This window comes from Carassius auratus, chromosome 29, assembly GCF_003368295.1.
Source record: "Carassius auratus strain Wakin chromosome 29, ASM336829v1, whole genome shotgun sequence".
Taxonomy (NCBI): domain Eukaryota; kingdom Metazoa; phylum Chordata; class Actinopteri; order Cypriniformes; family Cyprinidae; genus Carassius; species Carassius auratus.
Genome location: NC_039271.1, coordinates 16,139,617 through 16,255,770, shown reverse-complemented (window position 1 = coordinate 16,255,770; position 116,154 = coordinate 16,139,617). Strand labels below are relative to the sequence as shown.

The following is a 116,154-nucleotide window of genomic DNA, read 5'->3' as shown; positions in this document are numbered from 1 at the left end:
AATTGATGACCTCAGTGATTGAATGCCACACTGCTATTTTTTTGAACACACCCCTTTCAACTAATTCAACTAATTGCCCAATTGCACAGCCTTAAGAGCGTGCATATCATGAATGCTGGGTCTCATTTGTTTTCTGAGAATCTACTGAACCTACTGGTAACTTGTTTGCCACGTAGCAATAAAAAAATATACGAAAAACCTTGATTATTCTGGTTAGTCACATTGTACTGCTATTATTTTGAACAATACTGTATATATATATATATATATATATATATATATATATATATATATATATATATGAAAACCTTTATAATTGGTCTCCATGACAACCATCCATTTCAGAAGCTCACATTATCCAGGACTCATAAAGATAACACATCATAGCACTGCACTGACCTCCTTCCAGCGAATCAGTGATTCGTACATGAAAATATCGACACGCTGATTATATTTTCCACTCAAAACAAACATACCATATTCACGGACATACCCTCCAAAACTGGAGAGCAAAGAGTAACACTATGAAAATGCAAATGATCCAAGACACCTTCAGGTTAAACCATCACCGCTCCAGTCAGGACCTTCAGGAAACCCTTCAGACATTCGTTAGAAGATTCCCTCTTCTGATGCCCATTGAGTGCCGGCAATTGATCAAACCATAAACACCATCTGTACTAGAGATTAAACTCTGTCTGCTCCTCTTTATGGCTTTGGAGAGAGAAAAGGCTACATAGATACTTCTCTATGTCCTCCTCGTCCTGTTCCAATCAAAACACTGATTGTCACGTCATTGTGCTTAATCTAAATTGTGTTTATATATACAGAAGAGCAATCTCTTTGTACTGTCATCTGGTCTTCATAGCAAATCCGATATTCTTGGGACTCAGAAAAGGTCAAACTTCAGCAAACAGAATGACGGCAAGAAGGAAATGACTTTCATGCAAAATACGAAGGGAAATGGAACATAAATCGTTTGTTGCTACCAAGGTACGCCACCATGCAATTTCCAACGTTTATTCCTTCTCAGTGTTTTTCGGCCGTTTATTACTTCCCAGTCTGTGAGGGCCTGGACATATCAAAAATAGCAGGGAAATAAAAGCTCAATTTTGCTGATTCTCGTAGTCCAGTATAGTTTTTTTTTTTCTTGCTTAAATCTCCCCACCTCACTGGCCATAAGTTTCCATGCTAATAGAGCACTCCATGCTTAATGTTGCATTAACCGTCAGGAGCTTTCCGCAGCCACCGATAAAACTGTTGCTGGAACAGGATGTGCCATTTTACATTAGCTTGAACGATCTCAACAGCTCGAGCAAACGCAGGTGCTGACTCTCCCCCGCTGGTGAGGATGAACTCTTTCAGCTGAGAAGAAAAAAACAATTTTCATTAACATTATCATCATATTTTGTCTTGATGTATCAGCTGTAGAGACTAGATATGATGAATATGAAATGTATTCTCATGCAAATTCCTGACATGTAATTTAGCAGATTACAATGATGTTTATGATAATGGGTGTGGAATGTATTTGAAGCAAACAGAATCATCTGTGTTGATGTTTTCCTGGAAGGGAAGGACCCTTGGGTGTCTGCTAGCCTCTAACATCTATTAAGGGCATAAAGAAATCTAATCTAAAATCTCAATTTATCAAATAACATGTTATTGAAACGATTCTCATTTCATAGAGGTCATAAAGACTATATCCGGGTTTCAATCACCCTGCTTTTATGCGCATCGCATCAGAAACGAGGGATGACAATGCTGAATTAAAAAAAAAAAAAAGCCTTAACTCGCAAAAAATGTTTTTATGTTGGCTTGATGAGGTTCTTGAAAAGGGTTAGGGTTTTTGCGATATTCCAATTCTGTGCATACGTTAAATTCGTAACTTTAGATGGAAACCCGGCTTATGTGAATGAACTTGTACTGGGATTCAGGATAGAAGTTGCTCTTTGCTTATAAACTATGTCAAAATTGTTGTCTGTTAATAGAAACTTTAAAAATATATATATTTAAATACAATTTTAATACAAAAAAAATGTTTCAAACCAACCATTTTAAATGTAGCTCTGATCGTTTGTGAATCTGTGGATGAAGTGCTCTGGCAGCAGCTGATTGTCAAAGACAGTATGCTAATGCTCTGTCTAAGAAAACTCTGAGGGGTTTCGTATTATCTCAGTAACAATGATAAATTGTGGAAGGCGAAAGTCAGCTGGATGAGAAAGTACTGAGCTGCAGTGAGAAAAATCAGCAGTCTGTGTCCTCTGAGACTGAAGCTGAATAAGTGAATATACGTTCAATTTCCTGTAATAAGGTTAAGTCGTTCCAATGAGGAAATAACAAAACGAAATGGTCCAGAGCACATTTCTGCAGTCTTCAGAGTTTACTTCTGCTCATTTTCCATCTCAATAATTTTCTGACCAGAGTTTGTTTGTAAGTATTAATGTTCCATCAATAATTCATTCCTGTTTTAGTTTGATTAGAGGTGTACCTCTAGCCTCAGGATGATGTAAAAGTTCAGCCTCACCTCATTCAGCTCAGCCTCAGTGTTGAGAAACTCTGTCACGCCGCTGATTAATTTTGAGTTCATAAATAAGGCTTCTCCATACCTGCCATAGAGACACTATTATTAAAAACACTGGAGCACCACAAGCAAACAAACACCAATAGATATTTCCCATAATGCTCTCTGGTCCTTGAAACAAACACAAGAAATAACATTCACTAATAAACATCTTATGAGAGTGTGAATGTGAAATTCATATCAGGGTCTGAGAGGAAGGTTAAAATCACTGATAAACAGAGATGAATGAAGACATATTCACCTGGAATTCAAAATGTCCCACTTCTCGCGGAAATATCTCCATGCTAAATGTCTTCCCAGCGGATTGCGGCCCACATGTATGATGACATCGATCACATCCTGATCCGGCACCAGGTCGGAGGTGAGGGATAGGTTCAGGAGCCTGTGGACAAGGCAAATAAATGGGACATAAACTATGAGTGAGAGATAATTGACAAGGGCCCCTGGATTTTTAAAAATGAATTGGTAATTTGGCCATGATGTGGATTTTAAAAGTTTGTAAAGATTTTATTCTTAAAAATATTAGCAGAGGTTTACTTTTGAAATAATGTGGTAAAGTGATGTATAACAGTAAGTGATCAATAAACAATAAAGTACTTCATAACCTTACGGTTACAGAAAATAATCAAAACCATTTACATAAACTGAAAATAAATTATATAATCCATTAGTTGTGCTTTTATGCTTGGGAGAACTTGATCTAAAATACAAAACTTGGCTTAATTAATGTCTGCTATTTGACTAATATGACTATAATTATAAACAGTATAGTGTCTGTTCTAGTTAGGCCTTTCTAATCAGTTTTTCTAAGCTAGTTTTAAGCTTCGGTAATTAAGAAATACAACACATTATTCTTTGCCGTTTTCAGCAAAGACAGCCACTGGCAGTCCCGAAAAATAAAACACAATTATTTAAAAATGTTTTCAAGACTGTGAGTCAGTGTCTTCAAAAAGTAATTAACCTGAAAAGCCCAAATCAAATGCAGATAGACCCATTTGCTTCAAATTGGCGCGAAATGTCAAGTAGATGAAAAGGAAGAAATAGGAAATTAGATGTTTCACATAAAGACGCTGCCACGGTAAACAAGTTTCAATTTGCAAAAACATGTGGGGTAATTGCTTCGCTGGTTTTGGTCTCGTTTCAGTTCACCCGCCCGCTTTTCTGGGCTTTTGACTTCATGTGTCACATGTAGCAATTTTTTGACGAACACCTTCTGTGTGTGGACAGCAGCTTTACAGCTCGCAAACGTGACATCTCCTGCTTCTTCAAAGGACAAGTGCAAACACGTTTTTAGAACAGCTTCTTTTGCTGCACTCATTCTCATCACTTAAGTTAACAGTTGAAAATTATGATATTGGACTTTGTGTTAATTGAAATCTAGCAGGTATAACTGTGACTCTTTTTTTAACTTTTTTTCATGGCTGATGAAGCAACTGTAAAGATTAGCATGTTCAGATTAGCATACTAGCATATTACCATTTTCTTATTATACAGAATGTACACTGTGCACAGTATGTATATTTTCTATTAGCAAAGTTATAGCTATTACATTTACCACAATGTGGTATACAACCAGAGCAGAGCACAAAGCATGGAATACTGTATGCCACAAAACAATGCACTTGAACTGAACTTCAATTTCCAGTGTGATGAATGAATAGGAAGTTTTCTTTCCCCTTTTTTTTATATTTCAGTCTCTTAGTCTGCAGGAACATCTGTGGATTAGCAGTCAGAGTGGAAGTGGGATCACACACACACGCACGCACGCATGCACACACACACACACACACACACACACACACACGCGTGCACACACGCACACACACACTCTAATAGTGGAGAGAAATTATTTTCAGCCAACTAGATTAAAATATACATCATCAAAAGAAGTAAAAACATGGAGGAGGGAGATGCAATTCACTTTATGCCATAGAAATCGATACTACACACAGACTCCATACACCCCATCCTTCAGACATTTACTAGCTCACTCCAAACACAGGGCAGTTTTCTCTGTGGTAGATTAAATATCACAAACACATACTCACACACACACACACACACACACACATGCTGCTCATCTGGGACGGGGGCTTTGCTTGTGCATGCTGTGTGAAATTTAAGAGTGGCTGAAATCAATGAACTGCTGCTAGAGGTCTTCGCCACTCTTTTAAGTCCAACACTAGGGCAAAGGTTAATGCCTGGATGCTACAAATAATTCAGATATCCTATGTGGCACTAGAACAAATCTCATTAATGAGAGATATTTTAAGCATACAAAGCAACACCAAATCCTCTCTAGACAACAATGACTCATAAGGCGCTAATATGAATAGTGATGCCAAACGCCTTTATTTCATGGGAATTCATTAATGAAATGGATGAATAGAGGTGCAGAATTCCATATTAACAGTGTTAAAAACTCTCAGAGGACAGTCAACAGCTGCAGTTTGAGCTGATATAAATTCATTTACAGGTTCTTCACACATCTCTATGGCTATCACATCACTCTAATGCTATGCATTGGAACACTAGGTGCCAGTTTGTAATTAGCCCATGAGTGTTGCTAACTGTGTTTTTCTAACTTTCAACACCACCACATCACTACCACTGCTCTCACACTGTTTTACGGTCTTGGAAAATGACTATCCACTTTAAACAGATCCAAATTACTAGCCAAGTTGGTTCCAGCACAGGGGTTCTCAACACTGACCCTTGAGGTCTATTTTCATTGACCAATCAAATACACCCTGAATAAGCTAATAAAAGTTCTTTAAGATTACTATAAAGTTACAGATCTAGGTTGATCAAGGTTGGACTAAAAACCTTCCAGCTGTAAGACAGCTGAGAATCCCTGGTCTAGCAGCTCTAACCAGGTTGACCTTGGCCCCACTGGCTGCTAGTCCAGCTGATCAACCACCTATAGTAAAAAAAGACTGAACCAGCTAATGGTCTCTTAGAAACCAAATAAAACCAACTACCATCACAAGGTGACTATGATTTTGCCAATCAACATTCTCCCGGGTCCATGACAAGAACAAGACAGTGATATTGATTACAAAGACCAAGAAAAAATGGTCTTGGCCGCAGACTTGATTAGGGGCATTTGTTATTTACTTAAATTCGACTCTCCTCTTAAGTTCAACAACAACAATAACTACTGCGAGATAAAAAGAAAGGGTTTATTACATTTTAAGCTTTGATATCAAATGTTAGCATATCCTTAACATTTGAAGAGAACCCTATAGCCTGACTGGATGAAGGGAATACTGGTCCAGAAACACATACAGTACTCATTGAAAAGCCATCATGGTTCAGCTGCATGACTATCAGATGTTGTATCTAGGTGTATTGTGTGTGACATGGATCACTGAGTGCTTGTCACCTTCAAGGAAGGCAATTTCCACTATAGAAAAAAAATGAATAGGTTCCTTGTTGACTGCAATTTGATAAACAGTATCTTATCTCATGAAGATGCCTGAATATACAGCACTGAAATGTGTGCTTACTAAGTGTGGCGCTATCTTCTTGCTCTAGTGAGACAAACAACATCCCTCTCAACAGATCAACTCTGAAGCAATCCCACGGGACTCAGCCTGTTGAGTGCTGAACACTCACTGCAGAGAGGGGTCATGGTGGGTCTCTTTATATGGGAATGTGTTTTTCTCTCAGTGCATCCATAAAACAATGACCAAATGTAACCCAATAAATGGAGATGTCGAACCCGCAGTGGATCCTCAGAGAACTGCTTTAGAATATGTGTGGGCTCTGAGATCCTCGTCTGGCCTGGACAGGGTGTAATCCGTCACCATCCTCATCCTGCTGTTGAGTTGGGAGAGGATTTAAGACAAATTGGAGACTAATGGGAAAAAGCTCCTACGGCAGCCATTGTCTTTACTGCCCCATCAGAGGAGTTAGTGCAGCTCTACTGGTGTGAGTGACATGATGTGGAGGACAGGACTGAATCGGATTGCTTCATGAGGTACAACAGACTACAAAATAACAAGGCAGTTATAGTCAGGAGTACAATACATTCTCCAGAGATCTCCAGACTCCTGCTATCAATAAAATGGCAGAAAGCCCACCAATAATCATGAAAAAGTGAATGAAAAAGCTGACATCAAGCTAAAAAACAGCTAAAACTTTCATCTGCAAACGACTGACCAACGTGTTTTGGTACAGTAGCTTGTTATTTGAATTTTGTCGCTTCTTCATTGTTAATGAGGTCGACTGACCTGTTGAGCAGGAAGATGTTGTCACTGCAGGTCAAGGCCTCCAAGAGAACCTTCTTTTCAGAGACGGCTGTAGAGGAGTGAAACTTCATCCAGATAAACTCCCACACATCCTCATCCATCAGAGAAACGCCTGTGCAGTACACAATGTCCCGCACATTGGGTGGAATCCTGTGGGACAGAGGATTGACTGAAACATTTGAGTGAAGACACACAATTCACAGCTAATTAATGCTAATGTGATGTATTTAATGCTAATGTATCTAAATGTAAATATTCATATTTAACATTTACTTCTTGATAGAGCCAATTTTTTGATCCACTATTTACTATTTTATTTTTACATACATACAAAAATTGTCTTTTAGAGTCCAGGGAAAATAGTGAAAATGGTGATACACTAATTAGCATATATGCAAACTGAATCATACAGGTGATTAGCATTCCTCACTGTGACCAATTCTGTTCATTTAATATTAATTTAATGATTCAAATGCCATTAGATTGCATTGTGTTCACACATTATACTTTATTTAATTTTCAAGAATCACATTTTCCCGAAATTCCCGAATTTTTCACAAACCTTCAGGGATTTGTCAAATATAGGAAATCACATGTTAACATTTCACCTCCACTTTCCTTATTCTGCATGATGTTTGTATTTATCTCTTGTGTTTTAGATCCCGTGACCCTACCCAATACCTAAACATAACTACTACAACAACTAACTAAATTATTAGTATTAATATGCAGCAAATTAGGATTTTTGTGAGGGAAAACTAGTTAATAGTGTATATGTGTCCCCTAAAGTGTTACCCTGTATTTTCTGTTTCTTCTTTTCACTCAAAATATCTATGCAGGAAAAAATAAATAAATAAAAAGCCACTTTTAGATTCAAAACAGATCGCTTTTGTCAAAGTATTCTTCTGCTGTCTGCAGTCACTTTGAATCACTTGAATTCTGTCACAGCGAAAAATGTCCATAATAACACCAGCTGATCTAATTCGATGATCTTTGGTGAAGTCATCATTTAAGTGGGGAAAATTTGACCCAAAATCATCACTGCAGGCCTCCCAAAGTGAGTCACAGTGCAATATGTATAGACTAGCAATATATCGGTCAAAAGTAAGAGCCCTCTATGGACCCATGGATATCATCTGGTTACAGATCTCTGAAAATAATAACAGTCTACAGTCGAGCTACACAGAGAGAAAAGCATCTGAGGCTGTGAGGCGATGCATGTAATATTCGTACAGGAAGAAGAAATAACATTAAACCTCTGGAGGAGCCGCGCCGATACAATGACTGAACTTTTGATTTGCTCAAACAAAGCGCAATAAAGACCTGCTGATTCTGGATGAGCCGTCGGAGCCTCTGGGAGTTTTCAACGTAGCGATACAGAAAACGGCACCTCCAGTAAGATATGAAATCATGTCACAACCAATTGGAGCGTATAGACTGAAATTTCCACACCTGTGAAAGTGATGTCTTGTTTATGACTTCCACTGACAGGAACGATAAGTGAATTCAGAAACACAGTTAAAGTATAATGTTTGTGACATTCCGTTAGCTGTCAATATATTGGAATATTTTTTTTTCAAGCCATTTTCAGAACGAAAATGGGAGATAACATAAGCCATAAATCTAGTTTTTACTTCTGATATTGGAACCTGAATTTAAAAGCTAGATTTGCTTTAATATTTGGCTGTGTGAAGGCAACACATTTATAATAGATGGCTGTTATGAGATTCTACGAGATGCCTGTGAGACACTACTGTTTTAAAACAATGTACAAAATAGTCCTTTTGAGTATTTTACATTGTGTGAGACTTTGTTTCAAACAGAGACTAAAGCTGCACTTAAAAGCAGTTTAGCTTGAGACTCAGCAGAATTGTCTGACTTTAGTTTTTCAGTTTTCTTTATTTATTTTTTTTAGTCTGTGGTATCTTGCTTTTAATTAATAGAAGAGGAGGACATGAGGAGGATTTGTTAGCCTTTTGTTCAGTGACCTGAAAGTTGCCTTTGCAGCTCATAAACGTTGCTGGGTCATCCCTGTGACATTATCATCACCTAAACCATAAAAAGATATAAAGGTCAAACGCATTCCTCTTTATGGTGTGCTCATCCCTGAATATCATACTGAACAGATTCCTTTTATTGTCCCAGTAGGACTAGAGGTCATTTTTGAAGAAAAGGACAGTGAAGGACACATCTGGAAGATCCAGACTTCTGCTGTCAGATCAGAGGAACTATTCAGAACAGTTTTGACATAATACACAGTAATAAGTATCAAAAGGATATGACTAATAACGTAAAACAGTGGAGAAGAAAGGCATATTTGTTTAATTTCAGAACTAATTTCTTGCCATCTGTTGACTTTGACAGTTGTACATGAGAAACCTAATCGTTTTTATCAGTTTTTCTGGCTAAAACTATCTACTTAATGCCTTAAACCGTAAAAACGTATCACAAATAGGAACACTTTCATGAGCTCTGGTTCTCTGCCAGTGGATTAGACTAACCTGTCCACGTGATGATATGTCTAGCAGGGGAGATTATGTTCAGTACAGAGACTTCCTGTCTGTTCAGACATGATCAGAAACCTCACACTGGACTCCACAGGGTAATTATTATAGAGCCACTGAGTGGGAAATCTGATTGAGCAGGTCAAACACTAGCTGAATCCAACTGAGTGTGTATTTCACATATTGAAAGCAAGAATAATAGGCCAAAAAGCTTTTAAACTGCAGCCTACTGTTATTAGAGTTGTGTCAGAGGCCTCAGAAGTCATTAAATGCATATTATTTGAAGCCAATGTCAATATGTAACACATAAAGCAACTGTGTGCGTATTTAAGGTCTATCTGTCAATTTTAGGGCACGATATAATAGAAGCCAGCAGACAAATTTCCAGTGCATTTGAGGGTGCCAATATACAATGTAGTGTGTGTGTGTGTGCTCTTTCATGTGTTTGTAGGCATGCAGCCAACAGTTTGGCATGAGCACAAAAAATAATTTCCTAAAAAGTAGACAAACACAGTATCTTGAGCAGGGTAAAGCCGTTTCATCAGATACACAAACAAACACCCACAATCCTGTTTATTCTCCATTATGGTCATTAGTCCCTGCCGGTGGCATGGTGTGTTTGACGGTGTGATACTGCATACATGCATTAGAACATTGCTGTGGGAAGCAAGGAAAACTAATTAGATGAACAAATGTGTGTTGTCATGTACACTTGGAATAAAGCTCCTACTGTATGAATTTTGGCAGGTTTTATGAGCAGAACATATTGATCTGACCTTAAATTGCCCACACATACTAGCACAACACTCAACCCAACAACTCTAGCTGTCACTTTTGTAGTATGGTTTCGCAACGATGGGATGGATGTCTTTTGATTGTTTTCCTGTACTTTTTCTTTGGTTGAAGAGCAAAAACTAAATTGAAAGAGCATCTTTAACTACATGTCACTATACAAACCATCTTTTGGTAGCCATCCAATCTGATTCAGTCAAGTGAGTGGTTAAGAGTTAACTAGCATTTTGGGCTGGTTTAGTGAATCATAGAGTTGTCTGATTTGAATCAATGATTTAGATAAATTCATTTCTGATTTAACCAATTCAATTAATTGAAACCTCAAACATCATTATGCCACTTTGCTATATGTTTGCCTTGGTGTCAGTCCAGTGAAGAGAAACACTGGTTCTGTTATGTTACTGTGTGTGGATGTCACTCTTTAAATTTGTTCACCTGTTCTTGTTGCTGGAAATCCAGTCTGAAATGAGAGAAACAGCTTGCCGGTGACAGTGTTTGTTTCCAAAACTGCAGGCCAGCATCATCACCTCTCTCTGCAACTCTCTGAGGAGGAAAGAAGGAAGTGCATTAGCAGCTAAAGATGGCGGAGGAGGGAAATGAAACATTAAATACATGTCTACTGAGGTCATTCCCATCTCTGAGGTGGAAAATGTCTGGCTTACACTTTGCAATTCAGTGTCCTTACTCAGACTACATATAAGATTATAACTGTAATAAATAATTCAAGAAATGTGAAATTCAAGACTCACTGGGTCTGATAAGCCACCTGCATGAAGGAGCCGTCAGGGGAAGTGGCTGGCCAGCCCAACTTGTGATATTTCGGTTCCACCTGTCTTAGAACATAGTCCTGATGGCACAGAACAAAACCAAAAGGGAAACAAAGAAATTATTAAAGCAAAAGTAAAAATACAACAAAACACAAAGTAAAGCAAAACAAAAGGCAGAAAAAGTGAGTATGTGAGCATGTTGAGACGAGGACTTAAACTATAATTAGACTTTTTTACTGTTTTGTATTGTATTGTGTACCGTAGAAGTGTGTGTGAGGGGAATATTATTAAGGGAAATGTCACAGCAGGTATTGTCATGGCTGATTTAGCACGACTGCTCTCCTTCATGCCTTCATGCTCTCCTGCCATGCCACAATTCAATTCTTAACACACACTTGCACGGATAAAAGCACATAAACGCTGGTAGAGGACATTGTTTTCCACACTGTGGTGGACCATACAGCTAATCAGGTGTCTTTTTCAAGCTGTTAGCAATTGAGTGACGTATTCTTGTTTTGCCAACAGATTAACCTCAGTTTGACGATTAGTGATGCTGCTGTGTTTGTGTGTGAACAGGCCAAAATACACACACACACACACAGAGGGGTACGGTCTGGCAGGTTGAGACACCTGGCCTCATGACTGAAGGCACCAGACTAATCTGCTCCAGCTGTTTCCTTTCTTGCATTACATTCTAAACATCTGCTTTGTCTCACAGTTAACACAGTGATGGAGAGAAATAGAGAGAAGATGATATTAAATTCATCACACTCACACTCTCACTGCTGACACTAAAGGGTCGTCCATTACAGAGGAGGGGCAGAAATGACTCATGCGCACTGAGGGATTGTGGGTAGGCGTTTGAGTGATATTCTGAATAACAAAGTGATAAATGAATGTGAAAGCAGGTGGACAGGCAAGACATAAGCCAGAGGAACAGAGAACATGTCTGACACTGTCATGTTAGGCTGTCTTCAGAATGGAATACTAGCACACTGCATACTAGCACACTTGTATTGCTGCTGTTTTGGAGGAAGTTCTGAGTTCGATCTGTCTGGTGTTGAGTGAAGTCATTTGAGACATGCTGCTAGATATCAGCTGTGTCTTTCTTATTGCACTAGTCAAGGTTAAAATACACCAGACACCAAACTGATCTGAGATCAGACTCACGCTGAACAGGCTGTGGTCTTCAGTGCGGTCCAGGAGTTTGTCCAGCTGGTAAAGAGCTCGGCTAGCAGCGTGCCACGGCAGAAACTCGCTCTCCTGAGACAAATATGAGATCATCTGCAGAGGGATGTTTTGGGGCAAATACCCCGCTCTAGAGAAAAGAAAGAGGGTACCAGAATCAGACACTAGCAGCTCATTTTTACGCATATTTCCCCTTTGGTAGACATGTTGTTAACATTTGATTTCAAACAGTTCATTTTGTTCATCATTATTTGTTTAGAATAACTGCCAGGCATTGTGCTTTGTGTGGGGAGTCATAATGTGCTGTTAGAATCAAAAAACAGCTTCTCCTGTACGGCTCGTGTTCAATTTGCATAAGTATACTGTATGCTCTCTTTTAAAAGTTCCAAATGTCTTCTCCTTTCTTCCCCTCGGCCATTTTTGAAATGCCAACAACCCTCCTATGAGAGACGAAAAAACAGAGAGGCAGCCAATATCCTTAGACCAAAAACAAGAAAGACAAGACTTTCCATGAGCCTTTGAATCTAAAGAACGATTGCTAGCAAGCACAGTGCCACTAATACATTAACCAACCGGTCAGAACACCATAGCAGCAACATAGTAATGTCCTGAAAAAGTTTAGCATTGTTTTCAAGTGTTATATCTGTGTTATTTTATATTTTTTATGCTTATTTGAGTGTTTTGCTGTTAGGTTGTCAGTTGTGTCTAAGCGCGCCTCATGTGAGTAGCACTAATTGTGGGCCACAGTTGCGTATGAGAGTGTATTTCCAACCCAGGCTCTTTGGAAAAAGATTACTGAGGTGATCTTTATGCAAAGTAATATTATGTTGCCTCTTGCAAATTTTGTGACACTTTCAAATTGGAATTTAAGTTTGAAAAGGAATAAAATATGATAGTCTTTGTTTCAGCTGGAAACCGCAGTGGAATGTATGTATGGGTACATTCTTCCAGAGAGCCTTGGCTGTCTATTTCAGTTTCTCAATTTCATGCAGGGCACATAAGCACTCCCTATCAGAGGTCAGGCGAAAAAGGAAGTGATCAGACTTGAAAATGGACTCATTAAATTCCTGTGGATGGATTCAGCCAACACACATTTAATTGGGATATTAATCACAGTTGCGCACAGATACTCACTTTTACCCAAGGAGGTTTTTAACATTTTCTAAGAAACTGATTTGCATTAACATTAGCAGGAGACATTTGAGGGTGCGAAGAACTAAAATCTGTTTCAGCAAAAAAGAAGCACACTTGTTTATCGTATTAAGCAAAGGTGAATTTATACCATGTAGGTTAGGTTTGTGTCTAATTAAGATCAGGAATTGTGCTCTTCTTCCTTTGAACAGCCTGTAAATATATTAGAGAAGAATGGTGAGTCTTCAAACTGCCGTTAACTTTTGAAGTTATGAAGTTATTTGAAGTAATGGCCCTTAAATACGAAATCTTAATATGAAATCAAATTGCCCTATTTTACATGGTAATGGAACATTGAAACATTGAAAAGTATTGCTCAAATGTGTAAAAAAAAATGTATATTTTAATACTAAGAGCTCAGAAATGCTTTATCTGATTGACACTAGCATTTTTGTCTGTCTTACAGATATATAGAAGTCAGGAGTAATTGACTCTAGACTGTCAAATTATTTAAAGTTAATGCAAAACCAAAGCACCGGCTTTTACACCTCAGGCATGTATTAATTCTCAATAATTCAATGGTCTGGAGTCAATAATTCTCAGTTTACTACGATTACCACATACACATGTGTTCATCTGCTGAAAATCCTGAAAAAATCTGTCAGGATTTTCGTCTAAAGCATGGTGTGAACCACTTAACTACAGCATTGATTACATATCTTATTTAGAAACCGGGTCAACAGACTTGGAACTACTTCAAAGCTGCGCGGTTATAGAAAATAAATCAAAACCATTGTGTCAGCCAAACAGAATTAAGCATTAAACTGAGGTCTAATGAGCACTGGTTGTATAAAATAAACAAATAATCATCCTATAATGAAGCCAAGGCACTTGAAACACTCATCGACTGTCATTCTTTCACACTGATTACAGGGAAATGTTCAATGCATATTCTCTTGACTGATGTGTACACAGGCAGGAGGAATGCCGTTTTCACTCAGTCAAGAGCTTAATCACATTGCATGTGCATTAATCATGTTGTGTTCCTCTTTGACCCTTAAAGACACAGTAGCACATAAATCACTGCAATGACTTCCCCTGTCACAACACATTAAAGAGGAAGTGAGTGATGGCTGGTAGACAGCACAAATCACATCTCGTTTGGTCACGCTGACCTCTAGAAAGTGACTGAGAGTTAAACACCAGTAATTAATAGACTAAATAAACACACAGGCTTGAATAATTTCTCATTCTGAATTTGTTAAATGTAGCTGTATATCTGAGTTTTATGCACCATTTTTTTTTTATATTTGATGTGTTCATTCAAATTAGACATTTTCATTATTACCACATTTACACCATTCAGTTTCTACATTACATAAAACTTACTTTCATTTTTGTATTTTTAAATTATTAAGTTTTCTTATCGAAGGTCGGAGGGAAAATGCTCATTAAATATAAACGCAACATTACCATAACACTGTCATGAAGCATTGAAGGTTCCCTGCTGTTTTATCGAGCACAGTAATGAATGAGTTTATCACTCTCACGCTTCAGGAACGTGCCAGTACACACGCAAGCTCGGAAAAACATGTGTTGCATTGCATGAAGGCCATCTATCATTGATAATAGCACTCCAGAAGAAGAGCAAGGTGAAAATTAGAGTGCGTGGTTCTTTAAAATTGCCTGACATCATTCATTTTCAATGAGAGCTGGTGATGTCTGGTAACATGATCGTCAGCAACCATTGATGAATTGAAAGAAAACCCAAGAATTCTAATGGAAACTTAATTCATAGGTATATAAAGAGTAACATAACTGTCTCCTAAATAAATCATTGGCTTTTTAAATTGGCCTGTAATTGTAGCTCATTTAGTCTGAGCTTTAGCTGAGCATTTCAAACAGGCCTATTACGAAACTCCATCACTGAGACTAATGTGAGATCTAATGAGATCCCTCTCCGTGCATAAAAATATTGTGACAAAGGAAAAGAATAAGAAAAATGCTCTATCAAAGGGAGCCCCGCCTTCTGAATAAAAGAGCCAATCGATAAGTCATCACGTCACTAGAGAATTTGATGTTTCCTCCTGCAAAGAGATAGGAGCTGCACTTGCATACCTGAGTGTTGTTTCAAAGATGGCCGCTGAGTGAAATGACTTGCCTTAAAGGGACTTTTTATTATATACATGAAAGTTGACTACAGGCAGAAATATAAGCTATGTTTTTATGAAACTTAACAAAACCTCCATAGAGCTGATGCTCAAGAAAATATTAATAAACACTCTAAATATATTTTGATCACACTTTATTTCAAGGTACAATTCTGCCAATAAGCCATTCATTTGTGCTTTAAAAGTACTAATAACAAGCCGATATGCTAGTAATATGCATGCTAATAAGCAAATAGTTAATTACTAGTGAAAATACTAATATTTTTAAGAAAGATGAAAAGCTTTGCATTTACCCCAATCATTGTATACATCAATTAATAATGCACTTGAATTATGATCTTTATTCTTGAACTCCACTAATGCCAGATATTTTCTCCTCGGTTGATCAAGTAATTACTAATCACAATAAAGGCTGACTGAGCTTTGTGAGGCAGTATTGATCATTGAGTAATATGAACACTCTTCATTATCCCAGTAATCTTCAGAGAAACAGGACATTCTACACATGCCGTTTTTAATGCAGGTTGGAATTTTCACTTTTCAAGTACATAAGAGCCAATAACCAACTCTACAGATCTGCACCCTGAGGTTGAATAATACATACTGTTAACAACCACTCCTATTTATTAGGATTAGCTGTAAACAACAGCAGAGAGAAACAATATGTACAAACCAGACTGAAATCAAAACTCAGGAACAAAAGGATTTGCCTTCAGTCCTGTTAAGTTTCAATTATCCAGCTTTTTCGGTAAACAAGGCAGAGCCGAATTAACAGGCTAAATGAACATGACGTACCACAATCCAGGGAAACAGGTTTCCATTCTCGGCCCAACGTGATGGCAATATAGACAAGTTTCCCTGCGGGTTTGTCGTCAGTTGACTGAATCACCATGCTCATGAAACATCTGTGGCCAAAAACACAATTCTCCATATGCCTGTTAGACTCCTGTCAAGCTCAACGTGAGCCGCACAGCGTCGGCAGATGAGCCTGTCGTTTCAGTATGATGAACAGTGGAGCTAATGCTAGCAGAGCATCTGGAAGCTTCCTTATTTAGTTTGGTGGAAGAATAAAAATGACTGAATTTCACAATCTGTACAAAGCAGCATCTGAATACAAAAAATTCAATGATTAAGAAAGTCCATCAGTGATACTCAAATGCTGATTTGGCTGCCCTTCTGATTCTAGCTGCCAGCGATTTAAAATTTCTTTCATTAAGCAGAATGAGTGAGAGTTTTTGTATTGAACAGAGAGGACCTTAGGGAGAACAGTCATTCCTGAAGGGACTAATGGCAGCTTGGCAGCCTGTGGCACTATAAACTTTCAGAGGACCCTCTATCAGAAAGCAGTGCTCTTCCCTCCATCTACCTTTATCGTTCTGTCTCTTCCTCCTCTCACATTAATGGAGGTTTGTGAGTTTCCAGCTGCTGATGAAGCTCTGACGGATCGACACATTGAGGCAGCAGTGGAAAGATGGGAACACTGAGGTTTTCCCTCGCTTTCTTATTATCCACTATCGCTGTTACAGCTCAATAGTCTCCACGCAGGTTTCATCTTGTTGAGCTAAAGGGTTTTCTTCAGTAACGCCTCTAGGCTAAAGGAGAAAAAAGACTTACAGTAAAAGAACTGCATCTGTCAGTAATGAAGGTTTTACTGAAGCGGTTGGTAGAGAATTTTCTAGGTAGAGTGCCACGTCCAATAATTTTAGCATACAATCCAGTATGATTTATCAGAAATAAAAAGGAAAAGTATTAAGACTTGAAACAGTTTAAATGACGATAATTGTTTTACCAAGTTCAAGATTGAGAACGATTCTCAAACCTATATTTTCTGCATGATTTAAGGTGACTCTGGCCAAAAAGGCACATCTGTTCTGGCATTTGTGTGAATCGGAAGCAGCTTGAGGTGAAGTACTGTACAAGCTCCATCAGGTGCTTTTTGAGGCTTTGAGGGAAAACAAAGCATGTTTTTTTTTTTTTTTTTTTTTTTTGCTTAGTTTTTCCAAGGCTTTTTAAGTAAAGCACGTTTTATTTTCATTGTACAAAAATAGAATTATAATTAATTTAGAATTAATTTAGTATTCATTCTCTATAAACTGACGTGACAGACTGTGATTAACCTTATTCTTTTGTCAAGAACTGTTTTGTCTATACATTAAGATATATTTGCATAGATGGGCGAACATAGCCATATATTTTACTTTAATTTCATATATAATATTCTCAAGGTTTACTGGGTTTCATTCTTTGATTCTCTTGTAGAGTGGGTTTGGTGAAGTGTATTAAAAACAAACAGATTTCACACTCTTCCAAACTGACCCACAACCTATAGTAATCAATTTGCAGATAAAAATAAATAAATATATAAATCAATTAATTGATTAATTCCTTCGTCACGAGACATCAAATTTTGAATATTGTACTGGCAAACTACTTCTCACTCGATTCCCGTTGGCTTTAGAGGACAATTACTCCACATCGCCCCCTGTCATTTAAAATAATAGTACAACAGTGAGCGCAACAAGTATAACATCTTGGTTTATGCAGGTTCCCCAAGAAGAAACCAGATAATGCATCCTCTTGTGAACACTTTGGAGAACTGCCGCTAGCAGGACAGGTGTCTGAAGCATGTGTGAAACAACTCCACATGTGACGTCACAGGTGGGTGCCACGAAGTATAAGAGGGCACCTGCTGAACACATCACCAACTTGGTTGTCTGAAGGAGACATGACAACAGGCAAGCCCTATTATTAATAATAAGGTCAGGCATAAACTTTGTGATTTACACTCACTGGCCACTTTATTAGGTATACCTTGCTAGTACCGGGTGGTACCCACTTTCGCCTTCAGAATTAGCTTAATTATTTGTGGCATAGAAACATTCCTCAGAGATTTTGGTCAATACTGACATGATTTGTCGGCTGTGCATCCATGATGTGAATCTACCATTCCACCACATCCCAAAGCTGCTCAATTGGATTGAGATCTGATGACTGTGGAGGCAATTTGAGTAAAGTGAACTCATTGTCATGGTCAAAAAAACCGTCTGAGATGATTTGAGCTTTGTGACATGGTGCACTATCCTACTGGTAGTAGCCATCAGAAGATGGGTACACTGTAGTCATAAAGGGATTGTACATTAAAAATGTACCATTGAGACAAGGCAGGATAGATCCATGCTTTCATGTTCTTTACGCCAAATACTGACCCTATCATCTAAATGTTGCAGCTGAAATCGAAACACATCAGACCAGACAACGTTTTTCCAATCTTTTATTGTCCAATGTTGGTGAGCCTGTGTGAATTGTAGCCTCTGTTTCCTGTTCTTAGCTGACAGAAGCAGCACCCGGTGTGGTCTTCTGTTGCTGTAGCCCACCTGCTTCAGGGTTTGATGTGTTGTGCATTCAGAGATGGTATTCTGCATACACTGGTTATAACAAGTGGTTATTTGAGTTACTGTTGCCTTTCTATCACCTCTAACCAGTCTGCTCATTCACTTCTGACCTCCGACATCAACAAGGCATTTTCGCCAACACAACAGCCGGCTCATTGGATATTTTCTCTTTTTCGGACCATTCTCCGTAAACCCTAGAGATGGTGGTGTGTGAAAACCCCAGTAGATCAGCAGTTTTTGTAATACTCAGACCAGCCCGTCTGACACCAACAACCATTCCACATTTAAAGTCACTTAAATCCCTTTTTTCCTCATTCTGATGGTCGGTTTGAACTTCAGCAAGTCATCTTCAACACATCTAGATGCCTAAATTCACTGAGTTGCTGCCATGTGATTGGCTGATTAGCAATTTGTGTTACCAAGCAATTGAAAAGGTTTACCCAATAAAGTGGCCGTTAAGTGTATGTCTGATTTTGAGCCAAATTCTGTCTTTTGCTGTATATCACTGTAATTTTCTTTACCTCCATTACAATCATCATCCATCAAAACTTCACCGAATTGCTTTATTCAGCCCATACAGACTAGTCCTGACTTCATATCTCTTATTAACCCTCTTGGGTATGTTTGTTCCCACCAGTTGCACAAGTTAAGGTTACATTTGATTACAAAAGCATATTAGTGTTAGAGATGGCTCTGCAGTACCTGCAGTTAAAAAAAAAAAAAGTTCTTTGTGTGACAGTCTATGAGCAATCTGGGCGGGTCTCGGCCAGAGTAAAATCGCCCAAAAAGGGCCGGCACTCCACAGAACATGACTTGACAATGATTGGACCATATCAGTGTTAATTTCGTTGACTAAATATTTTCGTCATTATTTTCATCACGAATATATTTTTGCGGACGAAAACGAAACGAAAACTAAAATAGAAGGCACTGATGGAGACTAAAACTATGACTAAATTGATTGACATTATCGTCAACGAATAAAGGACGAGACGAAAATAGACTGTGACGAAAATCAAATCAGCAGACGGGAGAGATGCGAGGAATGAACAAAAGAACCGGCAAAACGGAACAGACTGCATGAGAGAAGAGAACCAATCCGAGCCTGACTTATTGAGACGTGAAGCGAAGGTTTTCAGTTTTTAAATGAGCTCCCGGGAAGACGGCATTCGAAGAGGTGATGTCGAAAAGAGCGACAAAATGTCCACAGCTCACTTCACGTTTGACAACGAACAAAACAAAACAAAGCGTAAAGCACGCGGAGCGCTCATTCGTGGCAAGAACACCACCAATTTGAAAAGACATTTACAGACGAGCCACCCGGACATTTTCTCAAATGTAATTTCACAACGATGTTCTTTTGTTTATTGAGCTAAGCAAAATTGGAAGACTGCAGTGCGTAGATGTTGTAGCATTAAATATTACGAACTGAAAAGTACTGTAAAATAGCCCCTTCTTCAAGTTAGATGAGAGCACAATACTAATACGTAATATCATGATAAATACATTTGATTAATACTAATGTTTAGTATATTTTATAATGTTCTACTTGTTGACAATATCACAAATATTTCTATATTAGTCATGTGAAACATGAATGTTCACATCCTATCATTATACATACAAATCTAGCAGATCTATTCAGAATCTATTGTAGTATTTAAAACATACAATATTGCTAGACAAATGAATACCTTATAAAATCTTGTTACTTTTTTTTATCCACCTAGCTGCCAACTTATTAAATATTTACTTTAAATGTATGCACTTATTGTTCAGCTCAGCTTTAAGCTTTAAGGTCCTGGACCTAACGTTATTTTTCTTTTATTGATGGTCAATTGGCAGCTAGTTATTGTTTACATTATCATGACAGTGTTTGTGCCTGCATAAAAGCTTTTGAATCTAAATAAAGACACAGTTGTGTTGAAATAAAGTTGAATTTGTGTTTTATATATTTTGGTTAAGTTTGTTTCCTATACCAGCTGTAAAAAATTGTCTAGTAAATCTGTTATTGATTTTAGTCTTATTTTAGTCGACTAAAATACCAAGCAATTTTAGTCGACTAAAATACCAAGCAATTTTAGTCGACTAAAATACCAAGCAATTTTAGTCGACTAAAATAAGACTAAAATTAAAACAAATCAGATGACTAAAACTTGACTAAAACTAAAAATAATTATAGTCAAAAGACTAAGACTAAAACTAAATTAAAATTTCGTGTCAAAATTAACACTGGACCATATATATAGAGAGAGAGTGGCAGAACAAACGGGAAGTCTTAGTGACAGCTATGGTTGAATGTGCTATTAAAAAAAAATCCCTCCCTTGCGCAGTTTGGTGGTGCATCGTCCTATCGCCCTAATGAAGAAACCACTCCTGCTGAAATTGACTGGAAGTTGACATTCAATGGACATGGAAGCAGAGGTGTTATTGGTGCCAAATTGCTAAATGTTTCTGACTGAGTACTTAGGACTAACTGCTGGTATGATTACAGAAAACATAATGCATCTACTACTGCTGATGCATTTCTACAGCTGGTAAATATGACATGATCACATTCAAATTGATTCATCTGGCATTAGCTAAACAAATATCTGAACATTGTCCGGTGATGCTATTTTAATCAGTGTTATGAATGGAAAATCACAGTTTTGCAACACTTTGATTTTCATACAGATTTGTCAATCGTGATGTAACCTTCTGAAATCCCAGGATCAATTTGCACTGTTATCTGCTGTAACCTTTAGTCATTACAAGACCCTTTGTTTGAGGACTGACTTCTATGAACAATCTTCCAGTATAATCAAAAGCTTTTTAGGGAAATAAGGTTTCAGAAATTATTGATTCACCTGTTCAGTGTGATTCAGGAATAAAAAAATAAAAAAATCTATATATTTAATACACAGTTTTATTGCGTTTTCTGAATGTATATATAATAAAATGTTAAAAACAATTATTATTGTTTTTCATTGAATAACAAAATGTATTTGTGCATTACTTAATTTTGACCATAGTAAAGTTCTTAGAGATTAAATGTTTCATTTTAAAATCTGGCTGATGTGTTTTGAACTGATCCAGACTTGGCCCTATAATACACCCGGCGCAAGGCGCATCGCAAGTGTGTTTGCTAGTTTCAGTCCGGTGCCGTTCGCATTTTCCCGTCCAGCGCCACGTCGTTTAATTAGCAAATGCATTTGCGCATATTTTGCGCCCATGGGCGTGCTGATCTAAAAAAGAGGTGTCTTCAGGTGCATTGCTGGCGCAATCCTATTTTAAGGAGCTGAAAATAGACTGCGCCATAGACCAACTCAAACCTGATCTAAAGTCTGGCGCAATGTTTTTTCTTTGTTATTTAAAGAGCGTACACACTGCTTATTAAACACAGGGATGCACAGCAGCACACAAATATGCTGAATATTACAAATTAAAGGATTGCAATGCATACATTTTTTTTGTAGGTTAATTAAATATATATATACAAAACACGCCCTGAGTGCACCTGTGGCGTGCGCTTTACACTTTGCCTTTAGATCGTTAAAATAGGGCCATAAGAGTTTTTTCTTACGATTATAATAAGTGCTTTCTCACTTGTAGGTCCACTGAAATAATGTGACAGTTACTGTGACACTAAAAAGCACCACACAAATAAAGCTGAATTAGTCTGAATAGTCCAGCGTGTCTCTGAAGGATGTTAAGGATGGTCTGAAGGATGTTAAATGGATCTGCAGTGCAGGTTTCAGGCTCTCTGAATGACTCTGCATGTTTCCAGAGGGGCCGTGTAACAAACAGAACCCACCTCGCCAGGTTGAAGACGTCATCAATCAGACCAGCCCTGTTGCCCACGGAGATGATCTGCCGGTGGAGAACAGTAGAGACATTTATAATGCAGCAGGAAACATGCAGGATAGATGGGAGTGAGGAGGAGAATGAGGAAAAGGAAGAATCGTGACAGAAGTCGAAAGAAAACTCAAGGGAAATACTCAAAAAAGGAGAGATGATGGACTGAGAGAGGACTGAAGAACAGCATTGTAGGAGCTGTACCGTTGGGTTGGTCATCAGCTGCTGAATCAGAAGTCTCCAGTTGTGAAGGTCGTAGTTTACTCTGAAGTAGCCTGTTTGATTGATGTTGCCCAGCAACCACGTCTCACCGTCCACGTGACCCACTCTGTGTGTCTCTATAAATACACAATGTAAAAAAAGAACATGAAACAAATGTTTAATGACACTTCTGACAGCTCAGTGTAGCTCAACTCACATGCAAATGAGCAGAAACACATGGCACCAAATGACATCTAGACACTTAGATAACAGAAAGTAATAAGTTAATAAAAATCATTAAAGAAACGTGTTTAAAACATTTAACGGAATGAAAGTAAACTGACTGCATTTTTAATTGAATATAACCGAAAATTATACAAACTGCTTGTTATAGTTCATATGTACTGATATATTTAGCAATTTTCAGTGCATTTATCATCTCATAAAAGCAGTCCAGCATGAAAATGTATAGGAAGAGACGATGCATTCAGCATTTTGTAATGCACAACATCTAATGTGTCTGACACGTTCTCATCTTGTAATATTCCAGCCAGACCTTGTGCTTTTTCATGGATAACAAATACACTGGTTAAGTGCTTTTGAGTGCATTTGAAGTGTATCGTGATCCAGGGAGCATCCAACCATCAGTGGCCAGATTGCAGGAGTCAGGCGGTGAGTTAATGCATTTAAATGGGGTCTCTATGTTATAGCCTCTGTTTCTTTCAAGAGTCACTGAAGACTAATGACTTTCAAGTCTTTCTTGAACATGCCGCTGTGGATCTGCATTGTAGCCCTGATGAGGGCTGTCTCTCAGAGAAGGTGAGAAGAAAATGGAGGCTGTTAAATGGTCTCACAATCAGAGGAACTCTGAGCTCTGAGCCACACGGATCACTCACAGACCAAATTCAATTCTGGCTCTTGGAATTTTGAAAATCCACCTGGTTCTCCCAATGGAGAGGAAAGGAATGGAACAGAATTGAAATAATAGAATGATGGTGGACATGTGGCTGCTGCATGACTGTGTGACTCAAAGATTAATAGTATTTTGAATGTGTTGTAAAATGACATTTACTTAAATGCACTCTCAGGAGCAGAATTAGTCAAATTTAATGAGGAAATCCAATTAAATCTGTACTTTTATCTGTAGTTTTATGTGTTGCTGGGTGATTTGACAGCAGTCGTGGACTTAATAGGTCAAGGACATGGCATTCAGATTTCTGTTTATATCTAAAAATGTACTGAAAAATGTAATAAATACAATAACTTGAATATACCATGGTTTAAAATTCTTATTGATAATTGTGTCGAAAATCTAAGGGTATGCTGAAAATATTATAAAGTAAATGTTTTATTAAAATAATGTAGTTGGGCATAATCTTTTATTTTTATCTCTAATCTTGTATGTATTAATGATAACAATAACAATAATATTATTAATATTATTATTATTAATTTTTGGCAAATCAAAGTCAAAAGTAAAATTCTGGAAATTGTCTCACGGGGATTCTCACCATTAATTGTCAAAGTCATTAAGTCTCTTAAAATATTGTGTTAATTAGCTATTTTTATGACGAGGCAAATTTAGTTGTTGACTGACAAATTACTTTGTGTGACATGCATGGTGTGACAAAATTAATTATTCATGAAATTTGTAAAAAAAAAATGCAAAAGAAGAATCAATTTTAAAACATTTTGAAATAAGAGGTGTACACTCGTGTAGGTATAAGAAAAAAAAAATGTTATTATTTTTTTATTTGGTGGCTACAATAATAACTTAAGGCATAACTGGTACCTGTTTTATTGGAGACCCAAATGATGGTCTCTGCTGATATGTGACTGGAGTTTCCCACTGCCAGCGTAAGCGGTATTTTCCACTGGAAGCTAAAATGAGACAAAGAGAGAAATAACAGCTGAAATGCTTCTATTTGATCTCAGGGGTTTAAATGCCACTGCTGCAGAAACCTACTGTATGACACACATAATCTTACACATACGGACTCCCACGACTTAATGCGATTGTGGGCTATATTTGCACGATATCCTCTCTGTCTCGGCACAAGCAGGCAAAGTGACAAAATCAGAAATATCAGATGATTGTTAAGCTGAAAGAAAGCCCAGCAATGTCAAAGCTCAAATAAATCAGCTTTCATTCTTTCCCAGAGTGCTTTGCTATCTCTCTATCACACACACACACAGCTGTGTATCACTCGTCACCCGATCGTTGTCATGTTCTGTGTCGCCACCTCATTTTGACATCGATTCATCTGTGAGTGTGTGCTTTCATGTGTTAGTGTGTGTATGAACATCCCTAGGTATGAGTGCACATCCAGTAAAAGCCTGTCTGACAGCTGTCACTATGGATGGCCGCCCCTCTTTCAGCTGTCTAAATGGCTGACACACAGGTGGACGTGGACTGCTGTCTGCCAGCGTAAATTAACCCAGACGACAAGAGCACAGCAGAGCTGACCAACACTAATACACACTGTAACCTTATGAGATCTAATGCAAGACCGAATCATTAAACCATGCAATTTGAACTTTACTTTTCCACAGTTTTCCACCTTCCTCAACAAAGCCATTTCATTAACTGAGAAAAAGTATTAACTTTGATATTATGCAAAACATATAACTTCAGTATTGCACTAATACTGGGGGCCTTTTGCCACATGGTGGTGAAACTACTTTTTATTATTAGTTTTTACTCAGAATGTGTTGTTTACTAAAAGAAATATGCAATCAATCACAATGGAAGCAGGGAAAAGCACATTTCCCTTAAGGTGTGTCATTAGTTAGATTTTATACAGAAACTATACGTAATGTTGTTTTTATACTTAATCATGAAAATATGATAATGAATGTCTCATAAATTACATATCACATTATATTAACAATGTAAAAATGTTTAAAACAATACATTTTTGTGTTTTCAGTTTGCCTTTGGTTAGCAGCTTTGCATAATCTCTAAGCTTATCACTAAATGCCTCCGGTTAGCGTTAATGATTTTGTTTACTTAGCATACTGCTAACTGCTAAAGAAAGAGCTTTGTTCATTAGCTAGAACAAGATATTGTGATAAGAAATATTGTATCTTGAGGCAACATGCTAAAAATATACCCTGAACACCTTAGCAACCACATAGCAACACCCTGTCAACCCTCATAGCCCCGTTGCATTGTGGCAGTGAACTTTACACAGACACTCACCAGATTTTCAGCATAAAATGTCAAACCTTAGTCATCTAATATGAGAAGAGCAGCCTGGATTATTTTATGACATCAGTCTCGGATGTGGGGAATGAGCTGATCTTTAGGGATTTGTGTTAGTTCCTGAGACAGGAATACTTTTCAGGCTGCTGGTGACCCACCTCAAATCATTCAGTAAGATTGTATTCTTAATTATGTCTGAATAAGCTGAAATGAGGATTCTGTTTAAAGATAGTAAATAGTTAAATAGTTAATAAAACGATGGATACAGCAGACGCTGGAGTTACTGGGCTGAATGTTTGCAGTATATCACAGTGGAAACTAAAGCACAGTCAGGAAGGCATTATGCATAAGATGAAGCAATATGATCCTGCTGGGAAACAGTATTTAAATGTGTATGTTTGTAAAGACACTATAGAGATAGATGCTGTGCTAGAAGAGCGCTGATATAACAATACTTATGATTTCCAGTGATAATAGAAGCATCTGTGTGTGTTCAGATGAAACCACACACTGATACATTTACATAAAACTCATGTTCATCAGTGGGATTGAACAAGAGAAGAAAGCAAAAGAAAATGAAAGTTCTCCACAGGCTGGTAATTTGGTGGCTCATGTTTATGTTCATTTGTGGAAGCGTCTGTTATCATCATCGTTATTTACATCCCTCAGGAACTTTGTGTTATGGCCCAGAGCTTTAGATAAAATACGAATCAAGATTTCAGTCTCTGCAGCATACGGGTAAAGTGTTCATGTGAGATGAGACGTGAGAGCATCATGTTATGCTTATGGAAGGAAGCAATGTTTGTTAGCTGAGGTTCAGTTGCTGGTAAAACTTCATAATAACTTTCATTTATATATCATTAACAAACATGATATAATGCTTAACAGGTCATTAGCTAGTATATATTCTCATTGCCAGAAATATGAGATAATGTTCTTGTTAATGTTTACTAATGAACTTACTAAACATTTCCTAAAGACCAACATACGATTTTTTAATGCAAATGTTAGCAAACTTTCAGTTTGAACAGACTGAGCCATGTTTCCTTATAATCAAACTGACCACTGTACACTGTTAACCCTTTAACCAACCCATAGCAGCAAAAGTGTTGTGCATTAACACAAGCTTTTAATCATTTTATAATATCTGTTAAAATATTTTGTAGTGTTTGATATGGAAATGAAAGTTTAATGACATTTGTAAGCATTTCAACATGAAATAATGATTTGTTTGAACACTATCTAGAGTTTAATAAGTTGATTAGCAAACATTAGCAAGCACATTATCTCATGTTTCTAACTCTTTGAATATATATTAACTAATGATCCATTAAGCATTATATAATACTCGTTAATGATTTATTAATTAAAGTTATTATAAAAAGTTACCAAGAAATTCCTAAACCTTTAGAACTTTATTGCTACTATAAAAGCGTAACAGCTGTTGTCTGGATGTGTCTACATTTCAAAATGACTGTGATTAACCAGCATCCTCTCTTTCTTTCTCTTTCTCTCACTGGATGTGATCTCTCAGTCTCACTGTCTCTCAGTGCGAGTGCGATAATATCTCAGGCTCTCTTTAGGGACGGCTGGCTCTTGCAGTCTATAATGAGTCACTGGGGGCTTTTGTGGCTCAACATGTGCGATAGATCCTCACAACACTTTTATCCAACACCAGCTGCACAGAAGAGAGGAAAAAAACACAAGTGTGTTCATTTGAAACCTTCCATGGATTCACACATGCTGGAGTTAGTGTTGAGCTTCTGTGTTCAGTGATGTTGTACAGACTTAGACTTTCAGTCAGTCATCCAGCAGTGGCTTAAAACCACTGAGACCATGAAGAAATGGACAAAAGAAGATAAAGATGTTCTGCTGGATGGGTTAGAGAAGAAAGACTGGGATTGGTTTTGAGGAAATCTGTTGACACTGCAGAGAGCAACATGCAGCTAAACACCAGCTAAACAGAGGTTGGTGATGGATTTCTGGAACACCAGGAATTCATTCAGTTGTAAATCGTGGAAGTGGTGAAGTCTAATAATTATTTGAGAATTTACTTGAAAAGACACTTTTACTCCTCATATTATTAAAGTTATCCAATTACAAGTGATCACACATGAATATAGGTTTAAATGTGATCTTATTTAATCATACATTGCATTTGTAGTTGTAGTTTTTTATTTTTATGTACACTTAAGAAAATCAACCATTCGTCGCTTTAAACATTGCTGCTCTGTTTTTCCTTGCTATGAAAGAAACTCTACATCTACAGTTTTTTCTACTTCATTTATATGCCCAGTGGTGTTCAAGCTGATGCATCTTCATACTGTAGTTAATGTTACATTGCGGTTCAGATGTGTATGTGTGTTTTGAACTGTTAACAGTCTAGACACATTCCAGTGATGTCACATGAATGCATTACTGCACTGCTTAAGGTTTCCAACTCTATACTCTGAGTCTATATATATATATATATATATATATATATATATATATATATATATATATATATATATATATATATATATATATATATATATATATATATATATATATATGTATAGTACTGTATATCTATTTTGTGTGTTCTGCATTTTTGCAGTGATACCAAATTTCTCCTCAAGGATCACTAAAGTATTTAACTTGAGCAGGAACATTTTCTTCACTGTAACAGTAGTAGTGACAGTTTTATTGCCAGAATCTTAATTATATTCTTTCATTGTGGGGATCTGATCATAACCACGTGACCCTGAACCTCCAGTCACAAATTAGTCTGACAGTTACACACCAGCCTCAAGCATATCAACACATACCTGCAAAATAAGACTCAATAAGACTCAGATCCGCCTGTAAATGAATTCTCAGGAGTAACAGCGCGTCCCCATTACAGTCAAGCAGCCTGCAATGATAAAATTAATTTGTGCTTTCAAGTGCTAATAAGATGTTAATATTCTCTATAATATCACCTGTGCTCTCTATAACAATCTGTGCTGTGAAAATACAAATAGTCAGGTAAGATACCATTGCAAAGGCGTTAATAAAGGAACGGGTTCAGCTATACACTTTTTACACTGGTGAAAATAAGCACAGGATCTACAAAACTATCTTAGATGTGCCAAATGGTCCTTTGTTGATTTCAGTGTGTTGAAGTACAGGGTGATCATTTTATATTTAACCTTATATCCACTATTAATGCCTAACTTAATACTGAGGTTTTATACGGAAGAGGAAAACTGTGGGCCTGAAAAAAATGCAAGTGTTATAGGCTTCCGTTACAATTTCAAAGAAATATTTATCATTAAATACAACTTACAAGACCTATACAACACCCTTTGGGGAAAACCATTTAACATAAGCTACTTTAAAAATGCTAGGTTTCAACTATAAGTAGCCTATCACATCATATTTTCTGTTCTTTTTACTAACTGAAGGGCGAGTCAAAATTAAATACTGTGGAAATAAATAACAGACCAAAGATGATGTCATTACAGCTGAAGTTGTATTTAATCCAAAAGAGAGTCCTTTATTGCGATTTTGAATGAGGAACTGAATTAGCACATCAAATGTGTGCCTCTTTGCTAGCTGGATTATGAAGCTGCTTTAACAGAATATCAATGTGCAGTTGTTTTCTGTTGAGTTTGTAACTCTCCAGACAGACTGTGGACCCTCTATTAATGAGATGGTAGTGGATATGAAACATACTGAAGGAATGTGAAATACATTCAAACTGACCTTCTTTGTTTTCTTTTGTTGCTGCCAATGTTTCTGTCAGCACATTTTGCTAGGCTGGCTTAAAGCCTGAAGGTGTTACACTGCATTAAAAAAAAAAGGTGCCAAATCCCGCTGCGTTCTGGCAGGTTGTCTGGTACTCAGCTGAAAACCCCTCAGCTGAAAGAGACGCCCCTTACTCGCAACACAGCTTTCCTATTGATTCTTGGAACAGTTCTGCTTCTGAACGCCTCTGCAGAAGACCACCGCACTCAGAAAACATGTTCATGTAGGAGGAGATATTCAGATGAAGGTGGAACGAATGAACTCCGGAACATACAGATTTCTACCTGCATGTTTCATATTTAGGACACCAGATGGCTCGATGTGGAGAGCTAGCCTAGCTGCATTAAAGCAAAAAGACTTTGATTATCTGCAGATGATAAATCAGATGATTTTGATGACAGAAATTATGCTCACTAGAATTATAATTATTATCTCTTACTTCTAATAAACAGATTCCATTATTAACCACCTTTAGTCAGAAAACCACATTCAGAATATTTCAGCTACATGCTACAAGTTCAGGAGCTCATTTCCTCAAATTGCAGGTGTTTGGCACCGATATTGTTCTTGAATTAAGAAACATTGTCACTATCTAAATGGCAAAACGGCCTAACAACACACACCTCACTCTCAAACTGACAGCACAGCATTAAAATTCAATTCTTGATTCAATTCTTGTGCTGCTAACAGTGTCTGATCCAAAACAAAAGGAGGATTTCTAAAACGGATCAGAGGCAGTTTTGAATTATTCATCTCACTCTAACGAAGAATTAAACTAATCTATCTGGCAGTGACAGAAGCAGTTTTCCGTGACGACGCAGACGGGTGCCAAACAGCATGTGGCAGTGACGGGTTAGCATGGGTCGCTAATAATAAATGAAATGCTCAGTTAATAGCTGCTTGATAGCTTGTGAGCATGAACATGTTGTGAAATAGAATTGTTGTATTTCTTACTTTCCTGCTAATCCTAAACCAGCCTAAGATAGTTGATAGTACTGATTTTAGCTGACTGGCCATTGTAAACCAGCAAACCATTTTAGACAAGTTTAAGCTAGTTTTTTTTTTTTTTTTTCTTAGCAGGAGCGATAAAGACAATCATCTAAAGGTATGCTTTATAAGCAATAAACTGTTCACATCCCTTGGATGGAAGCAAGGAAATCCTTTGAGTCTTCATGCTGTTGTGGGGCACTAGGCTAATTTTTTGCTGTCTAGCTGTGCGTATAATCTCCAGATGGTCTATAATTCTGTATTTCTTCCAAAATTACTTAATGTTTAATCAAATTTTTGATGAAAATGGTTTCTTCTCTGCAGCTACAGAACTACTGTAGATTATTATTATTTTTTTCAGTCTGAGCTTGATCTGATCACAGGAAACTATCAGTGAATTCAGGGAGGAGAATCACTGACTATAGGCTTTTTACATTATTCAGTATTGCAGTGTTCAGCCAACGTACCGCCATCAGTTCGTAGCAGTGAATGAAGATGTATCACAAGTGCACTATGGAGTACCTCAAGGCTCAGTAATAGGGCCGCTGCTCTTCACGCTTTATATGTTACCCCTGGGAGATATCATCAGGAAACATGGTGTTAGCTTTCACTGTTATGCTGATGATACTCAGCTCTATATTTCTTCGCGCCCGGTGAAACACACCAATTTGAAAAACTAATGGATTGCATAGTCTATATAAAAAAACTTGATGACGAGTAATTTCTTACTGCTAAATTCTGAAAAAAACAGAGGTTTTAATTATAGCTCAGAGGACCACCAGGACAAGATCACAGGAAACAGGTGATTCTTCTGCACAATCTGACTTTGCTGCAGCCTGGAATTGAACTACTGATTTCGTCTGGTCAGAGGAGAACTGGCCCCCCAACTGAGCCTGGTTTCTCCCAAGGTTTTTTTCTCCATTCTGTCACCGATGGAGTTTCGGGTTCCTTGCTGCTGTCGCCTCTGGCTTAAGTAGTTGGGGTCACTTCATCTACAGCGATATCGTTGACTTGATTGCAAATAAATGCACAGACACTATATAACTGAACAGAGATGACATCACTGAATTCAATGATGAACTGCATTTTGCATTATTGACACACTGTTTTCCTAATGAATGTTGTTCAGTTGCTTTGACGCAATGTATTTTGTTTAAAGCGCTATATAAATAAAGCTGACTTGACTTGACTTGAAGTACACTCCTCTGCTCCATATATTATGGTGGATTTCTGCGATGATGTATGAGCTCATGGAGAATCAATGTCAAGGGACTGATGGAGTTTCATTTTCATGCAACAACCTCTCATGATTGACATATGGCAGACTACCTTTTGTTGAACAGCTCAGGATTCTGGATCTTAGCATCCGTGTCATAAACGAAGTGCTCTTGCGAGATGGTGACACTGTTGTCAAGACTGTCATTCTTGCTGATGGTGACGACAGGGTAGCCCATCTGCAGGGTCCAGCGGTCCATGACCTGCGTGATGTTGATGTCCTTTCCCTCCCGCTGCATGGCCTGTGAAACAAAATATGGTATATAAATTAAAATACATCATACACATACAGATTGCAAGAGTAAAAGGTGCCAAGTAAATATATAAGTGTCAGAAAGTGTAAGTGCATTGAGTTATTGTGGTTTATGTTAGTTTTTTTTTTTTTTTTTTGGCAAATCGGAAGGGAAGTGTCGTGAACTGAAATGTCCAGTGAGCGGTGCTATAAGCTATTTTGCTTGAAGTAAAACCTAACTGATATATTGTTGAAAAAAAGAAAACATTAGATAAAAAAGTGACCATGTGATTTTAGCTCCTACAAGTCTTTTATCGAATGTCATTACTCATGTTTTACTGGACCCGTAACCGAACAAGCCACATCACAACTGCATTGCATACCAGGTAAGCTACCGAGCAAGCTTACTTTGCAAGATACAAACGTGAAAGTGTATTAATAAGTTTACAAATCATGCACTAAGGTCATAACATAATATTGTGTAAGTATTTGTTATTTGATTACTCTAACCATATAATATGTGTGAAAAGGAATAAAAAAACACCAGGGCTCATTTCAGCTGAACTCTGCAGTGAATTGATAGATACATTTGAAGTTTTGCAAAAATGTAGGTAGAAGTAAGTTTTTTTTTTTTTCAATGAGCCCAGGGTAAAAACAAAAACACTTTCAGGTCTTTTAGTTAAAATCTCTTAGTGAAAGGTGATTAAACTACACTGTTCTTTTAAACTGCATACGCAGAAACATCACAAGGCAATTTCCAGTTATCTAATCTCTCTATTCAAGAGAAACGCTTGTAAAAGAGCAGAATTAGATTTTTAAGTCTGATTTTTTTTTTTCAGAGGAAGCTGCTCCTCCTATTTTAAAGAAGTAAAACATAAAATTGGATCTCATGGCTCATTAATGACTTTTGTCACTGAAGGAAATACACTGCCTACACAGTTACTCCTTATTCTTAAAAAATGCTATTATAAATGGCTCAACAAGGTGGACAACTGGCAGTTTTCATGAATTGTTTTCAAAAGTTCTCGGTTCTATGGGACATTTTAATGTTTTATAGAATTTCATCTACTTTCAAATCAGTATCCATTTTTTAAAAGAATGGTATAGTAGTTGAATGCAAAATATTGTAAATGCATTTTGAAACATTCAAAATATTAAGGAAAAAATGTAGTCCATACATTACCCAGCCCTAAAAAGGTGCACAATGGCTAATGGAGGCTGTAGTCTTTAGCATCCTTGTTAGCATGCATGTAAAGTCAGTATTTTGAGATTTAATTTCAGGCTTAACGCAGATGTCTGTAGACATTGAGGCAGCTTTGCTAGTTTTTGTATCAAAGCAAATGTCATTGGCTTCACAGATATTTTCCATCATTTAATTTCACTGCATTTTAAAGAGGTGCAGCATTTCATGTTTCCTGGGGTCAATTGGTAGTTTCTTAAAAAATTGGTTGTAAACCGGTGGAGATTTACAGTGTTGTGTCAGTGTGTTGTGGAGACCCGTGGGAAATAAAAGTGCTCTGTCAGGCTCTCTTGCATTCTGCAAACGTCAGAGTAGATCAGTTAAGTATGTGCACTTACCTTATCCAGTGTAACTTGGACACTCTTGCTTATAGCAGATGATTCTGACATTATGAGAATTAAAATCGGAGACTAACCAAGCTTGTTTGAGATGATTCGGCTATTAAAAAACAACAAATGAAATGGATGACTTCTCACAGCTGTCAATGACTCATGTTTTGTTGACTGTGTGCATAAAGAAGAGGCTCTGCAGAGGCTGATGATGGCAGCTGATGTTCCTACATATAGAACGGCTTTCAGGAAGCTGCTGTACCTTTGCCCTGGTGGATATAATTAAAGGAAATGAAGGCCTGTCCGGCGATGGGTCGTGAGCTTGACAAAGGGCTTTGTGGGCTCTAAGCACTGCCAGATTATTGCAGCAAATTGGATTTCATGAATAGCTAATGAACACAGTGCATATCAGTATTCATTAGATGATGGGCTGTCACAGACTGTTAATGTAGCTAAATTCATCAGTGTCTGACAAACACGGCCACTGAGAGGATACAGAGGTCCAGGTCTGGCCACTTCACATAAATTCACCTTCAAATACATTCTGTTTTGTAAGAGAAAATGAAAAAGCGGCCATCAACTGGTTTTTTAGAGAGTAATGTGAATTACAAAACGCTTCATATGACACTGATAGCTGCTAAATCTCCTGCTGTTCCATTACAAGCTATAATAACTTTGAGATTACACTTGAAAGTAATCTCATTAAAGTCATGACACTTTGTGAGATGAGTGAGAGAGGACTTGCTGAGAGTTTTCTGACTTTAAAAGCACATCTCTGTGTTGTGAGCTGATGACTTGAACCCAACTATTAACTTGATAATGGCTGTTGGCTACAACCGCTTTCTTCACAGTCGCTATTTAGTGTCTTAATTGACCCTTTTCCATTAATGCGCCTCTTAAAAAGCTTAAATCTTACATATTAGATATTTATGCTTTCAAATAATGTCTGTATTATTAATAACAGCACGGTGCAGGTGATCTAGCTTATTAGCATCCTTTAGCACCACGTTTCCATCTGACCAAATATTAATATTGCTGCATTTCATCAGTTAGATGTTTGATATCTTTACTTGATACTGCTCTGGGTGTGTATTCACAGTGTGTGTGTGTGTGTTCACTGCTGTGAGTGTGCACTTTGGATGGGTTCACAAGTTCACACTTACATATAATTAGCTGAAGTATTATAATGCATATTTGGCATGCTATCCGGGGAAGGGGCTCCGAGCTCGGGAATGGCCCGAACCTAGAGTACCCCCACCCCATATATAAAAGTGTAAAATGAACTCTAGTGGAGGAGATGGGGTGGAGGGGGGATGCTGATAAACCGTCAATGGAGACAGGTAGGCTAATTCAGCTGTATTTATACCCTAAGGTTAATTATCTTAAGTGGTTCCACCTGTGCTAATTAGGCTAAGTATCTGAAGTGCTTCTCCCGAACCTTGTTCACACTTACATATAATTAGCTGAAGTATTATAATGCATATTTGGCATGCTGTCCGGGGAAGGGGCTCCAAGCTCGGGAATGGCCCGAACCTAGAGTACCCCCAAAAAGCTAAAGAGCAGAGGACAGCCGCGGGATGGCATCTCGAGAAAGGGTCTGAATGTTTGGCCAGTGGGCCCGTGATGGCGGCTCACTGTACCTGGACTGAGAGTCCCTGCTGGCCTGCAACGGGGAGCAATTGTAATTTGGAGCGACCGATCAGGTGAGTTTGTGCCTTTCTCTGCTGTGAGACTAATGCTCGCTGGACAGAAAGAGAAAACGGGAAAGAGGAAAATGAGAGCTTGACCGGGAGATTTTCTCACACTGCGTCCGCTATGAGACCCAATGCTCGCTGGACGAAAGAGAAAATGTAAGTGCTCTACCGGGAAAGTTCTCGCTGCATCCGCTGTGAGACCAAATGCTCGCTGGACAGAAAGAGAAAACAGGAAAGAGGGAAATGAGAGCTTGACCGGAGATTTTCTCACACTGCGTGCACTGTGAGACCCGATGCTCACTGGACAAAAGAGAAAATGTAAGAGCTCTAACAGGAAAGTTCTCGCTGCGAGACCAAATGCGTTTTTTTTTATTATATATATATATATATATATATATATATATATATATATATATATATATATATATATGCATATATATATATGTATATATACAGGTGCTGCTGTGGCAGTGGGGAGATACAGAAAAGGCTCCTGCGGGAGCACACACTGCTGCGGCAGTGAGGAGGTATATAGGAAAGGCTCCTGCGGGAGCAGACACTGCTGCGGCAGTGTGGAGATACGGAAAAAGCTCCTGCGGGATCAGACACTGCTGCAGCAGTGAGGAGGTACAGGAAAGGCTCCTGCGGGAGCAGACACTGTTGTGGCAGTGTGGAGATACGGAAAAAGCTCCTGCGGGATCAGACACTGCTGCAGCAGTGAGGAGGTACAGGAAAGGCTCCTGCTGGAGCAGTGAGAGAGGCTTGCTGCGGTGAGAACTGGGGTACGGCCCAGGCTGGTTGGATTCCAGCTCGAGGAGAGCTCGGTCTCGGGTGGCACGATCATTGTGTCGAGCGAGGCGAGCTCGGAGCTTGCACGGTCTATTGGCCATGATGTGTGGCTTGGCGAGGAGATCAGCTGCCGCGATGACGCTTAGTGCTGCTCAACGGCCGTGTATGGCTGGGTAGGAATGTTTGCCGTTCCGGCAAAAGCAGCAGGTCTTATAAATCCCCGGTGTAGCTCTCTTCGTTGGTACGAAAATTGGGTCTGTGGTAAGGTGACAGACGAAGCGAACCAGCATGCTGATAAACCGTCAATTGAGACAGGTAGGCTAATTCAGCTGTATTTATACCCTAAGGTTGATTATCTTAAGCGGTTCCACCTGTGCTAGTTAGGCTAAGTATCTGACGTGCTTCTCCCGAACCTTGTTATGAAACTACATTTAAATGCAGAGCATGAATTCTGAGTATGGGTCACCATACTTGGCTATATGTCACGCCACCTCCATACAAGGTGTTCTGTTGATTCTGAGGATATGGCTTATAAAGAAATAATAGGGCAATCCTAACATTTGTTTTAGCATATGTGTGATTATAATATATATATATATATATATATATATATATATATATATATATATATATATATATATATATATATATATATATATATATATATATATATATATATATATATATATTAATTGCATTTTATAATTTAAACAGGTTTTTATTATTAAATTATTAAATACAATTATTTTATTAAATTAGGAACTTTGCATTAGCATTGCAGCATTTGTTGTTCCAGTAACTAAACTAAAGGAATTATGGGAAATGAAGTATGCCAGTTACAATATGGTTGCTAAGCTTTTATGGTAGTACTAGAAGACAAAGAAACTGAATTAGCAGATAACAGGAAAAATATCTACAGGAAAAATTTCTTTCTGTCAGGGGGTGGGTATGAAAGTGACTTTTCATAGGCGGGCACTCATGACAAAATTTTTATTTTTCAGGCCCGAGTGTAGCATATTAATAGGTAAACTTTCATTCAGCAGAAGATAATTTTTGGACTTTTCTTGGCTTATTCTTGGCTACACCTGAGCTGAAGGGCAGATGCTCATGTTTAATCTGAGAGACTCATCAGGCTTGTCAGCAATTATGTGACACTTAACTAATCGGGTCTGTTCAGATTCAAGTAATTTGTAAATTAATTAAAATCACTAAAATTAGCAGCAGCAAGCCTTCATTATCAGTTTCTGTGAACATTTACATTTAGCATGTTTCAGTGATCAGATTTCTGGATCAATAGTCACCTTCTCCTTTAGAAAGCATTTCCATTCTAAGCGCAACCTCAAGTGTAAAAGCAGACTATCAAACACAACCCAGCCTCCATATCAAACTCTTTCCCTAATGTGTTGATGTGAGTAGGTGGTGTATTGGCATACATTTGTGCACCGCTGATGATATGCAGTTATATAATGGCCTCTGACTTATATGCAGCCCATGAATCTCTGAACACCTGTCTGCAGGAGATGCACTGTGTGAATTTAAGTAGGTTGAACACAGACAGTTTCACTTGCTGCTCAACTTGACTGACCCCAGCACTGATTCCTGCTCGCGATGGAGGTCTCACAACCAGAAGATGTATAAAATCTCACCTCAGAGAATTTGTTCCACAAGTCATCTCTTGCCGCGTTCCCGTACATGTGTGTCATCAAGTAATCCTGCAAACAGACAGAGACGGAGATCAATATTGGAAGAGAAATAAATTGGACTTGGACGGGAAGAGTGAACTTGGGAAACCAAATGAGCGCAAACAATAACATTACTAATCCTCATGGTTCAAGCTGAACGTATGCAAATTAGCAGCAGATGTTTGGGTGTGATTGGCTGTCAGTTCAAGGAGGACCATAAGGAGGCCAATTAGAGGCTGATTATGTTGTTCGAGTCGATGCTGCATCATTGTGTCATGAATAACATACAAATCAGAAACAAGACATAAAAGATGGTCAAACTGCTCACATTAAAAATAAGCATAGTTCCTGTTCAATTTTGAAAACAACAACAACAACAACAACAACAAAAATGATTAGGAGAAACACACTTTTCCACTTCAATTTTCTGCTGGTAACATAGTAAATACCCAAAAAGCATGGTAAATTTGGTAAATGCTTGGTGAAAGTATATATGTATATATATATATATATATATATATATATATATATATATATATATATATATATATATATATATACATACTCAGATTTTTGCGAAGATAGGAAAGATCTCAAACAGACTAAGTGCAATAAGTGCATAATAAAAGTGCCTCAACGTCAAACACACAAATCTGCATAGAAAAGTGGATAAAATATTTGTATTGTAGTGTATTATTGAAGCTAAGACTCCGGTGGGTGTTCATTTCACTGCTAACAGACTTTAATTTGTTAAACGCCAAACACTACATTATCAGTGTGTCTGTTTGGCCCTGCAGTCTCAGTGATACGGTGGGCGACATGAAGAAGCAGTCTGATCCTGGAGAGCACATTTACATTCATCTGATAAGAACATCTGGTGGGAAGCCTTTTCCCTGCTGTATATGAGAACTCTTGAGTGACCGTGAGCAGTAAACCAGTCAACTGTAATCCGCTTCCTGTTGCTGGAGTCAAGAGAGCAAGCTGTCAAAAAACTGCATGTCCTCTGCATGTGACATACAACTGATTTCAAACTTCCTTTATACTTTTTAAAGGCATAATTATCTAAAATAAATCTAAATAAATAAATAAAAATATTATTTATATTATATATAAAAAACAAAAACAAAATATTCTAATAATATTTTGAAGTCCTTTTGAAATCCTTCGGAAAAGCCTTACTATGAAGTTTGGTATATGTTTTGTAAATTTGCATAGCAGCCATGATCCATTTTATGTTGGTCTTGACATTTTCCAGTCTGCTTGGCCTAAAAATGTGTATTTCAATGAATGTGTCGTCAGCCACCACTGTTAGTGACCAAAAGCTCTTATAGAGAGACAGGAAGCAGACAATCCTAACATCTTCTACTGTTTATATATATATATATATATATATATATATATATATATATATATATATATATATATATATATATATATATATATATATATATATATATAGTTTTTTGAAAAACTGGTCGCATTCCACTTAAAATCCTGTCTCCCTGCTACATTAGACCCATTCCAATTTGCCTATCGCAACAATAGGTCAGCTGAGGATGCCATCTCAACGGCACTTCACTCTGGCCTCACCCACCTGGACAGTCAGAACACACATGTGAGAATGCTGTTCATAGACTTCAGCTCTGCATTTAATACGGTAATCCCCTCCAAGCTGATCTCCAAGCTCAGCCATCTTGGAATCAGCACACCCATCTGCAACTGGATTCTAGATTTTCTGACTAACAGACCTCAGTCTGTTAAGTTAGATAACCTCTCCTCCTCCATGATCACCCTGAACACTGGAGTGCCACAAGGCTGCGTACTGAGCCCTCTCCTGTACTCCCTATTCACCCATGACTGTGTTCCTGTTTATGGCTCCAACACCATAATCAAATTTGCAGATCACACCACGGTGGTAGGTCTGATCAAGGATGACGACGAGTCAGCCTACAGGGATGAGGTGCAGCACCTGGCTGTGTGGTGTGCCACCAACAACCTGGAACTAAACACCCAGAAGACAAAGGAGATCATTGTGGACTTCAGGCGGACTAGGAATAATGCACACACACCCATCTACATCAACGGAGCTGTAGTGGAGCGTGTGTCAAGTTTCAAGTTCCTTGGCATCAACATCTCAGATGACCTCACCTGGTCCCTAAACACCTCCACCCTGGTCAAAAAGGCTCAGCAGCGCCTTTACTTCTTACGGAGCCTTAAAAAAGTTCACCTCAGTCCCAGGATCCTTGCTGAATTCTACCGCTGTACCATTGAGAGCATACTCACAAACTGCATCTCAGTGTGGTACAGCAATTGCTCCGCATCTGACCGCAAAGCACTCCAGCGGGTGGTGAAAACTGCTCAACGGATCACCGGCACCCAGTTAACATCCATCGAGAACATTTATCAGAAGCGCTGTCTGGGCAGGGCAAGAAACATCATCAAGGATGCCTCTCACCCTAACCATGGACTTTTCACCCTCCTTCCATCCGGCAGGCGTTACAGAAGCCTACGCTCTCGAACTAGTAGGCTCAGGAAGAGCTTCTTTCCTGAGGCTGTGACACTTCTGAATGCCGCACCACCTATCTAACCTGCACCTGCTCTTTTACTGCACTAGTCTCAGTACTTTACATACATGTATTGCACTACTCATATTTTGCACAGACTGCACATGGTTAAATCCATTACACTATAAACTGTCTAAGTGGTTACTGTACAAGCACAGTAGACTATTTCTACAAAAAATCATTGCACTACTGTTATTTTGCATATAATAGATTGTTCAACAATACTTTGCACACTCATTCAACTGTATTTATTACCACTGTTCTCACGTTCCTGCTATTCATAATGTATATATAATCCTTCATTGCTCTGTTCATAATGTACATACAATATCTACATTGCATTCATATTTATATTCTGTATATACTCTGCTCAATACTGTATATAGCAACTCCACTGTACATTCTGTATATCATAGCTTTACTTACTCTGCACTTTTATGTATATAAAACACTACATTCTTGCACTTCTGGTTAGATGCTAACTGCATTTCATTAGCTCTGTACTTGTACTCTGCATAATGACAATAAAGTTGAATCTAATCTAATATATATATATATATATATATATATATATATATATATATATATATATATATATATATATATATATATATATATATATTATTATTATTATTATTATTATTATTATTACGCACATACAGATATTGGGCAAAATAGTCATTTTTAATTCTGAGGACTTTATGTTAAGTGCCCCATAATGCCATTTTGAATATTGCCTTGTATGCTGTGTTTAATGTAGCTGTTTCTGAATGTAAACAATCTGTAAAGTTGTAAAGCCAAAAGTGCACAATAAGTAAAGTTATTGTCTCCCAAAAGAAAGAATCGACTCTGAACCACCTGAATGAGTCGTCAGTAATTCAAATCCCACTTTCGACAGCTACACATCACGGAGTAGCACATTTGCATAATGTCCACCTATGTTCTACATTGGCTGGCCGCAAACAACTCGGCCTTTCCTCAAACACTATAGCTTGTTCATGTGGTTAAGATCATGTCGAGCAGAAGCTCTGTCTCCTACACCATGGAAGTAAACTCATTTTATTTTCATGTCCAAAAGAAGAGGCTGCAAAGAATCAGTTAAAGTTCTTTTTTTGTGTTCCTGTCATATTACTGACGACTGCTTGTCTAATCTCGGGGATTCAAAACACGTTTGTTCTCTAAAGATGGCTCAGTATCCAGTTTATTTAGACCAACTGGCTCCATTGAATCACAACCTGTCAGTATGATAAATAATGTATCTTTCTATTTTCTATTGAGTGTTCTGCAGAATCGCCGCACATTACTTTTAAGAGTCCGCACTCACTGAGAGATAGGTTGATTCACACGACCATGAGCCCTTCACTAAAATCTACGTGGTTGCCGGCTCCTCCTGTGGTTTTTATAGATGTGGACATTGTACTCATTGCTCTAACTCAAATGATACGAAGCAATTTTTCCATCCTCAGTCAGGTAAAAATACAAGATTAACTATTTTATTAATTGTAATACCACCCATGTGATTTATATGTTGAAATGTCCATGTGGTTTAGTGTATGTAGGTCAGACTAAACGCCCCCTTAAATTACGCATTGCAGAACATAAAGCAGAAATTCGGAACCGTAATATGGACCATGCAATTGCGAGACATTATGTACAAGCCAATCACGGCTCTAATGCGTCCTTAAAATTTGGGGGGACTGAATTAATTGATGTACCAGAACCATCTAAGCTTGTGGCCAATGATTTGAACTTCAATGCTATATAATCTGTATGTTGCCATTCATTGTTTGACTCTGAAGAAGACGCATGAGCGTCGAAACGTTAGTCGATTTTTATTAATAAATTATAAAAAATGTTGTGTGCTCCTGTTCTGTTTCCTTGGTCCGAGCTAGACCTTGGGTTTCCTCTCTTTCCTTCATCAGATATTGTAACCACATTCGGTTTTGATTTCTGATTTTGCAAAGCCAAATTACTATCAAAAAGGGAGACAAAAGATTGATCGCTTTCGATATGTAAATCCCCCAGAGCTAAAACACAAGTTTTCCGCAAGAGCCTTCATCACGACAGTCAAAGGAGATCATAAATAATTCATTATTCATCCAACTGAATGGGTTCCCTCAAAAGTAATACAAGAAGAAATATGTTGACAATTCTCTTGCATATGAAAGTCATTTTGAGACAATGAAACTAAATTGTTTGGTGAGGTGCAGTGTTTACCTATTCTCCCCATCAATCACACAGAGACAGACAGAGATATTCAGAGTTCCCATGAGAGAGACAGAAAAGAGTAAGAATGAGGCTGCTGGGAGAAAAAGAGGAAGATGGGAAAATGGGTCTTCTCTGTTTCCAGAATATTGGGAAATTGAATTAAGTATCTGGCTATTTCAAAACGAATTATTAGCCCACAACATCCGCGGGGAATCTCAAAGACTGCCATTCTCCAAGTCAGGAGCCCGCTGAGAGCAGACAAACAAGACTATGAAGCACCCAATCATGGGAAGGAGCTTCCCCTGGATCCAAATCACACGGAGGATGAAGATGAACTGTAACACACTGAATTTTATTTTCCTCAGGGCAGGAGCACACTTGTCCTCTGCTATTCATAGGTCAAGCTTTGCACATTTCCAGCCGGAATGAATATTTCCTACATTCCATAATATGATCCATCAGAAAGTGTTTTTAAAAGCAATGAGCAGTGTGTGTAAATGAGAAGGGAGTGCTTCATCACTCCGGTCAGCTCTATGAGCCCTAGACTTCATTTATGACTCCCTCTATTCTTTTATAAGAGACATTCATCCACCTGCTCATCCACCAGTGAAGACGCCCTCGTCCTTGCAGAGAGAGAGAGAGAGAGGGAGAGAGAGATGGTTAATGGTGGTCCGGGCGAGACTAAAGTCTGACTGCTGCTTCTGAACTGTTCAACATTCAGGACTGTTTGCTGCTTCAGTTTTATAAAGACACGAGGAGGAGCTGAGAAGCCACACAGAGCAAAAGACACACAGAGAGAATGAAATGAGCTTCAGTGAACAGAGAAAGATAGACAGCAGATGAGAGCGGAGAGCTGGATCACAGGCAGATGTAAGGTTGTTTCTCCTATGAAAACTATAATGTAATGCAAGGGAAAAAAGAGAAAAGAAAACATAAATAAATTAATAAAACTATGATTCACCTGATTAATACAAGAATCTTAAATAATAATACAAATAGTAATAATGGAAAATTCTATCAGTTAATACAACAACAAAAAAGTAAATACATAACAAAACAACATAGTAAAATTGTATAGTTTTATTTTAAAATTATTAATCGATACAATAATAAATTAAATTAAAATAAATTACTGAATTAACATGTTAAAATTTAATTATGTAATAATGTTATGTTTCTTTCTGCTTTCTACACACTGGTCAGAAATTATTGTTTTTATTGTTTTATTTGTGAAATTGTATTGTGTTCTGTATTATTTTCATAAAAGATCAAATATACTGTTCATAAAAGATAAACATAAACCTTTAAAAAATATATTTTTAAAAGATATAAAAATATAACTTAGATTAAGACAGAATTTATTGGAATGTTTCCTTGCTGTTGCATTAAAAAGTAAATTGATTTTGCTAATAATACCACAGGCTTATTACAGTATATATATATAATAACACTCTACTGTACAGTTTTAACCAGTTCAAGATAAATGGACACACACATGCATTAGACACATCAGTCTACTATTCTGACATGTATTTGTACTATGATATAAAGATTGTATGCGCAGATGTTACATCTGTAAATGAAGCATTAAATGTGTTGCTCTGCAGAAAACATGACCTGATTGCTCTTCCAGCAACACTGAACCACAACAACAAAAATAACCCAGAAAACAGCTCTGATCACTGTCTGATCATTGACAGCATCTCGGGCATAAAGAAGTGAAATGAGTTTTGAAAGGTGATTTATCTGTGTCACAGCTCTGAAACTGTGTGAACTCACATGTTAAAAAAGGAGCGATTTGTACCTTTAACTCATTTACATTTATTCATTTACAGACTGACTCTCGCTGGATTCAAAACTGCAGCCTGTTTATTCACTGCCCAGATCCTTTAACCACATTACATGATGTAGTTTCATGTAGCAGCCATATGGTGTCCACAAAATGATTAATACTCTCTAATAATACATAAAGAGATCTGCTGTTCACTCCAGAGGAGGTCTGATTGCTAGACGGACACAGGAAGAGATTCAGAGATCTTAAAAGCACTTCAGCTGGAGCAGACGACCATGTGACTATAAACAAACAGCAAAATAAAAGCCTCACGCTGTTCACCTACTGACACCAACACGTCTACATAATGTCAGACATATATATGTGCTTTAATGCAGTGGATGTGTTTCTGTTCACTGGTTTAACACAGAGAATGATTCTGAAACTCCTGATTGTGAATGTTTCAGATATGAAATTCATTTCTGACATGAACATGTTCAATCACTTGTCTGATTCACCTCAAGCGTGATGGCAGCACACGACGAGACAACAAGCTGTTGTAGCTCTAAAGATAAGAAACACGTGTAAACTAACACGGATGCATAATCTCCCAAACGCTCGTAGCAAAAAACATACGAGACACTCAGAACAGCCTTATAGGTAGCTTAAGAACTGTTACATGGTGAGATTTAATTGCAACACATTTAATTTTTTTTTGAAAAAAAAAAAAAAAATCAATCAATATATATATGAAGTCATCTGTGACCACAAAGAGAAAAGATGAAAGAAACCTGTTGACTTACATTGAGGCCTCTCTGGAATAGCGGCTGTCCCATGACGTTAGCCAACATCCGGATCAGAGCGGCTCCCTGCAGACGCACCAGAAAAACACACATTCACTAAAAGCTGCTCAGTTACACCTGCTTTACACCAAATACATTAGCAAAATATATATAGTATGAAATTATAGTATAAACCACTTGCAATGGAAGTCAATGGACCATGACATTCATGATATTCTAGGCTTTAAAACCAAAAATGCGAACCTTGTATTTTATTAAATATGTGTCATTTGAACTGTACAGTTGTCAAAATCATACTTCCAGTGTTGGGACTGAACTTCTGGTTATGAGCCACTGAATTTATTCAGTGTTATTTTAGTATTACATATATACTATTACAGTACTTATTAATATATATTTTAATTTGCTTCTATGTTCTGTGTTATATATTTTTTTTTTATTTATACATTTTTATTTATTCATTTTATTTAACAGTTTTAGTTTTGGCTAGCAATAGCAACACTGGATGTAATTTATAAATAATTAAATTAAATTAAGAGAAATTAAATTGACAATAAAGCTAAATGAAACAATATTTAACAAAAGTTTCGTTATTTATTATGGCCCTGCTTTTTTTCTTTCTTTTTTTTTTTTTTTTTTTCTTTTTTTTAGGTTTGTCTAAACAAGGACTCCATGAAACTCATCCTGCTGTTTTCTGCAGTTTCATAAATGGGTATCTTTTTGACTTTGAGTGACTTTGACATGCTCATTTGACAGCATCTAATTCCCATCTCTCCGCATCCCATCCTCCACAGTCTGTGTGATGAGTGTCTCTTCCTGTTAGCACTGAGCATTATGGGATGTGTTGTGGGATATCAAAGTCCTTAGAGTCTGAGGAAGAAGTGATGAGGGACAGCTGGGTGTCGGGATCACTGCAGTGTGACTGACAGAGTTCATGACACCACAGATCCTGCAGGGAACAGAGGGAGGGGCTTGAGGTACAGCGAAAGCCAATCAGAATCCGGCTTTTTGCTGATTGACAGCTGGAAAGAGAGTTGAAGCAGAAACTCAAATCTTCAGTGAATGGAAGATTTTATCTGCGTTTGAACCCTGATAGAGGACAACATTTTTTATTAACTTCTCTTTGTGCTTTTAATGGCTTTGAGAGGATATATTTGGGCGCAGGAGTTATTTAAAGTGTGTTCCAGTGAGAAAGAGGTAATTAGATGTCGTCTGGTCTGAGATGAAATGTTTATTGTGCCACTAAAGTCCTCAGAGGACACAAAGTCAGTGTTACAGTTTCAGTCGTCAACAAAGCTTTTAATTAAACTGTTTTTCTTGTGTATGTGAAGAGGCTTATAACAACACAACTCCATTTACAATTCAAAGATAAACTGAGAAGTCTTTAGCTGGGAGAAACTGAGTTGTTTACTGGACTTAATAAAAGATAAAGTTTAGCAGTGAAGTGAAGTGAAGTCCTGACATGAATAAAGGACTGATTTACATCAACAATACTGCTCTTTTACAAAGTCATTGTTTCTCTTCTGCTGGCTGCTTGTATTAAATAGAAGTGAAATATGGAATATCATTGAAATTGATTTATGATCAATATTGAGTATAAACCAGTTCATTCAGCTCAGCTCAAGAGCAAAGGTCTATACACATCTCCTGTAGGAGCTGATGAGCTTCTTTCACCTTCTTATACGCGATCCAGTCGAACACTCTGTCGATGTCTGTGGCTTCAAACACTTCCTGAGAGATCGGATGAGAACTGGCCAAACCGTCCAGTAACATCACCTCATGAAGAACATCAGTCAGAAACCTCTGCTTCTCCTGTGGATGACAGACAGAGAGAGACTTTGTTTTACAATGTCAAACACATAAACGTGTCACATAAAAGCCTCGGTTTTATTTTCAGAAGTAAAAATCACTTTGAGCTGCTCTATAAATGAAATTAGAAAGTGGTTATGGGAAAATTCAGCTCATATTTCTCACATCTAAAACCTTTATATCTGCAGCAGCTTCCCCCAATCCACTGATGTGATGAACATTCACTGCCAACACACAAGAGCCAACAAGACTCAAAATATTATAAACACATGATCTATGCAACACCACAAACTCTTATACATTTCAGCAAATTGTGCTTCTTCAGTAATAATGTTTTCCTGTTGCTCATTTGAAAGTGGTGGTTTGCCAGTTACCGTATATGATACAAATGGATGAATTATATATGAAAGCATTACAATGCAGGTTCATATACAGAGCATCTTCGTAATGGACTCTTTGGCAAAATCTCTGCACTGACTGACCAAATTCTAAATTACACTAAATTTAGAATACTTTACACATACTTTTTTTTTCTCATCCATGTATTTAATAAACGTGTGTGAATCAGAGAAAGCCAGCAAACTCTCAGCTGCTTTAAACACGTCTGGGTTTGATACTTTGAATATTTTATTACACCTTTATTCTCCATCATAATGAATAATTCTTGCCCATTAAAGCTTTTGGCAGCTTGATTAAGAATCCCGTTGAAGACATTAATCCAACAGAGCAGGATATTTTAATCAAGGGATATGAGCTCAAACAAACAACATACGGAAATGAATCAAGAAACAAATGTTCATCAGAATCATAGTTTTATGTCAGTATAAGAAGACATTTTCTACTAACAAACTCAATCCTGGTTATTTCCAGGGTTGGAAATTAATGGGGGCTTGGGGGGAAAATGACACCAAATTGAAAAAAAAAAAAAAAAAAAACACATATACTGTATATATTTATTGAGAAAAATGTATCTTTCAAATGTCTCTGGAAATGCATTTCTGGGGACAAATATTTCCCCATAATGGAAATTTTTATTTCTGATCTTCATCGCTTCAACAACATTCCTATCTTATTTTCTGACGTTCTGCTAAATGGAGATTAATGAAATGACATTAGGGGAAAAAAAACTCACATAAAAGTGAAAAGTCATTCAAATCAATACATAGAATACTTGTAGGTATCTAAATTCCAAACTAAGATTGATCTGTGACTTTTTATGATCTTTGTAGATCAAAGAGTTTACTGGACGGGCCTCCCATTAATTTCCTTTTGATCACCTAATGAAGTGTAACATTTCCTTCAATACATTTACATCCGAGGTACAATTACTTTTAGATAATTGTGAAACATACATAAAACTGAAAAATGGTTTACCAAATGTACTGCAGCAATAATTTATCCCTCATATTTAACTTCAGAGAGAAGGTCTTGGAGAAAGTACAGACTCCTTGAAATCAGTGTCCTAATTTTCAAGCTATTTATAACATCACTTAAGTTGTCTTCTAGAAGATAACACTGTGTGACAGCTGACTTATTAGCATCTGATGGGCAGTTACTTTATTATCCAGACTAATATGAGCCTCAAAGGTTGATGTGCATACATTTATGTAATCAATAGCAAATGAGGCCTTCAAATAAATGTACAACATTATGGTGAATGTGAATATAGAGAAACAGACAGAACGAGAAAGAAAGAGAACAGCTGTTGACATAGAGCTGATTTGATGCAAGTCACGTAATGTGCACTATAAAATGAGTGCAATGAGAAGAGCTTCCATCTGGCCCATATGTGCTCTCAACAAGGTGTTTATGGCCAATGATACGTCATTTAGATCCTGCTTCTTAACGTCTCAACCTCATCACCTGCTGTAAATGCAACTGAAGTTTCACACTGATCAACCACTTTAAGGTCAGAGACATCAGTGATGCCTGGCAGTGCCTTATGGGTAACCAAACCTCCCCGAAAGCATCTCTAGCATGATGGATGTGAGAAAGTGTAGGAAAAACAACAGTCCAGTAGATATGAGCAGATGAAGGGACATATATTTTAATGACCTATTACAGGTACGTGTCAACATTTCTCTGTACATTTGTGAGTTTTCAGTTCTGGTTTAGACTGAACCATGCAATTGCATCCATATTTTGGTAGGGAAATGCTTGCAGTCATCCTATCAGTGTACTGAAGTGCGTCCATCAAAACCCAATTGCTCCCTGAAATTACGTTCCCTAAACGGTCTCTCTGCTTGGCTGATGCCCCATAACCAAGGTGGCTTGGATCAGAGAGGCATAGAATACTGGGACAGACAGATGGGAAGGACATTATGCGAATGTTAAGGTGTAAACTGAAAGTACAAACATGGGTGCTACTGTATATAACAAGGGACTAATCATGAGCAGAAGATCCAAACAGATTGAATCAGCACGACTGCTAATACATAGCAAAGTGTGATAAACATTGGAAGCCCTCAGTGTCATAAACATTGGAAAATTGCGTTACGTTTTGTTGTGGTGATGACATGTGTACTCATTTCCTTTTACAATTGAAGCTCCAAGTGTGTCACAGTAACTGCATTACAGGCCACGAAAGTTGGACCGGAATAGCATTATGCTAATTGCTAACATCATTACACTCAAACAAAAGCAGCTCTACCCTTACGAAAAATAAGTTTATTCAAGTGTTCTATTGGTACACTTCTTTTAAACAAAGCAAAAAAATAAATAAAAAAAAAAATAAAAAAAAATACTAAAGTATCCTTTTAGTCTACTTTTATGTACTTTTCAGAAATGTACTTAAAATGACATTTTAGTATACTCGACTAATACTTAAAAAGTAAAGTCTAGATATATTTGAGCTGTACTTGTGCTCCAGGAATCCATGTTTTCATTGTTATCTGGTAGGAGGCGCCATTACACATCTACTGTACAGAATTACCAAAACAAAAGTGAAAAAGAAACAACAGATGGTTCCATATGTAGCCTAACACCATCATCATAGAACAGCATAAAAACAGTGTAATGTTATGGAATAAATGTCAAGATTCAAGGTGTTGATCGACTCCATCTACGTTTTGATTATCATTCTGAATCCAATTCATAGTCTTTCTTTCTTTCTTTATTTCTTTCTTTCTTTCTTTCTTTCTTTCTTATTTTTTTTAAGAAACTTTCAATTGTTTATAAAAAAGAATACATGAAGCTAGAATAAAATGTTTTTGTTTACAAGCAAATATCCTGCTCTTTCTTTTGATGTTTTGTATTTTCAGATATTCATGTAACAAAATACATACAAATTAATACCTAAATAGGGACATAGTAGGACTCTTAAAGTATGATGTAAAGTTCACTTAAAGAAAACTTGAGTACACTTGCAGTCTAAAACTACTAAACTAGTAGTTCACTGAGACTATACTTCTAAGTGTAGTATTAAAATGCTATAAGTATTTCATTAGTAAACTATCAGAATACTATAAGTTCACTTTTAGTATACTTCCAGTACAAACTAAAAACATAGATGTAAACTAGTTGTGTTTACTACCATTATACTTAGAAGTGTGGTGCTCACAAACACTCTTGGATTTGTTTGCCATCCTATAATACAGGAATATTATGAGATGTTGGTTTGGACGCACCTGGTCTGATAAAATTACCTCATAATTCTTGGTCATTAAACAGCTATTCAGAAAATCACTGAACCTATCGACTCCTGTGAGACGGCTGAACATTGTGGATTGAAGCTATGCCTAGTCTTTCACCAAACATGAACCCATCTGGATGTAGAAAATGAATGTGGATGATTCAATAAACCATGTGACTTTTTTCATTGCTCTTTATTTATATATTGTACTCTGGCCATGAATTCAAGTGTTTTTTCAATGGCAGCTTTAGCACAAATTCCAGCTCTGTGAGGCTCTGCAGTAAATTACTGTAGTTCAGACTATCACAGAGGTGTGGTAATACTAATGTAGTTTGTCTTTTCCCACTACATAAGTTTGCACATTTTGTGACTAGCACAGGTAAAAGTATTCAAACATGTCAGAATGCAGTATGATCAAATGCTCATCAGTTTATCCGTGGCACTATATCACAAATCTCCTTTGATAATTGATCTGAAGATTACAAGACTAAAGTTTCATTACAACACAACAAAAGATGAAGGCATAAGCACCGGTTGCTCTGACAATGAAGGAGGACTGAAATAGAGGCATGTGATAACACAGCTCAGCATATGATTCTTTAAGCTCATGAAGTCAAACTCATGATTGTGCTCATAATAACCATTAAAACAGTTGGAACAATTTGTTCTTTACAAGCTCATAATGAACCAGTCCATGCATGCCTCCATTTGGCATGCTAATTCACTACTGCCAGTAAGATCAAACGCACACTTTCAATTACATGAGATTGTAAAACATTGTCATTTCAGCTAATGTTGGGTTCAAAACTTTGAGAACACTCTACATATAAAATAAAAATACATTGATATTTGATTATTTTAAACACAGAAAACATAACCTAATTTAAATCAATGTCAGGGTGTTGTCGACATTTAGCAGCCAAAACTTAACAAAGTATAAGTAACTATAAATTAACTGTGAAAGGGTTGTTGTTTTCTGCTTAGATTAATTTTGGCAAAAAAAAAAAAAAATGCTTAAGATCTCGTGTGTGAAAAGCATTAAATAATCGCTCTTATTTTAAGAGATTCACATCTAAATAGCGTGAAAACCATATACCTTTCACTATATAGCAAATCACTATATGTACATTAAGATATAAGTAAGATATAAGAGTGCTGAATCTTTTTATTTTCTCATTCCATCCAAGTTATAGTTGATGCATTTAAGAAAATAAAAAAAAGACCATTACAGTGACTGCTTCTGATCTATAGAAGATAATAACAACAACCAAAACTCACCATGTTCCACTTTGGGAAGAGGAAATCAGCCCCAATGTACTCGAAGTAATGCGCAAATCCCTCCTTCAGCCAAACGTCCTCCCACCAAACAGGTGTGACTAGATCCCCAAACCACTAGAAGAGAAGAAATGAACAATCAATCGTCAACAGAAAAAAACAGCGACCATTCCAAAAGATTGATTTCATGTTCACTGGTGAAAAATTACAACTTTTGTTGTTTTGCACAAAAAGCGGGGTGGGGGGAGGGGGGGGTTACTTGGTAAACTGAAACCAATTTTAATTTGGACAAAGCTTCAGGAAATAAATCCATGCTCCTATTCATCCAATATCTCCAAAAGCACATATTACATCTATTGGCAAACACATTTTTTTTAAGAAAAGTCCAATACTGCATAAAACGACCTTGTGCTCTTTAAAAGTAAAAGTATACATAATTACTTCTAATAAACATTTGCACTCTGGTTTAACAACAATGGAAAAGAAAATCGCAAAAGATTTCACAGAACACTGAGAACCCGGCAGAGCTTCTGAACTATGATTAATAGTGGCCTAAACCATCAATAACCTACAGTTAAGCAATTAAAACACATTTTTCAGTTTCACAGCATACATACCTGGGCACGTCGCCAAGGACACATAAATGAACAGAACAGAGAAAAATAAGGATTATGAAACATCCCATCTGGAATGTAGAAAGACTCCAAATGGCCCTTGGCATTGTGTGCAGATGACAGTGTGCAAAACAGGAGTACTGACTGAAAATGATGCAACAATGCAGTTCTAAATGGGCTGAATATTTTCCAGACTCTGAGGATGTCAAGCAGATGTGCTACTGAACGATAGATCTCATTGTTGCAGCACACAAACCTTGAGTCTCTTTCATCTGAACATGACATCATAACAACAGCTCTCAAAGCACCTGACGGGACGATCATCAGACACATGGACTGATAGAGAGAGAGACTGCTGGTATTCTGCTCTCAGAGGAACCTTCTGCTAGACACACGTCAAGTGGCTTCCCATAGGTTTACTGACTTTTTCTGCCCTCTTTTGATTTTTTGTTGATGTTGTAACGCTAATGACAGTGAACCAGGATAGTGAGTCAAATCACATCACTTATTGTGTTTAAAAAGACAAGCTGCAGAGAAATGGATTAGTGCAGTGAAATCCTGAAAGATGATGACAGACAGACAGACAGAGATGGATAGAAAGCTAAACAGAGGGATTCTGCAGCCCTGCTTCATTAACAGACTCACTGGAGGAAGTCGTGCAGGGAAGAGTTCATCTTGTACCTCTATACTGCAGCATATGCAGGACACTTGAAAAAAGAAAAATCTCCAACGGAATCATTATAAAAATAAAAAATACAAATACGTTTAGCTATATAAGTCTCTAAAGCAGTTGAGAATCATACTGTCATGACACCATCAACCAAACTCACAATTTTGTACAGTAATAGTATTACAATAAATGCCTGAATGTGTGAGTGTAAATGTCCTTCACTGACATTTAATACAGTTTCAGACAAGGTTTGTCTGGTTTGTGACTGCAGGGCAAAGGTCACTGCCTTCTCAACCGGAAAACCACAGTACAGTACAAGCTCAAATGGTATACGGCTCATAGACTCAATCTGCATCTCCCACACAAGCACCATGGTCTAAAATCCCTTACAAAAAAGAACTGTCTATATTTCAAGTTTGTTATTGCTATTAAATATTTTGTATTTTTTGCAAGTGGAATTTTCAGTTTCCCTGAAAATCTTTCTTTAGAAGGTAGATTCCTACTGTATGTAGACAGTAGACAGCAGGGCAGCTCACTAGGTTTTGGGACAGAGCACACTATGTTTGAGCTAATAAAACCAATGTGACTGTTTATCCCAATTTGAATCTCAGTAAAGCTGAACTGAATGAACTAGAACTGAATATTGTTCCAAATTACATTGTGAGAATTTGAAACCCTCTGTTTTGATTGATAAAGTTTATTAATTTGTAAGTATTCAGAGTGGGAGTCTGAAATCCTTCATTCCATGTGTTAACAGACGTTGTCTTTTATAAATAAGGAAAGAATTAAACACCAGCCAACAGATGTGACTCATTTAGTCAAGGCTCAGTTCCACATATTTAATGTGCAACTCAAATTTAATGTCTAACTATGCTTTTAAAGCAATGATTTTGAGATGTATGTGACGTATAACAACTGAAGCCTCAATCTCCCATTGTATTCATACCCAGAGGGCAGAATGTCACCTCTCCAATCTGTGGAAAATAAGAAAACTCAACATTAGCTGCATCAACCTCTAATAGGCTCATGTTATTGGCTGAATAACTGCATATGAAGGGCTGTGGCAGCAGCATTTAATCTGAGAGGTTGAAATGAGTTGAGAAATAAGCCTGATTGAGTGACTGTGACATATAAACCTCATCGCTGGTGGGGGCAAGTCTACTCACAATCCACTGCTACAGTATTTGACATTAAAATGAGCCAGTATATATAGAGAGAGAGAGAGTAGGTCATGAGACCCAGAAAGCCAAAGGATAAACTTATACAATAGCAAACAGAGTCTGTCGTCCACTAATCAATTCTCTGCAGGCAGTCGGCGCAAGTGACGAGATCCAAATGTGATTTATCAGATGCCGGCACTTTGCCACCAGCTCGAGTTAATAGAGCACAGACAGACCTTTTGATATATGACAGAATAAGCACTGGATGAGGACTGATTTAATGCATTCACAATGAATGTATCAATCAATATGTCAGGAAAGACTAGGCCCCACCCACTCTGACACTCTCTATACTGGAAAACAAGTGGCAGTGTGCTATTTAAATCTATATGACAATGATTCGCATGAGACATAAGCAGAGAAAAAATAAAAATATGAATAGAAAAATGATGTCTTAATTAAAAACATAAAGATGAGCAGAAGCTCCAGAGAACTGTGATACAAAAGGGTGAAAGAGCCTGCAGTGGAAACCTCTGTCTTTTACTCTCTGTCTCTGTTTATCTTTTTCTTGTTTATACTGTAAATAAGCACACCTACTGTACTCTCACACGCATACAAGCTAATTTGGCCTGACTACATGATTTCAGTGTTTAATCTGACATCTTAAATCAGCATTAACTCATTCTCTTGGGAGTTTGTAACTATTTTAAGTTCGGCGGATTGGTGGCTGATTCATCCGAATTTGTATGATCTCATGACAGCTAGGTTTAGGGGTGGACCTTCATTCTAACTTCTTTTTTTACTATCGGATGTTTCCATATGAATCATGTTATACAAATCTAAAACAGTCTACGCTGTAAACTGCATACTGTTTTTATTAAAAAGTATACAATACAGTACAAAAGGTAATAGAAATAAACAAAGTACAGTACATTTTAGTCAAAAGACTATAATAGTATTATAATTCTAATTACATAATAGTACTACAAACTTAATAGTGTTTGAATATAATAATTACAAACTAACTGCCAATATAATTTTTGAAGCACAAACACTAGATTTCAACGTTACAGTGCTCTGTACAAATACATAAATTAGCGGGGACATTAATGCACTGCAGGACAGTGTTGGTGTGATGATGTGCATACTGTGTAGAATCAAGTAGATGGAGGAGTGCAGAGACGCAGGAGATCCAGAAACATAATACACTTAATTTTTTTTCAACACAAGGGAACACACATGTATCACATGAAGATGACATTTAAAGATCTGACAGAGACAAACTGAACCGACTAGAACTTAAGTACACAGTGGAATTATGATAATTAACTAGACTTGGAACAAATCATGATAATTTAACATGAGGGAAAACTGGGTCATGGAGCACGTGAGGGAAGGAAAATACAAAACTTGGAATAACAGGGATGGCATTACTCCCCACTCCTGGAAAGCGTGTCCACGGTGGGTTGGCATGCCGTACCATGGATCAGGCAGTTTGTGGTGCCATGACGAATCAGGCAGATTAAGGAGCCATGACGGAACAGGCAGTTTGTGGTGCCATGGCAGAGCAGGAAGATTAGGAAGCAATGGTGGAGCAGGCAGACTTGGAGGCCATGGCGGTGCAAACAGTTCAGTAGGCCTTGGTGGAGCAGACAGTTCAGGAGGCCATGAAGGAGCCAACAGTTCAGGAGGCCATGTTGGAGCAGGCAGCTTTGGGAACCATGGCTGAGCATATAGTACAGGAGGCCATGGCAGAGCAGACAGTTCAGGAGGCCAAGGTCGAATAGACAGTTAAGGAGAACATGGCGTAACCAACAGTTCAGGAGGCCATGCGGAGCAGACAGTTCAGGAGGCCATGGCAGAGCCTTTGAACTCTGCCCGACCTCTACGACCGGTGAAAAACGGTCTAAACTCGGGGACTGGAACCATCACTGGGCTAAACTCTGGGACTTGAACCATCTCTGGGCTAAACTCGGGAACAGGGACCCTCTCTGGGATAAACTTGAGAACTGGAGCCCTCTCTGGTCTAGACTCAGGGACTGGAGCCCTCTCTGGGCTAAACTCGGGGACAGGGACCCTCTCTGGGCTAAACTTGAGGACTGGAGCCCTTTCTGGTCTAGACTCAGGGACTGGAGCCCTCTCTGGGCTGAACTCCGGAACAGGGACCCTCTCTGGGCTAAACTTGAGGACTGGAGCTATCTCTGGGCTTGACTCAGGGACTGGAGCCCTCTCTGGGCTAAACTCGGGGACAGGGACCCTCTCTGGGCTAAACTTGAGGACTGGAGCTATCTCTGGGCTTGACTCAGGGACTGGAGCCCTCTCTGGGCTAAACTCGGGGACAGGGACCCTCTCTGGGCTAAACTTGAGGACTGGAGCACTCTCTGGTCTAGACTCAGGGACTGGAGCCCTCTCTGGGCTGAACTCGGGGACAGGGACCCTCTCTGGGCTAAACTTGAGGACTGGAGCTATCTCTGGGCTAGACTCAGGGACTGGAGCCCTGTCTTTGCTAAACTCGGGGACAGGGACCCTCTCTGGGCTAAACTTGAGGACTGGAGCCCTCTCTGGGCTAAACTCGGGGACAGGGACCCTCTTTGGGCTAGACACGGGGGCCAACACTGGAGTGAGCTCTGGGGCTGTTGCCGACACTGGAGTGGATCTAGAGGCTAGAGCCAACAGCCTTTTCCTCCTCAGATTCCGCAGTTGGTTAGGGGTAAAAGGCGTGGTCTGCAGGCTTGAGACTGGATCAACCAGCGGGCTTGACAAAGGCATGACTGGCAGTCTTTTCTACTGAGTGACTGGTGGGCCTGTCTGCTGAGTGGTCTGCCGGCCTGTCTGCTGAGCAGCTGGCAGGCTTGACTATGGAACAGTCAGAGGTCTTGACTGAAGAATGGCTGTCGAGCTTGACTTTAGAATGCCGCTGCTGGTGAGCTTGACTGAGGAACGTTCGATGGACTAGACTGATTAACTTTTTATTTTCTTCAACACAAGGAACACACATAGGGAAACGAGGAAAATTAACTAGGCACATCTGGAACAAATAATCATAATTTAACATAAAAAGATAAAAGTGGTTCATGGAGCATGTAAGGGGAGGAAAACACACAAAAAAATGGAAACACAGGGCTGACAATTGGACATATTTCAGGTTTCTGCTTGTAAACAGCATCAGTAGTCAATATTATTATACCAGCCTTCACTACTGCTTCTTTTCAATTATTTTTGATCATAAACAGGGGTTTATATGCTGAAAACAGTCTGATCTGGGATGCCCACATTAATTCCAGCTCTAAAAATATCAAATATTCCAACTATTGCTGTTTCTCAAATAATATCATGATTTCATGCTCCCTGTGAGAGTGTTTTACTGTATAAGGTTCAGAGTGAGTTCAGATGGAGCTACATTATCTGTGCAGAAATGAGAGATGAGGGGATTATTTTCCTTTATTTCCTTCTCCCTAAAAATAAGTCAAAAAGTGAAAAGAAATGAAAAGAAAAGAGGAAAGAACTACAGACATGCTGTTTCGCCATGCTCATTGAGCTTTTTATCAAAGCAACAGCACCTAGAACACAATGCAGAGCTGCAATTCAGCAGAACAATACTGGAGAGCGCAGAACATCTCCAACACACTCATAAATAATCCGCCATTACAAAAGACACTAAAATCCAAGGTTCTCAGCAACATAAGAGCTGCAAACAAAAGCTGGTGGAAAATGAGCACATCCAATGAATAATTCCAACATTTCCTTTACAATTCATGATGATGATGCTTTTGTGGGCATAAAGTCCCTTATGGAACATCCTTTTATTGCCAAAAGAAAGGAAAAAAAGGCTGCTTGTTTGAACTGTGTCTAATAGTCTGCAATAATGCAAAGATAGAATAAAACAGGTTATTTAACACAAGGTCGCTGTGATTTTGCCATGTAAGACATGTTCCTGGATCAACATCTTTTGATGGTCCTGAAACAACATTAATGTCCAAAAATATAGACTTAACCCAATCCCTACCCCTAAACCTAACTCTACCCATAATTTATTCCTAAAATCAAACGGAAATGATAGCTGATTAACAAGAGCATAGAAGCACAAGCACCTAACCATGATTGTAAGCCTAAGAAAGATATTGCCTGAAAAGTTATATCTCAATTCTGATTGGTTGATTGGAATGTTGTTCTAGGATGTTGATCCAGGAACATGTTGTACTTGGTGAAATCACACTCGCCTTAACACAACAAAGTTGTGCGAAACACTCTATAGAGAGAAAAAACTGAGTGACAAAGAAAGAGGGATGAAGGAAAGACTTCTTTACTTTCACAATCCCAATAGACATGAGGTGTGAAGCTCTTTTTATAAGAGCTGTGCATCAAATTATCCAGCTGTCCAATTACATCTGCTGCTGTTCTGCTCTTTAACTCAACAACTGACCATCCTCACATTCTCTTTTGCTCTCTGACTCCTGGAGATTCTCTCTTTCTGCCTTTCACTGAATTCTATACTGGCTTCTTTAGATGATGAAGACAGATCTGATAGGCAATACATTTTATATAATTAGGATTCTACAGCTGCTTTATGATTCTCAGAGGACACTTAACAGCATTGACAGGACATGCTGAGTCAAAATAGGAGTGCTCGTAATGCGTATACAGGTTAAAAAAGAAATACACCAGGTTTTAAAAGAGATCTTCTGAATCATGGTCTGAGTCACCGCTGGAACAGATATGGATAAGATGTCTTTTTTTCAGGCCTGATTGAAGTTGTGCATCTTAAATGGAGGTACAGTACTTCAGTGGTCATGAAACGAACAACACAAGATGTCAGAAAAATGATTCACTGATATAATTGGACTAAATTAATCTGATTTGATTTTATTATTAACACATCTGATATTTACCCTGCTTCTATATGAATAAATCTGAAGTTCTGTCATCTTCAAAACAGCAACGATGAGTTTTACTGGGTCTGTAAACAATGTGAAACAGCTCACATACTCATGTTACTCGAGTAAATGTGTTTTACCTGATGGCAGATCTCGTGCACCACCACCATAGTGAGCTCCATCTGATAGGAGAAGGAAGAAACGTCAGGATCCAACAAGATCTTCTGCTCCACAAACACACTCAGGCCCCAGTTCTCCATGGCTGCATACGGATGCTTTGGCACTGCCAGGAGATCTGCACACAGTGAAGAAGATCCACGCTCATTGATGGGAAATCAGGATTGTGATACAATGCAACAAGAAGTAAGTGTAAACAAATACAATGCACAGCAGCTGGATCAAACCAAACATTTTCCAAGAAACCACTGCTTATGAATCATCTTGCTCATCTGTAAATGATGTTTTGAAACAGACACATGTTCTCCTGTACTACATAACTGTGCATCATAGAACAAAAGATCTAATCCCAGATATAAATGTGGATTAGCCCTTAATCAAACATATTTATCATCTAATCGTTAAAATTAAACATCATTGAATTTTAACTAAAAACCAGACACAGTAATGCAACAAGACACGCAACTCCATTATCATATTTCCCTTCAAACATATTTAAACTGTCTCCTTTAGTCAAGTCAGTGTATCAGTGGCACAGCAGACAGCGAATCAGACGTTTTAAACGCCTCCATCTCCATGAGCCCGTCTCAGGAACCATTCATATGCCAATGAGAACAGAAGCAGTTAAACCTCTGGTGCTGTTAAATCCACATCTTATAATCAGCCACAGAAGAAGAGGAACTGTTGGAAACTGTAACATGATTATATGGCGGGCTGGTATGTGTGTGAGTGAGTGTGTGTGACTTGTTTGCATGTTTGGGCTGAAAGCAGCTGCAGAGTTTTGGAAGGAAGCTGCAATCGTCATGGCGACTGATAAAGCTGCAGGGCTGCACGGCGGGAAAAAAAAAAACTGTTGAAAGTGAGCAGCAGTCGGAGGCTTCACTGATAATGATGAGCCCCCATTAGGATTGTACATTCACCCATGATTAACATTTCACTTTTATGCAGAAATGATGGAGTGACAAGCTCATTCGTGAGGCAAAGAACAATGAAAACAGCAAGGCAAAGGTGAACGACTGAAGAGTAAATCAGAATCAGACAGTCCAGGTTTAATTGGCCGTTTTTAACGTTCTTCACGGACAAGAATGTTGATGCTTTTTTAATTGGGCTTTTATACAGATTCATACTGCAATTCCCCGACTGATGCTTTTGAAGACAGTGACAAAAATACCATGGTAATTAGAGATGTACTTCAACTCAACCAACTTCTGTCACAAATTTCAAGATACAAAACCAGACCAAAACTAACCACGTCAAATACAAGATCCAAAACAATAGGCAAATATGATAAGCCTTTAGTATATCCATGTACTTTAACAGTAGCCTACTTTTTGAGAGGGAAACAAAGATATTTTGAGGTAAATAGAGACATTACTGAAACTATAACCTGTAAGTTGTTATTATTACCAAGCGTATGACCTTCTATGACACATACAATAGTATACGTAATCAATTAGAAAAAGAAGCATGTTGTTTACCCAATATACAGTATAATGACAACTGGAAAAATACCACCAGCAGTGTGATATTGTTTTTTAACAACAGATCAATAAACATAAAGGGTAATATTTAGAACTTATAGTGTAGACACAATATCGTCATTCACTATGTTAACAAAAATATTTCCAAACGCAGAAGCATTTTAAAACTAACCAGTTTGTTAACGTTTCAATTACTCATTTATACTTGATTCGTTTCTGAATGAATCAGCAATTTAAATGAATCAGTTGTTTGAATCAGTTCAGTTACTCACTCATATGTGATTAGATCCTCAATTAATCACTGGTTTAAACAAATCGTTTGAGTTGATGATTCAATGACTCATTCCTACTTGATTCGTTTCTGAATGAATCAGCAATTTAAATGAATCAGTTGTTTGAATCAGTTCAGTTACTCACACATATGTGATTAGATACTCAATCTCTGGTATAAACAAATCATTTGAGTTAATGATTCAATGACTCATTCCTACTTGATTGGTTTCTGAATGAATCATTGATTTGGAACAAATGAGTGAATGAATCTCACTCATGAAGACAGTCACTTACAGAAACCTACTGGCACAACCCACAAGAGTCTCGGTGTGAAGACCTAAAGCTGATGGGGTAATGTATTAACTCTTATACGATGTCCACCGTCTAATTGAATTTGGAGACCAAAACTGTTATAGTACATCATATGTACTCTACAAATATAGTACATATATGAATATGGTAATAATTTTGTACAATGGTATATATAAAATAACCACAGTATTACCACCTGATACAATAATTATATCCTCGCATATCCACGGTCATTTTATTTTTGTAAAGTGGATATATTCTGTCGTTTACTGCTGTAAAGTCATTATAAGTCACTATACCTGTAGTTGATATATAAAGCTCTACTTTGTTGGATTGAACAGGTTCTTTCTGGCAGAGTGCTGTAACATTTCAGAAACCATGATGATGCAAAGTTGGAGAAATTCCAACTCTCCCTGTCATTCAATCTCTAACATCTGCTATTAAAAGAGGCTGAAGGAATCTGCGGGGGGAAGATGAAGGGACAAAACAGAGGTGGGGTGTATACGGGGGCACAGTGAATAGCAGGGGACACAGTAACAAGAGCGTCTGGAAAAAACAGCCAGATCAAAATAAACAAACAGCTTGTGTTTTCAGAGAGCAGAACCTCTACAAGCTCCACTAAAGCAATTATTCATCACATTTCTCACACCTCAGTCTGTTTCACATAAACACACGCAGCCTGAGGTCTAGTTCTGAGCGTTCAGGTCTATCTGGAGGTCTGTATTACCTGCGCTGCTCTTTGAGGCTGTTTTAGCGCAGGCATTCCTGGGGCGACACAGGAAGTGCGGCAGAAGAAGGCGGGAGGAAGTGAACATGAGGCTTTGCTCACAGCAGGGTTCAGTCTGTCAGCGCACACCTGATCTCTTTCAGCACAGACACTTATAATGTTCATTTCTTAAAGATTAAATATACACATGTCTGTTTATAGAGTGGCTAAATAGAAAAGAGTATAAGCACGTCTACATTTTGCTCTCTTCATATCTGTGTCTGTCTATCTATGTGTCTGGCTGCAACGGGTGTTGTGTTCAGTATGTCGTTTTAACATGTTTTAGCATGTTCAGGGTTCCCACTAATTTTCAGTGATCATTTTCCAGATTGGCTGAATTAAAAGAAAGAGCTGGTTGCCAATCGCAAGTTTGGACCAAAAACTGTCCAGTTCCAATTTATGGTCGTTCAAACGTTTTCTACTACTAACATCAATTGTTTTGGGCAAGTAGTAAACTGTTCATTCTTGGCTTAAGAAAAACCCAATTACATTTATTTTATTCTAGGATGACGACAAGATTTCCCAGGACATTTTCTATCACTTCCCATGTGTTTTTCACCATTTTTCCAGGTTTTGAATTATGGTTAATATGTGTTGCTAAAGCTGTTGCTAATGGTTGGTTTAGTTGGTTATTTATCTGTTTCTTCTCAAAAGAGCCTCCGAGTCTTTATGATTTCCTTGTTTATAGACATGACTGAGGTCCCTCCTTCAATTTTCTGTTTGATAGTTAAGTAATAGCACAGGTTTCCCCAACAAGATATAATTTGAGGCATCATTCATATACAAGTATTTCAGGAAGAGCTACACACTTCAATTTAATACCTAGTTGGTTCAAATCAATAAAACTGAGACTTTTGTTTCAAAAGTGTAAGAGCAGAAATTACCACATTTGACATAATCTGTGTTCACACATTACCTTAACATATCACCTTGGAGCACAGCTCTGCCCACAGGGAAAGACATTTCCAAATTTTATACTGCAGTTATTGGACACACATCTCCTGATCTCGTCATGAATCACAGTGTGATCTCACTGTATTTGTCTCAGGGAAAACAGAGCTCTGACAGGAAGAAACGCTGAACCCCAAAAAACTGAAAATACTTCATGAAGTTTCTTCATTAGATTACTACACTTAATGATCATCAAGGCATCTGTGTTTGAAGTAGCTGTCCATGAACATGCGCAGCACTAGTTCCTTTGATGCTAGTTTTGTGTGTGAGGGGATGTAAGGGCCGTTCATTAGAAACCTGCTTATTCATCCTCAATACACTAAAAATAAACAATGAGAAACCGAAAGATACATGAATCTGTTTACTCTGTTTACCATGATATACTTAATCGCAAACAACTGCTTCAGTACAGACAAGTTCATTGAGGAATTATGACCATTTAAAATAAACCTTAAAAATGAGCATTAATGATAATGTCTCTGAAATATAATCCTATTGCTAACTTCACTTAATGCTTACTAGATTTTTTTAGATCCACTGTATTTTACAGTATAGACATAATATCTTGATCACACTTGCTATGCTTCCATCCAAAGATGCAAATTTAACTTTTGCGCAAAACTTGAATATTGCATAAAACATTTGCCAATAAAGCACTGTTTCCATGCAAAGAGTCTAAGAGAACAAAAACATCACTTCCCGATAAACTGGCCCAAAATATCTCTAAGAAAACTAGGAGAAGCCACTGAATATAATCAGTTTCATATTTAATAAATTACTTGCACTTCAGAGAGAGCAGGCGTAACATAATAAATGTGGTCCTTGCTTTTAGAGGTGGATTGGGAATGCAGTCATGTATGACCATAATTATACAGAAATACTTTTTTATGACAAACTTTTCAGAATGTCCAAAGCAAAACATAGATGCTGTGAAAGATCGGTCCACTGGTTAGTCAGTTTATCCCATCTCATAGCGCAAAGTCACATGACTTTTTCAATGCACATTGTGGAATTTATTCTGTAAATGTGTTTCCATCATAATTTATGCACATATTTTCTTATCAGATAAAAAGCTTATCCTACACAGTTGTGCACATATTTTTTTTATGTGCATTTTTTTAATGCTCATCTTGGCATTTCCATCCAGGGTGTTTTTTTTGTTTTTTTATGATAATCCAAAATGCACGTAAAAATAGGTGGATGGAAACATAGCTACTGTGTACGGTGTATACTTTTTATCTATTTTTCTATTTTCTATATATATTTTCTTTTTATTTATTATATTATTTAAAAGCCCTTGCTATGTGTACTGAGTTTAAGCTAACTGAGACTTGTTATAGCACTTACATATCATTGCTTTTTTATTGTTTTTGATTGCTTCCATTGTCCTCATCTGTAAGTCGCTTTGGATAAAAGAGTCTGCTAAATGAATAAATGTAATGTAAACGTATCACAAGAAAAGACTCCAGTTTTAACATTAGACCTTTGTTTAGGAATAAATCTTATAGAAATGGTCATGGCCGACAGAATAGCATCTCTCCTATTAAAGCAGCTAAAAAGTTGATCTCAACAGCCCAGAAACAGCGACAATAACAAACGAGGTCAGCACTTCAGGCTTTACACACTTCAGCTGTTAATCCTATAAACTCTGTCTTGTTTCTTCTGTTTAACGGCACAGATAAGATTTAAACAAGAAGTGGTCAAATTCAGATTAGTGCTCTGGTGATGCTGATAAGCTGTGTCATATTATATACATACAAGACCAAACCCATAAAAGGGAAAAATAAATAAATAAAGTATCTCCAGTTCTTTGCTAAACTTGGTAAAATATAATTAGTTCGGCCTGAAAGCTATAACATCAAGAACATAAACAAAACACCTGAAACGGAGTTGAGTTTACTGTTTTGATTCTATCGTGTTGTCTTTTTTAATATATTATACAGCCAACTGTTAGGAAACAGAATTGTGCTTTATTTGTAAGTGGCGCTGGTGTGAATCTGGTCCGCATATAGAACAGGTTCAGAGAGTTTCATCAGCAGCTGATCAAAAGGACTTTCATGTTAAGTTTCTAGTGTTTTCTACCAAGCTAAATCATGAACTCTTGATGTGATTTTTTTCCAGCCCTTAAAGTCTCTCACCTGGATATTAATTATCATATTTATCTTTCCATTTTGCAGATTTTTCTTTAGATGTCTCTGCATGTGGAGACTTGGTTTGCAGTTGGATAATTGGCGCAGTTTTGTTGACTAATTGGGCCACAAACTTCACCTCAGTATAAAGCTGTTTGACTGAATCACGCTGTTGAATAAATTATCATAGACCCAAAATTACTCTTTTAATATATGTGTATTAATAACATGCTGTGACTTCCTGATGAAATCATGATTGAGGATTATGTGAATTTGTTGGGCTGATCTCAGTTTTTGCTTCCTAGAACTTGACTAAAACTAAAACTTGATTTTATAAAAAAAAAATCCTAAAGTCTGTCTACTTTATTCTTTCTGCACACAGTTCAAACAGCACTGAATTTTAACTCCCAATGCAGCATAGAGAAGTCAATACCCGGTCACGGTCAAGACTTTCTTTGTCTTCAGAGACACTCAAAACTACAGAAACCAACAAAAATCACAGATTATTTTTTGAAATGGTCTGAAATAATGAAAAGCAGAATATCAACCCTCATCTAACACTGACCTTTCTTAAGCTCAGGAGCTCATGAGACTGTATATGAGGAGAGAGGGATGGATTTAAGTCTCTATAAGTGTGTTCATGGTAAAGTGGAGAGACTCATTCTCGGTCCACAGCACCCATGAGGCCCTGCGGTCTGCTCTCACATCTGATCTCTTAACACAGGCAGAGGGGCAGAAAAGAGCGGCCCTTCATGGAGCTGCAGTGGTACCTGAGGAGAAAAGCCTCCAGAGAGGGTCAAACAGATGCTCTCAGCTCGTCTCATTATCACACAGTTCACTCCACATCTACGTGAAGCTCTGTGCTCGTCTCACATTCACTAAAGACGCTTTCCCTCAGTTATCTCAAACTATCAGAACTGCATTTCAACATTTGCTTCCTTCAACAAGACTGCAATACTGGAAGGTGTTCATTAATACTGACCGCCAGTAAACCATTTGGCAGCTTTAATACTCAAGAGTAGATTTCTGAAAATGGTTTGGGATCAGTCTAAAGCAATATTATAATAAAGGTTTATGGCTCAGAGTTGCTCATTCATAGCTCAAGAATAAAGTACTTAGGTATGTTTTAATTAGGCTAGTCTCAGAAAATACATTATGAGAGATAAAAGTAGACACAAAAGTGATGGGAAATAAGAGTGTGAAGATGAACAGCATCATTTGTCTTTGTTTGATAAGAAATTTTTGAGTTTATATCAACATCTTTGAATTGTTTTTTCATTTTCATTCTTAGTTTTCTGTAAAGATTTGTCTTCTCACAGTGATAACGTCCTGTGCATTTCATAACCTTTTTCATTTAGCGGCTGCTTCATTCCCAGACTCAACACCTGTGAACGTTCTTGTAACACATTCCCGGTCTCTCTCTCATCATAGACCCCATCAAACCCACAGTGTTCCCGTTCTTAATCTGATAACACAATCAATCACAATTTCAGCCGGTGTGAACCACTATAAGTGCTATTAAAGCTCCAGCTGGATCGTCCCGCTAGTATCAGCTCTCTCTAATGATGTCTGCGGCCCATTCTGCTCATCCACAAATCACAAATCCAGAGAAATCTTTAGAGGCGAGATGCAATAACAGTGAGAAGTGGTCAAATTCAGGTGCTTGCTACAAATCAGAGCAGCACCAGAGCAGAACGGAGGGTCACAAACATTTGAGATAGTATTCCGGACCGGAGCAGCAGAACGGGTGGAATTATTATGACACAGATCAGTGAGACACAGACATTGTCCTGAAACACTCCAGCGGTTTTCTGCTCTCCATTTGCTATTCGTCTTTATCAGTAATTAGAAGAGGAGGAATGGCGAAGCTGCTTGTTATTTGACTTTTTGTCTCTGCTGACACCGGGAGCTGCGCTGACACCGGGATGGAAAGTGTATGAGCAGCAGAAAAATAAATTCAAAGCCGTGAACTTGCACTTGAATATGTGTGACTGTGAAATTATCAGCAGAGACCGCTGGGAAGACACAGCATATTTACCAAAGCGCTGAGGGACGGTTGAACAGAAAAAAATGAGTTCAGAATTGCCTCAGTTCTAGTAACTTTTAAACTGCATCATCAGGGTCTTTCACAGCAGCGTGTCTAAACCAAAAGCACAACAATGTGCTGGAGGAAACATATTGTAGCGATAATTAATAGCAGCTTTTCTTGGGTACATCCTAAAAATGTCCATGAGAACAATGTGCGGCTTTGTCAAAACCTGAAATGGAAAGGAAACCATGTTAGTTTAAAAACGCAAGTTGAAGCAACATATTGTTTGTTTGTCCGGCGTCATTTCTCTTCCTCATGCACAGCAACTTCCTTTCTTCTTTTATTCCTGCCACATTTGGTCTTGAGCCTAAAACATTCATAAGCCTAAAATACCTCAAAAAAAATAAAAGTAGCAAGAGGAGAACAGGCGAGCATTGTTATTTTGCTATTTTGCTCTGGACATTAATTTGAAAACTCAAACCACAGTCAAATGAGTGTTCTGACCACCATTAGACATGATAAAACTAGATTTTAAATTTCCAATAATAATGTGGATGCTAAGTTGTTCAGAGCGGCTGTTAGGTGGTTGCTAGCATTTTTTTTTTTTTTTTTTTTTTTTTTTTTTGAGAGTTTGTTAAGCGTATGTCTACTGTATGCCGTGGCTTAGCAAACAGTACTATTAACACTCGCATGTTTGTTTTGAAGGCAAGAGGATTTCCAGGGATTTCAACACCCTAAATTTTGGCATTCGGCCAAATCAACACATGCACCTCATTAGCACTCGGTGGGTAACTAGTGAATCCCTCCACAGTTTCCATCCTAACCTCACTGTTGACCTTTGGCTAAATGTCAGAGCTGAAATTAGAGGAAACAACATACAACAAATACAGCAGCACATAATACAGCTTATTTATTCAGGCAAAACCAGGTGAGATTTGTTTCTGGGAATAATTGCTGATTCTTCTTCACATTTAATCCTCCTGAAAGTCAAATTAAATGATTTCCATGTAACCTACACAGTGTGAGCACGTCAACAGCCAGAGTCGAGTGTCTGCTGGTGATTCTTCAGTCAAGAGCAGATCTGAGATCAGATTAATCATGATAGAGACTCTCAAAACCCATGACACTTCAGTTACCAATGAACACTCGACTAGGAGAGCTGAGATTAAAGTGCCTTCATCTCATTAAACAGCACTATTTTAAATACGGAAATCAAAAATATATACTTTTAACTATTTAATACGGGAAAGAAAATAAATTGACAGTAACCTGTTCTTAGATGAAGATATTATCAGCAGTTCATCATTCAAATATTAAAGAGGACATTTCAACACTTCTGTAGCACTTTGTTTTTCCCTAAAGCCCATAATGTCATAATTTAGTTTTGCGTCACAATTTTACTCCCACTTTCTGCCACGTAATTATTTATATTAGCATATAATTTTAGCTGTCTTGGGGCGACAGGGTATCTTTTTTTTTCCTATACAAATTTAGTTGCCAAGTGCTCAGAATGTCAGTGTCAACCAATGGAGATTCATTCAGTGCATTTGAAATGTCTCAGAGATACTGAAATATTCACATTGTTTTGATTTTGTATATGTGGAAGCAGATTTGACACACTACGGGGGAAAAAAAGTACCAACCATGAAGCAGAAGTGTCAATACTGTCCTCTCTCACACACACACACACACACACACACACACACACACACAGTGTCATAGTGTGTGTGAGTGTGTGTTTGTGGGGAGGTGTGTGAGCTGACATCATAAGTGCAGACACCCTCCTCTCTCCGCAACAAACTTTTCCTTCCTTTTCTGAGACTGTTTGATCATGAACTTAAACTGTCACTTTCTCACTTTTTCATGTCAAAGATAAAAAAAAATAAAAAAACACTTATGAGTGACTTATTTATTTATTCTCTCTTCCCTGCTCACTCTAAAATTATAAATAAGGAAATTTGGGGAAATTCCCAGTGGGCCAGTGTGTTTTGGTCCTACATGTGCTGTTGATTTTTGTATTTTTCTTCATTACATACAGTCACCCTCTCAACTGATCTGTTTTCTGCTATAGATCTACAGTCTAATCTCTGAAGAAGTTGTGACGTGACCTCTGCCACTCAAGACCCACATAGCAAATGGTCTTGGCCCAAATGTGGCCTCAAGCTGGCACTGCTGGCCTTCTGCCGGCAATGGCATGTACCCTTTCAGCCAGAGCTGGGCCATGTGTGGCAATGACGGGATGGCGGGGATCCGGCAAACAACATGAGGGCCGATTGTTGATGAGAGGAGTGTGGCCCAGACCAGTCCAGTGATATGTGACCCAAATCAGGCTAAGATCCGGCAGCATAATGACCATGATAAAAAATATAAATACAATATTGCATGATAATGGTTAAATGATCACAGACATTTTAATGAAGTGTATAGTATTGTTAAAATGTAGTCTTTGAAATGGCAAGTCAAAACAGAATGAAACATTATCATTTAAAAATTAAGCAAATCAGTCAAGTGCATTAAACTGCACTTAATTATAATTTTATTATTATTCTTGGTACAAATAATATTAGAATGCTTACATGAAAAGAGAGAGAGAGAGAGAGAGAGAGAGAGAGAGAGAGAGAGAGATCATTTAACCATTATCATGTAATATTTATTTGGTTTACCATGGGGCACATACTTTTTATTACTATGCTGTCTGTCATGCACGAGCATTAAATAAAATGATCATGAAAGTATTTGATTTTTATTTAAATCCTATATCCCTGTGATGCTTGCCTGGTGTGAGGAACAGATCCAAATTCAAACCGCATTTATTGGCGATATGTATCTCCTTCCTCTGTAACTATAGTAACAATTTAAAAATGTTCCGTTAAGAAGTTTTACAACAAGTTTTATGGCAGCCATATCAAACGCTCATTGGCTCTCGCCAGTTTTGTCAGAGATTGCGACATGCCGTGTTTCCGGTGATGCGTGTTTTGAATGAGAAACGCGCGCCTTCACGGAGTGGATCGGGATAGTATTTTCAGCGTTTAACAATTAAAATTATTCCCTGCTCCTCACGATTCTATTATATTCTGCCTGAGAGGACTGCAACTGAAATGCAATGTTACATGTGTCTATCTGTTATGTTTCAATAGATGGTATACTTTATACACTCACTCTGTATTGGTTGATTTGTTTATTGGCATAGTTTGTGTGTACATTCCCAGACAGCAAGCAGTGTCGTCCCAGATCTGGCCAACATGTGGCCTGCATGGATTTCACGCAGGCCAGATGTGGACTGGATTTGGGCCAACACTATATTGCTGTCTGGTTTAGCAAAGCATGTCACAAAATGAATAATTGCGATTATAGTAATACACAAGGCAATAATATGAAATATTAAAGGGGGGGTGAAATGCTCGTTTTCACTCAATATCCTGTTAATCTTGAGTACCTATAGAGTAGTACTGCATCCTTCATAACTCCAAAAAGTCTTTATTTTTATTATATTCATAAGAGAAATATACCTGTATAGTATAAATATAGACTGTACAGATTTTTCCCGGAAAAACACGAGCGCCTGGAGGCGTGACGTGTGGGCGGAGCTAAAGAATCACGAGCGCGAGTAAGCTTTTGTGTTGAGAGCGTTTGGAAGCTGTGACAGCTGTGAAGGCTGAAACTGAATGAGAGCAGCAGCAGCAACGACTCGCTCCGAGCGGGGCTCGAACCCGGGTCTCCGGTGGTAGGCGGACGCACTAACAAGGAGGCAGAGATATTTTAAGCAGTTTTACTCACTGCCTGTGGTTCCAACACACAATCGTGACCCTTTTTCTTTGCGATTGCATCATCCTTAAGAAATAAACGATACGCAAATCCGTCGTCAAACTGGGCTTTGTATGTAAAACAAGCATTTTAGAAATGCAGTGAACAAACAAAAACACTTGCACAACTCCGTTGATGCTCTGTAAAAATAAACTCCATCCACTGGTCCCTTAACGCTGTTTTTTCTTTTTTAATCTGTGCAGGGTTGTCTTGCCCTGGCAACCAAAAACACACTCCTTTTGTGACATTTCGCGACGCTCTCGCTCTGATCAGTGAATGCCTCTGCTCTCATTGCTCTGCTATACGGGAGCGCGCGCTCTTCCGGGAGGAGTGCCCTTAGAACCCATATAAGGAAATTCCGCTCCATCTAACGTCACACAGAGCCATACTCGAAAAATTTTTTTCCAAAACTTGTGACAAACGGGAAGGAGTATTTTTGGAACAGAAATACTCCTTCAAACGTACAACTTAATTTTTGAAACTTTGTCGATGTTTAGCATGGGAATCCAACTCTTTAACAGTGTAAAAAACTCAGTATGAATGAAATAGCATTTCATCCCCCTTTTAAGATTTTGTTGGGTCTGGGCTATATAAAGTTCAGGAGTGTCTCAGATTGGGGGATTCTGGTTTACTTAAGGCTGAGAATTGGTACCAATAATAAAACCTCTTTTGGCCTAGTTCAGGGTGATTAACTGGCTGAGATTCGGCCGGTCATGGCCCACGTGTGGGCAGAGTCTTTAATCCAGTTCTGGGCCACTTCAGGGCCGTCATTCTTTGTGGTACTTGGGCCGAGGCAAAAGTGATTGTGTGGCCCAGATCTGGGCCAGAAGACATTTGTTATGTGAGGAGCTGTCATTTTCCAGCTTTTTTCAGATTGGTCAGTCATTGGGCTCTGGTTTCCGTGTTTTGTCACATCTTTCAGAAATATCACAATGATAAAAATAGTATGAAATTAAAAATACAGCATAGAGATGCATTTCCTGATAGACACTGCCAAACTGACTCAGCACTGCAGTGAGAGCTGAAAGCTGAGAGCAAGAGCTTTACTAAACAGTATTTGAATATACTGTAAACTCAGCAGTGTCCTGATTTAATCACAACTAAGATCTCAGTAGGTAACAGAAATGCCAGCTGGCAGAAATCCTATAAATGTTGTACCTCAGTTTATTTCTTGGATAAATATCAGCAATCAGATGAGCACAACATGACCAAGAACCACAGTGAACACACTGTTGTGTTGTCCAATTAGCTGTCTGTCCAAATACAGTAAAACATTTAAGTCAAGCCATTTTAAAATAAAAATTTGTGTTCAAAGTCATAATTTCACATCCACTAGGGGCAGTGAACTGAACATTTAACTTTGAATATAAAAGAATAAATCAATAAAAAGGCTGAATCTGAAAATGATTGCAGACTGAAACATATTTGTCATAAATGTATTTTCTTTTAGAAAATTAAAAATCTTATTCACCCACTTTCATTTTATATACAAGCATTGTTTCATTGTAAACTGCCTTTGAACGTATCATTTTCTTGAACCATCCAATGAATTAAACCTCATCAGGCCATACAGTCCCTACAAAAGGCCAGCAGCATAATAATGGTTGAAAAACTCTTGATAAAATGTTTTAATACACGAGAAGCCGAAAGCTGCTAGTAAACACATCCTGGCTGAACTGCAGTGGTTCTTGTGGACAGGATTGAAATCCCAGAAATCTCAGTTTGTGGTCAAGTATGAGAGCCTTTGGTGTATGAGGTGCATTTGACACTCCAGTTTAAATTATTTATCAAAAAGAGATGGATTTAATCTTTTTCTGTATACCGCCATTTAAACGACAAAATATAAACAGAGTGTATATAGCCTATATACACTCACTGGCCACTTTATTAGGTACACCTTGCTAGTACCGGACTGGACCCCCTTTTGCCTTCAGAACTGCCTTATTTCTTTGCTGCATAGATTCCAAAAGGTTTTGGAAACATTCCTCATAGATAATGGTCCATATTGACATGATACCATCACGCAGTTGCTGCAGATTTGTCAGCTGCACATCCATGATGCAAAAAAACATCCCAAAGCTGCTCTATTGGATTGAGATCTGTTTGACTATGGAGGCAATTGAGTAAAGTGAACTCATTGTCATGTTCAAGAATCCAGTCTGAGATGATTTGAGCTTTGTGACATGGTGCATTATACGGCTGGACGTACCCTGACAGCAAGCAGTTTCGGTCCAGATTTGGCCCACATCTGGCCCGCATGGATTTCATTGTTGGTGAGCCTGTGTGAATTGTAGCCTCTGTTTCCTGTTCTTATCTGACAGTAGCAGCATACGGTGTGGTCTTCTGCTGCTGTAGCCCATCTGCTTCAGGGTTTGATGTGTTGTGCATTCAGAGATGGTATTCTGCATACACTGGTTGTAACAAGTGGTTATTTGAGTTACTGTTGCCTTTCTATCATCTCTAACCAGTCTGAACATTCTCCTCTGGCCTCTGACATCAACAAGGCATTTCCATCCACACGACTGCTGCACACTGGATATTTTCTCTTTTTCTGACTATTCTCTGTAAACACTAGAGATGGTTGTGTGTGAAAATCCCGGCATAAAAAGGCATAAGAAAAAAAAAAAGAAAAAAATTAGCCAAAATAGCCTTACAATCTTAAAATGCAGAATGACAGAAAAGTAAGATAAAAAAAAAACATATTTTGATGTTTTTGTGAAGCTCTTTCATAAATGTCTCTTGGCAAATTTCTAATGGCGAGTTTCAGGCTTTGGGGCCTTTGTTCTGTTTTGTTGGAGGACTTTCAAAAGCAAATGAAAAGAAACAGCCACGTTAGATAAAAACCAAATCTCAAACACACTCACATTATGAGGGTGCATAAAGGCTTCGGCCTATTAGGGACTTTTGAGTTTCTTTCGGTTTGAAGGCAAGTAAAAAAAAAAAAAAAAAATGGAGAAGAATTCAGAGGGGAACACCAGTGCAGTAATGTTTTTTTTTTTTTTTTTTTTTTTTTTTTTTGAGCAGCTCTTAATGACTTTAGGACTTTCAAAACACAAAAACACGAGGCTTCTCAAAAATACTCTATAATATTGAATTTAGACACATAAACACACACAGAAACATCTGATCTACAATCTCTGACGTTCCTGCAGCAGAACAAATGCTTGATAAACAAATCAATCAATATTCTCCATTTATGACACATTCTTTTCTTTTCCTCCCATCCTTGCGCTCAGTAAGGCAATTGGTCTTTTGTTTACAGCGTTCATACGGCAGATGCTCCAGACGGTCGATGATATTGGCAGACACTGTAATTTGTTCATGCGGGTTGGGCGAGAGGTATTTCAGATGTGAATAAACACCTTATTGTTGAATTCTTCAACATGATGAGTGGCATTAAGATAAAGATGTATTTAAAATCACTCAGTGAGTTTAAATTATGATTCTGTTAAACACAGTTGCTGTTCACTGTTGGATCTGCGAGTTTAATCACTAATTGTGCATTTCCATTACCAGTACCAGCTCAACTCAGCTCTTCTCGCCTCATCTCGGCTCGTTTTTCACTCCGTTTTCCATTGCAGATAGTACCTCCACAATAGTACAATAGTACGTCATAGCGATGCCGCAGGAAACTGCCGTGACGTAATCTTCTATGCGACACACACCCGCTACCCACACACAAAGGACAATGGAGGAAATACATCCTCGGGATCTGGCTGTTTCTCACAAAAAAGAAGACAAACTTTGTTTCAGGAGAGGCTGAGGGCAGCAAAACTATTTAAAAATGGCGGGGTTATTCAGGGTACTCCGTCTGGCGCGTGCAATGATGACGCAGTGAATAGTGACGGTTCTCTCTGACCAATCAGCAGTCTGCCGTGTTTTCACATCACATTTTAGTATCGACTCAGCTCGCCCAGAACCTCGCCGGAGGTGATACGAAAAAAGTACATGGAAGTAGGTACAGGGACAACTTTTACATAGTGGAAATCGAAATAAAGGCGAGTCGAGTCGAGGCGGGTCTAGTCGAGGTGAGTTGGTAACACAGTAGTGGAAAAGCGCCATTAGTGTGGTGTCACTGAAATTAAACGCACTGATCATAGCAGATAATTCGCACCAGGTCCTTCACGGCTCAGTGCTGAATGCGCTTCTCCGTGGTCTAAAATATGAACACGTTCATTTGGACATAGACACACAGTCAGCAGAGGATACGCAGTACAATGAGAATGAAGTGAATACTGATCAGCTGCCATCTTCATCAGTTACATGTGCTTCTCCCTGATCAGCTAGCAGGAGATTTTTCGCTTGCTTTGGCTGGATGGGCTGGAGATAGAAATGGGAAACTAGAGGTTGTTTCACAGAGGGACTCTTCAGTGTTCACAGCTTGAATTGTGTATCTGGATATAGAAGAGAATCCTGGATGATGGCTGAATTGAATCTGATTCGTATGGCTCCCTCTCATTCGCTGTTTCTCTCTGAACACTGTGGAAACCTTGATGAATCTTTGATCTGGACGGATCTCAGCTAATTGGCCAGGATGTGAGCAAGTTTTAGTGGTTACCTGCTGCTCTCCCACTGTGCACGAAGCATTTCTGCTCCAGCGGTGCTTAAACCTTTCTTACAAAAGCTATCTGGATTAATTTGCAAGAAGTGAAACCCATTATGACATTTTTAAGTGTGTGTGTGTGTTGGTCAACATTCAAACTCTGAATTTGATTTAATTCTTTTTTTAAATGTCTCTGGGGGATGAACAAAGGCCTCTTGTAGTGAATCAGTGCATTTTTTGTAAGAAAAATATCCATATTCAAAACATAATAATCACTTTAATGTAGCTTGCACCAACAGTTGCACATGGAAGCAGCCCCGGCTGATGACATATGAGGTCAGCGCTGCGCATACGCTGGTGAGTCTCGAGAAAACCAACGTTTGTTTACAGGATCAAAGAAAGCAAAGTTTCCTTACTTTAGCAAAGGAAAACCAGTCTCCTCTTGGCTTATACAGTATTGTAATCCTCATTTTGTACTTCTAATTAGTGACCGTTGTTTTGTTTTGATCTCTCCCCTGCGCTTCCGTGTTCTTCACTTCTGAGCAGTACATGCGCAAAGGCAAACTCATACCTCATCCTCCCGGAACTGCTTCCGTTTACAACAGTGAGCACAAGCTAGATTATTACTTTTTGAATATGAATATTTTTCTTATAAAAACGCATCGATTCAATACAAGAAGACTTTGCTCACCCAAATGTGAGACACTTCTTTTAATGGAAAGGTGCTTTTTATTAAACCTCTTTTGGACTGGTGCATGCAACACCCACTGAGCGGCATTAAACAGCTCAGATCAAAGATAGTTTTTTTTTATAAAACTCCCACTGGATTCGTCTGAAAGAAGAAAGTCATGTACACCTAGGATGCCTCTGGGGTAAGTAAAACACAGACTAATTTTCCTTTTTGGGTGAACTAACCCTTTAATCCTTGGGTTCAACTACTGTAATTTGGTCTATCTGGGTTTGCTTAAATCAGCTTTAGATTGCTTGCAGAATGTGGCATCCAGATTACTGACCAGCACTAGAAAATGTGAGCACTTTACACCTCTCTTATTTTGCTTTGCATGGACTTGCACCTCAGTACATTTATGATCTTTTTATGATATACATTTATAATCATGTTACTGCTTCAAGACCCTGTCAATCATCTAGTCAATTTCTACTCTCAGTTGCTCATCAGGCTTTTTTGGTGGCTGGTCCTAGGCTGCCTTTGTTTTTAAATGTGCTTTATAAATCAATAAACTAAACTATACTAAGACCTTCACAACTTGACCTGGCCTCAAACACTGTAGCTCGTCCGTGTGGTTAACAAGATGTCAAGAAGTAGCTCTGTGTTCTACACTGTGAAAGTAAATTAGTTTTATTTCCACTTCCAAAAGATGACACCACAAAGAATCAGTGGTTAAAATTAATTTTATCCACTGTACCAAAGCATTATAACCCCAATGGCAATGGGTATATAATTTCCAAAACGCACTGTACGCGGTAAACCAATCACAACAGACTGGGCCATCTAACCAATCTGAGCAGAGTAGGCTTATGGAAAGGAGGGGTTTAGAAAGACTGCATCTTTGAACTGCTTCGAAAGAATTGTTGGAAAATTTGAGGATATTAAATGCTTTTTTTTTTTTTTTTACTTTGCCTGCATTTAAACCTATTGTAGAAGATTCCAAAACAAAACCAGGAACCTTAAAATAGCATAATGGGGCACTTTATTTCTATTCTTTTGTTGCTTTGCAAAGTTCCTTCAGGAAATGCAGTTGTAGTTGAATTCATTACTGCTTTTCTCTGCAGAAATTGCCTTTGGCCAGCAGCTCACATTTTTCACATCTCTTGAACCTCTGCCGAAGACTGATGAAATTGTCTTTCTGTGTATGTTAAATCTTGGTAGTAAAACAAACAGTACACAGTAACAACAACACACTTTCCAGTTTTGGCATCTTTAATTCCTGAGCTGTTCCTGAGATACACATTCTAAACAGCTAACACAGCTATATAAGTGTTACACATATGTACATACATTACTGAGACTGTGACAGAATGAACAAACGCCATCTCTGCCTGTCCCAAGTTATGGGTTTGAAACTCTTTTCTTACTCGTGTTTGGATGTGTCATTCTGTCACCGGCAGAAATCTGTTTGCTTTTAGCGGCATATTGCAACAGCTCCTCACTGACTTCACATTGACAGGAGGGGGATCAATCTACAGAGCTGTGCTGAGACAAACCCACCGACACCTTGACAAAGACAGACTATCACCATTTAACTTCAGCTGTGTTTGTGCAGAATCTGACAATTTTTTTGTATAATTATCTGCCTCAAGGGACCTTGACTCGACTCAGCACTAAAAACATATCAACCGTGTGCTGAGGAAAGAAAAAAGTGCATGTTTCAAATTAAAAATATAGACAACAATGTGAACAGATTGATGCCAAATGACTAAAAACAAGAGTGAAAAAACAGGGTTTCAGAAAGAACAAATAGAGAGAGACGATGGATGGATGGATGGATACATCACAGAGCACCTGTGCATCCATCATGCTTGAGCACTTTCAGGCTGTGAGAGATTGTGGGTCCAGAAGGCTGCTGACAGAGCGAGCAGGGAAAGTACCGTGAAATGGATCAAGAGTGTGAAAGAATAAGCAAAAAAAGAGGAAGTAAGGAAAAAGGACAAAAACTGGTGAGTTCAGTGTAAGTCAGCCTGGTGATATTCAGGCTCTTTGTTAAATATGTATGAGTGCTTTTAAGGAAAGAAGCTGTTTTAGTTGTTTGACTTCTAGAGCGACTCTAATGTCACGATTCTTACTGAATGACGTTGACTTTGACATTGACATCGACCTGTTTTTAGTCTGAAACACCAAATCTAGCACATAAAATCTTGTGGAATCAAGCAGAAAGCTCAGTTTACAAGTTCATCTTTATAAAAGAGTGTTGTGTTTTTCTCATGATCTACAGTAGTTTAACTGCAGTCATGCTGCTCAGTCATATCTGCTCTATTACAAACAACAAAAGAAGCAACTTAAAGCGCGATGGGAATCATTATTTATTTAATAAAATTAAATGTACATGTACATAGTAGTACATAGAAGCAGTAGCTTATTCACTTGGCACAAAAAAACATGAGAATCTCAATTTGGATGATAAGATCAAAAGTAAATACAGATATTTACACTAAATTCTGAATCATAATCATGGGGATAATCCCAGTATTTCACTTAATGTTTATTTCACTATGACAAGAAGACATAAACTAAAGTGATGTGATGTGTAAGGTGTATGGTGTCCCATACTCTGAATTTATGCTCTGCGCTTATACGGTACAAGTGCAAACACACAGCATTGAGTAGTGCTGTTACAGTCTATAACCATTAGGCCACACCTGCTAAGTATTGCTCAAGGGGATAGTTCACCATATATGAAGATTCTGTCATCATACACACCCTCATGTCACACAAAACATGACTTACTTTCTTCTGCGTTAACATGAACTAAAATATATTTTGAAGAATTCTGGTAACCAAACAGTTGTGTTTCCATTGACTTCCATTTGTATGGACAAAAAAAAGGAGACATTTTACAAAATCCACTTTATGTTCCAGTGAACAAAGTTAGCTAGTTTACAAGAATGTGAGTAAATTATGACAATGTTTTAATTTTTGGGTCACTGTCAGTTTGAAAGAACTCATTTACCAGAATTAGGTTTGAGATGAGAGAGTGAATACTTAATATTTAGATTCTAAACAAAACATTAGCCGCTTTTCCACTGTCAGGCCAGTGCGAGCCAGTGCTTCAAATGGGCCATGCGTGGCTAATAGCCTCGGACCTATAGCACCAAGGCCAAAATAGTGCTGCGTTTCCACCGTTGGGCCAGAAGCTCCGCTGCGCTTAACTAAAACCCGCCTCTCCTACACGCCTCTCGGGAACAACATCTTGAAACCCCATCATTTCACCAACAAATATAAGTTATCAGAAAACTAATAAGAAATAAGTCGCGGGAACTAGCGGGATCCCAAAACATGATAAAAGCGGCCGTTTGTTTGCATGCTTTGTTAAATATTTAAATCCAAAAGCATCAATGTTTTACAATAATAAGTGAGACATTGATCATAATGAATTAATTTATCAGGATTGAAAAGTAGTCACACAGAAATAAAGCATTATGAACATGGCCTGCTTATTCAGTCGAGTCTGTTTCTGTTTATCACTTTAGCCTATACATCACATTTAGAAAGACGGATCATTTCTATATTTTTATAAAAGCTCTCATTTCTATATTTTTATAAAAGCTCTCATACAAAAAACATTATTATATTGTTTTTTTTTTTTTCATTTTTTCGAAACTCTCGAGACAAAGACTTATGACAGATAAAATATGTTGCTAAATAAATACACAATTACACAAAGCTGATTTCTTCAAGTGATCACATTTACCATGTTTACTATGGTAACGTTAATACCTAGCGGGCATAGTCTTTTTATAAATAATCCTGCCTTGTATGATGATCATAATCCACATCGGATCAAGTTATTTCAAACAGTTAAACATGCTGCTAACTCTGCCGATCAAGAAAATAAATTGTGCTGGCTATACTGTATAAATATCCAAAATGTTGCTAGCTGCTAAGCGCTTTGTCTCACAAAAAGTTAGTAAAAACACTGGTATAGGTAATATAAGTGCACTTGAAATATGAAGTGGAGGCAGGTCCGGATCTAATTCCCTCCCGGTCCGGTTCCGGGTCCAGACCAGAGCCCGGACTTTGAGAAGGGCTAATCTAAACCAATCTGGATCAGCTAAAAAGGAAAATGAGAAACCATTTTCCACCATTTCATCTGGATCTTCCAAAAAGGAAAACAACAAATGGTAGCATCAGGTCTAGTTGACAATTTTGGTGATTTAAGTCAATGAAAGCAACAAACCCCAAACATCAAAACATACAATATACCTGTACAGCATACAACATGCTGATAAGGAAAATATTGCAAACAGAAGCATATAGACCAAGTTTGATCTGACAGAAAGTGCAAAATCATGCCATGTTAATTTAATGATCTCAGATGACTCAGCGTCTAAACTCATAAAGGCGAGGTGAAACCTCCTCAGAGTGAGAGGATAATTTTGGCAGAAGATCTTGAGACACTGAGTGAGGAAGGGAAGAAGAGACAGATAGATAGCCAACTGCCAGGTTGAGACAGAAGCCTGTTTTCAGCGCACGTATTGGAGTGAAGAGGGATCTGGAGAGGTCTATTATAGTTGAGGATGAGCGGGAAAACAAGAAAAACTCTTCAACCATGAAAGAGGTCAGGCGACACACACACACACATATGCAGGGACAAGAGTATCCTTTAAATCAGTGTCTTTGACTAAACGTGAGGACAAGACACAACCCTAAACATGCTGAACTACAGCGTTTAAGTGCGCTTACCTCAGCAGAGCTGTCAAAAGTCACAGGAGCGAGATAGACCTCTGAACCCATCAACTCCCAGAGACCCTCAGTGACCCTAAAGCCTGGAAACTGACAGGCAGAGAAATCCAGTGAAGCCCACAAAACTTTCTGCTCTGTATCTCAACAGCGACTCTCCTCAGAGAGCAGAGGCCAGGTCACATCGCTCACAAAGACAAGAGGACTTGGCAAAGAGGATGGAGATGAAAAACACACAAAACCTGTTTCAGAAAAAGAGAAAAGAGGGAAGAGAAGAGGGGCACTTCGGAAGAAAGAAGGATGAGAGGGCTTGAGAGGAACATGCAAATGTGGAAATGGGACAAGGAGAAGGAAGAGAGGCAAAAGTGAGACAGAGAAAAATATGGACGGGAGTCTCGCAAATGGTGGAGACATGCGGCCAAACACAGAGAGACAGTGATGAAGGTGTTTCGGTAATAATCAGGCTACTGGGAAACACGGGCAGCACGCTGTAATAAAATACTAATGCAATTCTAATGAAATTAATGTGGTTAAGGGATGTTTCTTCAACTTCTGGCACTTTTATGTTCCAGTTCTTGAGTTTTGTTAAGACTAACAGATTTCCAATCTCTGTTACATTCAATGGTCTTGGAAGTTTTTTATCATGTCTTCATTTATATTCACCATTTTTCAATTGAAATATAGATTTATTTTTTACAGATTTTCAGGCCTAAAACTACTAAAATAAGTAAATAAAAACTATAGCATGTTTAAAACTACTGTGAATAAAGTAAACAAGATACATTATAATTATTGTGTTAAAATGATTTCTCCTTTTTTACAGATTTTTGTCCTTTAGTTGTGGTGTAATTCTTTCTTTCTTTCTTTCTTTTCCCCTTAAGTTAGTGTATTGCTAGCAGGGAGATAATGGTGTCCATGAAGAGCTGGAGATGAAAAATGAGATGTAATATATTTTTTATGCACCTTTTCCAATCAAACTGTAATTTTACCGAATTAAGAAAAAAGTATGAAAATACTGTTTGTGTGTATTGAGGATACATACAGTGCTAGCACTGAAATTAGCCTTGGCAAGACAAAAAAGTTGGCTATTTTTATATTTTACAAAGAAAAAAAATTAGAGCTTAACTGTGCAAAATTAATCACCATGACTGTGATTTGTGGGCTAAGTTGGTTGCTAAGTTGATTTTTCAACATGTTGTTCCAGATGCCTTAACAATCACCAATAATACATCAATTTGTAAAATATAAAACCTTCATTTTGATTGAATGCAGCTGCAGTCGGGTCATTTATTCTGTGATCTGACTGACAGAAGGAGGTGTGAATATGACGGCTGCTAACTGACAGGTTTAATTTTAGGGGAAAAGGTCAGTGAGGACACGGACAGAGATCATGGTGCTCTGAGGAACTGAGACTGAATTTTAACAAAAAACTTGCAATTAATAAGCTCTCTGAGTCTCACATTGTCTAGAGTCAATTTATGAGACAGACAGAGAAAAATAGACGAGACAGATATATAGCCCCATTAGAGAGAATTATAATCTGCAGACATTTAATTTGATCTCAGATAGGACGATAATAATATTTCTAGCCCAAGGCAACAGTCAAGCTAAGCGAGTATGAAATAGTTAATTATAGTCACAACAGAAAACCCTCAAGGAGAAACAACCCACTGCAACAACGCATGTGAATTTATTGGTTGGGACAAAAAAAAAGTTCAGAGTTCAGAGTCAAATGTTGACCACTTCAGTGTTTGTGTGTTCATAGCACTCAAGCCAATAATAAGTGATACTCAATTTCATATTCATTGGGTTGAATAATTGTTACTGTATAAAAAGTACAGTGACTATTAAAGACAAATTCCATCACACTATATTTGAAACTATCTTCAGCTTCTCAAAACATTCTATATTGAATTAGAAAAAAAATGCCCTTCGGGGTTCTAGTTACACATCTTTAAATGTTATTTTCCACACACACACACACACACACTTGTAACTAAACTGTCAGTTCAGTTTGTGCTTTGATTTGCAGAAGTGTTCAGTCACATCTATTTTTAGCACAGTTTCTGAGGTATTTTTGAGGATTTATAAAATCACGGCTCTTCATGAACTAATTTCGGTGCAGCAGCACACCAGTTTATTTTGACTTGCAGCAGAACGTTTGTTCTAATATCACATGACACGTGAAATGATTAATATAATAAGAGTTTAACCAGCCTCATTATTTCCTTTAGCTTCCTAAGCCATTCAATTATTTGCTGAGCACTTTCAACAAATATGCGTTGAAGCATCAGCCCTAAAGGGTTAGTTCACCCAAAAATGTAAAATAGGCCATGAATTACTACCCTGAGCAGACAATGCGCTTACACAGAATTGATTCCTCTTTCGCTTATCCTAGCTTCTGAATGAACACATACACACAAAATGATTTAAAAACAATTGTCTTGTAAACAAGTATTCTCGTAAACACATTCAGTTATGTCTTAAGCAGTGTTTGGAATAATGCCGTTTAAAAGAACGGCGTTAGGTAACGACGTTATTTTTTCAGTAACGGGGTAATCTAACGAATTACTTTTCCCATCGTTATAACGCCGTTAACATTACTGGACGTTAAATGCGGTGCGTTACTTTGCATTGATTTAATATACTATGTAATCTGAACGCACCCCTGGCTCACACAGCGAGTGAGGAGGTGGGTTAATAACGAGATAAGCGATTATGATTGGCTAAGGCAGAGTCATGTGTTTCATGGTAGCCAATCAGAGCCAGTGTTTTTACGTCAGCGGCGTCAAACATACACACACGCACGCACGCAAGATTCGCAGCAGCAGCAGCAGCAGAGATGGTGAGTCAGGACTCAAGAGCAATCAAATGAAAAGTTGGCATTTTCAAGGTGGAGATATAAGCACTAATTCAAATTCATTGTGGTCAAAGGCAAGAACGTTCATGTAATGTGTACATATAATATGTGACAGATGCATCTACAAAGCTAGTGGCCAAAAACACTTTTCATAAGCACTATTCGGACGGGACTAGTTTTCTAAACTACGTTTAAGTTTCGATTCTTACCACCTGACGTCTGTGATTTTCATGTACCAATTCGGACGGGACTAACATCTCCGTGTTTATTACAGAGGTGGGAGGGTCTGATTTGTGCATCTGGGCGTCACAGAGATCACGCGCTCTGTATGCGTGCATTGCATTCATTCAGAATGATTGCCTTAGTATTATTACACAATAAATATTGGCTAGTATAACAAAACCATGTTAATGTGTGGTTCCTTTAGTTAAACTTGTTTTTCTTTTCTTTTTTTTATTAAATGTAATTAAAACATTATGTAACCGAGTGCATAAATGAACGTGAGTAATCTTACCTGATGCTGATATTACAATAGCCGGTATTAACAGTTTACGTGATCTTGCTCTTGATTTTATTATAATTTTTTTTATCATTTATTTGCTTAAGCAAATACATCAAACATCCGCGCGGTAAGAGCATCTACGGTAATTCACGTTGGACAAAACACAAAAGGAAACGCGTTGTGAAATAAAATATCACCGGCAATCACAGACATTCGCATTCGGACGGGATTAGTTTTCTCAGAGGATCACTGAGTTTGCTGAAAAACGGTAGGTAATTTGCTCTGGAATTATCACAGAGGTTGTGTGAGAAAAACACAGACGTGGCAGATTCGGACGGGATTAAAATCACAGAGTACGTCTGTGAAACGCAGATTTCTCTAACGACCCCCTGTAAAACTAGTCCTGTCCGAAATGGGCTTTACAAAGATAATACTTGGAAGATAAAACTCTTGCTGTATGTTGAAGTGCAATAAATATTGAAAGTTATGTACGAACACCTGTCTGTTCTACTCATTTTAACTGACTTGTGAAAATTGCTCAAAAAAAAAAAAAAAAAAAAATATTTGACATATAGCAACTTTTTTTTTTTTAACAGTAACGCAAATAGTTACGTTCCCTGGTAATGAGTTACTTTTATTATAGAGTAATTTAGTTACTAACTCAGTTACTTTTTGGAACAAGTAGTGAGTAACTATAACTAATTACTTTTTTTAAGTAACGTTCCCAACAGTGGTCTAAAGTGAACGTATACACTGGAGAAAGAAATCTCCTGTGCATAATTATATTGGATCCGAGCATTCGGTCTTAAAGAAGCAGCATCGTTAATAACGACATCACTTGCGACCGTGGGAAACGAGACCTGTCAATTTTTACTCAGAGATTCTTTTGTTACTCTTTTTCACTTCAAGTTTGGTCCATTCTACAAATCTATTGTATAACTTGGACAACTGTGCCAGTTGTTTAGGCTACTTTTATTATGTGTTTGGTGTATCTGGATTCGTTTTGAAGCTTGGAATGCAGCATGAAACGGCACGGAATCCCATTTATTGTATTAAAATTAAATTTATATTGATTGGAAGATTTTTAATGACATATTTTTTTTTTTTGTTGCTGTTGTTGTTCATAGAAATTATGTGGAAAATTGAGGTTCTTAAATATTAAATGCAAAGAAAACACAAGTCTTATAGCTGGTAGATGTCGGAAAGCATTAAAACAAGACGTCAAGTTGATATGTTCCTTTGTGTTAAAAAGCGTAAGTATTTCAAAGTATTTTAAAGAATTTAGAGTATGTTACTAAACCTGAGTAATCCAACGAAATACATTACTGTTTACTTTGTAATCTGTAGTGAAATGCATTTTTAAAGTAACCTTCCCAGCCCTGAGTGTCTGTGAAGAGTTTTTTATAGCAGCGTGTTATAGATTTAGCCTCTGTAGCCTCAGGCCGCAGCCACTGGCTGACAGAGCGCTGTGATTGGTCAAGGCCTTCCAGCCCAGCCAGCTATTTGCCCTCTCGGGGTCGAGACAATTAAAACATAAAGACAGTCTTCCTCACTCTCTGGACCAGAGCTCTTTCACCACATCCACCCATCCATTCCTGATTCAGCTCCATAACATTCCTGCTCTTAACCCCTCCATCATTCATCATCCTGCACTATTGTCTCTCTCTTTTTCTTCCAATGGCAGTCCGCAGCTCCCTGGACACTGTTACATCACCACACAGCAACAGATGAGGCCAGAATGACTGACGCTGACGTGGGATTTACCACATTGATTCTGCTCATATGCACACACAAACACATGCACTGCTCAAACACATGCATACACATGTACATGCAATATAAACACTCTTAATTACACATGCATGCACCGCTTTGTGTCCAGGCAAATGTTCCCGCAAAACACACACAAGCACAGGGTGATGGCAAGGACACAAGTTCTGCCTACATCTATTTTGTTTATGTAAATCTTTCTATAAACCCATATCTCACATTTCATGTTGTAAGCTCTGTGGATGAATTTGTAAGATATTTAAGGGTCATAAAGTACATTTCTGTAGTCATTAATATTTGCACTATTCTCCACTTTTAATATTTTCAAAATGAAAATAATGCTATATATAAATACATATATACAAAAATAAATACACACACACACACACACACACACACACATAATAGGTTTGAATTATTATGACCCATTTGATTTGACCTCAGGCTTCTCTATTTATCTCTACTCTTGCATCCCAGATCTAAACTAGCACAAAAGCATCAATCATGACGCCCTTTACAGCCTGAATAAAACAATATGTTCAGCATAAACCAACATCTAATCAAGCGATCTGTCACACGAAACTAGATTCAGAGTTCTGGGAGTTCAGTCTAAAATACAGGATATTCCAGTAAGGAAGATGAAAACCCTACTAAAGCAGAAATTAGTAAGATAAATAAAACTAGATGTGAGACATGTTTTGGATGTGAATAAAAAATGAGAGAGAGACTGCTGCAGGAGACCCTGTAATGCTAAACTGCTTTTTTTTTTCTGCTATATAGTTTATAAAAGAATCGACCTAACACACCCTGAGGAAAAAAGCCAGAGGAACAAACTCTACGGGGAGGAATCTTGTTAAACAGGAAAAAGTGCTTTGCACAGAAAATCCTTCACTAAACGCTCTCTCAATTGAAAATGTCCACCTAAATATTGCTTGTTTGAAGAATGTGAGCATTCCTGAACTTTTAATTGTGGGCAAATAAAACCAGTCCAGACGAGACAGTAGAGCTGATTATGTTATTGCTCAAACGCTCATTTCATGTCATATTTTCAGTAAATCAGACTCCAACCCACCTCAGATCTCAAGGAAGGACTTCAGACAAAGAAAAGAGATTGAGAGGAGTGTGATAATTACCGTCAGATCCAGACTAATTAAAAGCTTCTGCTGATCTGGTTCATCTCTAAAGCACCATACATTACAGCCGCATTAAACTCACATCAACGCGTCTAAAACTCTTTCAACACATATTCAATCTGCCGATCAGTTTCAACTGATATCAGCAAAAGATGACATATTATGTTGTGTGAAGAAATCTTAGACAAATGGGGTGAAACATTACGAAATAACTCAAAAAAGGGTTGACACATTCGATCAACACATCTTAGGCCCCGTCCACACGGAGACACGTTTCTGTGAATACGCACACATTTTTTATCGGACAGGCGTTTCGTCCACACGGATCCGGCGTTTTCATCAGGTGAAATTGCTATTTTTTGAAACCGGGTCCCGAGTGGATAAATTTGAAAACGCCGTCTTTGCGTTTTCGTCTGGACTGCTAATCCGTATATTTTCTGAAACGATGACGTCATCAGCCCACGTCTCCCCCTAGCCAGACACCTCTACGTCACGTAACATCAACAAAAACATGAACAAACACTGAATGATTGTCTTTTTATTAACTAACATTAACACAGATTAATAAATGTATTGTTCCATGTTCGTTTGGGTACCACCCGCAAGGTTTATGAGCATAGTCCAAGTCTTCTTCTCTGTTTTTAGTGTATCTCTGTGGCACAATTACAGCGCCACATACTGGCCTGGCATGTATACTACATCATTATGCGGTTTCGTGTGGACGCGGATATTTCTTGAGACGAGGAAAAAAAAGATCGGATTGGGGAAAGCTCTGTCTCCGTGTGGACGGGGCCTTAATTGTGCATTACCTGAAACATGGATGGTGATGCATTTTTTAAACTGTAGACACTCTTGTTCATCATTGACTCATCAACCTGAAAAAAATGGTAAATTAACTTTTGCATTTCGTTTATTTAATAAATCTAAAGAACAATGCCGTTGCATTTATTTGTGTGTCTTGTTGTCCTACAATGTGATGGCAACTTGACATTTCGCCTGGCGGTCCGTCTCCTCTCTGTCATAATCAATCCAATTATAGGATTACATTACACTTTATTGAGCAGTGCTCTGGGGGCCAGTTTGTCCAGATCTAATCCGCATAATAAAATCTGCTATTGGTGAGCTGAAGAATTCTTGAGTTTTTCACTTTGCTCTTCTCACTTAGCCCATCAAACCCCTCTTCAGCCGCATCACTGTCCGTCTGAGGGGCTTTATCCTTAAAACCATTTAAAGAGCCCATAAATACTTAAATACCATCATATTCCATCCTTTCCATGGAGCTTTATAAATCAGCATAGACAGATGGCCATTAAACTTACAGCATCCCCCTATGATGGGTAAATGTGATTCTGATGGATAAATGAAGGATTTATTAGGCACAGCTCTCTGTTTTTATATATTTATTTTTTCTCTCTTTCTCTATACAGTTCATCCTAAACGTCCAATCAGCACGAGCCGCCAGCCTTCTCACAGGTGATGAATGAGGCTCCAGCGCAGCTCTGACTAAACCAGTGACAGCGTTACTTTCTTAGACAAATGACTCTGATCTACAGCACAAACTGAGGCTGAATTAAAGCCTGTAAGAGCAATGAAGACGGGATTCTGCAATCAAACACAAAAGTGAGTGAAGCTAAACTTCAAACACTTTGACCACCACACACACACACAATGTAAAACTGCTTACAACGGCAGATGTCTGGAGTGAAGATAGAACCCTGAGCCCTGACAGCGTGAGACTCATTTGTGTATAGCGCTGAGGTCAATATCATTAACACACACTCAGTAGGATGTTTGCTCTTTAGTGTGAAGTCAATACATCTGATTTTATTCCCTCCTTCTTTTCCAGAATTTTTTGTGGTGGTACTATGAACATCGATACCAGAAAGAGGTGGTAATACCACCATAGTGCAGTACCATAGTACTTCTGTACATCATATTATCATAGTGCTGAAGTATTACCATATAGTACCAGGGTTTTCTAACTGGTGTCCATGGCTATTATCAACAGGGAAAAAAGTGTAGTGTTTTGCAGAAACGTAGGTAGAGGCACGTAACTTTTTACTTAGTGTAAAAAAAAATCACCAAACTATATGTCACCAAACATATGTCATATATTGGATGCTGGTGTGACAATTAAAGCTCCAATATGGAGGAATTTTGTAATAAAATTTCCGAAAATAACTTGCACAGTGTGATATATTTCCTCCAGTTGTGTACTTACAATATCTCAAAAGTCTCCAAAGATTTTTTATTTCAGAGAAATTCCGATTTTAAATAACTGGCCGTCCCGGAAAAGAAATGTCGCCTCTTAGTGACGCAATGTCCGCTCTATACTTTGTTTCCGGTGTAGACCATGTGATGTTCCACCACATCGGTCAAATGTCACATGGTCAAATGCGGAAGTGGTGGTTATGTTATAGCCGCGCGTATGGTTTGGTTGTCGTTGTTATGGATCACGATTACTCTTTGGCGAGTATTGAAGCGCCAGTAAAACGTAAGCGTCCATATTCGGATAAACGCAGACTGTGTGACAAACGGAGGAATAAAACCAGGATAAATATCGGCCAGACGTTTACGAGATGGAGAGAGCTGCGCGAAAATCTTGGACTTGACAGAGACTCTGCTCTCGCGAGTGTATTGATAGACAGGTAAGCAAATCAATTATTTATTTTGTTATTGTACAAGTAACGTAATAGTTACAGTAAAGATGATTTTAATAGATATGAATTACACCACATGCCTGTACATCGGATATGTTTTGTTAAAAAAATATTTAGTCGTTACTTGCAAATGTTCGTTCAAATTTACTTTTAGAACGATTGGTTTGAGCATGTTAAACAACACGGCATTAACCATAAACACGTAACACTGCACCCCAACAAATCATTTAGCAAATAGCTGTAAGTTGTAATGGGATAATATATGTTAACGGAGGCCAGCAAGTAGTGCTGTGCAGGTAAACCTCACTGGTTGTAGCCATTTAGCCTCTTTGTTAGTGCGTCTGCCTCCCATGCCGAAGACCCGGGTTCAAGCCCCACTCGTCGCTAGTGCGAAGAGCGTCAGAGAGGACCCGGGAGAGAGGGTTTACATATAGTATAACATTTCACGTTCCTTGCAGTTCATTATGATGACATAAAATAATACGATCAGATATACAGGTAATACAAAAATGAATAAATTACCTCATCCGTGATCATGATTCATTTATCCAATTTAGATACATTGCTATGGTGAAAACGCATTAAAAACGACATCTCCCATCGTCACCTGCTTCATAGCGTCATCAAGCTTCGCCTTTGTTATTGTTGGAAATGCGCCCTCTTGTGGTCAATTACACAAATCACATATTGCAGCTTTAAGACTTATATCAACTTGTTTAGTCAGCAATAATTTCACAGCTTTACCAATTGAACATTATGGACAGCAACTGACCAACAATAACCAATATAAACTGGTCTAAACTAGCATGAAAACTCATGGGGCTCTATGGCATGTTAAGGAGGATAAGAATTTGATCTTGATTTTACAATGCTAAAGATGTGTGAGAAAACAACTGTAGCTTCAGCACACCTGCAGCACGGCCAGAATATATCAGTCCTAGTCGTAGCTGAGGATTATGGGAAAGATGCTCACACTCGGGGAAAAGATTACACGGGACACCAAACTCAACTGACATCACAAGCTGCCAGACACGTCACAGCCGTGTTCCCCTGCTGTATTTTTTTCAGTATAATCTGATGTCTGGATCCCTCAACCATCAGCAAAGTTCCTTTTTTAATCTTTTAAAAGGAAACAGCAGAGTTCCTCCTTGCTGTTCTGAATCTCCATCTCTGCTTCAGCTTCAGGTTTGAGTCTCAGCAGGAGGAGAACTGAAATGATGGGCAGAATCGATATAGACCAGAGGGCTGTAGATTTCAGAAAGAGGCTGATAGATGAAGAGACACGAGGTCTGTGACATCGCCTTCAACTTTAAAACAAAGCAAAACCTTGACTCAGCAGAAAGAGTGAAACACGGCTTCAGCTTTCATCATTCCTCAAGCAGGCCGAAAACACACACAGCTGTGATTAAACGCACTAAAGGTCATTGTGTTTCCTTGAATACAGGCGCACTGCTGCTCTTTACTGCAGCTCTGACAGCAGAAATTGAAGAACGAAGAACTCAACGCAAGAAATGACAAGTGAGAAAAATGAGAACATATTGCAACATTGTAGAAATGTTGGTTCACTCTTCGTACTGCACTGTACTCATGAGAATCACAGGAGAGACTCGAGAGTCCATTCATTCCAGCAGAGTTTGACATCAGCATGCTGCTAAAGACATGATGCACTAGCATGCATTAAAAAATACACAAGTACTGACAAAAAATTGGTCCATTTTAATTTGATTAGTATAAGTACATTTACAGTCAACATTTAACCAAATTGTACTCAAATAACACTTTCACTGAGGTTGTCCCAATATATTTTAGGATTTTTATTTTATTTTTATTTTTTTGTGAAGGATATATATTACTATAATTCAAAATATAATTAAAAAAATGTCATTTAGGAGCATAATGTGATGTTAATATCGATAAAATCTAAAAATAAAACTATGAAACAAATACCTCTAAATAAATGTAATAATAATAATAATATTCAATCATAAAATAATTTAAAGTCAACATTCCTCAGGCTTCAGGAATGTGTCTATCATGTCTTGAAATGTAAGAAGACTTCTCACCAGAACAGATTTAATGACACACTCTCACACTCTCGTTGTTCTAGATGATGAAGGCTTCTAACTCATATTGAAATGCAAAACAAAACTCATGTAATATTAATAGAGCAGCTGCAGACACCTGTATGTTTTTATTAACATCTTCCAAAGATGAACATGACAGCTCATGTGATTCATGGCACCTGAGGAACAGCAGTGTCAAGCATCCTCTTTGATCATGTGACCCTGTGTGATATAATAGCATTCTATAATAATAATAATAATAATAATCTAATAATAATCAACAATATAAAGCAGAACCCCTGTCACACACACACACACACATTCATGGTGAATAAGCGCTCTGGTAATGGAAAGCAATATAAAGGTCTCATTCAGTGATGAGATGTTTTTCATTAACATGTGAGGAAAACAGAGTTAATAATGGTTGAATTCTCCTTTTATACCAGACAAATCATCAAAATATCATTTCATATGCTTTTGATGAAGATTTTGGTTTTGTGCTCCAATAAGGAGAATCTATAACCAAAATGAACTCATCAATCATACTGGCACATTTTACAATAACGAATACTTTTGAAATGAATGAATCTGAACCTCCTTCTCTTGAAAAGTCGTTCAGATTATGTTCAGAACAGCACTCTACCATACTACTCATGCTACTGTTGCATTGTGCGTATGTTGTACGCAGATTTTACATAGATTTTCTACATCTGTGGACTATTCTCTTGATCAGATGTTTAGTATTGCATAATGTTTACTGCTTCATATTCAGTGTCTTTTAAACAAGAGGTAATGTTCCATACTGCACAGTATGTAGTAAGCAGTATGCTATTATTCATTTTTGTACATAGACACCCTTAGAAGAACTTCAAAAGTCAAAGATCAGGTTTGAGAAGCACTTGGAAGCACTCTGTAAGTCGTTCCTCAGTAAAAAGAACAGAGATGGAGGGCATCTGTTAACATTCATCAGACATACAGCAGCTTTGTGATTCTTTTATAATGTGCCTCATTTTTCATCTCCCGTGAAATACCCTTCAGTTTTACGACCGTCACTTCCACACTGATGGTGAGCCACTTTCAAAACGTCCCTCGTCTGAACTTGATGATTAGCTTTAATGAATTCTAGAAGATATTACCAATATCCTTGGGATTTTTTGTATTAAGGGCCAGACCCAGTATATTCACAAAGAGAGACGGGGAGAGATAGTGATCGAGACCCAAAATGTGAAGCTTGTGCTAAGATTTTTATGAAGTATAGTGAAGGAATGAAGGGTAGGTTTCGGGGAGTAAGGACACTGAAACATAGAGTAGGAAATACTAAAAGTGAAATGACAGTGCCAGTGCCAGAGTTGTAGCGATAATAAATAATAATGACGGACAGAATAGCGCTGAAAAGTGACCTTGCAAAGGACGGAAATTGCAAAAACGAGTTAAGGGAAATGGACTCATTCGAAACAGAAAAAACTGTCCCATCCACGTCATTCTCCTCTGAAAATATTGTATATGCAGTGTCTGAAAGTGTCTGCTGTACGTGAGCATCAGATGTCCTCAAACGTCCTGATTTCAGTCCTTAATATCTCAATCTCTCAGATTAATACACATAGTTTGATCTCAGGCTCTGGCACTGTCACTGATCTCCCAAGACTGAGGAAATTACCCAGAATGCTCTGTTCTCACTATAATCTCATAAAGTAGAGGTGCCCCAAAGGGGAATGTGATAAATGTCATCATTCCCTTCATGCAGTGGGTTCAAATAAATCTGGAGGTCTTGTGTGTGTGATCCGATCTCTAGGTACATGCACTTCAGACAAGAGGAACTTGTTGCTTGATCAACATGCAGGAAGTTCAAAGGAATGACAGCCAGAGCAGTGAACGGCACTGGGATTTGATTCATCTGATTAGAAGGACTGGATCTCTTCCCAGTGTCCGGCTCATCGCACACACACATACACACTGCTGATCCTTTCAGCACTTTTAACAGCTAAAGCAGATTAACCCATCCACATTTGTCACGCATTCAATTTCCTTTTGCTTTTGTCCGTATCTGTCACACACATGCAACAGTCAAGACTTTGAAGAGTCCGGAGCGGCTCGGCCTCTTTTTGATAGATCATTGATCTCTTTCTGAGGAGCACTTACTGTAGATCAGTATCTAAGAAAGATCACATCCCTCTCAAAGGACATGCTTAAATACGAACAGATGATACAGTCTTCAAGAAGCAGATCATATTTACAGCAGACACAGAAATGCAGCTGTCAAGTTAACATTTAAATAAGAGTAAGTGCATTTTAAAATTATTTATCATTGCACATATGTTTGAAATACAAGTTAAATATTTAAGAAATGTATACCATTCGCTATCATATAATCAGTATAGACTAGTATTTTCTATGAATTTCTTCAGTTCCCTATAGCTGATTACTCACACAAAGAGTTGTATTTTCAACTACTGCACCATCTGAAGAGTCAATTTTAATTGTCTTGTTCTGTGCAGCTGTCAGAACTTCTCTGTGTGTTTTTTTCCCCTGTGACCCAGTACCTAGTATGGAACTGCCCACTCTCCTCTCTCTGTTGTCTCCACTGGTCTTGTCCAGCCCTCCTTCATCCTTACTTTCCTCATCCAGTCCTTAGGGGGCTTCTGATCCTCCAGTGTCCACTCCTAGAAAGTGTCCTCCAGTGACAGCTTTTAGAATGTGCCATCCAGTGGCCGCTCCTCCAAAATGCCCACCCTCCCACCCACTTCTACCTCCTCCACCGCTGTCATCTCGCAGCCCCATGCTCACCCTCAGCCCACCATCTATGCGGTGCAAGCCCCGCGGGATTGCCATCCACCAGCATCGCCATGGTCGGAGCCACCTCCCCCTCCAGTCTCTGAGGCCCGTATTCCGCCTTGGCCCATAGTCCCAGTGGCTCCACCTCGGCTCCTAGCTCCCTCACCTCCACCATCAATCCATCAGCTCCAATGGGCTCTCTCATCCCTATGCCTCCGCCTTGTTCGGGTATTGACCCTCCATCACGTCTGGACACCTATCCACTGGCTGCACCTAGTCGCTCCGTCCCACCAGCTCCATTGGGCTCCTTCATCCCACCAGCTTCACCTTGGTCCTCAGTCACTCTGGCTCTGCCACATATATCTGGATCTCCGCTAGGGTCACTAGAGCCCTTGGCTCCACCCTGGCCCTCCGGATCCTCAGCATCCCCCTGGCTCATTGGCTCTCCGTCTTCACCTCAGGTTCCTCCTCTGCCTGCTCCGCCCCCTGGAGTCAGCGGCCATTCCTCCTCCATGGCTCCTCCCACCGTCGACTCCACCTTGGGCCGCTGTTATGGCTGTGGCCTGAGTCCTGCTGTGCTCTTCCTGCTCCAAGCTCCTCCTGGCTCCTCCCTCTGTCATCCCCTTCCTGGCTCCTCCCTCTGTTGTCTCCTTCCTGGCTCCTCCTTCCGTGGTCTCTGTCTGCCGGACCCCTCCTGGGAGTGTTATTGCCTACGGTGCGAGGACGCTCCTTCCTGTGACACAATTTCTGTCTCTCCTTGATTGTTGATGAGTTCCCAGGTGTGTCTCTTTAGTTCCCAGGTGTGTCTCCTTAGCTCCGTCGTTAGCCTGTCTTTATAAGCAATGTTCTTTTAGTTCAGTTTTGTCGGGTCTACAAGTTATGTTCTGTACATGTGTGAAAGACTGTTCTCCATGTTGTATTTACCCCTGTCCTGGATTAATAATGAATTTTTTTTTATTATTCTCGGTTCCGTGTTCCTTCCTGCACAGTGGCATGACAGCAGCATCTCATTAGATATACAAATTGATTCAGTGTTTGAGCAACAGACGTTGAAAAGGCTCTTGTTTTCGGCAGGATTCAACTTAGTCTGACAATTAGCCGTCAAGTTTTTTTACAGCATACAGATTTGTGGGGGTCTAAAAGAAAGTGGCTGCAAATGCTCATAATTTATCAATGCATTCAACAGGAGCTAAAGAACGTCCTCACAACAGCTCCCAAAAGCATCAGACAGTTCGATTCTTGCAGCTGAGGACACTTGTTGATGTAATGAAAGATAAATGGATGAAGAGTGTCATGGATGCAAACACACTCCGTTCTGATTATTCATGGCATTCATTCATATTATTATCATTCTGCATGTGACTTTTCTGGAAGCTTTTTTGTCAAAAGCATGAAATCGATTACTGATGAACAAAGTCTATTTTCTTCTCTGGTTTACATCATTCCTTGAATCTTTTTGCTGTCATTCCCTTTCTCACCCTCTATGAGAGAGAGAGTAAATGGAAAAAAAAGGAACAGAGGAAGAGACAACGTGTTTTTTCTATCATTTGCCAGTCACAGTAAATGACGGCTCTGATTAAGTTGCTCTAATTGGACTCTGCTTCAGATTCCACGGGTCTACAATGGCTCACTTTGATGAATGAGTCATGTTGTGTTTTGTGCCGTTAATTCTCAATTTGAGAGAAATTGTTATGCATTTAGCGACAGATCATATGCCAAGAGCCATGGATAAAAATAACTTTAAGTCAAAGAAGCAGCAAAGCAAATGACTCGAAATCTCTCAGGTCAAATAAACCTTAAGTAAAATAGTGTGAGGAAATTCTTTCAATTGCTGCAACAAGCTTTTAAACATCTGTGTGAGGTGTTTCAAGGATTTGAGATGTGATCTGACCTTAACCCGTACACTGTGATTTCATTTCTTTTGCATGAGCACAATAACAGAATGTCCCTGTTTTGAGACCAGAGGGGCTGCAACTGCACCAACATTTAATACACAGATGGTGCCTTTACGTAATGGACACATACATTACGTCATGAATCATCATGACGGGGCGGCAGTGGCTCAGTGTCCTTGAGCAAGACACCTAACCCCAGCTGCTCCTGACGAACTGGATGGCGCCGTTGCTGTATGAATGAATGAGTGAGTGAATGGGTGAATGTGAGGCAACTTGTAAAGCGCTTTGGATGGCCATGGGTCTGTTGAAAGTGCTATATAAATGCAGTCCATTTCTCATATGAAGCCACATTTCACACTGAACCCACCTCACCCTTCAGTGTAGCAGTGACATGCAACATTATGACAAACGTATCTTAAGATCACAGACTCAGTTTGAAACCAAAACAGTTTCTCTGCACAAACAATGTCCTTTACATGATTATATAAATATATATAAATGGATGTGGATGTGGACTGTAGGTCACATGATATAAAACTATATAAACAAGTTATCACATATTCTGCACAAGCACCACCATTATGAAGCATAAGGCCAGAGACTTTTGACCCAGTATGTCATATGATAACACTTAGCATAGTTTCAAATAACTTATTGTGAACTAAATCTTATGTTTTCAATCTGTACACTCATGGACATGTTCTTAAAGGTCCTGTTTTTCATGTTTTTTTTTTTAAAGCTACAAGTTTTTACAGTGTGCAACATAACATGTGTTCATGTTTCTTGTGTAAAAAAACACAGTAGTTTTCACACAATTTACTTATCTGTATACCGCTGTTTTCACTGTCATAAAAACGGGCTGATGACTTCCTTGTTCTATGAAGTCCCTACTTCAGAAATACGTAACGAGTTCTGATTGTGCCAGCAGTTCCTGTGTTGTGATTCGACAGCAGCTTGGCGCATGCTGCCCTCCTGGAAACGCGATTGGGCTAGTTTTGGACTAGTTTTGAGAAGCAAGTGGCCAGGATTTGTTTTGAAAACCTGGCAACCTTGATCTCAACACACGTGCTGGAGATGTACCTATAATCACAGGAGCATTTTTACTGAAGACATGCGCACGAAAATCGCATTCGATTTTTTGCACAGCCCTATAATCTAGTTAACAAAGCTAAACAGCGTTGCCCTTTGTGTAATAAGTTAAAGAAACTGTTAAATGCACCAACTTAAATAATAAAATACACTTACTGGTTGTGGTCCATAAACAACGCCTTCTCCAGAAAAAGAGGGAACTGCTCCATCTCTCAAGAATAATCTTTGTGCGAATCCGGCATTAAACTGATTGAGATTGAGGAAGCTGTCCTCAGCAAAATGTGCTGCACATAGTTTTACATGTGGATTATAATTTTCAGGAACAGAGTTAAACATAAATTTTAACCATTGATCTCTAAGTACAGTGTCCCTGGGAAGCCCAAACAAAGGTGATTGGACTCTAGGATGAAAATAACACTCTACAAACGCAACTCTTCCTCTTCTCTGTGGGAGGGCAACAAGACCACGCCCCCTTTTTGTGTATTCATGTGGGCGGAGGTTAGTCAAAAAACTGTTTTAGTGATGTCATTCCTGGAGGAACTAGAGGGATGTAGTCCAAACGGGTCATTCGATTTAGGTAAATTCTGTTAAATAAAATATCTTGCTTGGCATTGAACGAGCTTTATAATTTTACAGATATTATTTATAATCTAACAACAACATCACACACTAACTAAAGTCTGAAACATGGAATCACAAGGAACGGGACCTTTAACAATGAAATGAATATGTATTATAATTGTTATTCATATTATCTTTATCACGTATTTACATTGTATTTCCACATTTTTAAAGATGAAATTGCAATTTAGCATATTTAAAATATATTAACTTTAAAAGTCATATCAAATACACTGCAACTAACTGCATGCTATTAATCATTAGTTAAGCATTAGGAAACAGTTAATTCATTCATCATTTATAAAGCATTAATAGACATTTATAAGCAGTATATAAATACAGATATAAATGCTTTATACCTGATTAAAAAGCATATCTATAATGTATTTAATAATTGTTTTTTCATACTTTATTATTGATCAATTTATGATTTCTAAATTAAGTATAGCATTATTTACACACAAGTTATTAAGGAGTTGTCAGTGGTCCATAAGATAACTTAGAAATTGTAACTAAATGATTAATAAACTATTTAAATGTGCATTCATACATCTTTTTATTCAGACATATAGTAATAGTTACTTATAGTATTAATAAATGGTTTATTAACATGTATTTCTACTGTAATTCAGGGTTAATTCAGATTTGCATAACACCACCCAAATGTTCACGCAAAGAAAGAAGGTGTAACATTTTTTCTGGCTGTTGCCATTGGCGCCATGTCGTGGAAATGCTGTTTCGTTGTGAAACTACTTTGTTTGTTCTTCCAAAAGAGGACACAACTAGAAATCAGTGGTTAAGTTGTATTTGCAACACTGTTCTAGAACAATTCAACACAAATATTCAGATGTGTGCAGCGCATTTTATGGAGAACTGTTTGCTGATCCTGGGAGAGAAGACTATAATGCTGTCTGTTATACAGTGAGGACTATTTATGCATTGTAAAGCTTTTACAAATGAGATTTAAAGGCTTTTAATATTTCTATGTTCTGTATCACTGTGTTGTGTTTTTTTTTCTGTTTTTTGTTTAGAAGATAACTGAGCCTTTAAATATCCTTTATAAATTCTTTACAAGGCATAACTAGTCCTCACTTTAGATGCGCTCACATAAATAGTTAACTGATCACTACTAAATGCATTATAACTACCTGAATTTACTACATTTCTTGTGATCTCATGAATCACTGGCTACTCCTAAATAACTGGTTTGTAAATAATGCTATACTTCATTGAGAAATGATAAATTGATCATGAATAAAGTATGAAATTACATATTATAGATATGCTTTTAAATCAAGAATAAAGCATTTATATCTGTATTTATAAACTGCTTATTACTGTCTATTAATGCTTTATAGATTATGAATTATCTGTTTACTAATGCTTAATTAATGATTAATAGTTTGCAGTTATTATAAAGTGTTACCACATGTTTCATAATATATATTATCTGCAAGTACAGTTTTATATATATATATATATATATATATATATATATATATATATATACTTTTAAGATTGCTAAATTTTCCTCACTACCACTAAATATTTGAGATTTAATAACAGATTTAGTTTGATTTAAAGTCATAAGAAGAAAGAAAAAAAGAAACCCTGCTGGAAAAATCTTAAGCTGGCCGCTGTGTTTTGGAACATGCTAGATGGTCATTAGCTGCTGCAAACTAGCAGATTGACTGCCATGTTCTGAAACGCAGATAATGGCTTAAAATGGATTTACCAAGAGGTGAAAATGAGAACGAAAGTAATTCAGAAAGTAGATGATTCCAATGTTGTGGGTCGGTCTTAACCCAATTAGCAAACTGAGCAAATGCTTCCTAGAGAGCATTTAAGAGAGTAATTAAATATTACATGCACACTCAAATACACACTTACATGCAAATGCACAAACAAACATTTATTTTGGAATATAATGACGGACAGACAGAAGCCCAGAGAGATTGATGGCTATATTCAAATGAATACAGAGAACTGACAGGAACCCAATGGAGTGAAACACTGGCACAGAGAGAGTCTGATGTGAGCCAGTCCGGCACAAGCACACTCACACTTCAAACTACATACAGTAGAACACATCAATACAGAGACAAATGCACACTTTAACACCACACACATGGTGTTTGCTCTACTTCCCTAGACAAAGCACAACCACAAACGGCCTAAAATGCTTTTAGGATCAATAAACCCAAGACTGAGTTGCTACTGACACTCCTTCACCTCTACACGAGCACAAAACAGAAAGTCACACAGAACTGACAGCCAGTAAAAATGGAACAATGAAAAATCACTCTGTTTCCCTTGAGAAGAACAGTTATTGCCCGTTTCAAAAGCTTCACTGAAGCCAGACAAAGCAGAGACATTTCACCGCCCATCTTACCTAATTTAGGGAGGGAATATTTGACTTTGAAGTAATCCTGGTAAAACTGCAGCAGTCTCTTGGTGATATGCAGAGCGTAGTCCCCCGATCCGCTCTGGATAGCGTCAGGTCTGGCGTACAGCCGAATCTACAACAACGCAACATAAGAAGAGAGAGAATAAAAGTAAAACTGTTATGAGCTGAATGAACTCTTGGGACTTTACGGCTCTGGATTTATCCCTAACCTGAATTCCCTCAAGGACAACAGTTATGGACAACGGTTATGGACTTGAAAGATTAAGTTCCAAGAGAAATCCGTGGTGAATATACCTGCCAAATGCCTTCATCTGGCTTGTGAATTTAGCATTTTCTTTCAAGTGTACTTTTCTCCACCCCTCATCCACTGTGCGAGGCATTAAGAAATATTACTGTCACCTACTCCAAAAGAAAAAAACAATAATTTCATTGTCTTCACAGACTATAGGAAGATGAGCATCAGTTTTTAGTGGCTCTAATAACAGAATGTCCAATGGAAAACTACACTACCCATAATACCCTGAAGAGATATCCAACAATTTAGAGATGTCACTTTTGCATGGAAAATTATTAGCATATTGGCTGTTATAGACTATTAGTACTATTAAGCACATATTAATGCCACATTCTGCATGACCATATATTAGATTACTTAATTCTACCCCATATCTAAACTTAACAACTACTTTACTATTAATAGGCAGCAAATTATTAATTTATTGAGACAAAAATTGTAGTTAATAGTTAGGTGAAGACTGGACCTTAAAATAAAGTGTGACATATTATTTTCGTCTTTATAATAAACATTTTGTACCATTGTTTTGATTTGAAAAAAAAAAAAATCTTCAATGGGATTAATAGTTCACTCACACATAAAGACTCATTTGTTGAAATCAAAGTTTTTAATATTTTGATTCACCTCATTGCTGGTTGGTTTGATACATGGCTTAATCTTTTATTGAACAACGCATTTAAAATCCTTATAGACTGGTGAAAAAACATACTTCCAGAACCAAGGCCACTGAAAGAACAGGCAGCTGTTTTTATTGGAGTTATAGCACTTTAAATGAACTGACTGCACTTTCATAAACCATAATGTTATTGGACTGTAGCTGCTGAAAACCTCCTCCAAATGTTAAAAAAAATATTATTTCCATCAACTGTAAACCAGCTGTTTAATAAAACAGCACTTTCGACATTTGTCTTTGGAAATAAATTAGAATTTAATGAAAAAGCACAGACAAAGCATTTGCATTATTGCAAGGTTCTTTATTCTGTGTGTGAGAAGGAGAAAGAGAGAACAAGTGTGAAAGAGAAAGTGTGTGAGGTGTGGCTCTGTGGGAAATGTATTCTCACAGTAAAAATGATCTTGGACTCTTTTAGCCGAAGGCTGATTCACGCCACGGCTTTCTGAACGGGCATCCATCTAGTCAGAATGAATGTCCTCCTACACTAACAGAGTTACAGTGCAAAACAAGCAGCAGGAAAGCCTTTGTTTCAGAGCCTGGCAGCAATGCACATTGAATTATGTGTTGTTTATCTCACATGTTGCTGTCGTATCGATCAGCTCTATGTCTGATATTAAGATGAATGGGTGGCACTTAGGGCTGTGGAAATGATTCAAAGCTCAATCAAATCAATGTGATTTTAAAACAACCTGTGATTAGACAAAGCACTGGAGTTGACAATCAAGAGATTCTTCGTTAATCAGCCGGTGTGAAGATTGTTCAGTATTCTCCAGCGTTGACTGCTTCATTTGTTTTGTTTTGTTTTGTTGAAGGCAGCTTGACAGAGACTTAAATGGGGTTAATTGAACTTTACTAGAGAGTCTCTTCATGAGCGGCTGCTCAACATTGATCTGCTAACAAGCTCTTTCTGATGAAAAGATGAAGCTTTAGTCAACACATTCTGCACTTGACTTGATATTAACAACCTGTTGAATTATTTTTCTATATATGTCTGAATGTGAGGGATACTTCAGGCGTTTTATATTTCTCTAAATGTCCAGAGTAAACTGCGCTATAAAAAATTATACATTACAGTATGTGAAATTGTTCTTCTAGTTTTACATAATTTGTTTCCTAGCTAGTCGAGAACCAGCATAAATTGAATTGAATTGAATCAGCCGGGATCAAGGTGGACATTAATGCTGGTATTTTCAATAAGAACCCTACATATACATTTCAAGTCATTAGTTTCCTAAAGATAAAATCACACTTTTAAATGCATTAGTGCATTAAATGATCAGGCGGAGTAATTTCATGAATATGTAAAGAGCAAATTTAGTATAGTGGTGTTGAATTTTGATTAGAAATTACAAGAACATTTTAATGAAAAGATAAATAAAACTGACTAACACTAAACCAGTGGATTTAATAATGGCTGCTACAGTGTTATGAAAAAAATATGCTTTTTTAAAAAAAAATATTTAATTAATTACTCTCTCTTATTTTAGCACTTTAAATAATATAAGGTACTGAGTATAATTTACTCCTGGTCAAAAAGTCTGTTCTCTCTCTCTGTGTGTGTGTGTGTGTGTGTGTGTGTGTGTGTGTGTGTGTGTGTGTGTGTGTGTGTGTGTGTGTGCGTGTGTGCGTGTGTGCGTGTGTTTGTGTGTGTGTGTGTGTCAGAAATCATGACTCCGAAGGGCCTGAGGGTCAAATTTTAATATGTGACGCTAGAGAGAGTCCAGTGGTCAATAAAGGTGAAACAGAGGTCACGTTCACCAAAACAAATATGTGTGATAAGGCAGACTCAGCATTATTCACACTCAACAGCAGGTTTACCAAACCCTGTAGGCTGGTAAAGAGAAACGATCCATGTGATGAAACAAACGATCTAAGCTCAGACTTCAAATCATTTTGGAAAGCGGGCCACAGATGGCACAATCATTTACTGTCTGGTTCAGGAAATACAATTTTCTCTTGGTTAGACATCATTACAAGAGATTCCGGAACATACAAGTGGTTGTATCTGAAGTGAGTTGGTCATAACTGAATATAAAGTGAGGTATGGAACATAACAGTTAAATTTAATTAATTCAAATTTGTTTTACTAGTCTTAATGGAGCATTCAAGTTACAATCTGATTTTATAGCAAAACAACCAAAACAATTAGCAGTTATGTTCATGTTAATGGCGTAGAATTTGTGAGGGATTAAGACTGTAGCCAAACAAAGCACCTCTAAATAATTAGCTGAACCACTTAAATTCCCATCAAACTGAATGAGCTGCTCAACACCCAAACAGAACCAATAAACAAACAGAACTAATTTACAAACAGTATACATAAATAAATATACCAAACACCCAAGCATACAGAAATATCAAAGAGATCCTTTATATTAAGGAAACTAATTAAGTCATTTAACATACAGAACAAACCCAATAAACAATATCCCAAGTGAAAAGAGAGAGAGAGAGAGAAAAGAAAGTATTCCCTAACAAAACAAATATAAAAACAAAAACATTAAACAAACAAATACTAGACTAAACTAAATCAGTAAATAAACAGAGCACCCAAACAGAACACCCAAGCAGAGCCATAAGCAAACAAACAAAAACCTTTAAACTAACAGAATAAAAACAAAACCGTTAAACAAACAGAACCAAGATCTAAAGAGAACCAACATCTGAAGAGGACAAAATAACATACCAAAATTCAAGCAGAGCCAAAAAACAAAAACAAAACACAGAATATACATATACAACAGAACAAAACAGAACAAAACTCCAAATGCAACCATTAAACATACAAAACCAACATTCAAACAATTACAATATAAGCAAAAACTAATTAATAACCTTAAAAGATAAAAGAAGAATCAGTAAGCAAACCGAAACAATAAACAATGCAAACTAAATGTGGTTCTATCCACCAGGAATTAATGGGGAAAATGGATTGGACCACCTTAGGCTATAAAATGAATGCCTCTACCCATGCAAATGTGTTTACATTACTGGAAAAGCAATTTCAGAACCAGGCAGCATTATTACAGGATGAAAGATTATGACAACAAACAGACCTTTTTTATTTTCAGAAAACATACACAATCCAGCTCAATTATGTACATGTATAGTGAATTGTATTTTAAAAAGTATTTCATTTTGTTATTAATATAGAGATAACAGACATTGAGAACATTCCAAATGGCACTTCTAATGTCCTTAAACCCATCTCGGTCACAATCTTTAACTTTTTGTTTGGCCTTTCATGTTTAGAATGTACTTATTTTACTGTAATGTATTGGTAAACAATTGCCTAATATATATATATATATATATATGCATCATGGCTCATTAAATCCTAAAGTACAAATTTAAAAGCACAGCTCTAGGTTATATGACGACAACAAACAAGCTTGCAGTTGTCTAGAAACACAATCTCAGGCATCATTACTCCACTAAACATGCAGAGCATTATGCTATATTTGAGGAAAAGATTAATCGAATGCATCAATAACTGTATAACTACGGCAATAAATGTATATAATTAAGATTCACTGTTATAGAAACTGAAAAGTGAAACTGCCCACCAATGGAGAACACCACCTGGATCAGGTAATTTGGGCATGAGACCCCTCATCTATAGTCTTAAAAACTGTAAAATATATTATGCCCCACCAACTGCTACACTCTGCACAGCCGAATCTTTATGATGAATGTTGCAAGGGGGCTACCCTGCCACTTTAATGTGATTGATGGCGGATGCTAGCGAACCACTACAAGCCGCAATGTGGGTATAAGTGCCCCAAATACAAGCACACACTACAATCAGCAGTGATATAAAGAATAGTGCAGTCATGCTGAAGCAGATCAGATTAATTACACTAATACGAGGAGTAGGCCGGCCAAGGGCACACGGCAGGAACCACTGCGAAAGCTGTCAGGAAGTGTCTAATATGACAACAGGGCTTTGACTGAACGTGATATCAGTAACAAGGCCCATAAACCATGTCTCGCTGTTAGCAGACAGATGATGCTGTTTAGACTGTGAGAACTCGGTGCCAATAACATAACATTTAAGTGCATGTGATGAAAGTGATACAGCGAACATTATCTTAATGGCGAAACTTCACATAAAACATGTTCATACATGACAAAGCCTGGAAGAGTTTGTCATGAACAAAATCCTGGACATAAGCAAAAGTGAACACCAGCTGCAGACAAGACTGATATCCTTTTAAAAGCAATTATATGGCTTTGTAGACACTGTACTAATGTTAGTGGAGACAATCTGATCCATTTCCAGTATATCCACTGTGTAACCATTATATATCGACTAAATAAATTTACAGTAAGCTTCATATAAAGATATCCACTGTGATCAAGATTACAACTCTGTTTCAGAACTTGCTAAGATGGAAACTCATAGGAGATGGAAACTCAACTACAGTAGGTAAACAACAGCTCTTTACACATGAGACTCATCTCATAACTGATGTACAAAGACCAGGGGTTCTTAACTATACAGTAAGTGCCCTCAAGGTCCACTTTCCTGCAGAGTTTAGCTCCAACCCTGATCAAAGTTACCAACCAGAAACCTTCTAGTAAACCTGAAGACATTCAGTAGCTCGTGGAGAAATGTTTGATTAGGATTAGAGCTAAACTCTGCAATAGACGTTTAATGTAAGCATGTTGCTAGCTGTTCAATACACAAATAAACATAAAAATACATAGAACACACAAATACTGAGTAATCAAAAAAAAATTAATATGCTGAAATGGTTCTCAAGAAACATGTTTTATTATTAATGTCGAAAACAGTTGCACTGCTTAATGTTTTTGTTTTTTTAAAGGATTCTTTGATGAACAGAAAGTTCAAATGAACAGCATTTCTTTGAATTACTAAACTTATGTAACATTATAAATGTCTTTACAGTTATTAAATAAAAGTTTTGATTTCTTTACAAAAACAAAAAATAAAAACATACTGACCCCATACTTTGTATATACTGATTTCTCTCAGTTTATTGGCTATTTTGGATTGACTTTATTACTAAACTCTACTCAATTCATTCTGGTATTGTCTTCACTCTGAAACATACAGAGGCTGCTTTGGAATTTGGAAAATGATGTATCTTAAAGGCAGAATACCTTCTTTAAAAGCATCTATGATGCCTTAAAAAGCTTTCGATGTGACTCACCACAACTCCATTGTCTGTAACTGCTTCTCTGTAGGTGAAGTTGCACACAGCCCAGGCAAGATAGTACGTGGACATGCGAGGCGTCCTGGAGAAATGGTTGGTCACCCATCCGTCCTCGTCAGACGTTGAGGCCTCCACTGGCATGTTGGACAGCGACTGATACGAGCTCTCGTGTTTCAGACTCACTCTGAATGTGGCTTTATAGATGGGCTCGTCGAAACACGGGAAGGCCTTTCTAGCGTGAGTCGGTGAGAACTGCGTCACTGCGAGAAACCTGCAGAATAACACCAGAGGTATAAGAATAAGAACAGAGGTGAGAGGTGAGATGAAAAAAAAATTATCTCTGGACCATTATATGCAATTTAAGTAGCCTAGGAGTCTGCAGTGAAAATTCGTTTCACCTCAACTTAATTTAATTGGTTGTCACATGACTTTCCTGAATTCAAATTAGCTCTGACTGCCATCCCTGAACTCATCGCTGCGCATTTTTATCTCACTAATGAGCTTCCTGATGTGGAGATAAAACCGATACAGCTTTTTGAACCACGCCAACTAAATCGCATTAAATGTCAACGTATCATAAATCATACCAGAATTACTACACAGAAATAATACCTGTCAAAGCCGCAACAATCAACATATTGACATTGTGAGCCAATTTAGATGACAAGGAAATAATAAAAAGCTGTGAAGCTGACCTATTTGTAGTTGGATCGGTGTATATAAGTGAATCATTATTAATGTACATTTAGACACATTTAACGCATCGAAATCCCATCTGAGACTGAATATCAGAGTCTGGACCATAAACATGCAGCCATTTAAATGTCTTGTATATGTATATAAAAGTATATGTAAAGTTAGATAGCAGGAAAAGCAGTGAGCTGCATTCCAGAAAGCTGCATTAATGGATATCAAAGCCAAAGTCAAACTTCATGATGGCTTTGGCCAACCCCCAACTCGACCAGCAGATGAGGGAGGAGGGTTTTCTACGACCAGATGTTGGTTTGAAGTGAACTAACAACACGGGTCATGTGCCCACATCTAACTGCATAAACACGGGTATTTTCTCAGTTCTGCGAGATCCCTGCCGTTCAGTGTTCACAAATATATGAGAGCCAGCAGGCGCTGATTGCACTAAACTCAATGATCTTCACAGCCTGTGGAGCTCAGAGCTGAGGCAGGACTCTGTCTGAACATTAGCATGCTAGATTTATCTCAAAGCTGCTATTCAATGGAACTTACATTAGGAACATTATCAAAAAATGGGTTTGATAAAGATTCGTTACACTGAGGCCTTTACATGCTGTTTTATCTACAGAAAGAAGGTCCAGCAGTTATTTGCAAACACAGAAAGGCAACTGGTGGATGGATAAAAGGTTTATGAAGTGTTTCCATGAAAGTGATCCCTTCAGGGTAAAACAAGGTTTAAACATGTCTCAAATGCAGGAAAACCTGGGGCAAAGATTCAAACATAAGCCATTTTCCCTCAGAGGACAAAGAGTCAGAAGCCAGAAAAACAAGAAACAGATATTCAGTGCAGTCTAACTGGGTTCACTTTGAAAATGAGGCTGTAAACGGGTGTAAGACACAGTAATCAATGCACATATGAGCTTCTGAAAATCAAAGCCTCGTCTTGAAGAGCTGAATAACATGATATGGGGTGATCTGATGGTTTTTAAACATCAAAATGAATTATCTTAGTTTAAACATTGGCCCATTTGAACTAAACGCCTTAATCTTAGTGTCTAATCTCTTATATTGATGCATTATGGTGACAATGCCATAAATAGTTAAGATAATGCTGCATTACACAGCTGTGATTTCAGTACCCTGAGGTTTGACCAGAATTCATTCAGATCTGTGTGAACTTTGACTTTCCTGAACACTTAGGAACAGCGACTGTCTGAGACAGAGGCATAAACATTACATGCAGACAGTCATTTTAAACTAGCAGTTATAGGTGAACCGTAACCTGGATTTAAAGCTGTTAATATAATGAAGAACCATGGATTATATCTTGTTTATTTTGACACTTGCTGTAACATTTGGAAAACCGCACATGTTTTGTCAAGTTTATAAAACGTATCACTTCCATGTTGTACTTGACCCTTTACTGACATCTGGACAGTTGTGACAGCACATTGTTAGGAAACATTTGTGAGGACACCGATAAATTAAACCTGTCTCACAAAACTTACCATGATTTGTGAGATAACAGATTTTTTTTTTTTTTTCAAAAATAAAATGGCTTCTATTGCTATTAACCTCCATTTATATAAGAAGATACCATATTCACCAATTTTGGTTTTGAAGTAGCGAACATTACTACTGAAACTATTAGAATATTAAGATAATTACAAAACAAGGCTTGTTGGTGTTTTGCTAAGATGCAGATAACTTATCAATGTCAGGCAGCATCAACATAACATGATTTACATACTCTGACCCATGAATCTCACAAAAATATTCACTTTGGACATTATAGAAGTCTGTGCTTATTCTCATTCTATCTTCAACATATTCCTATTAAAACCATAGTTTTTAGTATAACACCAAAGTTAATACACTTACTAAGGTAGATTGTGGTAACTCTATTGTGGTGACAGTATAATTCTTATAACTTCCACACTATTTGAATGAGATCCCATATTAATGTATTAAAGTTTTACAGTTTGGTTACCATTGTGCATTTCTGTGGGATAATTAATTATTCAAAAAAAGTGCTTAATTGCACATTTAGACGTCACGCAGCATCAACAGTTCCCATGGTAACAGCAGAACATTATAATAACATCTGGAGAATTTGATTCGGACATTGAAGCGCCTTTACCTTCTTTCTCCATTCAGCACGTACGAGCTGCGGAAGAAGCCCAGGAGCTCGTGCTCGATGTGCGCGTGGAAAGTGATGTTGATCTTGTAAGTTCTGAGGGGCTTCATCTCTCTGTGCAGCGATGTCACATACACCTGCTTGGGCTGGTAGTGGAAGCGGCGCTGGATCCTCATGGCGCCCGCTTTCTTACTGTCCGAGTACACCAGCACCTTCTCCACCTGCAGCCGGTCCGTGTGCAGCACGATCAGCTTCGTGGAGTGGACGCATTCAAACTCAATGTTCACCTCGCCGGAGAAGGTGAAGTTCTCCATGGACACGGACAGGCGGAGGTCGTAGTGGCGCGGGCGCAGGGTGGCCGGTAAGCGCAGGTGTCTCCAGGGCTGCTGGCCGTCCTCTGAGTCTCTGTGACTGATGTTCCCGTCCCGGGACTGTTTCCACTTACTGTTGCTGGAGCTGTTCGCTACCAGAACCCCGCTGCTCTCCGCGGCGCATCTCTCGAAGCTCAGGCTGAGCGTTATTGCGATGGCCGTGACTACGATGAGGGTGAGGATGGAGATGGCGAACCCAAGAACAAGTCTCTTATTCACCGTGATGTGCTGTTCTGTCGTCCGGGGCCGGACAACCACGCTGTCGGCCCACTGGTCGGACAGAGCCCGTCCGTTCCTCATGCTCGCGTCCTCGATCCCCATTATATGACGAATCTGATGTGTTTTATATTCATGATCAGCTTTCGTTCAAGCGGTGCAGCCTCAAACTGCGGACTGATTTAAAGGCGAACAATTCGGTGAAGATCCCGCGAATCAAATGAAATGAACTGATGATCAATGACCTCGAGACTAGATTCCCGTGAATCAGAAGTTCTTTCGGTCAGATGCTGGAGCTCATTGAGTCCTACCGCACGTCCATTTCTACTGATATCAGTCTGATGTGGATGAAGGTCCAGCACCTGCTTCCAGATCAATTGCGAGAGTGTTGTGAATCTCTCTTCGCCCTGTTCCTTTCTGCTTCCATCCTCATCTCTGTTTCTCTCTCTTTCTCATGCGTCCTCTCTCTCTCAGCCATTGGGTTGTGAGCTCTCTCTCTCTCTCCCCCTCTCTCTCTCTCACTCTCTCTCTCTCTCGCTCGCTCGCTCGCTCTCACAGAAATTATGGCTAGTAGTTCCGTCTAAAACTTATGTTCAGTTAAATCACATTTAATTAAACAGAGAAATATTCAGAGGCTGATATGACTTTTCTCCTCTTTCACACACATCAAAACTGCTGAGTTGCATGAATATTCAATAGAATATTCGGTTGCACTTTATTTTACAGTATGTGTAGCCTACTTGTAGTGTACTTACAGTGTATTTATCTAAGAAAGATCTGGTAATACAAGGTAACTACATGGGGTAGGGTTAGGTTTAGGGGTAGGTTCAGGGTTAGTACCTAGTTATTACATGGTTATTGTAATTACTATAATAAGTACATAGTATGAGGAACAGGACTGTAAAATAAAGTGCTACCGAATATTCAATGAATTTTATGACATGTACATGTTAAAATCTTACAGCAGTGCTGTGACAGTATTTTCAACACATCGATTATTACACATCCCAAAAATACACAATAACATGTCTGCTATGTACTTTCACATCAAAAGAATGATGGATGTGTAATGATTAATTCAGTATCTAGGTTGTGTGGGGCACTAAAATAAGTACACACTAAGTACATGTGTACACACTATGTTTAGCACACTAAGTACACTTTGAGTACACACTATATGTGTAATCACTAAAATGAAGCAGTTAAGTTTTGTGCAGTGGTGTGTATTTTGGTGCATGTGTGGCTGGGTTTCAGTTTTATAAACCCAAATAATTAAGCATATATGAGCTACCAAATAATAATAATAAAAGTAATTCAACAGCTGCTGTCCATGGTGCTGAATCAAGCTGGATCATCAAATCAGTTTCCAGAAGGGTGTACTTCTGCACCATTAGTGGCAGTAAACTGAAGAAATAATGAAGATTGTGTTTTCACACAAGGTTTCCAAAATTCTCCCACAAACTAGACCCTGTGTGAGTAAAAAAAACAGCATTTATTTATTCTCAGAAGCATTCATGAGTGACCATCCCACCTTCTCATCTCCCTCCATATTTTCCACCACTCATTTGTCTCAGTACATCTGTCATTGTTTTATAAAGGAAGACCAGCTCTTTGAACAAAGTGATGGCTCCAAACACCAAATAACATTCTCAATTTGCAGCCGTCAGCATGGCTGGTTAAACAGCACAGACAGTGAGAGGAGAACCGTGAGCAAGTGAAGAGACCCTTGAAGCCAGGAGAGAGAAGGAAAGGTGGAAAGATGAAGGGTATAAAGTGAAAAGGAGAAAAGGGGGCTTCTAGTTCAACTGATTTTATTCACATTTGAAATCCTCTAAACTAGAACTGGCATAAAAGGCATTTAGATTCCCATCTCATCAAGACTGTCTTCGCTCTCTTTCCTTCTAAGAAATTTAAAACCTATTCTTATGAAATTTCCTTTTGGCATCTGAACTTAAAAGTCTGGGTCATGGTGTGCAAAGGTGTGTGAACCATGTGCTACCTATTGAATTAAAACATATATATATAAAAAAAAACATATAACACAAGATCAGTCTAGAGGGACTGTGAGGGGGACTAATTGAATAAAAAATATCAGTAAAATGTCCTTGAGGGCAGCTGTGACTGCCAGCACATAGAGGATCATTTCTGCTGAGAGGAGAATTAAGAAAAAAAAACACTCACACTGAAAGAGAGAGAGAGAGAGAGAGAGAGAGAGAGAGAGAGAGAGAGAGATTTGGCCAGTTTATAATATGGACAACTATAAGCAGAGCAGAAACACATCGCCCCCTGCAGTCCACAAGTAACATTAGGATTTGCCAATCAAAACTATTGGAAGAGGAAATCCTGACTAATAAGGTTGCAGGATCTGATATTACTAATAATCGTGATAACGCTAAAGAAAAATTATATATTGTTCTCATAACTGAATATCACTGTGGACGTGACAGAAGTATTGTGTTCCAGGACCTGAACAACAAAAGAAAAAAGTCCTAGTAAAACTCATAATTGCAACTTGTAAACTCCATCTGATCTTTATATCTGTAATCTATGTATAGATATTAATAATATAAAAACAAGTCTACAACAATTTAGCTATATATATTGCTATTTTAATTTTCAATGTTGTATTCAAACCATTTTAAAGGTGTGATTTATGGAACAGCTGACAGAAAACAAGTGTGAAGTTCTTCGCTTGACTTTCACAGCTGCTTTAATGTAACACAAACATTTAGTTTTGATACCATCTATAATTAAGTGATAGAAATTATTTATTTTCAACATTATGAATTCAGATGTAGTTATTTCGGTTTACTGTTGACAGTATAATAGTGTTGTTTAGACTGCTCCCATGTTTTACCTGAATATGTGATGTCATAATAAAAGATTCCTAACTGTAAGGTAAGATCTTCCCAAGTGCACCTGAAGGCAGCATAATTGGGGTAATTATGACACGTCTTGAACACAGTTTTAGATCCATTCATTGGTCCACCTGAGACACTTTTGTCAGTTTTTAATGCTATGATCCCTAGTCAACCATATAAAAGCTGCTGTCAGTTCATTAAAATTTCATGGATGAACTTGCACCTTGATTGGACAAGGTTTATTACACGTCAACTGTGATAAAACCAGTGATAAGGATGTTGGCATCTTTTATATATATATATATATATATATATATATATATATATATATATATATATATATACTTTAGTCACTGACTGCATATGAAAACTAAAAAAAAACTTGCCTCCATTAGCAGAATACAGAGGTAGGTAGGCAACAAGATATTCCCAAATCCGATAGTCGTGTCATGTCCTGTCAACAGAGATATCTTCATCTGAAATTTCTGTGAAGACAGCATAGATTTCTTTTTTCACTGCCTATGATATCCCACTATCCTGTGTGTGCAGGTCCATGACAGTTAAGCTGAATGACAAAAATAGCACCTAAAACTTGTGCTTGGTTTATGCCCATTTTGTCCTAATTTTAACTTAACTTCTAGCATGTTCCAGATGTTTAGCCCATTTTGTCAGATTCACTTTTTGAGGGTTTGCTTGTGAACCAGCCTTTCTGAACCAATATTGGATTCCCCAAAGAATCTTTAAGAGAACAGTTCTTATAAGAACTTTAATGTAAGTATATCCCTGGTGTACATCCTGTACTTTGTCTCGTCTGTAGATTTATAGTATGAACTCATCTTCACAAACCACCTCTATCTTTTCTGCCACTCATTCATCACAGTACATCTGTCATTGTTTTCAGAGCCTTTTTCATAAAGGTAGACCAGTGGCAGCTCTTTAAAGGAAGCGACGTCTCCAAACACCAAATAACATTCTCAATTTGCAGCCGTCGGCATGGCTGGTTAAACAGCACAGTGAGAGGAGATTCGTGAGCAAGAGACGAGACCCTTGAAGGAGCCGAGAGAGAGAAAGTGAGGTGGAAAGATGACGGGGATAAAGTGAAAAGGAGAAAGTTGGCTGCTATTTCGACTGATTTTATTCACATTTGAAATTCTCTAAACTAGAACAGGAAGGAAATCCATTTAGATTCCCATCCGACGAAGATCCTCTATGCCCCTTTACCCCTGAAGAATTTAAAACCTATTCTTATGAAATAATGGGGCAGAGATGGAACGTCATAGAATGATTGCAAGGTCTTCGGATAAAGATAAAAATGGAGGTGCATTTAAAGAGAAAAATAAGCAATTTCCTTGAGGCATCTGAACAGAAAAGCTTGTGTCATAGTGTTAACCATGTGCCTCATGTTGAATGAAAACATATAACACATAAAGATCATTTTAGAGGGACTGTGAGGGGGGCCTACTGAAAAGTCAGTAAAACAACCTTGAGGGTAGCTGCAACTGATGGCCAGAGGGTCATTTTAGAGGAGAAATGGCTGGTGTGGCAGTATGCCATACTCACACAGACAGAAAAGACAACAAAGGAGATTTGGGCAACTATATAAGCAGAGCAGAGACACATTAACTCCTGCAGTTCGCAAGTATAAAATTAGCATAAGCTTCACAATCAATAATGGACAGAGATATACTGTACACAACACAGTTTTAGACAATGATAATATGCCCAACAACTTGATGCAAAAATACTTGTTGGAAAATAGACAGATGAACGTCATAAAGAATGTGGCAGTCAAAGCCAATGGGAGTGAATAACCTGACTGATTTCATCACAAGTGTCAGTTTGCAGGACCTTATATTTACAAATAATGCAATGATAAAGTTATGGAAAATCCTTTATTGTTCTCTCACAATATCAGTGTGTCATCTTCAGTTCAGCTGAGACCTCTGGATATAAAGTTTCTAATAAAGCTTTGACTCCAGATCTGGTCTGTTGAAGTGCAGTGTCCCTTATCCAAGCAATCTGGTGTTGTCTCTCTGAAATCTGTGAGGTTTTGTTACTCATGATCTCAGCAAATCAAGCAAATGTCTTTGTCCAGTGGAACTTCTACAATCTTAAACAGCTGTTGTGTTTCAGGCAATTAATGAGCCCACCTGCAGAGCCATTGAGAAATCCACCTCACACACCTGCTTGACTTAGACTGAAGACAAGCTGTAGCTGTTTAAAGGCGCAAGAGTAACATTTTCAATAAGTTGACATTGCATTTCATCCTTGCCACAAGTGGCGCTGTAGTGGGCATTAGGGTAAACTGGCTTTTTTAAATGGACAGTTTTCTCTTTCAGGAAATTTCTGCCATGGCGGAGCAACAGAGCTTGTAAAATACAATAGTGTGGATGTAGTGTGTATTAAGGACACACACTTCCTTTGGCCTGCACATGCTCTCAAGTGTCCAAGACTGCAAGTATGGGTATTTGGACAGGCCCACAGTTTGAAGAGAATCTCGCTAAACAAGCTAAATTTGAGTATGGAGGTTTATTACAGACAAAATTATGTTTACACATTTGCAGAGATTTTTTTTTCTTGCTGTCTTTTGACAGAATAAGACATTATGGATACTGTTATTAATGTAACTGTGAGTGTTTTGCTGGAGGGAAGCTAATTCTGTCCAGGGAGGTGGAGAT

General features: G+C 38.1%; 1 protein-coding gene across 1 annotated transcript; it reads right to left on the bottom strand.

The window, feature by feature from the left end:
• Positions 1 to 321: 321 nt before the first annotated feature.
• Positions 322 to 110,720, bottom strand: LOC113048225 (thyrotropin-releasing hormone-degrading ectoenzyme). Its single transcript, XM_026209880.1, has 19 exons — positions 110,032 to 110,720; positions 107,199 to 107,472; positions 101,039 to 101,165; positions 59,541 to 59,695; positions 52,086 to 52,199; positions 47,042 to 47,179; positions 45,368 to 45,433; positions 37,986 to 38,051; positions 32,110 to 32,297; positions 24,610 to 24,698; positions 22,821 to 22,954; positions 22,576 to 22,631; positions 12,068 to 12,215; positions 10,880 to 10,977; positions 10,566 to 10,673; positions 6,817 to 6,984; positions 2,823 to 2,963; positions 2,525 to 2,606; positions 322 to 1,362 (listed from the first exon to the last, which is right to left on the bottom strand). The coding sequence occupies exons 1-19, from the start codon at positions 110,718 to 110,720 to the stop codon at positions 1,219 to 1,221; spliced, it is 2,985 nt and encodes a 994-aa protein (XP_026065665.1). The 3' UTR covers positions 322 to 1,218.
• Between the last annotated feature and the right edge of the window lie 5,434 nt (positions 110,721 to 116,154).

Coding starts and splice junctions, on each gene's coding strand:
- LOC113048225 (XM_026209880.1), bottom strand. CDS start 110,720: ATGGGGATCGAGGACGCGAGCATGAGGAACGGACGGGCTCTGTCCGAC. Junction 107,473..110,031: donor GTGCTGAATGGAGAAAGAAG/GTAAAGGCGCTT, acceptor GTTATTCTGCAG/GTTTCTCGCAGTGACGCAGT. Junction 10,978..12,067: donor AAGACCACAGCCTGTTCAGC/GTGAGTCTGATC, acceptor CTGTGCCATCAG/GACTATGTTCTAAGACAGGT.